The 128,825-nt window shown below is 42.5% G+C and overlaps 1 protein-coding gene, 1 long non-coding RNA gene and 1 pseudogene across 8 annotated transcripts; 1 reads left to right on the top strand and 2 right to left on the bottom strand.

Annotated features, from left to right (window-relative positions):
* Window positions 1-17,469: 17,469 nt before the first annotated feature.
* On the bottom strand, window positions 17,470-24,587 carry LOC125688226 (heat shock transcription factor, Y-linked-like; annotated as a pseudogene).
* A 5,401-nt stretch (window positions 24,588-29,988) lies between these two features.
* PRR5 (proline rich 5) lies at window positions 29,989-115,712 on the bottom strand. Of its 6 annotated transcripts, none has more exons than XM_048933966.1 (11): window positions 115,596-115,708; window positions 113,156-113,337; window positions 93,489-93,625; window positions 79,812-80,071; window positions 70,083-70,163; window positions 61,448-61,496; window positions 60,731-60,788; window positions 56,380-56,471; window positions 54,052-54,192; window positions 33,759-33,897; window positions 29,989-31,089 (listed from the first exon to the last, which is right to left on the bottom strand). In XM_048933966.1, exons 4-11 carry the CDS (start codon window positions 79,940-79,942, stop codon window positions 30,542-30,544), a joined length of 1,239 nt encoding a protein of 412 aa, XP_048789923.1. In that variant the 5' UTR covers window positions 79,943-80,071; window positions 93,489-93,625; window positions 113,156-113,337; window positions 115,596-115,708; the 3' UTR covers window positions 29,989-30,541. The 6 variants fall into 6 exon arrangements, with proteins under 6 accessions (XP_048789923.1, XP_048789921.1, XP_048789927.1 ...); XM_048933964.1 differs by lacking the exon at window positions 115,596-115,708 and adding an exon at window positions 115,232-115,427; XM_048933970.1 differs by lacking the exon at window positions 115,596-115,708 and adding an exon at window positions 115,232-115,424 and having other exon boundaries at window positions 79,812-79,925.
* On the top strand, window positions 80,532-101,838 carry LOC125688229 (uncharacterized). 2 transcript variants are annotated; one of them, XR_007374661.1, is made up of 6 exons: window positions 80,532-80,675; window positions 86,216-88,619; window positions 89,798-89,909; window positions 90,028-90,167; window positions 93,830-97,767; window positions 101,403-101,838. It is a non-coding gene; the product is annotated as an uncharacterized LOC125688229 (long non-coding RNA). The 2 variants fall into 2 exon arrangements; XR_007374660.1 differs by lacking the exon at window positions 101,403-101,838 and having other exon boundaries at window positions 93,830-99,379.
* Window positions 115,713-128,825: the final 13,113 nt, after the last annotated feature.

Raw genomic sequence — 128,825 nt, 5'->3', positions numbered from 1 at the left:
TCAGGAGTGGTCCAAAGTACCATTAGCATCCTAATAAAGATAAAATACTCCAAATTAGTGTTCTGTCCCAGTTTTGCCTGAACCGCTGTTTTCAAAGTGCTTCCTTGTACTCGTGATGAGAAGTGATCATTGCCAGGAAGAGGGTGGGTATTTGGGAAGTCAGCTGAGATAAATCAAAGGGAAAAAAAAAAAAAAAAAGACACAAAAAAGAGGCACCAAGACACCAATTCACTGAGTCACAAATTGCCGGATGCTTCCGTGATTGCAGGAAAATGCTGCCAGACTTCCCTTCCTTGCTGCCACTGGAGAGGAGAGGCTGGGTACAGCTAGAACAGCTGCCCCAACGGCTCCAGCTGCACTGTGTGTCCTTTATGCCACATTTCCAAACAAAAAGCAGCTCGCTGTGAACTCATATCTGCCTCTGAGTTTCTTTTCTCACTTCTGTCTGCCTGGAGAAGCTTCCTAATCACCCCACGTGATTAGAATTAATATGAACTATGTGCTAAATGCACAACTTTGTATTTCTGCCATTAAATTTCATGTCATTTCTTTCTGCTGTCCGCAGATTCCTAGAATTCTTTCCACAGGGTATTCCAGTCTTCTCTGTTGTAACAGCAGGTCTTGGCTTCATGTCATCAGCAAATTTCATTAGCTTTCATCGTTTGTTGTGCCAAGGTCACTAATAAAATTTTAACTAAGATTAGTTCTGAGATCAGCCCCTATGGAGCTGCATTAGTAACATCCTTCCATCTAGAGCTTCCTTTTCAGCTCACGCTATTGTCCTTACTTTTCATTTCTTACATTCATCCACATCTCTTCATCTTAATTAATATTTTCTCGCATGGCATCCTCTCAAATGTTTTATTGAAGTCCAGATAGATTTGATCTATGCTATTTTCATTGTTTGAAAAACTGATTTATCAGAGAAAGAGATGGGCTTAGTCTGGTATATTCTTTCCTTGGTGAAGTCCTGTTGCATTTTAACAAGTTTTGCATTTACCTCCACATCTTTAATTAGTTTTTCATTCAACATTTGTTCTAAAGCTTTGTGTACTAATAAGGTCAGATAAAAGAGCCTGTAGTTGCTTGGATCACTTTTCTTTTCTCATCAGATCCCCCAAAAAGTCTCCATACTTTTCCAAGTCTTTCCTGAGCTGTGGTGTCCTCTAGGTGTGACCTGAAAGTAAAGCACAACATGCTTGTGATTGATTTTGGACTTACTCCTCAGGCTGAAAATCCAAATGTTACATATATTTTTTTGCCTCAAAGACTGCTTCAGAGGTCTCTTTTGCAAAATCCTGCAATCAAACTGCAAGGTTCCCAGATTTATTTACCATCATGCCTTTGGGGCTTTATGCATGCAACCTGAATGCCATACGAGTGCTTTGTGTGTGTTTCAAATGCATTACTTTTTATTTGCATTTTTATTATTTTAATGTTTTGTCTGCAACCACAAAAGAGCACAAAACAGTGCTTCTAGTTTCTTCTTTATGAACACTTCCAATTAATAGATGTGGAATAAAACTTATTATTTTAAAGCCAATCATTTTGCTTGTGTCCAGTTGTAGCCAACTGGTGTCTCAAAATGAGGTGTGGAAGTGAAGTTCATGGGTAAGAGAATAGTAGGTTTGTCCTACAGAATCCAGAGTTATCTCTCTTGCATTACTTTGGTCTAAGAGATCTCCTTCCATGGATTTTGCCACGTCCTTAGTTACTTCCCAACTGACTCCAGGCTGCTTTCTTACAGATAGTAACAACCATGGTAAGGTCCTTGCTGAGAGTTTTAATTCCTCAGAGCTGTAGTGCAAACAGGATGGGAGGAAGGCAAATGCAGACATTCAGCTGGACTACCATACTTCCATATCCTTCCCTGAGCATGCAAGTTTCTCTGACTTTACCTTATCTCCTCTATGTCCTTGTGTGTTTGAGTAAATGGGATGTTGAGAGAACTTCAGATGGGCACCGACCCATGACTCTGAGCTCAGTTTGTAGAGAAAGATTATCTAGAAATTTTGAAGAGGGGAATGTCCAGTCCCTGAGATCTCCTGAGCAGCAGAGTTCAAGTCAGAGCAGTGATGGCTGCAAGGACTGTAGGATCATCACTGAAAGACTTTAGCTCAGTTGTTCATCATCTCCGTCTGGGTGAATGTCATCATAAGGTGTATATCACTTGTGTTGCTTTCACTGCACTGGTAGGTGATCAATATTCCGTATCCAGGATCTAAAGCAAAGTATAGAATTAGTTTCATCAGAGTAAGCAAGTTTGAGTGATGATGCATTGTAGTAATGTCAGACTATAGGATTTTACTTGGTAAAGGATATCCTCGGTTTTCTTTCAAAATCAACAGGTTTGCATTGTGGGTCTCTAAGATAAATCTCAGCCCTGAGGGCAACTGACTTTATGCAAACTGAAGGAAAGATCAACAAAGCCAGCAAAGTTATGTTTTTGAGTAATGCTCTGACATCTTGCCAGGCTAAGCTTACTAAGTCGTATAGTCTTTTTTCTCCAAAATAAGGGATCATGATATGGGTGAGTGTACCCAATCTGACTCTGAAATGTGTATATATACCCCAGCATGTTATTTCGTGTGAACAAGAACAAAATGTATGTTATTTGTCATCTGTAAATGTGTAATTTATATACAAGTTCACTTAAGGAATATAATTCACTACTGTTAAAATTTCCTTTAGAGAATGTTGCAAATGAGAGCCTTCCAGTAACAAAAAAAAAAAGAAAAGAAAAAGACTTAGTACAGGGCACAGCGTCCCTTATTGTTAGCTATTTGTGATGCGTATTGTATCAGTTACCACAATGAACATAACACGAACACACAAATCCAGTGTTCAGCAGGATTCTTTGTATTTATCTCCACTTTCTGCAATGTCAGTGCAGCGCTACTGTAAGAGTAATAAAGAAAAAAAATAATTTAAAAAGTGAGAAGAAATTCCTATTATATCACTTCCAGTAAAAATAATATATACATCATTTAAAAAAAATAATAATAATAATTGCTTTTTTTTCGGGTCTTGTTTCTTCAGTATTTCCCCCTTTCTGCAGCTTGTCAGAGCCTTTCATTGCTGCAGAACAGAACAGAACAGAATACAAAAAGAAAGCTGCGATTTGAAAGCAAGATTTAAGTGCTGTCTGAATTTTGGTTTTCCTCTCCGTTTGCTTTCACACATGTTTGTGAACTCACAGTTGGATTTCCTCTGACAGGAAATTCCACGATAATTAGCATTAGTGAGCTATGGTGATTGCAGTTCGGTAATTTCACAGGCTCTTTTCAGAATCATTCCCTTTTATAGGAGATGAATGCTAACATGGGCCAAATTCTCAGTTGCTGGGTTAGTGTTACTGAATTAAGCAGTAAAACTATTTATTCTGGCAAATCATGCATGGAATGTTGTGATGCATAGAGTAATTGCAAAAGTAGTACTAGATGACCCACAAATACTGCTGAACCACTGCTGTACAAATACATTTGTTGTTTTAGTAAATAATGTAAACAAAAGGTGAAGTGAGCAGGGCTGGAAATTCCTGGAGGGAAGAGATAAATAACAGTCGAAGGAGAAAGATTGCAGATATTGATTTTTATGAGAAATATGATCTGCAACCATAAAACTTCTGTAAGAAAAACAATGGTCCACCCAGCCAAGGCACTGACTGTCAGTGTAAACCTGATGCGTCAAAAAAGTTGGCTACTTTTTGGTGGGGAAATATGACAAAATCTATCTCCTGTGAAGATTTTAATGGAATCAATGAAAGAGCTGGTTTTCAACCAATGTGTGAGATTTAAATACCTTTCCAATTTTTTTTTTAATGGCTGATGAATAATCTTGAAGCCATCTTTGTTGTATCACTTGTCCAGAAACCTATTCATGAGTTTCTTCTACTTCATATTTAACACCTTTCTAAATGATACATAAGGTGATGACTTTACTTTCTGACATGCATTCATTAATCAGAATTTGTTCCCAAGTTATAAACCATGAAGAGCTGGATTTTTCAGGTCATTAACAACTCGGATCTGAATTTCTACCAACAGTTTTGGATCAGTTTGCATCAAGAGCTCTCTAACCGCAAATTAAAAGTGCAACTCTGAGCAGAGTCTCTTTTTAAAAGGACATTATTACCATCAGAACAGAACTGAGAATGGAGTTCTTCCCAAATCAGTTTCCAATGCAAATAAAACAGCAAACTGTAGCATCAGCACGTATGGTAGTAGAGTTTTATTAATTGGTTAACAATTCCAATAACATAGATGCCTACACATCAAAGTCATGTAAACAGAGCTCAATCACCATATGGAACTAGAACAAGATGATAATGGGCAACAAAGCAAGGCAATTCTATTCATGTTCCATATGGCTTCTGTTGACTTCCGTTTATTATGCTGCAACTTCTGTGCATGCTATTATGGAGTATCTTGTTTTGCTTTTTAGAATAGATGTATGGAATTAGGAATCCAAATACATTGTTAGTGGATCAAAAGTTCAGAACTAATATAAAAATAACTGAAATTGAAATTTACAAACATATATATGCATATCAATGTTTCGCTTGCTTGAACCCTAACTTTTCCTTTTTTGTTGTTTTTGTTTTGGGTTTTTTTGGCTGTTTATTGAAGATGATGAGTAAGCTAAATGTTACACCACAACCAGGACAAATCTGGGAAAGGGCCCTTTGATTAGTTAAACTAATGAAAGATGTCCTCGTATTATAGAATGACTATTACAATCCTTAGGAGAAAAACAAAGGCTACAGCAGCAAATACAAGCATAGATATCTGTTTACACCTTCCTTCATCTGCACCATTCCTAGTGCATACTACAATGTAAATTATTTTCCTCCCTAGCAAGACAAAAGAACATAGATTCTTATTCCCATCATCAGAGGGATAAACTCATTAAGGAATTCACTTGAGAGGAACAAATCACTGTTCTGCAAAGCCCAGTGTTTTTCCTGTTTTCAGCCTACATGTATACTGACATCATTTGGAGCTAATAACTAACATAATTGGATTTTTCACACAGATGTGCTAAGTACACCTTTTGAAAATCAGTTGGCCCTTGCAGAGTGACTTGTCAAAGCAACATAAGTGCTTTCCCAAGTGACATGGGTGTACAGTCAGAGCACAGTGGTTTTCAGGTCTGAGTCTCAGTGAGTAGAAGGAAGAGATGAGGAGAAAGCAGAAAGAAGAGCCTTCCATCTAGTGGAAGCTTTCTTGTTTACAGCTGACTCAGAACTGCAACCTTAACAGTGGATTTAATCTGATGACCAGCACTCACAGAGCCCTGTGGTACTTACTGTATATTGCAACATTTAACTTCAGATTTGGTGCTTCACTCAGACAGGGATCAGCCTCAAAGCATCTTCTGATCCTCAATGACATGCTCAAAACTTCTACTAAGCACTTAGCGTGCAAGATTAAGTTATTTCAGAAATGAGGCGTGGAGAGCATGGTGTTGCCTTTGTTTTTCTTCCTTTAATAGGAAGGTGACTTGAACAGCAATACTGGTTTGAATTTTGAGCTAACTGCCCTGCATGTAATTCCTTTTAACTTAGATCTGGAGCCTCTCCTTCTGTAAGGTCAAAAGAAAGTAGTAAAACATTTGCTTGGAAATCTTGTAAACCTGAAGCATGTACCTGCAAAGAATCAGCTCTACCTGGCTAGGTGTGAAGGAGAAAATTAGTCTACACCACAAAGCACATGTCACTTCTCTTTTTCCTGTCTCACATCCATGATAGTCTTCTGGAAAAAAGACAGCAAAGGACTTGAGTGCTTCATTTCCCTAAACAGATATATGTAACCACAGCAGCACACAAGCAGGTGCTGAGGTTTGAAGCCTCTCATTTGCCTTTTTCTTTTTTTTTTCCTTGAGCAAAGACAGCTGGTAAACTACAGGGAAATTGCAAACTTTTAAAGAAAAGGCTTAATCCACCATCTGAAATTCACAGAAGCATTAAGTCATTATTCAAATGAAAAGCTGCTTTTACCCATTAACATATTTTCGTCAACAACAAAAAGAGGAAGATGCTGATATGAGGGGAGATACGTGCATTCTTATTTATATGGTAATTGAATGGTCAGGGAGTTTGCCTGTTATTTTCCTAGGACATGGTATGCGTCAATTAAAACTGTGTTGCGCTGCTGTTATAATGGAACCTGGCACCATTAAGAAATCTTTTCTTCTTCATAAGATGTGATAGAGAGAGAGGCATTGAAAGTCAAGCAATTTATGCAACCTACTTTGTAACATGATTGCTGGCTTTTGCCTTTCTACAGACAATGCAAAATTAATAATTCTTCTCTGTAACAAGTGACAAGAGAATTATTTCTGTCTATCAAACCCATCCTAAATAGGAATAAGAATATTGCTTCCCGTCCCATAAATTTGCATATTCAGAGTGTTCTGAATAAAATTTGTTGCTTTACAATTCAATGGTTCATATACTTTGTCAATCAGGCTTCTTTCAAGAGTGAAAATATTTTTAAAAGCCAGTGTATAATTGCAATTCTCTTTCGTCCAAACAGCACATGCTGTAGATGATGGTGTAAAATACTTGGCCTTCATTTAGTAGGGCAGAGTTCCATTGAAACTTATGGGCCTGTGTTGACTGAAGAAGGTCCTAAACATCCACCAAGCTTCTGTGCAAATGCATCCCTCACAGCAATATCAGTCAAAGCTGAAGAGATACTCTGGGAGCACGCATCTTACTGTTCTATAGGGATCGTTTTAACACCCCAGGTTCATCACTCAGGCTGAGATTACTGCTTAGTGTTCAAGCCAGGGTATCCATTCATCACCATTTAGTGCCTACCTGTCTTCTATTCATGCAAATTCTTCAAGGCGTTACCAAAAATAATTCAAAAAGACAAATTGCTACCCAGTGGTGTCGGTAGCATTTTTTGCTGGACATGCTCATGCATACAGAACTAGCTTTTCTAACTACATAACCTCAACTTGAAAGGAAAGGAGTTGAGGTGCAGGATGAAAAAAAATTAGTCCTCTCATGAATTACAGAGGGCAGAAGCATCATATAGAGAGGGTTAGATGGGGGAGCTGTAGGACTTGTAGGGAAAATGTGAACCACTCCAGAAATATCTAGAAAGTTGAATTACCATACTCTCAAATTAGGGTGCTTAGACAGCAAACATCATATAAAAGGACTCTGAGACTCAGAAGTTGCCCAACACCCCACCTCTCTACTCCACTCCTCTTGAGTTTCCAGCATCCCATGAGGGAGGTACATCAGAGCACAAGCATCAAGTTTGAATCTCATCTGCAATGCCCTAAAGCATTTTGAATTTATTTATCCTTAGAAACAACAGGTTTCAGAAGACAAGAAGTATTCGTAGGCCATTGGGATACATATACTTACAGCTAAATATTGTAAGCTGGCCAAAGCAGTGACAGACAGCCTAATTATTTTGTAACTCTGGAACTGAGATAATGGGGAACTTGAGAGTGTGGCTGATAAGCAGTTATAGACAATAGCCTGTATAATATCTACAGTTCATCAGTACCAGAAATAAGGACCAAGGAAAAACCTTGATGGATACCATGGCTCTGTAGGAAGAGGAGGTGCAGAGGAGGAAGGTTTTGTTTGTGGATTGATTTAAAGTGCCCAGAGTGTCTGAAAAAGATAAATGCATGATGAATGGGGTTCATGCGGTACTTAACTTATGGATGGAGTAAGCAGGCAGTTAACAAGTGAATATAGAAGCTGCTACTGCTACTGCTACTGCTGTTATTTGGAGTAACAATGCAAAAGTATTACATATAAGTAACAGAATGTGCCCCAGCTAAATTCAGAGCTTTATGGTGTTTTACACTTTACGGACACCTAACTGGCTTAGATTAGATTCATGCACCATCCTTGCACATATCAAAGACCTACTTGCAGTTGCATGTACAAAAAGGAGAAAGTTCTGGTATATGTTAAATGACATAGTAAAAACAATAAGAAAGAAATGTACACATTTGCAGTGAGTGGAATTTCTCCAAAGACAGGATTGTAGAAGTTTATAACATTTAAATTTTAGAATTTAATCTATCGATGAGCAAACAAGTACTGTGCATTTTTCCTAGAAGCATCTATTTAAAGTTGCACAGTATTACAGAAACTATCCCACTTTCAGAAGCTATAGCCTTTAATTAATTAAAAAAAAAAAATCAACCAAGCAAAGAACAAAATGTGAAAGCACTTAATTTCATCCATTTAGTCATGGTCTGAAGATACTGGTCTTGGAGAAAAAGAACAAGGAGCCAAATGTAAGAAAAAAAATAGTAAAAAGGAGTGAAATATGAGTAATGGAGAGAAAAACAGTCATGAAAAACAGGAGATGGTATCTGAAGAAATGCAGTTTTACTTCCCCTTCAGTTGCTAAGGCAAATAGGCCTGTTACAGGCCCCTTCAGACAGGCAGAGGACCTGTGCAAGAAAAATGTTGGGGCTCAGAGCAGAGCTGGTGAACTGGAAAGATGCTGTGATGCCTTCAAGCGGGACAGTGGGGTTACAGGAACACTGTGGGCTCTGATGAAGCTTTCTATGGTTGAAAATAATTTTTTATAACCAAAGACCTCATAGGGAGAAATGGTCTTCTGGACCAGAACAATGACTGCAGCTACACAGCTTGTCAGAGAACTGTGGAGTGACACTTCATTCATAGAAAGTCTGGGGAGATGGAGAAGACAGAATAATGCTGTAAAAGAATTGAATGTTGGAAACCAAGACTTTAGAGGGTTGTTGGTTTGTTTGTTTCTTTGTTTGTTTTCCCATGGGCTTTTATATTTCTCATGCATATTTTCTCTTTAATCAGGCACCCCCAGAAATCTGTAAAGAAGGTAGAAAACAAAATCAACCCCATCTTCTCGGCTCATCCAAGTCTGAGAGAATGTTTTGTCTCTTCTACTGGTATCCCAGGCTTTCCTAGTGACTTATTTCTCTCATTCGTCACGCACACTGTTCTGCCTGATTCAAGTTGGCTTACATGTCTCGTTGCACTGCACACCTTCTTGGACACAGAGGCTGCCAAAGTGACGATGCGTATTTCAAAGGTGACAGAAGAAATCATTCACTCAAATAACACGCCAAACCTCGTACTGAATATTCCCAAACATGTCAGTACTTGGCAGATAATCATTCTCCTTGACAGTTTCTTGCTAAGGATGCACCGAGTGAAGCTTTTTCGGAATGCGTCTGTAAATGCAAACTGAGTTATGTTTGAGAACCAGCAAAGAAAAGGCAGCTTGATAACATATAGTTTGGAATTTCTATACTTCCATGGCCCCACGGATCAATTTTTGGAATCCCCAGCTCCATTATAAATTCAACAAACAATATTCTGCTCCTGGATGTTAACATGCTGAGTGAGGCAGGGAATCGGTTTACAGAAATCCCTGCAGAGAGAGCAATGATATTACAAGCATCTGTTGTATTTTCAAAAGTATTATGCTGTCTTGTCTCTTAGGGCTTATTACTATGAACAACTGCTGTATCTGAAAAAGGCAAAAGCCAATGGAAATAAAGCAGGAAAAACGAAAAAGAAGGTGTGTAGTCCTTAGAAATTCTCTGAAAGCTAGACAGAAACTTCTTTCTCAAATCTACAAGGGAAATTTGCATGCTCTGTAGATGCTTTTAATTGACCCTTGGGCTGCAGCATTTTTCTCCTTGATACACGTTGTAGGAATCCAAGCCTTGGGCTTCACTGTGCTAGAATTTTCACAAATGCAGAACAGAAGCAAACTGGGTACTCAGTATCTTAAAATCTGAGAAACCTATAAAAACCAGGCAGCAATGCAGGGGCAACAATGAGTTAGACGATCTTACTAGGAGGTCTTCCTGACAGCACAGGCTGAGTGCTATCTCCTGTCTCACTCTGCCAAAAATCCACAAACCAATACAACTGCAATCAAATAACTTGAGCATACCTTACTGCCCAAAGGAAGGCTCATCCATGTGTCATTTTAACATTCCTTATCCTATCTGTATGCCTGCATTTTGGTTCATGATAGCATTTTATTATTTGTTGAGTTTGATTACAGCAATAAAGACATCTGGAGTTTCCAGCAATATCAGATAACAACAAACAGCCTTCCAGGTATTTGAATAGAAGGTTTGATGAAGATCTTTGCACAGAAGAGAAAGGATTTTGCAAATCTGCTTATTGCAATTAATGGTGGCTTTAGAAGCCTCTGTACACTACCTTTGGAAGCTGTAAGCTAGATAAGTTCCTCAGTACTCAGGAAAAAAGGCTGAGATGGGAAGCACGGCTCCAAACCTGCACAAATAAATGTTTGGCTTTGCACTAAAATCTCCAGGCCTATACATACAATCAAACATTGCATGGTAAATTTCAATTAGATTTTCATTCGAGATTTGCCTAGTATGCTTTGATATTTGCGTTGTTTTACTTTATGTTTGATCAGTTCTTGCCAAAGAGGGAATTTTGGGCACAGTTTATAGTTAGTACACTTCTTTGTAAACCCATCAATCAGCATCTATTGTGTCTGCCGCCAATTGGGTATTACTGCTAAATAATACATGCACATAAAATTCTCTGCTCATGAAATTCATTACATCTGAGATGATCAAAACTCTTCAGAGCAGACCTGTAAGTTGTGCTGCAACATGAGTTGCATCAACAGAACGTAACTGATACGTTGGCTATCTTGCCATCTCATGCTGCCATAAAGCCAGCAGTATGTACTTTCATGCAGCTAGCTGGAGCCTTTTTAGAAGTTATTGGTAGCTTGCCAACTGAAAGCTAAGGTCAAAATCAATGGCACTGCCTGCTTTCTAGGAATTGCTGTTATCCATTGCTGTAAGTTGTAGTCGGTCACCTTGAGAAATGTGCTGAAACTTAAAGTACAGATCAAAAGCATTTTTAAGTCACTCATCATCAATTATATTTAGACAAAAAAAAAAAAGGAGCCCTGGATTTTGCCCATCATTCAAGTACTTCAGGTAATTATGAGCAGAAAGAGGTCTGTAATTAGGCACACTGAAGTGCATCCGTCCTTCATATGTTACACAAATTCTCATGAAATAACGATTTTGTCCCAATTATTTATGTTAAAGTTTTGTCACGTATGAATGCAGGACAAGAATGTCATCTTGTTGAATCTCCTTTTTCATGGTTATGAAGAAATGAGATTGGTTGAGGACACCATCACAAGGAAAGAGCACGCAGAAGTAGAAATGAGTATTTGGCAAGAGAAGAGAATGCTATCATTTCTGTGATATCATTTTTGTACTAGCATTTTCATTTTAGCTTTGCTATTTCTTGGCAAGACACAGGAATAGCTGAAACAAGTTGTTCCAGTACGTAAAACATTGATCTCTGTTCACAGATTGCTGTCCCAGAGATATTTGTTCCAGAAAGTGATCTTTAAAAATAGTACAGTGTGCATCATGAGTGGCAGCATTATTCTGAAACCTATTTGGGAAAAACAAATTTGTCTTCTGGAACTCGTACCATATTATTACTATGATCAAAAGTTAGGGGATACTTTTTGATGATGTTGAAAATGCATCTGGCAGGTGTGAGAGGCTAAGCAAAGTTGCACAATGTGCTGTTACACTCGAAGAGAGAGATTCTTCAGCATCGAAGGCTGATGAGTACCCTCATGTCAAGTGAAGCTGGCTGAGCTATACACCAATTAGAGCTAATAATAATATCCTCAGCTGGCACAAAGTTTTTAATGAACAGTGGGATTGCAGTGCATAACAAGCACTCAGGGACAGATCCTCGCCTTGCAAAGTGCTCTGTAGAGGTATCTATAGCCCAGTGGGTTGCACAGAGCCTACAGCTGGCATCAGTTGTATGATTGTTACCTTTTCCTCTCGTGGGTTTACTCTGGAGGTAAAGTGTTATGTGAAAATTAGAGCAAAGAAATAAAGTTTGTACTGGAGAGGTGAGTGTGCAGAGGAGGGGGCTGGGGTGAAGAGCGCACAGGAGCACCACATCATTCAGGCTGGCAGCATTCTGCTTCAGCACATAGCCCCAGCATTGCAACGCAGAAAACATTGCTTAAAATAAAAAAGCTTTCACTGGCAGCAAGAGGCTCAACACCACATTGCCATGAGCTTACTTTTGCTTTTTGCCAAAGCCAGATGGAAGAAGAGGGCAAGCAGATCTTGGTCCCCAGAGTAACCAAACAAAACAGACTACGTGCATTTTGTGCTGCAATTGCCAGCGAAAACAAAGAGGGCAGTCAGCTCATAGATAAGTGAGGAAGCAGTCTCCAGAACTGCACCATGGAACTGATGCATGAATTTCCAGGAATGAGAAAGAAAGAGTTTTACTAATTTAATGAACTTTGAGGTAGGCTCTGGAAAATCATTCACATCTCAACTTTTCTAACAACATTATGCATCCAACCACAGTGTTAATAATAGTGTGTTGTTTTTTTTTAAAGATGTAGTAACAATAATTCTATACATTACATCTCCAGATTGCCAAATCACTATCCAGAATTCTAAAATTTTAATAGGTTTTTATGCCTTTTATTTCATGCCATCACTGTTTCTATTTCAGAATCAAAACCGTTAGGCTAACTGAAGATTCCATCTGTCAATGCATGTGATGCAGTAAGAAGTATGTCTGGTCTGAGATTGTTTAAGTATAAAAAATAGTTGTTTAACATTTTGAGATGAGTTTTTACCTTCAGTAATTTTTCTTCTGGTTGTGTGAAGTCCACCATATGAATGTAGTTACTACTAATGAGGTGCCAGTCAAGAGCATGCTGAGAATGTCACTGTGGCTGCAAGTATTGCTCAAAGTCCACCAAAGAAATTCAAAAACACCACACATTGCTATCCATGTCAGATATCAAAGCAGCAGTCTGAGAATCCCAAGTCTGACACATATTAAGAGCCTTTACTCCTTGTGTGCATGAGCTGTAATCACAGCTATTTGCTTTGAGAAGAGCAAGAAATAATATGCTGCTCTCAGCACTGAAGCTCATTGAATTTCTTCGCACACACATGCATTCACATACCCACAACCTGACAAAGCAGAGTGACACTGTATATTTATTAAACAAAAAGATCAGGACAATCAAACTGATCACAGAGTTTAAATACGCCATAGCATTTCTATGTCTATAAAGCTTGTGAAAACAAAGCTGAAAAGATTTAATAGCCCTGAATGCAGCTATTTGCACTGATGCTAAAAAAGACTCAGCTGGTATTTCCTGAATGCAAGATCACAGGCACTGGGACTTCAGAGGAGGGAAGAGGCTTGCAGGAGAGGAAAGAAAGAACTGATGAGTTGCAAGACAGGAATATATAGAACATCAATCTGTGGTAGGAAAAAATTGTTTAGATTAAACTATCAATAGTTAGTTAGTTAGTAAACACGTAACCTGGATCTTTTCATTTTCATTTTCTTCCATTTTTACTGTTGCATTTTTAGCTTTTTTGTCTGAAATCTAGAACCCATCCTTGGCTCAGTCTTTGGGCTCCTAAGTGTCTCCCATAAGCAAGATCTGCTGAGATGGATTATTTTGAACATATTCAGTCAAGCCTGTGCAAAAGGCTGCCAAGGTGATCATTTTAGTTGAAATCAAGCTTATTTTGGTGCGGCTGATATCAGTTAGCAACAGTCTGACCTGGTCTGGTGTCAACTGAAATAATAAAATACAGCCAAATTCAGAAGTTTAAGATTTGGAGAAAAGAAGAGCAAACTTCAAAACCAGAAATTTTTATCCTAGTCTTCAAGATGTTGAAAGTGTTTAATTAACAGGTATTTGTAAAAGAACATTTGTATATTGTCGTTACATGTGTAACTAAGCCTTATATCGGGGTATAGGATAAACAACTGCAATAGCAAGATACCTTTGGAGGCTGGTGGGTAAGTAATCACAAACACAGACTCTTGAATGTAAAGAAATCCACATGAGTAACAAGAAGCTGTTCTCTTTTCTATCATTTTCACTGCTGCATACCCTTTAAGGTGCTTCAGTATTCATTACAGCTATTAGAAAAATTGTGCACTCTCTTCATTTACCACCAGAAAAGGGCTGTGAATTCATTTACGATCTTGATGAAAAGTTCATTCAGTCCAAAGAAATTGAACAGCCGTGTGTGAAAGAACAGCTTCAGAAATGAAATCTACAAAAACCCCTTTGGTATAACATAGAGGAGTCTAACAGTCCTCAGTACCATGAAGGCTTTCTGAAAGGAGACTTCAGAGACTCCTGCAATTTTCTGTAATCTCTTTCATACATGCTCCATCTATTTCTCTTGAGGGTAAAACAAAATGATCATCAAACTTGTTTGCACGATCTCTGCAACTTTCTTATTGTGAGAAATTACCTGCTTTTTGGTTTCCATCCTCTGTTCTGCAGGTGCTGCAGGGTGTGGGCCGATACTGTGGACTATATATTTGTCTTTGTGCTCTCCACGAGCTGAGCACAGCTATTGTATCATGGACATTTTGAAATTAGGGAATTTACCCATTTCCTTTCAGGAGGCAGGGGGATTACCAAGGACAAAGAATTTCCCAACAAAGTTCTGAACAACACTGTTACTAAAAGAGGACTTTTTTTGCTTTTATAAAGATGAAATGAGGGAAGTATAACTAAGGATGGAAGATTAAAGCATCTTTCCTGCTTTGGTGATGAAAGGCAAATGCAGCTTGAGAAGTTTTTTGGAGAGGAAGAAGCATATTAAAAGAGATAAATATTTCCTTACACATAACCCAAAATGTTGCCATGCTTCATTGTAGAAACCAAAATTAGTCCTTGTATAACCAAGATGTTATAATCACAATATAATTGTGTATAATCAATAGATATCAAAATGTTATAATCGCAATATAATCAAAAGAGTAAGGCAAAGCAAACAAGGATCACAAAAGAGAATAAGTGGAAGAGCTTACCCTTGGGTTGAGCTCACCAGAAGACACCAAGAGAGGTGATCTCCAGACGAGATCCTTCCCCTCTGGTAGCCAGCTCTTAAATAGGTCCAGGAGGGATGGAGCCTGGCTCCACCCCTTCCGGCAGCACAGGTGAATTGCCTTCACCTGTGCTCCTCTGGCTGACTCATGGCTCACCTCAGGTGATCAATCAGAGGTTCAGGCCGTGACTCAGCAGTTCCCATACAGTCCTCCATTTAGAACATAACATTTAGGAACAGGGCCAGGCAGGCAGGGAGCACTGCACCCTCATACGAGCACAGGTTGGGATTCTTGTGTTATTGCTGGCGTGTTGTTAGTGCCATTTAGATGGAATTGGGGACAAAATGGAGTAAAGGACAAAGTTTTCTAAATTTCATCCCCTTGCGCTTTTTGTTTGTTTCCTTACACAAACATGAAAGAATGTGATTTTTCTTCCTCTGCATGGTGGCTACTTGAATATTGCTGATTTCAAAAAAATCAACACAGGATTAAAAACTTTTTTTTTTTTTTGAAAGTTCTACCATTATATGTAAAATGTTGTTTTCCTTGTTAATACAGTGCTCATTTACAGTCAGGACAGGGGCTTAATTCAGTTGTTTTTAAAAATCTTTATGAGAATTCCTTCTATCTTAACATAGCAATTTACTTCTTCCTCTTAAGAGAGAAACATAGCCCAATGCTAACAAAAATTATTGTTTGAACCCTTTTCTCTTCATGGTAATGTTTTCCTACAGGCTAACCTTGGCCCAGGGGTGCCTTATTTTCTGTTTCTGATGCTTCAGCTCACTGTCTGGAGGAGCCTACGAAGCTCTTTATAGAAAGCTCTGCTGAATGGTAAATCAATCAGTTTCACAGAACCACAGAATCACAGAATCGTAGGTGTTAGAAGGGACCTCAAGAGATTGCACAGATGGGATGGGTCTTGAATGTCTCCAGAGAAGGAGACTCTGTAACCTCTCTGAGCAACCTGTTCCAGTGCTCCATCACCCTTACCTTACCGTAAAGAAATTCTTTTGGATCTCAGTATGGAACATCCTCTGTTCAAGTTTTAGACCATTACTCTTTGTCCTGTCACTACACACCACTTAGAAGAGCCTGGACTCATCCATTTGCCTCCCACCTCCCTTTAGATATTTCTCAATTCTCTTCTCAGTCTTCCCTAAGCTGAACAGACCCAGGTTACTCAGCCTTTACTCTTAAAGGAGATGCTTCCAGGCCCTTTATCATTGTTATAGCGCTTTGATAAAAAACAGTAGCAACAATCCCTTCTCCCACTTCTCCTCATCTCTTAGCAATAAAAAAAAACTGCTGAACATATTCTGCTGAAAGACGAGGGGATGAAAAAAGCACAGCACAGTTGAGCTGCAGTGCCTTTCAGCACCACTTACTTTGGCAGTGATGTAGCTTGGCACAGTAACCCGGGGACATTAAACACAGAGTTGCTGTTTCATCTGCAAAGGCATGCAAAATGCATCTGGAGACCTTTAGGTCTCCTGTTCCTTGAATACACAGGGCTGTGTTTGAATTACTGCATACAACTCATTTGCATCAGAAGGAACTAAATGCATCAGAACCAATCAGACAGCAAATCAGAAAATGATGCTGAGTTTGCCACTTTTCACAGAAAAGTATTTCGTTCGATTTTCTTCATCTCCCATGGACAACAGAAATGAGGTTGTGTAAAATTCTGACTTAAAAAAAAAAAAGAGAACAACAGACAGCCAACCCTATCTTCCTTCACATTATTTTTTTGGTTTCATTTTTTATGCCATGTAAGAAGTACTTAACGCATGGTTTCCAGTTAAGGGAGGATTAATTTTAGACAGAAGAATCAATGTCAAGCTAGAGTAATGCTAGTAGACTGACCAACTCATTTAAGGAGCAAGTGATCAGAGCACGTATTGAATCATGCCCATGTATCCTGCCTCCTCCCACAGACAGGGGGAAGGAGGCTGGAGAGAAGCCTCAGGAAATGGGCTGGGGTTCTGGTGACGGCAACTTCAGTTGGACTTGTCCAGCCTGGAGAAGAGAAGGTGATGGGGACACCTCATTGCAGCCATCCAGAGGGAGACTGAACTTCGGAGGGAAATGAACTTTTTACAACTGTGGGTAAGTGATAGGACAAGGGGGACTGGTTTGGAACGAAAGGAGAGGAGATCCAGATTAAATACCAAGGGGAAGTTTCTTATGGAGAGGGTGGTGATGTGCTGAAGCAGGATGGCCAAAGAGGTTGTGGATGACCTGTCCCTGGAGATTCTGAAAGCCATCTTGGATGGGGACCTGGGCAATCTGATTTAGTTCTGTGGCAGGGAGGTTGAACAATTGTGATCCTCAGGGTCCCTTCCAACCCAAGCCGTTCTATCGATCTGTGATTAGGAGCATGTCTCCCAGACTGGAAGATATGAAAATGTGACCCAGTCTCTTATTCTACAGCAAGGAATCTAGACCAAAATGCTAAGAGAAAAGGACTCCATTGTTGTTAGAAGCAGTGCTACCATTGCCTGTTGTGAGTCAAAATATAAATTCCATTTGAGAAGGGAATGACTTTAAAAAAGAACAAGGCAAATGAAAGGATTTAATATTCAAACCTTTTATTACCTTAAATATTTAATGAGTGAATAGATAAATACATAAACAAAGGGGCATGAAAACTGAGAAGGGTAATAACTGCAACATGCTATTTCCAAAACTACACATCTGTGAGCTACAAACTAGGAACAAATAAGTAGAGGCTGCTGCAGCACTGCATGCAAAGGGTCCTGCACTACAGGGTCATCCCATGGCCTGCATCTGCCTGGTGCGGGGCAGCCTGGTGCTGGCTGCAAGTGCACGTTGGGCAGTGCGGAGCTGCACAGGGCTGCCATTCTGGTGGCATCATCATGGCTGCTGCCCTCATGGCCATTGCAAAGCAGGAGCCAAGGAAAGTCAGGGCAGCCCAGGGAGTCTACAGCTGTGGTGTTTCTGGGAGCTGTGGGAGCTCCTGCTGAGGACGGCCAGGTGTGAAATTGGGAACCCCAAAGGGCAGAGTGCCCTGTGATGGAGGAGTGCAAGTGGCACCCAGTGTCTGGATGCTGCTCGGTGGCAGGATGGAGTGGAGCAGAACCTCACACCGTTCCGGTGTAGGGCAGGCTGCAGCAGAGCCCGGCAGGATGTGAGCAGCACCTCCTTGGGCTTGAAGGGTGTCATTTTTAGGGCGCTTTGCTGGCGGGGGCCCCATGGGTGCTGCTGCCTGTGTGCCTTGTGGTTCTGCTGCCTGCAGGCTCCTCTCTGGCCCAGCAGGCACTCCCTGTGTTGGCCAGGCATCTGGGCTGCTCCTCTGGGTGTTCTCATTCAGACCCTCCTGCAGGGCAGGGGCAGTCATAGCTCTTCTCTTGTAGCTGCTCTATACTTGTAGTGCTCCAGCAGCCATGGGTAATCTCTTCTGAAGAAGGGGCTGGAGTAGAGAAGTAACTGGAAAGATAAAGGAGAAGCGTTAGGTGCTGTCAGCGTGGGACTGAAGGACAGCAAGATACAGGAACTAGGGCTTCTCACAGCTCAGGACAGATGTGGCTAAGAACAAGGCTGATGGGTGTCTCAGTTTCAGCTGGGATAGAACTGTATTCTTCAGAGTGCTGGCATGATGCTATGGTTTGGTTCAGGGAGTAAAACAATGTTGACAGCACACTGATGTGTGTAGTTGCTGCTAAGCAGCATTGTACAGAGCCCAGGCGATTCTCAGCAGAGGGACCTAGGAGCTGGGAGGGATCAGAACTAGGACAGCTGACTTAAACCAGCCAAAGAGATATTCCGTGCCATATGACATCTAACAGAAGGAGTCTGGAAGGGGATGGGAGTTCATCTGGCTCTCTTACACTGCTCACAAGCTAGATGGTCTTGTGTCGAGGGATGGTGAGCAATCACTTGTGCATCACTCGTGATATACATTCATATATACATACACTGGCAAAAATATTGTCCTTTCTTAGTAAAAAAGTTTTGTCACAACCCAGGACTTTTCCTTTTTTCTCCGCTTCTCTCCCCCATCCCACTGGGAAGGGGCAACAAAGCAAATGAGTGTGTGGTGCTGAGTCACCTGCTGGGTTAAACCACACCAATCAGCCACTGTAATGCTACAGTTCCTTTGAGTGAAACGTGATGTTTTGTGAGTTTACTGTGAGAGCCTGTTCGTATGGGGACCAATTGATGTGCTTACCTTCCTATGGGCAGCAGTTGCTTCTTCCTCAGCCAGAAACTCAGGAAAGGACGGAGATCTTTCCAGGTCCTGTGGCACTTTGGTGAAGCCGTAGTGGTTGAGCTGGCGAACAAAGCTTTTCATGCTTGTGCAGCCAAATGCTCTCACAGGCGCTTCCTTGGCCAGGACTTCCACTGCAAACAGTTCTTCCTCGATTACGATGCAGTTTCCTCCATGGCCCCACCAAATGCTCTTCACTTGCTTACATTCGGCCAGTACCCAGAGTTTCTGTGGGAAGGTGAGTGGTGAGAAGACACTGGCTTGGCCAGTGTTTTCCTCAGAGGAACTCAGAGGTAAACCTTTGGGCTCCTCCTCATTGGGAAACATTTGTGAATCCTGTTGTTCCGCTACTGATGTCCCAGCAGCACGACCAGCTGGTGCTTGGTTCTGTGCTGCTGGGACAGTGGAAGAGGAGCCTGAGGTCTCGACCAGCTCCTCCAGATCAGTGGCAGAAGCTTCCATTTCAGTGTGTCCAGTCTCGCACTGATCAGTGGTTGCACGTGCAGCCATCTGTGCAGCGAGCCGGTGTGCGCCCTGCCTGCTGGCAAGGGAAATCCACCAGCACTGCCTGGGTGTTCCGGTGGGAGATGCTCAGATATCACTTTGGTGCCTTGTGTCATCTCAGTGACACCAGCGTGTGCTGCCCAAGGCTGGACTGGCTGGAACTGCCCAAGCTGATGTCACTGAGTAGCATTTGTTGCTGGTCCTGTCCTGAGCCATGGCTGTTTGAACTTAAATTGAGAGGCAAATAAAGCTGGGTTGGAATGAAACCAGCCCTCACCGAGGCTTTGCTTCCCCTTCCCCATGTACTCCCCTGAGTAGCTCCCTGCTGGATGTCCCCCTGCTCCTGCAAATAGGCTGGAAATCAGTTTCCTGAGCACTGGGACCTGAATAAAATAGCAATCTCTTCCCAGATTGTGTCCACTTCTTGCCAATGCTGTGTGATTTCCATAGCAGAACTTGCATAAGGGAGAATCTGTGTGCTTGGTGCTGGCTGCAGGTGCATGTTGGGCAGTGCGGGGCTGCACAGGGCTGCCAGTCTGGTGGCATCATCATGGCTGCTGCCCTCATGGCCATTGCAAAACAGGGGCCAAGGACACTCAGGGCGGTCCAGGGTGCCTGCAGCTGTGGTGTTTCTGGGGACTGCAGGAGCTCCAGCTGGGGACAACCAGGTGTGAAATTGGGGACCACAAAGGATGTCAGCAACCACAAGAAGTTTGCCAAAAACACGTGCTGAGTTTTGCTTGTAGGGGCGTCCCTGTCTGTATGCTCTGATGGACAGACAGGAGGCTGGAGAACATGCCCAGGAAAGAGATAGAGGTTCTGGTGATGACAGTGTGGATCAGACTTGTGCCCTGTTGTAAAACACAGGAGGGATGCAAAGATCTTGGAGAGAGTGCAGAGGAAGGTATCTATGATAACCCAAGGGCTGGGGGTCTACTTCTATGAAGATAGGTGGAAGGAACTGGTTTTGTTTCAGTCTGGAGAAAAGAAGGTTGTGGTGTTCCAGTATTGAACTGGAGATCATGAAGAGGAGGCATGCAAACTTTACACAACAGTTGATAGACACTATCAGGCAATGTCTGGATGCAGGGCTGGAGGTTAACGCAAACTTTGAGGACAACGCTAACCTGGAGGAGATATTGAGCCCCACTTTCAAAAAGACCATGAAGAGGTCTTTGATCAACTTTGTTTAGTGGGAGGTGTCCCAGCCTCCAGCAGGGGAGTCAGAGCTAGATGGTCTTATGGATGCCTTCCAACTCAAACCATTCCGTGATTATGTCACCTATGATTTAGTACTGGCCAGTGGAATGGCTGTGCAATCACCAACAATATGATGTTTTCCAAGTGCACGTGCTGAACTGTGTCTGTGGGGCAGCCCTGACTCCATGCACAGAACGGATACTGCACCACTGCCTGGTTTGGGCTCTTGTTCTTCTCTCTTGGTTTCATCTTGATATTGGATCAAAGAAGTTACAGACTGCAGAAAACACTGCTGCCTATTGTGCTCATCTGCTGTAGCAGGGGACCTACAGACAAACAGTCCAGGTGCAGAGAGGTCCATTTTAAGCAGCTGAGTTTCACCTATACCTGTCACTGAATGAGGCTTACACATACTGCAGCTCCCCTCTCAAAAAGAGTCACAAGAAGAAAGTTTCAGAAAGAAAACTAGATCAGCTTTGTAGAAAGTATAGAATTAATTTGACTATTGTAACTCTGCTCTAGGTTTCTGCCAGCAGCAATTTCTAGCATGGGACACCAAGGGCACAAAAGCCAGGATTTTACAGCAGTGTAAGACTAATGATTAAAGTGAGTGCTGGCAGTCACCGGAGCAGTACTGGAGGAGGAAGCATCCACCTTTCTCTTTGGCGTTATGACAGCCTGATATTAAAGACCCGCAAGTGTCAGAAGATGGAGAAAATCAGCTGGCCTCTCTGACAGATCTTACAGTGTAGTGTCTATGCTGTCAAGGCTGTGAATATGACAACCTTGAGAAATGACAGTGATAGGAATGTTTAGGAAAGGGAACAAGCCTAATAGAGATGCTGCTGTTGACAATAACATGCTTGTGTTAGAAGCAAATTCTTTGAGCTTTCATAGGCAGTGAAGAATTTATTGAGCCTGTTTTTCTATGCCTGGTTTTTCTTTTTGTTTTTGTACCCTTACTGTCTGTCTATTTTTACTACCAGGGTAAAGTGCTGCTCAGTTGCAATGTGGAAAAAAGAAGCTAGGTGCTCTATAATGCTCTGTTTCACTTGAATTACCACGGCAGCACAGACAGCATCTGAGGGCTCCACTGTACTAGATACTGAGCAAATACCAGGAAAGAGAGGATTAAAAATCACATTACTTTAATTTGGAAAAGCTTAGAAAGAGGTGAAAATAAACCAACTTATGAATTGGGAGAGATGAAGTTCAAGAGGCTTAAGGATGTGTTGAACCCACCTTTATGGTTAACTAAAAATGAATTAAGTTCAGTCTGGCCATCAGGGAAACCTCGGGCTAAGTGAGAGGCTTCTGGGGAGGAGAAGCACCTTCTTGGACAAAGTATCGTCCTCCAAGCTTGAAACAGTAGTGATAACAACGACTGAGCTTTTAGGATGAAATGGAAGTGTTTTCTGATCTTATTTGCTAGGAATGCCTGATGAGCTCTAGAAGCACTAGGAATCAGTTTCTGTCCCAACCCAGGCTTGTAGGAGCACCAAATTTCTGCTTAAGGAGCATGCTCAGACACCAAATATCTGTGTCCAGTTCTGGGCTTCCCAGTCCAAATCAGACAGGGATCTCCTAGAAGGTGTCCAGCGGAGGGCCACAAAGATGATAAAGGGCCTGGAACATCTCCTGTATGAGGAAAGGCTGAGTCACCCCAGTCTGCTCAGTCTGGGAAAAACAAAACTGAAAGGGGATCTGATACATGTTTACAAATATCTAAAGGCAGGTGGGAGGCAAACGGATGAGCCCAGGCTCTTCTCAGTGGTGCATAGTGATAGGACAAGGGGTAAAGGCCAAACATTTGAATGTAGGAGGTCCTATAAGAACTTGTGGAAAAACTTCTTTATGATAAGGGTGACAGAACACTGGAACAGGCTGCCCAGGGAGGTTGTGGTTTTCCTTCTCCAGAGATATTCAAGACCTGCCTGGATGCCTATCTGTGCAGCCTGCTGCAGGAGGCCTGCTTTGCAGAGGGGCTGGACTCAATGATCTCTTGAGGTCCCTTCCAACCCCTACAATTCTGTGATTCTGTGATTCTATGATCTCAACACAATTTTCTAGTGTTTGTATGTGTGCATTCATTAGAAAAGTTCAATAAGGATTTTAAGAACAAATTCAAGCAAAATGAGAGGAGTATTTGGGAAACAAGAAATGACCTTCACCTTGCAAAGGAGCTTATAATCATATACAGTTATTTTTGCTCACAAGGCATGTTGCCCCATGCCTCCCTAAGATTTTTGTAGTAGAAGAAATCCTGAGTGCAAGCTTCCTGAGCTTGTTCTGGAGGATTCCTTTTGTGCAACTAGTTGCAGTGTGCAGGGCTTGGGGCAAGACAGATAAAACCTAGCCTTGTTCTATGATCTTTGTCCTCTAAACATCTCAGTTCAATAACTGGATGCTTTTTTTCCAGTCTGAGACAAACAAGACACAAGAATTTGGTTCTCCAGAAGAAAAACAGAAATTCAAACACCATCTCTTTTATGACTGTAAGAAGTACACCAAAGTTATGTTTACCTTCTCAATGGAGATGGTAGAAAATCCAAGCCAAATGGACTGTCCTCCTCTTTGGCAGTCCTTCTCCCAGGGATGGCTTTCCACAAACTGAATGATATTCCCCTTCACACTCTATCAAATGTTGATTCAACGTCAACAATTTAATATAATTTAATTTAACTACAGTTTTGCTTTTCAAGATAGATGCAGGAAACAAAGCTGCTGTTATGCACATGTATTATCACACTAGTGGCATCTAATGAACAAAACCTGTTCTCTGATGCTCTAAGACATATATTAGTCATTAATGAAACAACTAATGCATAACTCTCATTGCATTATTGCCAGGAACTCCAGCATAGATGTTTTGTCAACAACAAACTCCTAAACTTTATTTCCAGAAAAACTGAAATAATGACCTGGAACCCACTGAACCATTCCAAACATCCCTGAGAACAGTCTGAACAGTTACATATATTGAGTAGTCTCAAAGAATCACAGCTATTTGGCAAGTTGTAAAGCTAAGTCATTTCCTATCTGTGTTGAGGATAGATTTTTAAGATGGAGATTCTTTTAAACACAGCACTTCTGAAGGGCATCTTAAGACTACAATTCAATGAGTGTAAAGTACAACTTCCGTGTTTGAAAAATATATCTGTTTTTCAGTAAAATAAATGCACATTCTACCCTTATTTCTGAAAATAACGGTGTTGGAGTTTGCCATCCAAGTAACAGTTCTTGGATTCTCAGAACATACAAACATCCCACTGACTTTCATTGTAGCGAGCTGTTTTTTAAGTTATTCAAAGTCTTGGGGCACAGTGGCAGAGAAATGAAGATGCCTTGCTAGGCACAAGTTAAACACTCTAGTTCAAACTCCTTTTGAAGTCCGCCTGGCCTTCAGATCAGCTATAAGCAAGGCAAACAGCAGTGATAATCACTCCCTTACTCGTGTGTTGTGGGAACAGATGTGGGAACAGGTGGCTGTGTTGGCCAATTGCACCATGTGCAGCAAAGCAATGCTCCACACCTCTTTCCACCTCTTCTCCAGCTCCCACAATCATACCGATTCTGTGCAAGCAATTTTAAGACCACCGCATCTCTAAGAAATGTCAGAGAGGTGGATCATCAACTATAAGGTTTTGATCATCTTTAAGGTTTTGATCAACGTGGCAGCCTGTGGTGGAGATTTAATTATCAAAATGGTTTACAGAGATGATATTATACATTTCAGACACGGACAGTTAACAGCTATAAGAGGAGCACTTCTACCAGAGGAAAAGAGCTAATATTCTGTACTGAGTCGTGAGATATGAGCAAGGCTTGAATGAGACACGAAGATACAAAAAGCCCAGCCTGGACAGCCAGAAGCAGAAGAGCATCGCTCTGGCACAGGCACGAAGGGAAGGAAAAAAAAGAAAGAAAAGAAAGGAAAGAGGATTGAGCTGAAGCACTCTGCCAGACAGAAAGCACACTAAGGATCACTGATCTCACATACACAAAACACACGTAACTGGCAGAGATGGAACTATGGGTTCTGGGTAAAGGTGTTGTGAAACAGAGAAGTCAGCCACTTTGTGCAGCTGAGATCCAAACCTATGTTTTCCCTCCATCATGAAAGCATGCCATTTATGCCCTTTGAAATCAGCAGACCAAGAAAAGCTGCCTCTCAGCGGCAAGGTACTTTTGCACCCTGACATCCACATGAACAAGAACTTGCTGGGGATATCAGCAAGAGCCCTCAGCTCTCGGCCCTGTGACAGCCATCTGTACGCTGCCAATGGCTCTGCTTGAGACCAGTGGAGTCTGCAGGGCTTTCCCATGACACCAGTGTTGTGTGCCAGAGAAAGCCTGCTGAAGGAGAGCTGTCAACATCGGGGACACCAGCATGACCTTATGTTCCCCTGAAGTGAAAGGTTCACTCAGCAGTGACCGTGGATGTGGGTAGCATAGAATCATAGAATCATTAAGGCTGGAAAAGACCTCTACAATCATCTCAACCAAGAGACACAGGGAAGTGTGACCTTTTATTGAATAAACCTTCTGGTTGTACATGCCTGGGGCTGCGTGCCATGGCCTGAGCAACCCCATGGGGCCTGTGGGAAGACACGTCCCAGGCACCAGTGGTTGGTGTGAAACACTGATGCCAAGCACATGAGATGTGGGGAGGAATGGAAGAAGCAGAGGTGCTGGGGAAAGGCCAGAAAAGCATGCTGGGATTGGAGTGCCACTGGCACACATGCAGCAGGTGAGGCGAGCTCACTGTGATGACCAAGCAACGGATGGTGACATCACTGCGGAACGGGTGGTGATGTCCGTGAGTGAAGGTGAGGCCACGGCCAAGCGATGGTTTGTGACATCTCTGTGCAATGTATTGTGGCAGCTCAGCCCACCCTGCTTTAAGGCGGGGGCGGCAGCCCAGCCCAGCAGTTCATGCCTGGCCTCCAACTGAGCGTGTGTGCGAGGACTGGAGTGTGGACAAGGCGAGCTTTGGAGCTGAAACGTGCTCCGGGTGCTGCTTGCACAGCTCTCAGGAGCCGTCTCAGAGCCACCTGTGCTTTACCCTGACCCTGCCGGGAGCAGGCAACTGGGACCTTGCAGAGAGATACGTGCAGCAGTGCAGGTAGGCAGCACGGCAATGCCTCGTGCCGGCAGCTGGGGGGATGCTTGTTGAGGGAGCCTCCCCAGGGGTTTCTCCAGCCCTGCCTGGCTCAGGCAGCTGGGGCTGCACATGGTGCGCTTGCAGCAGCAGAGGCAAGTGGTGCAGAACACGGCCCTGCGGCAGCTGGTGGGAAACAGAGAGCGGGAGGACTTCTTGCCGAGGGACTGGGGCATCACTGCTGCCTGCCTGCAGGGCAGCAGGTGACCGTGGCCTCTCTTTCTCTTTTGCAGTTTGTACCACCTTCTGCCTGCTGCAGCACCAGTGAGGGGAGCAGCTTCCCGACCTCAGCTCTCCCCAGCCCACCACAGAGCCCGGGGCCATGGACGGGCCGTCCAACTGGACCTGCCCCGTCTGCGGGCAAGGTCGGGAGGATGTCGCCTGTGTGACCCCCTGCCACCACCAGCTCTGCTACGGCTGTGCCAGCTGGTGGGCCAAGCAGAAGCCGAGCTGTGCCGTATGCGGGCACAAAATAGCCACCATCCGCTACTCGCTGAGGTCAGATGACGATTACCTGGAGCGCTCCATCCCGCAGCCCACGGGACACGCAGATGACGGCCTGCAGGATGAGCAGGGGCCTGCAGAGCCGGAGCTCATTCCACCTGAGCACCACTTCCCAGCCAAGGTCTGGGCTGCCTTCTTCCATCAACACCCGGAAGACCTCGCGCCCCTGCTACAGTGGCTGCAGGAGGAGATCCAGGAGGGGTCCAGCAGCATCTGGTGGCAAGTGCAATTGGGACAGTGGACCGCTGTGAACGTCCTTTGCGAGAACAGGCTGGACGAGGAGAGCTTGGTGCGGGAGCTGCGAATGCTCACCAACAGCGACATGGTGCCCTTTGTACGGCGCCTCATCAGCACTGCCGCAGCGCTGTACGGCCCCCACATCCACCGCCAGGCGGACCAGCGGGACGGCCGTGCTGCGGGAGGGCGGCCCTGCGGCCAGCCCCAGCACCAGAGCCTCCCATCGGGATCTTCCTTCCTCAGGCACCAAGGAGCTGCACGGCGGCTCGACTGGTGGACCCGGGCAGCCCGGCACCTCTGCTGCGGCCTCAGCACACGAGCCGCAGGAGGAGCTGGGGCAGGCGGCGGCAGCGGGCCCTTACAGCCGGGGCAGAGGCCGCTCGTGTGGGGGGCCCCGGCGCCCCCCGAAGAGGAAGACCCGCAGCAGCCCCGGGGATTCGCCCTTGCCCTGCAAGAGGCAGCCCCGGCAGCGGCGCTAGGCCATCATCCACTGCTATCAGAGCACGGCTCGGCTGGCCGGGAGGCCAACATCTGCCTCTCAGCCTGCTGTCTGCAGAGAAAATAAAAACTAGTTCAAACAAAGCAGAAAAGCTGTCTGTGTCATTGGCAAGGCCGTTGGTGTTGCTGTCCGTGCCCATGCTGCTGGGCCCCAGGAAGTAACTGCACGAGCTGATCTGGTCAGTGAGTGGGAAACGACAGACCAGAGTTTAAACTGAAACTTGCACAACTGAAAACGTTTTCCACCCTTGCCCCAAGAATTTCCTCTGGCACAAGCCTCCACACAAAATCCTGCACTCAGCACTGCCCAGCTTTCTTCTCCGAAACAAGATTTAACAATAAGGCAGTTACAAGGCTGTGAGCAGAGAGGTGGGGTGGGAGCTTCGCTTTTCATCTGAAGTCCCTTCAGCTTTCCACTCAGAGTTTCTGTAGCCTGTTCACTACCCAGATACCATTCTGCTTCCATTTTTGGGGTGCAGTGTTTCCACTTCTACACCTCGACCTTACCATGCAATGAGATTGCCAGGGAACATGCCAGGAGTGTGGACCAGCTGCAGTGTGTCACTCTTCCAGATGATGGCACATCCGTCACGTCTGTGGTGGAAGAGGCTGAGTACTTCACAGCAGATGGAGTCTTAGATGACAGTCAGCCGCTGTGCTGGGGAACACACGCACCTTACCTGTGCTTTGTCACACACCTGAGGTTAGGAGCCAAGCGCTTACACACGATCAAGCTTCGCTTCTGTACCTGGAAAAAGTCTGCTGGAGCAATCATAAAGAACATAGTATTGTGATCTCGATTTTCCACCAAACTACTGGAAGTGGGAAGACAAATTTTCCTCTTTGGAAATCAAGCCGAATGTCTTCCTTTACTTTATTGGCTGGAAGATACGGATGAAGCGTGAAGCAGCGATATTTGCTCCTGGGACTCACTGAGGACTCACATTCAGGACAGAATGGGGACCTAAACTACTTGGAAGAATGTACAAGAAGAAGCTTGATGTTGATAACAAAAGGGGAAATTGTATCCAAAGGGGAATACCCTTGTATCCAAAGGGGAAAAAAAGAAAAAGTGCTCAGAGCTCACAGTATGATAGGGGGAATGGCTTAAAAATGAAAAGGGCTGGGCTTGGGTTAGACGTTAGGAAGAAATGTTTTACTCGGGGGTGATGAGGCACTGGAACAAGCTGCCCATGCCTGGAGGCATTCAAGGCCAGGTTGGCTGGAGCCCTGGGCAGCCTGACCTAGTGGCTGGCAGCCCTGTGCATGTCAGGGGGATTGGAAGTAGATGATCTCTAACATCCCCTCCAACGTAAGCCATTCTATAATTCTCCTTTGTGCTATTACGTAGGTATTATTGCGTAAAGGAACAGAGCCAGTGCCATTGTAAGCTCGTCAGCGAGCACTGCTGTTGAGGAGGAAAGCCAAACAAAGCATTGAGATAGACAGAGGATCGATCATAAGTAAGAATTAATTAGCATGTATAGACCTAATTCAGAGGTGCGGATCCACTAAAAGGATATGATGGCAACAAATACAGAGAATGATGCAGAGTCTGTTTGCCTACAGAAGATCCTTCTGGTGCTGGAGCTTTGACCCTAAAAGGTCCACGTTAACTGTAAGAATCAGAAGTGTAAAAGTTCAGTTCAAACTGCAGTGTTACCGTGACAAAATACTCGCCAGTGCTGGGCACATGCACATGGGAGCTTGTAGCAATTCAGGAGGATTTCTGAAAGGAAAGGGAACATGAAACTAGATGATCATTGTGGTCCTTTTCAACACTGGCCATTCTATGATTCTATGAATCTATGAGACTATGATTCTATGAGTGGTCTGATGATCTGTGGCTTTCAGCTGTACATTCAGAGGCACTGGAGCTGCTCTTGCTGCAGGTATATTCTGCTGCAGCTATGGTTCTGCTAGTTGATTTTGGCAAGGTACGCCCACATGGACTCTGCTCCATGTAGGATGGACCCACAGGCAAAGCAGCATGCCTTGATCTTGGAAGTGTGCTCAGGTCTAAGTACGCCTGGAAGCTGGTGCCAAAACTCAAGTGACTCTGTGCTCTGGGCACTTACTCCGAGGAGTGGAGCCTCAGCCTGCTTGGATCTCAATTATCACATTCCCCACAAGGATTGCTCCTCAGCCATAAGATTTGAGACTACTGGGACATGGAAGAGATTGCTCATCTCTGCATCAAATAAGTATGATATCATTTAAGAGTCCTCGAGTTTCTGAACTAAGAACCAGGCTCTGTTTCATCACTCGCAGGCCCATCTCTGCTGGGCAGCTGTGGAGGTACCCACTACCTCCCAGCTCCAGAAGAGACACCTGCAATGGAGTGACCTGCAGTAGTGCAGCATTTACTGTGAAGCCGTCTGGTCAAGAATCTGTCAGGCACCAGGATTTCTTCTTCACGTTGGTATCACATGTACCAATCCACTGTAAAACTCCCTTACGACATACTTTACGTACTCAGATTTACAGCAGATGCATTATGGAATTACTTTAAGAGTATGAACAGATAATGGAGATGCCCATCGAGAGGCCTGTTTTTATTTACTTAGTAAGAACAATTAAGTTGAACCCTGCTGGAAACTCTCCCTGCAATGGATGCTCCAGGAGGCAGCAATGCGAATTTCTTCAAAGTGCCATGTCTTAACATGGTCTTAAGAGCCAGTTTCAAGACAACCCTCTCACAGACACAAAGCACCAGCCATGAAGCAGAATACAAGACATCAGGCATTGCATGACACCAGGTAGCACGTTTCCATTTATTTGCCTTTCTTCAAGAACCCTTAGCTCACCCTTGGGCAAAGGAGTGCATACAAGATGTACAAGAAAAGATTAAAAGAGACTTCCTTATCGTTGTGTTCTGTGGTATGAAGGACCACAGCCTCTGTTTTTCTCTGTAAAAGGATAATTTTCTGTGCTCCAGCTGACATGTCACCGTCCAGAGAACAACCTGCCCTTCTACAGGAGTCTCTTGAGTCATTTACCAGGCGGCATGACTGAATCGACACTGCCAGTTGGAACAAGTGCGTTTTACCAGATACCTGCTTGTTTGTGAATCCCTAAGTTCAGAAAGACAGAAATCAGAATGCAGAGGATGGGGACTGGGAGGCAACATCAGGGTTGCTCCCTCCAGGCAGCTGATTCCTGCCTGTTGTAAACTGTTGTGTTTTCATACCTCAACACAGCTGAGGTTGTGCCCTAGACACATGCCCATGGTCTGACTCAACACATTAGTAGCTTTCTTGTATAATATTAAAACCCAAGGCTCGGGTCCTGCTGTCCTTCACAAGACGCTCTGTCTGTTCACGTCCACATTGTACGCTGATGATTTGGAACAGCCTCGGCCAAAATCAATGAAAATGCCTTCAGAATCAGAGTCAATGGACTCTAAAATCTGGTCCACCATGTTCTCGGGGCTAGAAGAAGGAACAGGAATCAAGGAAGGGTCCCTGTCCAGCTCAAAAGACCTACGTGGGTCGTCCATTGAGTGGAAGTGTCCTTTCTGTTGCTCCATTGCGCTGAGCTTGCCAGAGCACTGCGCTGACCCAGCACTGGACCGCTCCTGGTCGGACAGCAAGTTCTTTGTGGCCGTCATGGAGCTCTTAGAACCGTTGTCCATGATGGTGGTGAGGTTGGAGTAGCCCTGGAGCTCCAGGCAGGAAGTCATTTCTGAAACAGAGTGTCTTCGGACGCTTGTCCCGTTGGCAGCCATACCCTCTGTTTCATACTCAGCTACTGGTGTCAGCAGCGGATTATTGTAGCTTTTCGATCGCACCACGGGGTTCTTGGCGAGGATGTCACCTGACTTGGAACGCCTGAAGAACCGCTTCTCTGTAAGTAAAGAAAGATCCACAATGACATCTGTGAAGTCTCCTGTTTCTGTGGTACTCTTAATTATGAGTGTTCAAAAGAAAAGTCAAGGCCCACATACTAAGAAGCTTTTCTGGTGTGATGGGAACTTCTTAACAATAATATATTTGGCTGGTTTTATAGCTCCATAGGATTCAGATTCCTAGCTTTCTTCATCATACCAAATGCCTCAAATCTAATTAAAAAATAGCTGAAATTCCCTTACGGTCATTCAATTTCAACTGCTAGAGTAAAACAGTACATATTGCAGAAGGCTTGATGTACACTTGCATATATTTTCTTCAAGCTGTGCCAGAAAGCCAAATTCTGTTCTTGTTCTGCCTATTAAGATCATCACTAATTTCAAGTCTTTGAAAGCTGACTTTGAAGATCGGTGGCACCGATTTCTATTTAACTTCACCTCCTTTTGCGCTTTCAGAACCTCATCTCTTCAATCCAAACCAAAAGGGCACTGCAGAGGCAGTGCAATCAACCCACATCAGAAAGCAGGGAACCAGACACCCACCCTGGGAAAAATCTCATCTCTTCATATTTGGAGTATAAAGGATGAAGATACACAGTTTCACTAAATTATTTTGGAAAAAACTTTGATTCAAGGCATTGTTTGGAGACCACACCACGAGAGAACACCAACAGCCTTTGCAAAAGGTCACTGGAGGGCAGTGCCCACAGCACCTTACTGGGAAACAGAGCTGCACTCAGCCCGGCACAAGTTTTCAGGACGCCACTGTTGACCCAGTGCGTGCTTTGCAAAGAATGAACGGCAGGTGGCAGCAAGTGAGCACGGAGATCCTCCACCGGTGCTTCAGGGCAGGAGTGATCTCTGCAGCTAGATGAAATCATCATCATGCAAATGTTTGGCCTATTTCATTGCTCTGCCTCACTTGTGCACAAAATAAAGATAAAAACGTGGTGTATCGATTGGGTCACACTTCTGAAGCTTTCTCCCTGCCACTCACACTTCCCATCCTCATGAAAAGGGCACGGCTGGAGGAGGGAATTGGGTTACAGTCTGGATGTCAACTACAGCCACTGAAAATAATAATAAAAAAAAGTGCTTGAAGTTAGGATGCTTAGAATATGCTCAGCTCCAAGCTTTGCAATTTCCATTAACAATGCCTTTCTCTTCGACAATTACACTGTTGTGCTTACCTGTATCCAAAAGCCAATCACACAAATTAAAGAAGTTTCTGTAATTAAGACCTCAATTTACAATATCACATATTTGTTTCTTCAGTGCATACTGCAGCACAAGCATTTTTCCACTCAGCTTCCAGAGGAAGATCAGCAACCAGACAAAATGGACTGTACAGAATCCACGCAATTTAACTTATTTACTCCTCGATTTTCTCTATTCAAGTAGGCCATCACAATACTTACATAAAAGTATTTGGGCTGTACCACACTTCCTCGATGCCTTACAATGTAAGTAACACTGTAACACCCCCTTTGCAATTTCAACAGATTACATCACTCAGAGGGATTTTCCAAAGACTTTCCTCTTGGCCTAATCTTGCCTTCACATAACAGCACACGGAACCCTAGACAGTAAGTTGGAAGGGACTCTGCCATCAGGCAGGACATTTTCAACCACCCTGGTTTTTATAGGTTCAATGCATAAATAGCACCTCTAGCAGTGAACATTCAACAGCCTACGCCAACAATTTACTCCAGCACATAACCAATGCAATGTTAGAGACCTTCCCTCCTGTGTAATCTGAGTTTCTCTTGGTATGTGTGCCAATCTTATCTTCCACTCCGCAGAAACCTTTTACATATTTGAAAGCTCATCATTTAGTCTTTTTTAAGACAAATTCTCACTTTTTCCTGCCTTAAATAACCTTGTAAAATCTTTGCACACTAGTGAACACACAATACTCAGCAATCTCAAAATTGCTTCTTACGTCTTCCTCTCTCTGTCCATAAGGCATCCTGTGTCAAAACTCATTCCCTCAGAGTGAATGGAAAAGCAGAACACATTCCAGATTCAAAGCACTAAAGCAGTGAGTGCTGGTTCCATCTTCTACCACTGCCAAATCATTGTGACTTTGCATTTTGCACAACCTCAGAAAAATAGCGTGGTCATACTGCTCAGTCTCATAGAACCATAGAATCGCCAAGGTTGGAAAAGACCTCCAAGATCATGCAGTCCCACTGTCCACCTACCACCAGCACTGCCCACTAAACTATGTTCCCTGGTACCACATCTATACTTTCTTGAACCTGCAGGGTCGGTGATTCATCCCTGGTCTGCCCACTCCAGCACCTGGCCACTCTTTTGGAGAAGCAGTATTTCCTGACGTCCAGCCTGAATCTCCCCTGGCGAACCTTGATGCCATTCCCTCAAATCCTATCGCTGTTACCTTGGAAAAGAAGCCAACCTACCCGTGCCACAACTTTCAGGTAGCTGTAGGGGGAAGAATGGTCCTCCCAAGACTCCTCTTCCCCATATGGAAAAATCCCAGCTCCCTCAGCCACTCCTCAAAAGACTTGCGCTTCACTTCCCTCACCAGCTTCATTGCCCTTCTCTGGACTCTGCCTCCTCATGTGCAGGCCAATAAGTCCTGTGTGGACTAAGCTTTTGGGGATGCCCTCTGAGCCATGCCAAATCAAGCTGCAGTGATACTCACCCAGGATACAGGAAGAGTGTGTGAAGGGTCCGTCACTGGAATACAGACCATAGGTGCCCAAATAAGGTGAAACCACTTTCTGGATCAGAGATTCCAGTTTCAAATAATCTTCAGTCACACCTTTTGACTCGTGAACCCCCTGAAAGAGAAACACCAACATGATGAGCGCCGTCTCCTCCAACCACAAACTTTCCTTGCTCACCACAGCAAGCACGTTCAGTAAATTACACAGCAAATGCAAACTGTAAGGTGATGCTATTCTTCTACTGCTGCTTCATCTGACTGTAAAGTCAAGAGACCATGTAGCACTGCACAGATGCTCAGAAGGAGGCAGCAGCTATTTTGAGGAGTTGACAATGCAGGCTTTTAGAAGCGGCCTGGGTGGTACGAGGGCACTCTGGGATGATGGAGGATGAGGTCTGTGAAGATCGGTTAGACCAGCCCCAGAGTTCCTGTCATTTGCAATCCTCTGCTGACTTCCTGAATGAAAGATGAGCACTAACTACCAAACACTACACCTGCAGCTGGTACCACACGGTGGCACTGCCATGTAAGTAATGCAACAGGGTCAAGGAAAAGATGAAACCGACTCTCAAAAGTATTTCTTCCACGGTATTGTAAAAAAAAAAAAAACAACAACAAAACCCACACCTATAGTGAAGGGGTTTATATCTCCTTCTTCCCTCCTTCCTTTTACTTGCCAGGGCAAGAGAGGCAAAAATCCATAAATCCAGGCAAAATTCACATTAAAAGTAGCAACTGCAACAATCCCCTAAAGACAAAACCCATTGCCCTTAGATCTTAACTCTGCAATTCCGCTCACAAACGGGCTCATAAGGCTGAGCTCTGTACATCTGCACTCTCGCTTCCACTTAGCGTGTCCGCTCCTGTGCAGAGCACAGCTCTATTTACTCAAGTGTAGGATGTCTCATCCTACCTAAAGTGTACTCACCTATGTTGTACACGTGACTAATTTTGTTCAGATCCTAAATGTCATACCCAACAGAAATCTTCTTGAATTTACTTGGATTCCAGAATATTATCAAATAAACAAGAAACAACACGCTGGGATAAAAGCCTCCTGAGAGCCAGATGCAGAACAAATGGGAAAAACTGCAACACCTCCTTCAGCACATGACAGGATCCTGATGTTCTGGATGTATTAGCTGCTCAGAATGACTCACCAAACAGTATCCACAAATGTGCATCAGCCTGCAATGTGTTTTTGAATGTTTGCTTCACCCTTTGGCTGCTGCACATCCTGAATGCCAGCTGGCACTCACTGACCAAAATTTATGAATGAAAAACAAATAAAATCCAGCAGAGGGTACATAGAATCTCCTTTCCAATTCACTGGGCTTTTGATAATGAGTAACAACCTTTGGTGATGTGCTATGTCCTGTAAACTTACAGAGATTCACAAATACAAATATGACTACAAGCACGTATGCTGTGAAACCGAAAGCTTGCAAACACCAAAAAAACCTGCAGAATAAACTCATAACTACCTAATCAATTAAAGCTAGACAAAAATAACACGGGAATAATTCAGAATGCTTAGTGAAGATGCATGTATTATTTCTAAGTCACTGAGGTCTGCACCACAGAAAAGGTTTCAAACAGGAGGAGGATGGCTACTTTTTTTGATCCTGAGATCTGTTCCATCTCCTGTCTTGGTGGGATTTACTCAAGATCTTTCCAGTCCTCATAAAGGTAACTGCCTTACACCTTAGTATTCATGACCCCATCTCATTCACAACCTGCTGACAAAGATCAAAACAGTAGGCCACTCACTTCAGGTACCTGCTTCAGTTACCTCAGGAACCAGTGTCCAAAATGTGAAACATAAAATTGGTAGCAAAGGCAAGTGTTATTTAACATTGTCCGTAGCCAGAATTTGAGGCCTTACACACTTTTCTGCCACTTAGGTATTTTTGGTGAAAGAGGCCAGCTGTGGAGAATGAAACCCAGTAATTTGCTAGTACCACGCTGCCCACAACACAACCCTGAACACTGGCAGAACTGATACACTGTGTGAGTGATAAAAGCAACCTTGCTCAGTGGCATCTTAATGCTGCCAGATTTCCTATCAGTTTCACACGCTTGAATTTTTGGTTTCCATGGTAGCTATTCATAGAATCATAGAATGGCCTGGGTTGAAAAGGACCACAATCATCATCCGGTTTCAACCCTCCTGCTATGTGCAGAGTCGCCAACCATCAGACCAGGACAGCCTTCCTGAAGGCAGCTCCCCCAAACCATAGTTCAGAAGCAGTCTGCAGCTTCAATGAGAAAACACACAGTGGAATTCACACCACAAACTGAGCATGTAAGGAACATTTTAAAATGATGTTTCTCTCATATTTCTTTCGCTATGTTACTGAGAGATAAACTTATTCCCCCAGACCTCCGTTTAACTTCTGGTAGAGGTTTTAGAATGGAGCAAAGTATGTTTATAAATGCTTCACATATCTACACATTAATATATCTATACAGATATCTATATATACATATATAAATACCTATACATCTATCTACATAGATATCTGCCTCTACAGGAAAATTTGTAAGTACCATTATAGGTTCTCTGCCAAATGTATAGGCATTTGTGCTGATAAGGACAAAATCAGCTTTAAATTAAAGCCAGCTTGTGACTGTGATCCATTTCACAATAGTTTCTAAGATGGCAGGACTTCCAAGTCACCAATAAGCATTTTCCTGTTATGCTGGAAACTCATGGTTCTTCTTATAGGTACTGCTTCATGTCTTAGTAGACTGACATGCCACTAAGCAGCAATAAAGCAGCAGTCAGATCTAGCAGGATGGCTGCTTAGCTTTCAGGAAACTGTATCATAATTTGGAGAAAAAAAATGAGAACTTGGAACATTATCAGTAAAACAGAGGCTCTAGCCTTATCTTCAAGGCAGTATTTGCTCTGCAGTCATGCAAAAACTTACTTTAGAAGATAACTCTGCCCTTTCATGAACTCAATTTCATTTTAGCAGTAGAGTTTCATGCTTCTCCGAAAGCACTAGATGTATCTATTACCTCATTACCTGTGGAAGGATTGCAGTGTACCATTTTGACAAGTCTGCCCTACTCCCAAGGCATGGATAATGAGGATTGGAGTCTTGAATGTGTGAAAACCATCACAAACAGTAAAGTTTGTGCTCAGCATCCAGGAGACATGTATTTCTGCATATAATACTGTATCCAAATCCCTGACTTCATGAACCTATAATTAAGACATCTAGAAACAGAGAATGGCATACAGCAGTTTGAAAGCATTAAAGGGACCTTATGCACTCCTATTTTTGATATATAAAAATATACCATAAGTACTCCCTGAAGGGCCATATTCACAGAAGACCACTGGTTACTGTTAGCTCTTTTAGGAAGTTCCTACTCTCTCTGCTGGAGCTTGCCCCATCCATGAGCCTGCAGTTACCAGCAGTGACTATGTCATCCCAGTGGGGATAGAGGCACTGAGCTACTCAGGTTTGCATTGCTGCCAGTGCAGCAAGCTCACCACAACTCCCACTGTCTTTTTAAAGGACACAAGGACTTCATATGAAAGCACAGGGGAACAAATAGGTGATAAACTTGCCTTGGCACTGCTAATAAATGATCGGAAGAATGATGTGGAGTTTAGTAAACTAATACAGTAAACTCAGCCTCCTTTTTAAGTACACAGGACTGCTTGAAGCATAAAAGAGATCCTAAAGTGGGCCCGAGTCCAGACATGCATTTAAGGGCTTGAAGAGCCTCTTCAAACTTGCCTATGGTTAGCGTTTATGGATTTGACCTTAAGCAAACTGTAAAACAAGGACAGATTGCTCTGGAGGTTTTTTAACAAACACACATACTAACACAAAATATTATTAATCCATTATAAATGTTTTACCTAAGTGTAGGTTATAAAACTTGCAAAGATGTCAGAAAAATATTCTCTGCTTGTCACAATTTTTCTGACAAAAAAGAACAAAATGAAAGAAAGACAGAAATCAAATGTCCCTCCTTTTTTTTTTTCTTTTTTTTTTTTTTAATTTCTGTCAATGAAATAACAACACAATTCTTTATTTCTATATCCTATGACACCCATTCTAACATCTTCCATTTTTCTTTGCAGGCAGCCAGCAGTGACAATGGCACAAGGCAGATCAACCCTCTGCTGAATTCTCTGAGAGGATGCGAGCGTGCCTGCAGCCTCTGCCCCTGTATCCTGGGTCAGCCCCCCTGATGCTCCTTCTCTTTCTTTTTGTTCGTCACAGCAACTCAGATCCTTTCATTTTTGGTAACAAATGACAACTAAAATACACCCTGATAGAACCAGCACTTCCAAATGAGCGCTGCTGATAGGTTGGTAGGTCTCATTAGAGAGCCTGGCTAAACAAGAGCACAGTTTTAGGCTTCCCATATTCCTGTAAGTAGATGCAGGACTTCTTATGGAAAAGACCTGGTTTGTGAAACCTGACATGCTTCAGAAAGGGAACTGCTTTTGTGTTTTTTGTTTCTCACTTCTCACCTCAACAACTGGATGCAAAGCTGCATGTCTCCTTTTCACGGATATTAAGGTTCAAAGTGATGCCAAAATCTGTACTGTTTATTGGCAGAAAGTAGTAACAAATCTCTACTGTTGATAAGAAGACTGATAACAACATACAGCCCCTTAGGACCAGACGCCACAGAACACACTGGGGAATTTCTGCACTGTTGCTCCATGAATTGTAGCCTGCTCACACATCCTTGCTAGCACAGGATCAAGCAGAACAAAGATGAAATTTTCCTCTCAAGCACTTCTACTGGGCAGAGCAACCACAAGAAAAAATATGATCTATTTATCACTTCATCCAACTTTCTTGAAATCTTAGGGGTTGGTGGGTTATGTTGGCTCAGAAATACTTATCCTAAAAATCCTGCAGTGCATCATCCTCTTGATGACAGGCGAGGTACCAGATCAGAGAACTGAACACATAAATTAAAATAATTGGAGACAAAAATGCTACAGCAAAAGCTGTCATGTCCTCTTGCTTATCTGGCACACCTGAAAAGAATGTCTCATGCATGCCAAGAGGGTAGGAACAAAGCTATCTGCTGGCTACTCTTTGCATCCAGATTCTCCTGGATGTTTTCTGTTGATGCTTGGCTCATGTCATTCTTCTTTGGTATCTTAGCTGGATTTCTACACAGCCATCACTCCCTCATACCCAGCTCCTCTCAATTCAACCCTTCATCCCATTGCCCCCACTCTCTCCTAATACCTCACATTCATCCTTAGCTCCTTTTTCAAACCCTGCATGAGCTCCCCACCATCTGCTGGGCTTCTCTGTAGAGCCCTCTGTACTCATCTTGACTGCAGGCTGCTTCAGTACTGGACTACAGCAACTTGGCCCATGTAACTCCTCACTCATCTGTGCCTGAAAATATGCACAAACAACCATTAACACCAAACCACTTCTAAGTAACCAACAGAAACTGAAGAGTTTTGCTCAGAACTTATGAAAGGCGACAGGTCCTTTACAGTTTCCAGTTCTGACTAACAATTTCCACCACTAGAAACACCTAGAAATGGAGGTCTCAGTCAGTTGCTTTTCATTTCTCTCTTTAGCACAGAGTATTATAGGTCCATTTACCTAATAAATTATACAAGAAAATATATCTACAGTGTCTAAGTGCACTCTAACAATTAGACATAATGCTGACCTAATGGGCTGACTACCTCAGCCCAGCATGCAAATGTAGATATGCTCAAGTGTACACTGGTCGTTGATTACATGATTATAGTACTCTGAAGTTCAGCTTTAATGTTTCAGCTGATCAGCATGTTTACGTGAATAAACAGTGGTGTGGGAGATTGCCTTGTAATTAAACTGCTGGGCAGCAGCACTACCACAGGGGACACCAAGCAGGAACAGCCACAAGCCAGATCCTAGTTTACTGACTTCTGGACTCGAGAAACAAAAAAGCAAAAACCAGACTTCTGGGTTAAGTAATCATAGCAATCATTATTCTTGGTGTTTTGATGTCCCACAGGAGTGAAGTCCCTGGGGCAGGAAGCTGTAGCAAGAGTTGTATGTGGCTCAGTTTATGGTTAGAAAACATTCCCTGAGAGTTAGGCTGCTGGGGCATCCCCAGCCTGGATCTGCTGGGGCATCCTTATCCACTAGTCCCTACTGACAAGAAACAATCCTGCCCTTGTCCTGCATGAAATGAAACAGGCAGCAGGAGGTGCTCACAGGGTCAGGCCCAAATACAAAATGAGGTCCTGGCCTCATAAACCGCCCTGTCTCAACCACACAGGAAAATGGCTAAGAAACATAGCTCTTTTCTGCTAAAGCCTAGCAGATTCTTTGAAGGAAAGAAAAATGCATTAAGAAATGCATTTCTCTCTTTCACTGGTGAAAGACCAGATCAGTATGACTGACACACATGCAAGGCAATAATCTGACAAACACTGGGTAGTAATAGTCGGCCAGATACTCCCAGGGAAAACTGCAATTAAAAGTCACAAGTCATACCACAAGACAGACACAGAACAATGTCTACAGTGAAAACATGCGTTACTCAGCCAGTCCTGCTTGTGGAGAAGTGAGTGAACAGACTACAGCATACACCCTGGTGACCACATGACAGCAAGATCTGCCTTTTATTTCAGTCAGTGAAGTAGCAGGAGCCTTGCTTCTAAGAGATGAGTGAAAAAGCACCCTCACAGGCCATAACTGCTTCTCACCATGCTTTCATGGAGCCATGGAGCCTTCTCAAATTTGAAGCAACACAGCAGCAACCTTGACTCAGGGCAGGCACGAAATCACTGCAAGTGGGGTGTGGGGACTGTGGGCCACTGGACTGTCCTAATGTGCACAGCTGCTCTTACTGCAAAGTGGAGCACCATGAGCCTCGCAGCTCCTCCATCAGCTAACTTGCACAACACTCTACTGAAAAACTCACTGACCTTGATCTTACAACTGCCTGGGGCTCCCATCAGAATCAGGATGCCTTAAGCTGTATACACTGTGACCTCGATTCCCACCTTGTGCCCAGAGAGTCACCCCCACAGAAAGGATTCCCTTGTACTACACAAATGGAATCGTATTCATGGAACAGCATATGCCTTCACTGACACATAGAATAAAGGCAAATTCGTGAGTAAACTCCTGCAATATCACATGTGATAACTGATTCTTCTCAGCTTTCCCCATCTTGACAATCGAGGGCAATGCAGTACATAGAATTCAATGCTCAGTGTCAGACCAAAAGTTCACTAACTTCAACGTTTTGTCACTAACAGTGACAGCGTGTGAAGTGCATGGAAGAACAAAAAAAGGAAATAGTGTGTACATGAAGGGCTTTCTTGTAGGAAATACTGATGCTTCTAGAAAGCAGTGATGTAAAAACCCAGCGTATGGCAATTTGCAGAAGACCATAAGAAAAAAGAATACGTGCTAGAAACTATTTAACCACTGAAATGGAGATGGTGAATAATTGATAAGACTAGTTTCTAAACATAAAGGAAAAAACAGATTAACTAGTGAATCCTCTGAACAGGGGTGAGAATGGCTTTCTTCAGCACTTTTGCAAAACGCTTTTCTTGCGTAGCTGCATCCTTCCTCTTGCATGAGTGCAATGCTGAACTCTTCTGCTGTCCTACAAAAGAAGATTGGGCTATTGGCAGCAATTATTCAGCCCAAATCTGAATATTAGTCACAGTTAGTGAAGGTATGCTGGGTGACATCAGCTGGTGGACTGACTAAACCACCAAGGGGTGCAAACTGACGACAGATATGAGATAGAAAGAGTGATAACTTTTCTATGTTGATTAAATCCTAACATTTTCCCATCAATACAGAGGCTCAGTATTTCTGGACGACTTTACACTTGAGAGCTCCCAGAAAGAACTGAATCAAACTCTGTGAGCTCACTTAGAGGGACTATGTGATCAGTACGTGCCCTTCCAAAAGTCTTCTAGATAAAAGGAACACCCTGAATCAAACTAACAAGGTGCAGAGACAGGTTGAGAACTGACAGTTTAAACAACCAGGTCCTGTCTCTAGCCCACTCATCTGCATTTTCCAGCCTGGACCAAAAATTCCAATTACTTCCTCCTGGGTTCCCCCAATGATTTATGCCACTTGCATGCCAAGCAGACAAATTAAACATTTTTAGCCCTTAGGAAACAGACTCAAAAAAGGATCAAAACTGCTTCAAGCAGAGACTACATTCTGCTTTGAATCTGTGTTGCCAATGCTGAACCTGATCCACCTGAATTATCCATGCCCCTTTCCAAGGGAGTTTCACTGCAGCAGCCCAAGCGCTGCTGTCCTGGGAAAAACAGACAGCCCATTTCTGCAGACAAGAACAAGTTTAAAAAAAACTGCTTCCCCTCTCTGATACAGCCCTCACCCCTGGGGAGGAGGCCAATAATTCATGTCTAATGCAGGATAATTTGTTTCCAGCAGTATGTTTTCACAACTAGGTATACCTGGTGCCTGGAGGGAATGTGAAAAATTGGTCTTGTTCATCAAACATTCAGAATCAGAACAGTCCCCAGTATGTTCATGGTTTCATACTGTTTTACAACTACTAAAGGCCAAGCTCTACGTATGACATGTCCATTTCTAAACAGCAGTAGATTTTTCACGTGTTGGAATGATGCAGCCACACAAGTGATGGTTGTATGCCTACGATCCCCTGGCAGTACCGCCTCAAGTCATTTCTTTCTCACGTTGCCCTAGCTTAAGTCACTACTACACTGGTAAATCCTCGAATATTTCAAGGGTTAAACACATCTGGTCTTATCTCTGCCTCTTGCTTTTCTCATAGCAACAGTGCTCGCAGAGGGAGAGGCAGAACAGCTTGCCAATGCGGCATTGACAGAAGTCAGCACTTCAGATCCCTCTGACTGCCTCAGAAATAAAGATCTTGTCATATTCACTTTAATCTCCAGCAAGTGCCAAGTTCTGTCACTGTCAGCGTGAGAAGCAGTGCTGTCTCTCTCTTCCTTTCAGTGGTGGCACTCAGACACAGACAAAAGATAAGGGAGACAAAACAGCAGACATGGTTTGTGTTAGGCAACTCAGAGTTTTTCCAATGGTTCATCTGTACAAAGACAGCAATGGCGTTTTTCTTTCCAGAAAGGATCAAACACTGAGAAGAGGCCAGTCTTCCTCTGACCCACAGAAATATAATATACTACTTTTCTTGAAAATGCTATATGAGATTGCAAAAAAAAAAAAACAACAAACAAAGCAGAAGATGAAGACTGAAGATAAGTAAGTGATACAAAATGATTAGAAGTAAGGAAGTTACTTAGAGGCTTTGGTTAGCATCCTGCAGAAGCTGAGCGGCCAGTCTGCTAAAAAAGATTCGGCAAAAATAATGCTATGCATTTCGACTTTCTTAGCTTTAGGGCCAGAGGTTGCCTGATTCCCAGCTAAGTGTCTCCTCTGGGCACTGATAAAAACTGCAATCATTCCAGTCAAATAAGCTAATTAATGTGACTTTGACAACACATCAAATGAATCTATGCATAAGTGAGTGTCTCTGAAGAGCTATTTATGGAATAAACTTGAGCTGGAGCTAGTTTGTCTGCATTTCCAGATGCTGTGGCACTGCCACATTAGACTCAGAGGCAAACACAGGCGTGCACAGAAGAGCAAGTGCAGCCCCACACAAAGATCACTCTGTGCGTCACCAAATAATGAGATGTGACATTTAATGGCCAAGGGAGTGAAACCTCTCATTTCTCTCAGGTTCCCTCCTGAAGTTCTCTCTGATCTGTACACATTAAGCTTATCTCACCTTGCTGGGAAATTGACAACTTTTAACTCTGAGCATTCAAGTCTTTTACAGAGTCTTGTCTCCAAGTTTCTTCTCACTAAATATTTATTATAAGAAAATCCATCATGCATTTATTTTCAGGTGGGGACTTGAACAGAAAAAAAAAAAGGATGGTAGAGCCCTCCCTCAGTGCATCCGGCCTCGTTTGAAAAGACATCGAAGAAATGCTTTTGAAGCTCTGCAAACACTAACTTGACTGCTGTTACCTACCTGTGAGGATTTCCGATGCTGTCTTTCACAGCCACTCTCCTCTCTTAAATCATTAATAAGTATTCATCCCTCAGCATCCTCCCTGCCACTTCAACCTCTGCAGGGGACTCAAGAAAGGAATTAATGGAAAACATGTCAGCTGTGCCTTCTGAAGGTTTTTTTTTCCATTTTTGCTATTTCTGATGGTGACAATTTCCATGCCCACCAACTCATCCCCATGAACCAGGAGGCAGCATCTTCCAGAAGCCCTATCCTGAGCAGTCAGGCAGGCTGCCCATCCTTCCTTCTTCCTAGCTACCTGTCACACTAACGACATCACACTGTGGCACATCAGTGACACAGCAGCTCTCGCAACAACTGCGATAGATTAACATGGAGGAAAAAAACGTGTGGTTGACGTCAATTGAACCTCTGATGTACCTCTTGAAGATACAACCCTGCTACTTAAACGAAAGCCATTTGTCTTCAAAGCAGTCTGATGCTGGAAGTTAATCTGCATAACAGCTCACAGCTGCCTGCTGGAACAATCCTTCAACTTGCTGCTGTTTTAAATGTTAGCAGTTCTGAAAAATACATAATCATATTATACAACTTTTCAGACCACACTGCTGCTCAGTTTCTTCTCTGGAAAACAGGGGCTTTAGTCAAGCTGCATTAGTTTCTTGCTGCCTAAATACCCAGCCTTGTGTGATTCAGACACTATGAGAAATAGTGGAAATACCCCTTCTTCAAAGCCTTTGTTCTTTGTAGCTGAACAGTGAAACCACAAGAAAGGCTCATGAGTGATACAGGAGGAATGAGAGATTTATCTTCATTCTTGGAACTCAAAAGGCGACCTACAGCCTACAGAGGACAAAGACCTCATTGCCCTCTCTAGAGGACATCTGGATCACTATGGACAACAAGAAATTATTTACCATAGATCAGTACTAGTAAGTTTGACTCCTTGTTTTGTTATTCTATCCATCTGCCCATCCATATATTTCCCTGTCTCCTATCAGGTTGCAAAATCTTTATTGCAGAGAGCATATTTCTATTGTGTTTACTCAGTGTCCTTCACAGGAAGGCTCCATCTATCCATATTGGCAAGAAGCTTGGAGATGCACCTTAGCAGAAGAAGCTGACAGCTCTTAGATTCACAAGAAACAGAAAGTAAACTGGTGTTATGTGAGAGCTACTCCAAGTGCAACAGCTGTGTTTTGCAGAATATCTTCTTGACAGACTTCAGCCAGGCTAAGCTATGACTCTTTTGCCAGTATCTTCTCAATTCCAGTGTACTTGCATTTTCCAAAATTGCACTTGGATTAGCAAACACTAAAAAGCAGCACTGCTGGAGGGAATGACAGGCAAGGCAGCCCCCCCCCCCTCACCCCCTCACGCCTCTTCTCACTGCAGTTCCCATTCTGTTTCCGACAAAAGGTCAAGTCTCAGCAAAACTGCACTGCAAAGGCCAGTCAGCTTACTCAGCCACAGCAAGGCTGCTAGGTATCAGGGCCACTCCACAGTGACCCACTGCCTGACCCCAGGCAGGACCATCCCACCCTGCACCCCTGGAAGATTTGCAGCAAGGAGTAGGCAGCTCACTGGCAACAACAGATGGCTGGCAACAGAGAGATTTCAATCAAAGAGCATAATCCAAAGCCTGCACAGGCACATGATTAACTGTTTGCCTTTTAATTGCTTGTAATTACTGGGTAGTGGCAAGTTAATGAATTTCACAGTACGCATATCACTGTGCCATGCAGTTGTTACTTCTGCAGCCACAACAGAGATCAGGGTAAGGCTGTGAAACTCCTGACGGAAGACATTTCACACTCTGCACTTGCCATGAGAGAGAGGATGACTCCAAGATACTCAGCCACTCCGCCACCTACTGTAGATTGAGATGGACAGCACTTTATTTTAGAATACACCACAAAGCAATTACTTCCTGTGCAAGCCTTCACACCACCAGCCTGCAACATACTCTCCCATGGACTTCTGGCTCTAGTTGCCACAGAAGGGGCAACAGTAGGCCCAGAGATAGGCTTGGGTAGCATTTCAGAGCAGAAGCTTCCATATCTTTCACAACTCTTTGCTTTTCCAAAGCATCTTCCAGGGAGATGTCAGAGGCGAGGAAAATCTGTGCAATTTGTTTTAAGCACCCTGACGGTTTAAATGGAAAATTATAGCTTCCCATAACAATAAAATCCTATAGCATAGTTGAAGAAACAGGCAAACAACAAAACCCCAGGAGAAATCATTCCTGAAGGAAAGCAAGCAGCTGTCAGAACTGCTTCCAAACAGTTCACACAGGAATTTATTTTTTTCACTCTTTAATTACATATGTGGGACTTCTCCACCACACTGCCATTTGCACTGGTGTAGGCAAACTGCTCCCACACTGCCACCGGGGAAAAGCCATCTCTCAAATTGGGAGTGCTGGCCATGCCGTCTGCCCCCAAACCACCTGGCTGCCCATTTCACTGTGCCTGAATTTCATAGAATCATGTGAATCATAGAATGGCCTGGGTTGAAAAGGACAACAGTGATCATCTAGCTTCAACCCTGCTGCTATGTGCAGGGTCGCCAACCCACCAGACTAGCTTGCACAGAGCCACATCCAGCCTGGCCTTGAATATCTCCAGGGATGGGGCATCCACAACTTTCTACTGCCTTCCTTTAACTTGCTGCTGCCTCTGGGAGGACAGCATTTTGGACATTATCAAGAGATGTTCATCGGTGACAACGACCTAATGTGCCTTGCTGTTGTGTCCTGGCACACAGCAACAGGCTGCTCCTGGGGCCTGGTCCAGTTTAACATCATGATTGAAGATGGGAGAGGAAAACTGAGGCCAGAGAAAAAGCTTCCTGCAAGGATGAGCTTCCAGCAGCCCTCTCTGTGAGCAGCGCCAGCTGAGTCAAAACAAGAAATGCTGCTCACAGATGCCTTGCCCAAAGCATCAATTGGCCTTGCGACCTCCCTGAAAACACCATGTGCATGGAGATTCCGCTGTCCTCCTTCCCCTAGCACTAAGTGTCACCACTGCTGGCAGGTGCCACGCAAGGTCTGGTGGCACTGGGCTCACAAGTCAATGCCTGTGAGGGCTGGGAAGTGACTGATGCTTCTGGGAACCAGCTGCTGTGATTCCCCGGTGGTTTGTCTACCTGGAGGCACTCAGGAAAATGAAGCAATATTCACTATGAACCTCTTAGATAAATTGTGCGCTGGCCTCTGAAGTAGAATTAAAGTGTCATTCATCTATCTTGCCACTCTTCCTAGTCCTTTAATTCTCAGAATTAGTATCCATACCGAGTTTTAATGAGGTTTAATTAATCTTATTTAAAAGGTAGCTAAACTTTCTTACATTCCCCCTGTAGACAAGCCGTGAATTACACTACTAAAGCACCCTGCCTCAAAGGATTCCTGCACCGTGGGAACACTCCCTACTCAGTTTTCAATGGTAAAAACTTCTATACTGCCTTTTATACTGGGTTTAGTCCAGTAGCCTGAGTAGGTCCACAAAAGGCATTTGTAAAAACTAATGTAATTAGGTAAAGCATTCCACCTCTCAATAAAATTACGGAGCCTGCAGGGATGTTCTAATTCAAGTTAAAAATGATTTTACCAATTTAACTGTTTTGTTTGTTTGTTTGTTTAACTCCGTTCAAGATTTGCTTACAAATGAACTGGTTTTAATAGGCCAGGCTCAATGGAGGCCAACTCCAGAGCACAAATGTATTTTAGTAAGGACTGCTAGGTGTAGCTCAGGTTAAACATGTATTGACCTGGCTTGAGCAGATGCAGCTCTTAGGGTAATGCCACAGTGCAAGATGACATTCAGGCAGTTCACTGCAGCTCTGGAGGGGTGGGAACAGCCTAGCTCAAAGAAGAGCTTCACAGCCATGCCTTCGGCATTCCTCACAGAAGTGACATTTTACATAAAGCAAGGTAATTTCAAAATGCACCATGAGCATACACCCAAAGGGAGTTTGCACAATGCAAATTGCCTCCCAACACAATTGTGTTTAATTGGTTCAAGCAAGGCTGTGGTCATGTTGCCTTGAACTGACTTACACTGCCTTTCTGTGAAGATGATGAACAAGATGCACATTTGAAGGATTATGCCATGGTATTAATGAGACAAGTTCATATACAGCAAAACAACAGAACAGTTTGTGTTGCTTTCCTTTTTTTCCCCACTGCTTACAGTTAGAAAAATGGCAACACATAGTGCTGTCAAATGTTGACAGCTAGTTTTAGTGAACACTCAGTTTCAAAATGCAATCTGTGCTTTTCATTTATGACCCTGGACTTTCACCGCCATGATAATAAGGAAGATCCACACGAGCACCCACCTTTCCAAGTCAACTAAGTGGAAGAAATGACTGAAATGCAATTGTGATTGTAGAAGCCCACAGTCAGACAAACTTATGGTGTGCTCAGCAGCATCCATCCCCACCTCCCTGCCTCTGCACCTAGAGAAGATGTGGCAAGCCTCAAACTAAGCACAAGGTGGAAACTGAGCTAGAAGCGTTAGAGGGGAACAATGCCTGTGATGTGGTTTCTCTCCTGAACTACAAATCTACAGCCAGAAAAAGGACAGCCCCCAGCTGTCCCTGGCTCATGGCCTTGTCACTTACATTGTTGTGTCAGCCTGTGGCAGGGGAATCACTTTTGACTGACATGCAAGAAAGTGAATGAAGGCGTATTTTGGCTAGGACACATGGCGTACTTGGAACTCCTGTCTTGGCACCATGGTGCCTACAGAAGTGTCAGCAGTACTGTAACACACATTTAGACCTTTCTGGTTCCTCTATGTCACACTGGGGCTGCTGCTGACATTTTTTTTAGAACATTCCCATCAATTTCCAACTCCCCATCCCAGCCACCTGCATAACACATCCAAACCTGCTTGACGTAATACTCCATGACACAGATGAAATAATGCAGCATTTTTACTGCTTCCATGCAGAAATATATTCCAGCATCTGCAAACTAACACAGTAATAAAAATCATATGAAGAAAAGCAAAATCAAACATGAAAAGTACTCCTCGCTAGTGAAAACACCAAGATTTGCTTTCAAAAGGATCTTTTTCCTACAAAAAAATGAATGGTATGCCTTGATAAAAATCATGGTCATACAAATTCATTCCAGCATAACAAACTTCTGACAATTTCATTGCTACAAACTGCACTTTCAGAAACAACAAATGCAACAGAATAAGACAGAGGACACTGCTTAGAAATTCTCAGTTTCCTTTATATCAATATAAAACAAAGGTGGGATCTTCTCTATTTGTCAAGAACTGTCCTGGCTGTAAGATTTCTGATCTGACCCCTTACATGTCTGTGAGGCTGATGCAAACAACACAGACAAAGCATTTTTTTCACTGGGAAGGAGGAAGACACATTCTTGCACTACCTAAGGGAAGCAAGGTTTTCTGTTTGTTGATTTATACTTCTACAGGGTCTGCAATATATTTATTTATAGGTTTCCTTTTATTTTACTTTTTTATTGTCTTATCAACCAGAAATTAAGAGGAAAGTAGAGAAGTGTTGTGGTTTAACCCAGCAGGTGGCTGAGCACCACACAGTCATTTGCTCATCCTCCTTCCCTTCTCAGTGAGGTGGGGAGACAGAATTGAAAAGAAAAAAAAAAAAGGCAAAGTAGAACTCGTGGGGTGAGATAGAACTACTTATTAAAAGAAAAGGATAATAGTCAAGACCGTGTGTGTGAGATATATATATATATATATATATGCACCTTATAGCACTCACTATTCACAGTGAAGGGTCCAAGGAGCTGGGAGGGAATAGTATTAGAACAGCTGACTATAACTGGCCAAAGGGATATTCCGTACTGTATGGCACCATGCAGATGGAGTTTTGATGGGAGTGAGAGTTCATCTCACTCTCTTCCACTGCTTAGGGGGTGAACTGGGCATCTTTGAGGGGACAGTGAGCAATTGCTTGTGTATCACTTGTTTTATACACTCATATATGACAATGTCATACAGTATGGAACATCCCTTTGGCCAGTTTAAGTCAGCTGCCCTAATACTATTCCCTCCCAGATCCTTGGACCCTTCAGCGTGAATGGCCTTGGCACTGTACAACACTGCCTAGCAGTAACTATAAACATTGGTGTGTTGTCAACATTGTCTTTGAGAATGAAAACAAAGCACCATGCCACACACTCTAAAGAAAACAATTCTGTCCCAGCTAAAACTAAGAAAAGAAAATAAAGGTATGGACAAACCTTACACCCACAGCACTTTGTTCAAGTTATGCTTCAGGTCCAAACGATTTAGTAGGAAAACCTCTCAAAAGCAATCACTGAATTAAAAATCCTATGGCCACAGTGACTTGACTCCCATTTACAGACATCACAGTCTTTTAGAAATTCTGTTTTTCCATAGACAGACCCCTGCAGTTTTCCGATAGAAAAGGGTATTTTGTTTCTAACCACTGTGCTGTCTTTGGTTTGCTGTGTGGTTGCTGAGATGGAAAAACAGCAGTCTTTGCATCTACTTTCAGGTCTTGCAATGCGCTCTTCCACATCTTTTTAAGTGTGAGGAGTTGCATGTTTGTTATCTCTAGAATGTCCTAAACATACAGGTCCCAGTGGGTGATTTTAAGTATTTATATTGTCTCCTTTTACAGAGAGAAAACGAACAAGGCATTTCAAGTGAAGCTCAGAGAAGCTGAAAAGGAAACCACAGTTTTATTTTTCTCTTTAGATCTTAAGTTCAGTGAAGCCTCGTCCCTCAGCACAAATGGCTGTGCTATGCTTTTCTATAGTTTTGAAATATCTCGGGTGACCTAGAGACATTCTTGAACTCAAATAATCCTGATGTTAACCAAAAGATGCAGATAAACACCCTTTAATTCTCCCACTTCTGACTTTCTCAGATGTCAAGAAAGATACCTGGAGACAAGATGTTCCAGTTTCAGTGGCAAAAACCTTAGGCAATATGGGTTTTGGAAAATAAGGTAGATTGTTTACCCTCTGGCAGTATTTTACTCTCTTTGATTCACACAATATATGGGAGAAAATTCTTTTGTGGTATCTTGTTCTGTTTACGCCTCTTTCTCCACCTTCCTAATTCCACCCAAAAAGAAAGGTCATTGAGGTGAGACTGATAACACAGTGTATTGATGTGGATGTGGCTCTGGGCAGCCTGGTCTAGTAGTTGGTGACCCTACAAATAGCAAGGGGGTTGAAACTAGATGATCAATGTAGTCCTTTTCAACCCAGATCATTCTATGATTCTACGATATGCACTCCAGTGCATATACCTGTGCTCAAAAGTTTTTAGCTCTTCTTTTACTTCCCTCAATCACAAATCTGTTCTTGAAGATTCTACCAGATAAACAGGAGCATCCTGCCTGGAGGCACTTTAACTTAAGTGGCCACAAAGGATTAACATTTCAGTTCATTCTCTGTAAGTGGGTCAGGCTGTACTGGCAGATGAGTATCAGTGGTACAAGGCACTTCTTCCATACTACAGTATTAAGTGCATAGCTGGTAGACACATTTCCAAGCAAATAGTTTACTCTGGACAGGAAGAAAGATTTGCTATAAAAAAGGCAAAACAATCACTCAAACAATGAAATAGGGGGATCAACTTCATCTCAGTACCATTTATCCAGGAGGTCTTTGTCAGAGGCTGCTTTAATCTCCTTGCTAGAGTGGTGCCAGCTGAGCAAGCAAAGAACATGTGAAACTTGCAATAGGTCAGTAACCACACAGAGGCCAACAAAGTTGCTCACGTGCTAAAGTCAGTGAAGCTAACCATGTTCAGGTAAAATACTTGCTTACTGAGCTTTGCTGGATCAGCAACCTGCCTCCTGAATAAAGTTCAAAGATTGCTGCTGCTTCTATTTCCTCTTTAAAAAGCTTCCTTTTCCCTCCATAAGGAAGGTGTCTTCTGCCAGACTGACAGAGCACTACCTTTACGCTATGACAAGATAGTACATGAGCAGTATCAGATGCACCCTGTACTAGTTACCAAACCTCTGCTTTTTTAATCGAGTCCAACAGGCCAGACCGGTACATGCAAGCATGTGCCTATGTCAAACTGTGACCTTCAGCTGACATTACAGATTCTGTCCTGAAGAGTATGACCTGCTCTGTAATTATATAATGTAACTGCAGAACACTTTCAAGGACAGAAATGGGGAAATTTCATGGCAAGTTCAACACTTTGTCCAGGGCCACTAGAATCATCTTCCAGCCATGGGAATTTGCTGCAGTGTCACTGAGCTTCTTAGGAAAGTGATATAGATAGCACACAGAATAGGGATTAAACAATGCCTACACCAAAGCATCTTCTCTCAGTCTGGGATATTTATAAACACAAGATCACTATGTACTTTTTGGGCAGCTGAACTGTTCTCTCGCTTTCAGCCTTATTCACATATTGAGCTAATCTATCTTGAGGAAATTCCATTATTATGTCATAAACATATAAAAATTGCTTTTGTGTAACGTGAAATTTGCATTTGGGAAAAAGTCTTTGCTCTGAAGTTCAATTATTGGCAACCACGGCTAGGCATGTAAATAGCTCTTTCCCAGATCCTCTTCTGTCCTTTTCCTGTAATTTCCATTAGATTTTAAACCACAGGTTTGGCAGAGCTACTGCCAATAAAGGACTTTCACCATCCCCACCACAAAACTGTAGGTAACATATGCAGAAATGAACACCCACGGGCAAATTCCCTCTCCTTCTTTTAATTGATTTCCACCGACATTTTTGCAATGGGAATGGATTAACTTGACAACTTGTTAACTCTTTTGGTTATTGAAGAAAGCAGATTTGTCAACAAACTGTTTCCTGTAGCACTGATCCTGGCAAAGGACTCCGCATGAACTTTCTGAATCAGGATGTTCATTTTCTAGCTCACCATGGAATTCATTTGAAGCAGGATCGTGCCCATAGCTAATGCAGATCCTTTAAAGAAGAAACCACAACAAAGCTAGCAGATGTCAGTAACAACACTTCTGAAGCTGGTTTCCGATAGGCAGTTTACCTTACGTCTAGAAGAGGAGGCTTGGTAGAAAACCTTCCTGTGATTAAGATTTTCATAATGGTATTCTCTCATGTGGAGTCTCTGGTGTCTATTAACACAGTCGGGTTCACAGTTCAATTATGTGAGTTCTTTGAAGTCTCATTATGCAGTTAAGCTCTTACTCCAATTTTTCCTTGAGGTTCCTCTCCTCTCTCCAGACAGTAATTTCCAAGGAACTCATAGGAATATTAATATCTCTGATATCAATGTCAATGTGTCACAATAAGCCTGCAGTTTCAATAAACATTTGGTGAGAGGGAGTCTAGGGAGAAAGGTAGTAAGCGGCAACCAGGCAGTCCTATCGTGTAAGGAACTTTTTTGAGAAAACTAAGTTAAACACACCATTACACACCTCAACAAATGCACTCTGTAATCCCCTGAATGAAACACTATTTCTTGACAAAGTGGAGGTCATCTTCTTGCTCCATTTTCATCATCAGCTTTTAGATTATCAAGCCCTTTAAAATCACTCCAGACACAGGACTAATTAAGTGTGAGAAACCATATCCTTTTGTTTGCTGTAAATCTATTTGTTTATTAAAAAAATAACCAACCAAGAAAATATCAACTTTTCCCACTCCATAGGAAATCCACTCCTGGGTCTCTCCCTCTCTCTGTCTCACCCTCCTTCTCAACACAAGGCCATGCCTTTCTTCAATTAAGAAAACATTTTATACACTTGCCTTTTGACCTGAATTCCTCCTCTTCATTACTAATACAACTTTTAACACAGAAGGCAAGTACCAGCGTTTGGTTTTAAGGTTACTGTGTTCACAGTTTTGACTGAATTTCTTTCTAGTGACCAAATATGACTGTAAATTGCAAATTTGTTTTGTTGCCTACTCCAGATGTGAATCTTCATATCCAGAACTGCTAGTGCAGTAACACAAAGCACTTCATGAAAGTCATGTTATTACCACATACACTGGTTGCTTGCAAAACTTCTTATTTTAAGCCTTATGGTTTCAAAACCACTCTGTATTCTTGGACCCCCTGAATCTTAAGCATGCAATCTGAGATCCTGCAGACCCAGATATTATCAAGATTAAATTTAATTACATAGAAGCTATAGAATTTTGGGTAAGAACTTTTCAGTGAAGGATTAAAATTAGAAGACACTAAAGAAGACTTGAGCAATACAGTAAGGAAAGACAGATAAAGAAAACAGTCAGAAAAAATATCAATGTACCTGGAGTATTAGCAGCATTTGAATAATAGAAGGTGGAACTCTTGCTCTGGAACGTGATAATGCATCTTCTAGTTTAATATTGAGGGTAATTATATTCCTAAAGTGCAGAAGAGCCAGCTGCCGAACTGAGGGTTCCTTTCCCTGGGAACAGAAACAAAGAAAAATGGGTTATGAATTTTGCAAAAACGAGTTTCCATATCCTCAGTCTTTTCTCCACTTCTGAAGGATTACAAGAACGATCAACCTGAGTGAAAAGCAGAGGGAATACAACAAAGGACACAGGGCGGCCCACAAATCTGCACAGTGGATTTGATTCCGAAGTTCTGAATACGCAGACAGTGAATGAGTACAGCTACATATGAAGATAATGAGAGATGGGGGAGGAGAGGTGAAAATCTTACCTGAGTGCAGGATATATATTGTACATATTGTACTTTAACATCAAGGAGACATATAGTGTGTTAAATAAAAGAAAGTAGGGATGAAAAAGCAGGGCTGGATCTCCAGTATTTCTCAAGATTTTGAGTAGTGGTTGGGTACTCTCTTCAATTTATGGTGTAATTCCTGACTCAGCCCACCTGTGGATCCCAATGCTCTCTTCAGCTTCAGGGTTTTCAGTGTAAGGCAAGAACTAAGCTGAAGTCTCATACTGCATTTTCCAAGGTATCTTTCTGCAGTACAAGAATCACACCTTGTTTAGAAAAATCTGATCTGAAAAATGTGATGCTAGCTTTGCCCACAAAGATTAACAGCACATCATTTATGCCTAATGAGAAGTTGTAAAACTGTTCCAGTTGCTGGGATTAGGGATTTTTCTTCAGACTTATGTATCTGTACATGCATATTCTTGCCTGCAGTTTTGAGTGCTGCCAGTCAAATATCAACACTTCTGAAAAATCTGGTTTTCAGCTAGCACTGATTAAGATTAGCTTAGAACAAAAGTTGACTCCTCCATACCATCATTCCTTTTCATTTTCTGTAATTATTTATACTAAAGTAAAGAAAGCCCCCAAATCTGCTTTAATTGCCAGTGAATAGAACTCCCAAGAATGCATGAACATCAGTTAGGTTTTCGGAAATAACCTTAGAACATCAGGGACCTAGATCTACTTGAAATTACCCAGAGCTTAGGGCTTTTATTCCCTTCAGGCTTCTTTGAAAATTAAAGCAATTATTTCCATTTGAAAAATGAAAAGATTTGCATTGATAGGTTATTTTCAAATGTTTCAAGAATACAATATTGAAAAGAGGTATTTGGTGCAATTTTCAAAAACATCTGAGTTCTAATTTAGTTAAGCACTTTTTAAAATCAGGTTGAGAACTTACCTATACTCCTAGGTTCCTAAACCCTTTGGATTTAGCTTATGTGCCACTATGAAAAAACATGATGTTCTAACAGATTTTAATATCAACTTCTCTCTACCATTTTAAACTTTCTACTGGGCAGACACAAGTCTGTGAGCTAGCAATATATATGACTGCAGAGTGCTCCTCTTTCAGAATCAAAATTTCTGTAAAGTTGCAACTTCTCCACTTAATTCATATTTCATGCCTTCAATTAACTCAGTTAATTGCAAAATGGTAATGCTGATGACCTCTGCACAATCACTTCAGGCATAAAGTCCATTTGGCAAAATTAAAGAAAGTTTCCAAAGCTTTCCCAAATATGATTAGGCAGTGAACTCCCCAAAAAAACCTATAGGTATCCAAGAATAACTCTAGAACACTTATAACTATCTGGGACAAATTCCCTTAGGACCTCAGTAAAAAACAACACTCTTTTGACCATCAGTAAGTTAGAAGTTTGAGCCTTCATTCAAATCAGACCAAGTACCTAATATGGATTTTAAATTACTGGAGTCAAACTCTGAGCTCAAGTTAACTTGTCTAACTTTACTGACTGTTGTTTTCCATTTGAAGTAGTATAGAATTTGACCTTCTTCTCAAAAGTAGGGTACTTCACAGGCATTCATATGGCAGAGGAGGAAATGTGTGCATTGAAGTCAACACAGCTCCACTTATTTCCCTGTGTGCACATTTTAGTTTATTGTTCAGGACCTTCATGGACTTCTAGTGTGAGCTGACATAAGGAGTCATCCTACCTGTACTCTATACCTATTTTCAAAGTTCCTCTTCATCTTTCTCACCCGAGCACTTCAAATCTGTTTGCATAAGTGACTTATTTGCATAACTTGTCTGTACAGAAGAGCTGTAATGGAAGGTTGGCCCGAGGAGAGAGAGTTTAGGATTGCATCAATCTGTTGATGAACCAGTAAGGTTGCTTTTTCCAGTTTTTCAAGATTCTATAGTAACAGTGTAATTTTTCACCTGCACAGGATAGAAAATAGCCTGGAGCATGGGCAGGACATCACTGAAGAAAAAATCCCAGGTTTCAGCTAAGGTATCCAGCAGCTTCTGCCCTGCAAAAACATAAAACAAATTAGTGAACTGTTTTGGTTTTAATCAGCCAACTGAAAACATGACTCTGCTAGCTCTATATAAAGATGAATCATTTACCACACACTTTCAGTAGCAAGGAATTTGTATTTCTTTCAGAACATCAAATAATTCAATATTTGTGTCTTTTCAGATGACAAAACTAATGCTCTTACTAAACTCAGTGACTTGAGATTCAAGATTATGCAGAAAAACCTTGTGAGGAATAGAGTCACGCCTCCTCCTCTTCCTGCAGTAATTCCAGCTGGACAGGACTGCAGGAAACAGCAGGAGGACACAGCAGATTAAATGTAGAAGCATTCCTGCAGGAAATTTCCCCCCACCATCTTTCTCTCTGCACTTCAAGCCACAGGGCAGCAGAGAAAGGCTCACTCCGTAGAGATGCTTCTACAAAGCAACCCCATACATCAACCTTTCGGCTTCCTTGCATCTACCCTTACACAGTTGATCTCAACCAAGGTCTATGGAAAGCAGAGAATGGTGCTGCAGGCGTTCCGCTTTCCTATAGCTTTCAAAGGATGCATCAAATCTGTGATGACATGACAGGAATTTCTTCAATTCCTTTCCAGTTGCAGCTACCTGGAAGCCTTCACAGGACACACTGGAGAAGCCCTGGATTATACAACCAAGCTGAACATCGCGTTCCTCACAGAACATCTTACATAAAACATAGAGGCAAAGGCAGGACCTGAGAGCTGCAGGACAGAAATTCTGGCTTGATAGCTGAATGCAGGCCCAAGAGGCCTATGTGAACAGAGGCAAGCTCTTCAGTAGCCTTCTGCCCCTCACCCATGAACTGGGGACAACTGCACACACACCAGCAAGTATTCTGGACATAAATACATGAATGACATGAGGCATTCAGATATGACAACATGACTTACCAGGATGCAAATTTAATGGCAATCTCAATACTGGTTTCAGAATCAAAAACTATTCATATTTGTACTACAGCATTATTTAAGGTTCAGCCAGGAGCATTTTGCCCAGAATTGTACACATATCACTAAGAAAATCTGCATGAAAGCACCTATACTCTGAGTTAGACAAGTACCAATCTTTATTATGGGATACTTCATCTTGCTGCATTTTAAATGCAAGACAAACAGCACCAGCTCTGGCCCAGCTGCAGCTCCTGGGTTGATGACATAGAGTGCTTTGAGTGACAAATCCAGATCCAGATCGCTATTCTGTACTGCAGCTGATGATCCATTCCAAGACCTCCATATCTGCAATATCAGGCAGGGGTTCTCTCTGTCCTTCACACTCCTGTACTAGACTGAAAAGGGTCTTCTCATTTTCAGTTTGTTTTTTTTTTTTTTAATTTGTCTTTTTCCTACCAGCTGTGGCAGTAGTAATTGTAATAAATACCACTGCATTATAAACTCCATAAGAAACTGTTTCAGCGACAAAAAACTTGATCATGATGGAGAATCCAAATAACACCAAGCCAGAAAGGCAGATTTTTAAAAACAGTTAAATAAATTAGCTGCCCATAAATTCAGGTTAAATGGAAAGGAAGCCTTTAAAAAATCTGGAACCAAAATGTGGGTGCTGAATATTTAGATTCAGTCCTTTTCAAATTTTGCTCCCAAATTGTACGAAATAGAAATACGTGGTTGTGATAAGCATGCCTTTAGTACAGCACATTCCTTCCATGTTGTGGGCAGCTTGTTTTGTAAAGGGGTGGATTTCTGTGCAGTAGCTCAGAAAAGCTGCAGAGATAATTTTCACCAGGCAGGCCTTTTATTGTGGGCTGAGGAGGAATTCCTGTAGTGTGGTGATGATTAGCATCTTTCACATCAAGGAATATGACTTCTTGGTCCTTTCAAGAATATGTTTTCTTTTACTGTCAGGCAAAGAGTCCTATGTTTACCTTAAGTATTTGCTTGATTCAAGAAATCTAGGTTACTTTAAATGTTCATTTAAGGGAAGGGTAATGTTGTCAGTTTTGTATGACTTGAAAATACACACTGTACATTTCTCAGCATTTCCTGAAGTTAACTGAAAATTCTGAAGGAAATAGAAGACTGAAATACCATTTTCTCAAAACAAAGGCTGAAATTTTCAGAACTTCCTGCAGAACAAAACCACTCCAATGTGTGCTCTGAAATGACCTGTTCTCTTCTGAAAACACCGAGTTGACAGGGATGCCCACACCATCAGATGCAGGACAACCTGAGATTTGAGGGAAGGACCACTACAGACCAAGGAGGGACCTTCCATTGGAGAGACCAAGGACCTGCTCAGAATCGGAGCTTCCACGACTTCTGGGCTCCCAACTTAGTGGCAGGTATTTTGAGAGAGAAATGGGATCAGCAACTATGGGATGAACTCTACAGTGTTGCACCTTTGCTGCTGTGAAAACCAGATTCCAGCCCTGGAAACTCACATCGACCAGCAACTCAAAAGGTAAGGTAATAGAAAAGTTTGTGCCAGGAAGATCTCTGCTTCTAAATTAGATTCCTGAACTGCAGCTGCCTTCCTATATCCTTCAGTGAGTTGACATTTCCATGTTTTTTTTTTCCAAGCATATGTTTGGTCAACTTAACAGTCACCAACAGTTCTGATCATATTTTAAAGAGAAAACATAAAATGATTCACCACATTAAAAAAACAAATAAATTCCCAGATTGCTGAAATTTTGGTATTTAATAAAAACACTCCTGTATTTGAAAGCCACTTACTGGTCTTACATTTCAATTTTTCTTTCTCAGCTTGGACATCAAACATCAATGGTAGTATTTTTCATTTTCAAGCTAGTAAAACCTTAAGAACAAGGGATTGAACTTTGGTAGTTCTCTGCATCTAATTTACCAATTTGATCCTTAAAAATGACTTTCTTTGTGATATACAAAGCAGCTACAAAGACCTCGAAAGCCTTACAGCTCTATCGTGCTCTCCAAGCTGTTATTTCATGTAACTGAGGAACTCAGTGTTTCGCTCAGAAGAGTTTGAGTACTGTAATGTGAAACTTGTTCTCCTTCTGTTGTGTTCTGGGCTATTGTCTTTTTATCAGAAAAGTTGGATCTTATAGCACCATCTTAATCCCATCAACTGTTCTGCCAGTAATGAAAGGTCACATTTAAGGTTCAGAGATAGCTGAAATGAATGGAAATGGTTGTTTCCAGGCTACTGCTAAAACAGTATATTTATACTAAGTGATATTATGACTGCAGCTCTGCTTGGGGAAAGCCACATTTCTTTAAAAAGACTCTTCAAAGATCTTCAGACCACTTACACATTCAATAATCTTTGGGAATATTCCAAAATCATGTCACTTTCTAATGCTGTATGCCTACATCTAAGACAAAAGAGCATAATGAATAACACATCTAAAAGCTGCAGAATAGCATAGGACATGAAATGAGGGTGGCCATCAATAGGAAGCATTGGTTGAAAGTTGACCAGGCGAAACACATCTGCCCCTGCTGCATTCTTCCCATGCACTGCCCCCGGCACACTGAGAAGATACCTTTCTGCATTCATGTAGATTATTCAAAAGCTACCCTGGCTCAAGTTGTTTTGTGGTGCTTACACTGACAGGGAAGAGAACGAGTGGACCGAGAAATGTAGATTGGGTAAATGACACCACTGTATCAGTGGGAACTAATTCTAATGGGCACATTTCTCCAGATTTGCACACACACAAATGAAAAAAAAAGAAGAAATTGCTTCGCACTCACAAATTCATCCCCTGTCTCTGTATTCATTTATTTTAAATTTGGACTGTTCCAAACATAAAAGAAACTACCTTGATGTTTACTTCCACAAGGTGACACCTCCAGAAGGTGCAGGCAGTTTAACGTTGCCTTGACAGTAAAAAAAGAGACAGCATCTGACCTCATTTATGTAAGCATGAATCCAAAACAACTCTTAAGACAACCCACAGCATTGCTCTGCATTTTGACAGGCGCTTCAACTAACTTGGATCTTAAAGTCATTCTGTTTTTCCTCTTTTCTTTAATATTGAGTAGACTAATTGGAGGAGAAGGAAGTGCCTACATCCGAGGTATTAATCCTTTACTCTCTAGCTTCTCTGGGCTGTCTGATGAAGGTCAATGGGAACATCATGGTATGCCAGAACAACATATTGGAGGAATAGACTGATACCTCTTAATCCACGGTACAGAAGAATTCACAAAAAGAACTGAGCTGCTTTCAGGATGCAATGCTAAAACTCCTCTGACATTATAGATAGCTATGCTAAAATCCAACTTACCTTCATAAAACCGGATCTTGTCTCTTAGGATCACCATGCCTTTTGTGAGCAGTTGATTCTGTAAATAAAATAAAGACTAACATTACTCAATTATATACTTCCCTATAGCCATCATATTTCACCTTTTGATCTTTCTTAACTTTTGACAGTAGACCAGGTTTCATTTTGATGATCCATTACAGAAGGACTTTTCCTGTGATGTCCAACTTGCTTGGGACACTTTTCAAATAATGCTGTAATCTCCTACTGCTTGCAGGACACAGCATCTACTCTGTGCAGTACAAAGTGCTCCTTGACTTCAAATGTCTGACTGTCACTGCAGGTATTCTGTCTCAGAAAAGAATACTGCTTCAATAGATGACAGGTACCCAGTACTAACTGTCTTTCCTAGGAACATACTTACAGTGAAATTAGTTGCTTTATTCAGGAATTTAAATTTGAAGTTACAAGTGAATGTCTGAAATCTACTGAAAGATGGTAGTGCCATACAAAAAACATCAACTGCACAAAGCTATTGCAGGCACTGGGGTTTCACTATCTGAATGTATGTATAAACCCCAGATCTCACTTACTCATAAATGACAACATAGAGAAGTCAATGGAAATCTCTAAATGGTTTCAAGTGACTCCGTATTGGCATTTAGAGCAGGGGAAGGGATTTTCCTCAGTAGCATGTAAAAAAATTTCTGATTTAAATGAAAGAAAACACATGCCTACCTGTAAATACTCGGTGAAGAAGGATCCCAGTTCTGTTTTCAATAACTGCCTGTATAAAAAGAATATGAAAAGGACCTCTGTAATCAACAAACTGTATTAGCTGCTCACTGTATGAGAAAGGGGAAGATGCTAATAACAAAATATTTTCACACGGCCTGCCAATAAAGGCTAACTAAAATTATAACAAACAGGGCCAACAATACTAAGACTATCAACCAGCATTTCTCTGCGGTGCAAAATACCTGCTGTTCTTTTAGATGGTTCATTGCACAAACACATATGAAAAGAAACTGAAAGAGGTTGTATTCCATCCTACATCTAACGCTTTTAAAAATGCCTGAGCTGTTCTTCTTCAGTGTCAGGGTTTGACTGGTGTCTGGCGTGGCAAATGTGGGAGAAATCTTGGCACTCTGTGTCTGTCAGTGCGACTGAGCCAACAAACGGGCATGTAACTTAGCTGAGGTGTTCTCACAGCCAGATAATTTGTTCTGTGTAACTCCCCAAAAGAGCCATGACAAAATGTTTAGAGGGAAACCTGAGACGATATTCCGCGGGTTTTGTTGCAGGTATGAAATGTAGTGAATTTTCTGAAAGGGGTCACGATCTTCCAAGTCAGGATCCGTGAAGCTGAAGTTTCATATAGTTTCAGTGAAAAAGCAGGTATAAACGTAACAGTTCAACCCTGTGTTTCATGACTCCTTTGCACTAAAACCTATAAACTCATCTCACAGAGCAAACCAAATTCACATCCCAAAAACCACAACAACCTACCATAAAGAACTTTCATGTCAAGAGCCAGCAATCCTCCAGACCCACAAGCCCAACAGTTCCATCCAGACAGAAGTCACCACAAAGCTGAAGAGCTGTATATTGTTTAAGTCTCACATATTGGATGCTAGATGTTTAGCACTTCTTTGTACTCACGTCACTGTTAAGATGCACAAGCAAGAGGTCAGACCATTTAAGAGTTTCAGTCCAACTGGACTTTCTGAGCTCTTGCCAGTCAGGCCTTGGCCTCTTATGGAAACCTGCCCATGCAGTACCAGGAAGAAATGAGGTAAAATTCAACTCAAAATCTAAAGACCTGCATCAGCTAGACAACTCAGTGCTCTGATCATTTGTGTAGTTATGTAAACTACACATTTGGTAGCAAATTATCATCTATCCCTTTAGGCTATATCTTTAATAAACAAACAAGTAATTAAATTATTACAACTAGTAACCAAATGCATGTCCAGTTTGAAAAGCCCAGCATAACACTATGCTCCCATAAAGAAGTCTGCAGAGTTGTTGTCTGATGCATGGGATTCAGCATAGCCTCCTGAGATCTTCTGAAAGTTCAGGGGAAGGAGGGTCAGGTCAATCTTCAGGAGGCCCAAATACAGTATCTTATTTATTTATTTATTTATGTGCATGTCCACACTGACCCCATAGCACACTGGGGAAACACTCCAGGCATGAAGGAAATGGAAAATAAACACAATGAAGAGTTTTTTTCAGAAGCTTCTAATCATTTAAATCCTCTTTGGTTACAAATCTGATCAACTCAGACAAACTATCTATAAACAAAAGTTATCTAAGCCAGTCCAGGCTTTAGCTGTATGTCTCTCATTGCCATGGATGACCACTGTACGGGTAGACCTCTCAGCATGCCTGCTGTTACAACATATGGGAGAGAACAATCCTTGCAGAGTCCTGAGACTCCATCCTTTCCCATATGCATTGACAATCCCATCGTAAAGGTTGAACACCTGCCCCCACAAAACTGTTAAAGCCTTAAAGCATTAGAAGTGTTCACCAGCCCTTACTTCAACAAGTAAAAGGATGCTATGCATGCCATGCATATTCAAAATGGTAATTTACTGTCCAAGTCGTTTTTCTTCTGGATCACAAGCAATGGAACTTAAGGTTTTTCTTACTTTGAATGTAGATAATTAAGCAATTTTATGTTAAAATAACAAGAAAGATGTGGTTTTGAATTCTACTATGCTTAAATTTCTACCCTTTCCTCAAGCTAGCAGCTCTTTGAAGTCTAGTCCTAGTTTCCTCGTAGTCTTTAACAGGTGATATGCAAATACTTTCTCTTTTTATTCTACTGATATCTACTGATAATTCTTGGCATTTAGAGAAAGAAATAAAAAATGATGTTCTACTTATCTGATAACTGGCCCTCTAATAAAACAAAATCCCAGCCCATTTCCACTTTTCAGCTGTGAATGAACTAAACAACAAGCTTGCAGTTAATTATGTCATAGAATCATGTTTAAAAGAGAACAAAAAACTTTTTCTACAAATATATTAACAGTAAGAGAAGGGCTAAAGAGAATCTCCCATCTTTTACTGGATGCAGCAGGGAACATGACCGCTGAGAATAAGGAAAAGGCTGAGGTTCTCAATGCCATCTTTACATCTGTCTTTAAAAGTCAGACCATTGTCCTTGGGGTACTCTACCCCCTGACCTGGAAGTCTGGAATGAGGAGCAGAGTAAACGCCCCATGATTCAGGTGGAAACAGTTAGAGACCTGCTACTCCACCTGGACTGCCACAAGTCCATGGGGCCAGATGGGATCCAGCCAGATAGGGTGCTGAGGGAGCTGGCAGAGGTGATTACCAAGCTGCTTTCCACCATGTAACAGCGTTCCTGGTTAGCTGGAGAGGTACCAGAGGATTGGAGACTTGTCAATCTGATTCCCATCTACAATAATAGTCATAAGGAAGATCTAGGGAACTACAGGCCTGTCAGCCTGATCTTGGCACCAGGTAAGTGGTTGTGGAGCAGACTGTCTTGAGGGAGAGCACATGGCATGTGTGGGACAGCTGGGGGCTTAGGCCTAGCCAGCACAGGTTCATGAAGGGCAGGTCCTGCTTGACCAACCTGATCTCCTTCTGTGATGCAGTGACCTGGCTGGTGGAGGAGCGAAAGCCTTTGACACTGTCTCTCACAGAGAAACTGTCAGGCTTGGATAGATGCACTCTGCTGGGTAAAGAACTGGCTGGAAAGCCAGGCCCAGAGAGTGGTGGTGAATGGAGTGAAATGCAGCTGGTGACCAGTACTGAGGGAACAGTCAGTGTTGAGTTCTGTCCTGTTCAATATCTTACCAACGACCTGGATGAGGGCATTGAGAGCACCCTCAGTAAGTCTGCAGATGACACCAAGTTGGCAGGAAGTGTCCATCTGCCTGAGGGTAGGAAGACCCTACACAGGGATCTGGACAGGCTGGATTTATGGGCTGAGGCCAACAGGATTGAGGTTCAAGAAAACCAAGTGCCAGGTTCTGCACTTTGGCCACAGCAACCCAGGCAACACTAGAGGTTTGGGGCAGAGTGGCTGGAAGACAGTGTAGGGGAAATGGACCTGGGAATATTGATCAACGCTTGGCTGAACATGAGCCAGCAGTGTGCCCAGGTGGCCAAGAAGGCCAAAAGGCATCCTGGCTTGTATCAGAAACAGTGTTACTAGCAGGAGCAGGGAGGTGATCATCCCTTTGTACTCAGCCTCAGTGAGGCCACACCTTGAGTACTGCGTTCAGTTTTGGGCCTCTCACTACAAAGAAGTGGTATCAAGTCCCTGGAGCATGTTCAGAAAAGGGCAACAAAGCTGGTGAGGGGAGCACAATCCTTATGAGGAGCGGCTGAGGGAACTGGAATTGTTCAGTCTGCAGAAGAGGAGGCTCAGGGGTAACCTGAGCTCTGTACAACTACCTGAAGGGAGGTTGTGGCAAGCTGGGGGTCAGCCTCTTCTCCCATGTAACTAGTGATAGGACTAGAGGGAATGGTTTCAAGTTGTTCCAGGGAAGATTCAGTTTGGACATTAGGAAATACTTCTTCACCGAGAGAATGGTAAGGAGCTGGGAATGGGCTGCCCAGGGAGGTGGTAGAGTCCCATTCCCTGGAGGTGTTCAAGGAATGTTTAGATACTGCACTCAGGGGACATGGTTTAGTGGGAAATATTGGTGATATGTGGAAGGTTGGACTGGATGACCTTGGAGGTCTTTTCCAATCTTGGTGATTTTATGATTCTATGACTGTACGCACTGGACTGCTTCACATTATGCAGCACAGCTACATTAACACCTCTGGTTCAAGGTAGAAAAAACTGACAGCACAATTAATGCATCTTGCTCTTTGAATCCCTAATAAAACAGACACTTCACACTGCTTAATTAATTTCTAGTGAAATAGTGAGGCCCTCAGGCCACAGCAGAGCACTGCTGTTTGAAGTTCTCAGCACCATATTCATTTCAGAGTTCCACAACGAAACTGGACAGAACACACTGCTTGCTCTTTATTCTTCAATCCTTATTTAAATTCCTTTAAAAAAAATCAATTAGGTTGTCATCTGTCAGAAGTTGGAAAATTCAGATTGCTGAGTAAATTTATCTAGATAAGTGGATGTTATGGTGGAATCTAGGTAAAAATCTGATTAAACCTGTAAGAGATCACTGATCAGATAGAAGACTCGTGCATCTGATTTTGCTGACAGTCATTATGCAGTTTTATGATGCTTGTATATCATTATTATCAGACTTTCATTGCCTGTTTAATGCCTTCATAAATTAATATGATAGTAAAAATGCACATAAAACACACTAAAATAGTTCCTGTCTTTTTTAATCTTCCTGCTGCTGCTTCCTTGGTTCATTTTGAGATTCTCTAGAAACATTACTCAGAATCACAGAATCACCAAGGTTGGAAGAGACTTACAAAATCTTCATCCAGTCCAACCAATTAGCAATAGTTCTCACTAAACCATGTCCCTCAGTGCAGTGTACAAACATTCCTTGAACACATCCAGGGTCGGTGACTCCCTGGGCAGCCCATTCCAGTGCCTGACGACTCTTTCAGAGAAGTAGTATTTCCTAATGTCCAGCCTGAATCTCGCCTGGCGCAGCTTGAAGCCATTCCCTCTAGTCGTATCTCTGCTTACAAGAGAGAAGGAACCAACCCCCAGCTCACTGCAACCTCCCTTCAGGAAGTGACAGAGTCCAATAAGGTCTCCTTATTGTATGTAACTGTACTGAATTTAAAGTCTAAGACAGTATTATACCTGATTTTATCTTTACTAGCAATTAGATTATATGAAGCAAATATAAGGATGTGATCTAACTGGGTTTGAACTTTTGCTACAAAAGAGGAAGCAACACTGAAATGTGTTGTGTTTGCATCAAAACATTATCTTGAAACTCAAAAAAAGGGAGCTATAATGTGTATTGATCTTAACACAGGATATTGGGCTTCCTCTGCATTACCCTTACCTTGTTTTTCTTCCTTGGTTTACAAGTGGTGTAAATAAACATTTTGAAATGACATATTGTGACATATGAAATGAAAATGGAAAATGTACCATCATTTCCACTCCACTGCACAAATAAACCAAGATAAATACTAAGTAGTAAGTATATGCATAGAGATTTTTGTTACTTAAACTTTTAATCAATCCCCTACTGAATTATCTAGTAAGAGCTCACCAGAAGTAATGTACAAGACATGCATTGATGAGACTCCTCTTACTGGAGTATCTTCTCTGGTACCTGCATTATGATGCATCTTCATTCAGGTGGTAGGGCAATTTGAAATGAACTGAAATCATACACTGTTTAGGTTTATTGTTTTGGTTGTTGTTCTTGTTTTGATGTAGGGCTCCTCAGTTCTATCCAACTTCTTACTTAAGGCCACCTTCTAATACCAGAGTAATTACATAAGAATGGTGTCAAAAGGCACCAGTATAAATGAGTGGCCAAACCCAGAGCAGTAAGTGATACTGTACTGATTTGTACTCACTGACACTTATTAAGCAACCAGTGCATAAATAATCAGAGTACAAATCCTCTACATGTGTATTCAGGCTAGGAAGCTGTATTTGCCCATGTGCGTGACATATGGTAATTGAACACTGTGACATTCCTAAATCAAAATGAAGGTGCACAAACATCACAGGAATAACGTGCTCAAATATTAACACTTGGTCTGTGGGTCAATTGGGTATTCAAGGTTTAACTATGAAAATACTCCAGAATCTGCTCCAATTAAAGTGTCAAAACAAAAACTTCCTTTACCATTCAGTAAATGCTGAAAAAGGTTATTGATACTAGGTTATTGATAACTCAAACACTTCCATACAAAAAATTCTGCTCCATGGAAGTAATGGTGATGTGTTTCATTTTATTTATGTACTTCTTGGGAAAATACATCTAGAACAATCTTAAGGCAAACAAGGACTTGTCCCACTTCTGAGGTCATATTTATAAACCAGATGTTTTTACACTGAATACTAATATTAGCCAAAATAAAATATTTTGAATTAAATACCAAGAGTGGTAACCCAGATTTTTTTGTATGTGTGAAGTTGGTCTCAACCAAAAGTTGGTTTGAGCTGAATTTAACTGAAGAGAAAGGTTTGAGTTGCAAGTAGTCAGGAGGTCCCACAAAGTTAATGACTATGATCAGCAGTAAAATGAAGAAACTAGCAGGAATGCAGATTCAAGAAAGAGGCCACATCTGGAGGTGTACACAAACAGGCTCAAAAAATATCACCACCATGCTTTCTTCTTTAGACAGAGCTTTCTGTACTTTTAGTCCATTTGCTGTTTTCTCATCTTAGAATTCTGTGTGAATGAACTGCATGCAGGACACACACTGAGAAGCTTCACCAAGAAGTCCAAGCAGTCAATAAGAGAAAGGGTGGAATTTGGCAATGAATTAGAAGGATGTTCAGGCCAAGTAGAAGGTGAGAGGGAACGACCTCTAGGCTGGGGCTCCTTTGAGTAACCTGCCCTTCCTTTCCAGGCTATAAGGGGAAAGTCATACATTTCCTGAACATGATTCTCATTAGGAGCTTGATTTGATTAGTGGGAATCAAATACCTGTAGCAGGGACACAACTATGTGAACCAGCCTCAAAAGCCATGCTGCAGCCCATCACACATTCACTCACATAACAAGTGATGCTGCTGATGTCTTGTTTATGACAGCGCCTTTCTAGATTGATCTAGATTTCATAATATTTGGTCCATCAGTTCAGGTGTGAGTCACCAGACATTATTCCTCCCAGAACAGAGCAAAACTGAATGATCAGCCATGATGACAATGCAGCAGCATTATTCTTACACTAACAAAGGAAACAGGCCTATCATGCAGCATCATAATCCATCACTAGATGGGAAAAAAAATCAGTCTGTAGTCAGTTTGCCTCTTCTGCTGCCTCAGATGTTGCAATTAAACACAGCTGTACTAGCAAGTATCATCGTTGTGCAGGGCTTACACCCAGGTGAATGAATGCAAAATCTGGGTGCTGTTTACCAGATAGCAGCAATTTTACTTCTGTTTATTGGTCCATACAAGATTATACTTGTATCCTCAGAGGATAATTTCCTTTTCCTCTTCTGTTCCTTACCAGCAGACAAGCATCCCAAGGCAAGTGCAATGGACCAGGAAATCTCAGCCCACAACAACCATTTTCTGTCATTCAGATGAAGCTGGAGAATCCTAGCTTCACTTACAGTAATGATCAACCATTACTCCAATAACCAACTCAAAATGATTGATGGATCATGCTAACTGACAGCCATCCTAGAAAATCTATTCTTTGTGTGTCATTTTCTCCCCAGAGAAATAAGAAATAACTGAAGAATAAGTTTATTTCCATTTTAAAAAGACAAAGAAAGAGGAAAAAAGAGAGAGCTCACTGGCCAAATGTAATCTGCCTGGACTTCTCTGAAGATATTCCCACAATTATCCTGACTGGACCAGCATTTTCTGGATATTCTATGGATGTTGTCACACTGTGGTGCCCAGACAGAGCAGGAATAATTATTAAGTGATAGGGAGTCGTTGAGGATTTATCTGAAGACAGAGAGGGAATACAATAAGCTGTCTGTCTTTTGTAAATGTGGCTTGTTTTTCCCTTGCTTATTCTTCAAAGCACTGGGACAAGCTTTGAAAAGGAAATGTGCTTCTTGCCCTTGTCAGTGAGACAGAGTTTAGTAAATAGTCACAGATGCTGTAAATCCATGTTGTCAGCTTATGCCTTGATAGATTTTTTTTGTAACAAAAACTTAAATGACTAAAATGATGAGATTTTCACCTTCACTTTTCTTCATGTAAAAAAAAAAACAAAACCAACCAAAAACAAAAACAGAACAAAAAAAAAAAACAAAAAACCCAACAATCTACAACATTATATGCCTCACTGGTCTATATTTAGTCTATTGAAACAGCATCAGCACAGCATGACGGAGAAACAGGAACCTTAAATTGTGTTACTAAGGTCACTCTGCTGACAAGACAGCTTTATAACATCTAGAGCACATTCAGTTCACACAGAAGGAGCAGCTAGATGGAAGGGACTCCCAGGCACAATGTCTTTCCTTGCTCTGTTGCACCTGAGCACTTGAAGGCTTTATATCGTCCATGCATGCAAAGGAAGCACTTCAGAGATAGGCTTAGCATCAGTGGAAAGGATGGCGTAATTGCAGTGGTATAGAGCTGCATTGCTATGTGTTCAGGATGGGATCCTGTTTTTCCTTCCTTATTTTCAAACCAACATATCAAGAAAGATGATACTCCAACTGCAAGTCCTAGCAAACCGTACTGCGCATGCCAGCTAATGACACCTTGAGTAGAGCTGAGTCACCTACCTGACTCCTTCATTGAGGTTGTAAAGTTCATGATCGGGGAGACCCTTACGCTGGAACACGGCTATTACTCCATTGTGGATACTGAAAGAGAACAGGAGGAGTCATTAGCACCAGATCACATTTTAGAAAGGTATCGCTTCCACAGTGCGGCAAATATCTCTTCCCAGACACCACAGTACCATTCTTAAAAGTAACAGATGACTGCTGGTTGTACCTCAGATCCCTTAAAATGAATTATACACTAGAAAACAAATGACATTTTTGAAAAGCATCTCTTTCTGATTTTTGCAATTTCACAATTTTCATAGTTACGCACCTGAAATCAGTAACCTCAGAAAATTTATCTTCATATACTCTAGGTACTTCTGTATAATTTTAAGCATATTTTTGCCTATATTTTATGGGGTCACTACAGAGATAATTTACAACTTTGCTATGACATCAGTTTGGTATTTCCAGCATTGTTGGCATCTCACTTCTGATTACTTGATTTCTTTACTAACAAACCAGTGTCTGTCAAGTCTGGATACTAGACCTGAAGCTCAATTCATAAATAAAGCATCAATTGATTAGAACAGGGTTATTGGAATCTCAAAAATAATTAGTTCTTTAAAAAGTATAAAAGGCAGAAACACTACACAATTATGAATTTTAAGGCAATTTCATCAATCTCTCATTCATTTTCAATAAAGGGGCAACACTTACAACACTTACAACAGTAGCGATTACAAAACACGGTTTTCTGTTTCTCAAAAATTTGTGCTCTTGCTCCATCTAAAGAAAAACCACGGCTGCATAAAAAGAACAACAGGTGGAAAGTTTCTGAGACAGACAACAAGGAACAAAACGACGTGCTAACCATCTGTCCTACAGCAATGCTTCCTTTTCATTTTCATTGATGTATGTAACTGTCCTGAAGCAGATGTTTCTTAGTGGTGATGATTTTCTTCTGCAATCAGCCACAAGTGAAGCTATGATTAAGAGCGACAGAATTCTCTAGCTCAACAGAAAGCCACTTTTCCAGCACAGTCTGTAAGTGGAGCACATGGCCACCATCCCCACAAATGCTAAAATGCTGAATGACAAACCCCTGAAAAGTGTTGTACATTCTACAGAGCAATCCACATGCTTGGCAGAGATGCTTACCAAACCCATGAATTTAACAAGACCACACCTCAAAAGGTTGCTAAAATGAGTTCAAGTGCTTCAGGATGAAGCCCTGAAATGCTCCTGAAACACACAGAATGCACTTAGGGTGATGACACATCAGTCTAAATCACTGAGCTGAGGTCTGAGGGCAAAGGTAAAGAAATGCTAGTGAAAGGTGAGACCAAACCTGTTCCAGTACTAGCAGAAGGAAGGTAGAAGTCTCCTTCCTTCCCCATCCCAATTCCATCTTTTACAGCTTCACAGCAGACTTCATCTTTGATTCCTAAAGAAAAGAAGACTGATACAATCTTCCTATCTGTTAGCTAATCCCTGCACTTGTAGATGCTTGGTGATTTTTGCCACATTTAAGCATGGAGCTGAAATCCTCAAAGTACTACAGGGCTTTTAGATTTCAGCTGGGAAGGAAGGACCACCTTCAAGAAACCCCATTAAGGTTGAGTACAGCGTTTACTTGACAGGCACACAGATTTGTCCAGCCAGGAGGTATGAGGATTTGGGACAGCCCTATCTAGTGACAAAGAGCTGAAATGAGTTCTGCTCATAAGGTCTCCACAGACAACCTGATTCCCGCTGGCAGAGGATCTCAGAAGGATTTCCAGGTGCATTCAACAACATCCTGCAAGGCCAAGGCATTACTGCAGTGTCACAGCAAAGCTTGGTATCTGCTGCTTAGAAGGAAATGCAGAGGGTGTGTGGGAATTGCAGGGACCCACATCAAACCACCTCAGGTCCACAGTAAAACAAAGCCCTTGTAATACTTGCTGGAAGCAGAGGAGTGAGCTGGCAGATAGAACTGCAGACCCAACAACATCAAACAGCAAAGAGAAGCTCAGTTGCATTCATCTGTGAGTAAAGGACATTAAAAGTGGCAGCTGAAGGATATGACACACTGGGAAGAAACACACAAGCAGGTCCAAATAGGAACTGCAATCATCTTCTCTCTCTTGGTGCTAAGCACTCCCACACACGCAGTGGTCACCCCTTCCCCCATGCATTTATGTGCACATAGACATACATGATAATCTAACCCAGTTTATTTTGGCTGGCTCAAGCAATCACATTCCATTTACGACTATTTGAAAATTGGCAGCTAAATGTCTACAGTATACAGCGAGGTGACTTGGGTATTTTAATATTATGAGTAATATGTGAAGTACGATGAATGTAGTGAATAAAACAAGCAGCCTTTACACGCTCTTCTGATTCGGAAATGAACTTTGCAGTGTTCCTGCCATCCTTCTGCAGGGAGGAATGACTAAACATCTCTCCTAGAAGCCAGTATGCTCTTGCTTTCTTTCTGGTGCTTTTCTAAATGAGGGGGAGGTTTTCTCTTTCCAGCCCAGCAGGTCCATCATAATCCCTCAAAGAAATAACACAGAACAAGGTTTTTTAATGAGAACTATGAGTTGCAAGCACCTATAAACATCCTAGTGATGACATTTCCACCTGCCTGGGATCCTTCTTGAAGTGAGGGATGGCTGTTTAACCCACAGGACAAGTCTTGGCCCTGCCTTCCCATCTCAGCCAGCAGTGCATTCATGCAGGATGCCGGGATGCAGTTACAGTCACACCACTATGGTCTGCCGCTCAATGTTTGCTCAGCAGAATGCAGAGGAGTCAGAAAAATAGGAATGCTACTGATGGCGTAAGTTGGTGTCAGAGTAATAAAAAGCTAGCATAAATCCTCTTAGTAAACATAAGCTAATGAAAAAAAAAACCCCAGCAAATCCAACTGTGCTTAAAGTAATGCTATGGTTTCCTTAATGAGTGATTGTTTAAAAGGGTTTAGTCAGATCAGTACAATCTTTTGGTGAAAAGAAAGCCTGAGCTGCTGCTTACACACAAGAGTTCTGCTAGATGCTTAAGGTGGGTGGATCACTTGTGCCTGCAACCAACCTCCACTGAGGTTTAAGTCATGATGTACATAATTAAACTTACATTTTAATGGTTACACTAAATTGGAAATGCTTTGTAAACTGCCTTCTTTAGCTCTTTTACATCATGAAAGTTAATAATGGGTGTACTCATGCACTGATATTACTGTGAACACCTTCCCTGGAGCTGGTGTGCCTGTAAATGTGTGCTCAAGGTAAAGAAGAAAGCAGAACAGAAGACAAAACAGAGCTGAAAAGAAACCAAAAATGGGTCTGTTCCCGAGGTACCCACACTTGGTAATAAGTAAGGCTGTAATCTCTAATCAAGACAAGACCCCATATGATTTTAAGCCCAGGGTTATGAATGTTTCTGCTTTGCTGTATTGACATGTTTTACATATAACTCCTCCTGGTCCTGCATTACTGTGCTTTCTCCTGTTTAAGGAAATGAGCAGTTTCTAGCAGAACCCCATCAGTATCTTCTGGTAGAGAAGGGGACTGGAAGGCTCTGTGCACCTGAGCAGTAAGCATCTGAAACATGCCTCCATATTGCAAAAGAACACAAATCTCGGGGTTATGGGATTATTGCACTTTTTGAGAGTAGAGTATTAATTTGCATGCCAGCTCCTCAACTAGCAGGACTTGGGGCAAACTGCTGTGGCTGTGTTATTTAACATGTGCTATTTAATACGGATTAGTGTCCATGCACTAAGACACATTTTGCAAACGCCTTTCCATACAAACACAAGCCATGGGCCATTCTTGGTGTGAAGATGATGGCTGGTATCCACAAGAAGAAATCATTTTGAGAAACCAGCAGTGGAGCAGGAGGAAGCCTGGGAGGAGGCATGAGCCAGTGGGTGGGCAGGGAAGAGGTGAGTACCCACAGTAGGCTCAGCCCAAGAGTGGAAATTTGGATGAGACAACTGTGGAGATCACTGCTGAGTAGAAAATGAAAGCCTACAAAAACTTTAGAGCGTTGCAGAGTTGTCAGTTTTATCCAGTATTTCAGTCTTGAAAAGAAGAAAGTAAGAACAACAAAAAATGTTTTGATAATGTTCTTTTTTTGCCTTTAGAATTAAGACAAAATGCTGGATCACTCCAGTAGTTGCCACAATTACAGCTGATTGCCAAAAGGTAACTACAGTTGAGAAGGCTCTCACAGCAGCAAAAATCAACCCAGAACACTAAGAAATTTCAGCTCCTTGGAGAGATCACTCATTACAGATTTGCCTGACCCTGCAGAGAAGGCAGCAGTGGCTACAGCTGCAGCACACAGCCCTGGCTTCACCACTGTTTACATTAGCATGGAGGGATATAGAAAATGTCAATCTCTTTGTGTAAAGCACGGAGTTTGACACTCGCTGTTGACACTCCCAACCACCCTAATAGTACAAGTGCCAAGGCAGGGAGGGTGGGGCTTATTTTTCTGACTTTTACCTGATAGAAAGCCTTTGCCAATGCAGCTCACTATCACCAACACACGCACTTCACTTGAGTCACTAGCTGAGCACCCAAACACCACTGCCTTCTGCCTCACTGCCCCATTACGCCAGCCCCAAAATACCCCTGACATTTTTAAGAATCCAACAAGGAAGAAGTGCAATGATCAAAACACTGTTTTCTGTCTCCCATAACAACCTCATAAGTAAACTTGAGAAGTGTGAGATAGATGAGTGGACAGTGAGGTGGACTGAGAACAAGCTAACATAGCTCAAAGGGTTAAAGTCAGTAGTGCAGTCTGTTTGGAGGCCTGTGGCAAGCAGTGGCAAGCAGGGGTAGGTACTGGGCCTGGTCTTCTTCAATGTCTTCATCAATAACCTGGATGAAGGGATAGAATGCACGCTCTGCAGGTTTGCTGATCATGAATCTGGAATGAGTGGCAGACACACCAGAAGGCTGTGCTGCCATTCACTGAGACCTGGACAGGCAGGAGAATTGGGTGCAGAGGAATTTGGTGAGGTTCAACAAGAGCTAATGTAGAGTCTAGACCTCAGGAGGAGTAACTGCATGCATCATAACTGGCTAGGAACAGACCTGCTGGAAAGAAGCTCTGCAGAGAAGGACCTGGGTGTGCTGGTGGATAACAGGTTGACCGTGAGCCAGCAGTGTGCCTTGTGGTTAAGAAGGCCAATGGTATCCTAATATGCATTAAAAAGAGTGTGACCAGCAGGTCAAGGGAGGTGATCTTTTCCTTCTACTCTGCCCTGATGAGGCTACGTCTGAAATGCTGTGTCCAGGTTTGGGCTCCCCAGTTCAACAAAGACAGGGAATTTTGAGAGAGACTCCCACGGAGGGTCACAAAGAACACTAGGAGTCTGGAGCATCTGCCTTATGAGGAAAGGCTGAGAGCCCTGGGACTGTTCAGTCTGGAGGAGACTGAGATCTTACCAATATTTACAAATATCTAAAGTGTGGGAGTCAAATGGATGGGCCAGGCTCTATTTAGCAATGCCCAGCAAAAGAATAAAGGGCAATGGACACAAACTGGACCACAGGAAGTTCCATCTGAACTTGAGGAAAAAATTCTTTACTTTGAGGGTGACAGAGCACACTTCTCAGAGAGGTCACAGTCTCCTTCTCTGGAAATATTCAAAACAGAGGGGATGGACTAAATGATCTCCAGCCCCTACAATTCTGTGATTCTTTGACTCTATCAGATCAGAAGCAGTTTGCCTGCAGAGCTGAGAAACAACTGCAAAATCTGACTGCCTGTTTGGTCCAACCAGATCACAGCCCCAGGTTGGGACCGCCTAGCAAAGCATGTGGTGTGGCCCAACGTTTTACTTGTGCAAAGCACGCAGGTGATTTTTGTTCTCTAAAGCATTCATTGCTGTCATATACAAGCAGTGTGTGTAAAAATATCACTGTATTTTTTACTCAGGGTCTGCAAATTTCTTTAAGTGAAATTGGTGAATGTAAACAACATCACATAAATAATCACTCTTTGCTAGCACCAAAGAGTTGAATGCAATGTTTTTGAAAGGGAATTAATGACTGAGGGCTCCTTTTCCTTTGGACAGTATTCCAAATAGCTAATTTGCAATGATGAACCTGATAAAATTCTTTGAGGACAACCCTGCTCCAGAAGAAGATAGACTCATTTTTCTGAATTAGCTTAATTCAACCTGGACAATCCCACTTTCAGAACAGCTTCAGTCCATCTGGAACTCCACAGGCTTTGTCCTTGTCAAAGTAACATTGCAGCTGCTAGTTCACTGATGTTTCTCAAATTTCTAGCCAAGGTAAAGCAATCTGCAAAGTGGGATAGGCTGTAATTCTGCACTGCATCACACAACTGAAAGTAAGCTGGTCTGCGAAACTGTCTTCAAAGAGTTTTGGAGACATTAGTTCCCCAACTTCACCAACTCTAAATACTACTTTGACTTATGAAGAAGTTGAGAAAGACAGGTGAAGCGACTTCCCTGAGGTGTACCAAGATTTCATATTTTATGGAGTGTATGATTATGGAAACTCTTCCGATCATACCTGCATTCAAACAAGTAGAGATGAGTTTGGAGGGCTCTGGGAAGCAGCTCCCACCACCTGTTCCTAGAGCTGCAGTCAAGGCTCGGCATGCTGCACTAGTGTGGTGGTGGTATGGCCAAGTGGGAAGTCTCCTGCCCCCTTCCCCACCCTGCAGCTTGCCTCTGGCTCTCACCCATGTAAGTAAGTGCTCTCCAGAGGACTCCCACTGAAGGGAGAGGAAAAAGAAGCCAGTCCTCCTCACACAGGTGTGAATACCTCACAATATTTCTAAATAAATACTAAATACTGGAAGAAGGAAGTTTTCCCAGTAGAAACAGTAGATATATATGAACGCATCTATTACCATACATACTGTATCTATTGAATATGGAATAGGTCTGGAATGTTTTCTCCACTAGAGAAGCCTCACTATGATCTGGAACAAAAAAACACTCATGTTTAAGTAGGAGATGAAATATGGTTCCTGTGACTGTAAAAATTACTTTACAAGAAGTTATTGCACGCATTACAACCCTATAAAAATTACCCCAAACCATAAAACTCTGATTCTGCATGTCTGCTTGGCTTTACTGCTGGCATCACTGCCATAACAAGCATCTCATATTTGTGCTCTTTGCCTTTCCATCACTACCTACTCCTTCACCTTATTCCCCTTAACTTCCCCATTTTCACACAGCAAGAGGACAGAAGCACCTTCCACTGGAGATTTATCCACAGCAGAACCTGGGCAGCATCAGCCTTATCTGGGCAGTCTGTGCTGGCTTGCTCAGAAAGAAAAACTCTGGATTTTGTTTGCCCCAGCAGCAAGCTCAGGATTACAAACTCTGGGTTTCTTGGTCCGATTGGTTTAGTCAGCACTCAGCTCTCAGTTTTTGCCTGAAGCAGAAGAGGGCGGGGAGTGGGGGAAGGAATTGAAGACAATTCTAGTGAAAAAATCTAAGCTATTTTAATCCAATGCAAATTCTGTGAGCTGTAATGAAACTGCATTGTTCCACTATGTTGCTGCGGGTTGCTAGTTAGCATGCGACCTGTGAGCTGATGCACTGATCTTCTGCGGTTCGTGGAAACGCAGGTTCAGAAGAAGCTGTGATATAAAGCCTGATTTGCAGCTCATCACCAATTTCTCTTGATCTAGCAATGCCAAGAATTTTTACAGCACTTCTGTTTGCAGGTGATGGAAAGGTATTACGGAGGAAGAAATTGTCCTTTCCCACAACAGGCACTGTGTTTCCCCTTGCAAGCCCTATCATTAGGCCTCAGAAGGCAGCAGTCTCTGCGCTGAGAGGCAGCAGGGGGGATGTCTCTGGGCAGCCATACTGCAGTGACACAAAGCCTGATGGCAGAAGAGGGGCTGCAGGTCGTTGGCAGAGATGGCCCACTGTGACTAAACCACAGTAGTCCACAGAAAGTCTCAGCACTGTGACTGCAGCTTGGACTTGCTCCACCTCAAAGCACAACACCACCAGCCCCATGCAGGGAAGGGCCTGCCGTGGGGCTGTGCTTTCCCTCTCCCTAAACCCATTTTGATGCACTGGGTACAACACCTCTCTCCAAAGCAGATACCTGCATGGCACGCCCAGACAAAGCTGCTGCCAAGAAACAAGAACCGACAATGCATTTAAATATAGCACAACCAGGACTGGCGAGAGGGGCAAACTCTTCTGGTGTGTCCTGACTTCCTTGATCAGCGAGATCTCACACTCAGTACTGCACAGAGCACAGCAGCACAGGCAATCTGTTCATGCTAGCTCTTTGTTGGGGTGTGCTATTGCATCAGAAATAAAGGCTCTCCCCTTCGTCCCTGCAGCACAACCTGCTCACCATCTGTATCTCGTCACAGCTCCAGGGAGCTGCTAGTGCACACATGGAGATGCCCACTTGGTTTGCAGGGCAGCACCAGGTGTCTCAAGTCTCACGTCACCAAACCGTGGGGACACATGGCACAGCCACCAGTGCATGGGGAAAGGCAGCCCCAGCAGAAAGCCAGCCTGGGCAGGGTTCACACACAGTAGTGGCACAGCTGCTCACAGACACCTCGCTCACACCAAGCAGCACCTCCCCTCCCTGCTGACTCCTCCCCGAGTACCACCACCATCAGGACACGGGAAGCATCTCTGACATTCAAACAGCACGTATTTCTGAGCAGGTACCCAGCCTCTTCTGTTATCATACAGTTTCAGCGCTCACTGTGCTGCTGACAGCAGACAGCCAATTCATAATCCGAGTACGAACACACAGCAATGGGTGAGAGGGATGAGAGATATTTTAAAATCTTATTATAATTGCTTAAAACTGAAATACCTTTAAAAATGTGTCTATAGTTCTCCACTATTTTTCTTTCCGTGACCTCCAGACAATTATAAAACATGAGTGAAACTTTCCATGCAGTGACACAGTCCTCAGGACTCAGAGGCTTAGACTCATCTTTCAGTGTCACTTCATTCTTTATTCATTGAATCTCTGCTCAGTGGCTCATTCAAGATCATATGTTTGAATGTTTGCGATTTTCTTTTTTACCAAACAGTAATAACATTCAAATGTATAAGAACACAACCAAGGACTGTTTTTCCTTGCCCAAAATGCACGTGCACAAACACATGCAAACAGAAACAAACACAAACAACTTTTTGCACTGAAGTGAATAAATTGAGTATTTCAGCAAATCTGCATCAACCATCAGCAGTACAGTCATGTGGATAAAAATAACATATATATGAATTTTAATAATTGTAAATATATTTTTGCATATAATATATATATACAATTGTTTATATATATATATGAATGTATATATATGAATTGTATTAATTGTGTGCATATATATATATAATATATATAAATATATATATATAAATTTTGAGTAAAATAAACCAAATCCACTTTGAATGAGAATATCCAGATGGACTCAAGGACCTACATGCAGCCAGATCTTTTGCAACGAGTCCTTGCCTGTCACAACAGTGGGGCTGAACCATCTGCAGGAAGCACTGCTTGCTATCAGCCTGCAAAGAAAGTCTAACAGCAAGGTGAATACAAGCTACTCTGACCTTTCGCTGAAGCACATATCCATGGAATGCACCAAGGCAGAGCCCAGCTAGCTCTCACCCATTCAGGATGTCAGCAAGCCAGGCTGCCTGTGCCTTCTTGGCAAGCACGGGGCAGCCCGGGGGTGGCAGGACATGGTGCAGGAGCTTACCTGTTCCAGGTAGCGTTGGAGCAGGCCCGTCGCTGCTGGGTCCCCCGCTCATCCAAGGCTGCCTGCTCTCTCTTGCCCAGATCACTGAGGCTGGGCGAACTCATGAACTTCAACCTGCGAAGAGTCCTCATGGTCAAATGTGTGTTTGCGCGTGGCAGCTACAGATACACCATCCTGTTTACACACACACACGCGCAGCTGGAGCAGCAGCAGCAGCAGCAATGCGAGCAGTTCCCTCCGTTTGCTGTTCAAAAAAGAAACTTAAAAAAAAAAGAAGAGAGAACCAGTCTCTACGGAGCACACCTCTGCCAGCAAGAAAACAAACCTTTAATCAGATCAACTCTGACGTCATGAATTGTGGTTAATAATTTCTCCAGTCCTTTTAAAAAACAAAAGCCGAGCTCCCGGCTGCGGCTCAGGCACTTTGAAGGGGCCCCTATAGCCCACAGCCCCCAGCACAGGGCTGCTCCCACCCCAGAGCCAGGGCCCAGAGCCCTGGGGCGCTCCACCTGCCCCGGGACCTGCGTTCCCCTGGGGCCCAGCCCTGCTAGCTCTGCTGAGCCCGCCTCTCTGAGATCGTGATGGAAATGAAACTGGAGGCAACAGACACACACACACACAAGAAAAAAAAAAAAGTAAAAAAAAAAAACAACACCCAAGCGACCAATACTGACGCGCAGAGAGTTTATTGGAAAGTTTCATAACTGCCTGTGCCCTGCCATGTTACAACACTGCACTCATGTGCTCTCGCTGCCTCACTCGTACAGACATACACACAGTATCGCGGCACCAAGAGCGCTCACACACAGAACAGCAGCAGGACGGAAACTGGAAGTGTGGTTGTGCCCTTTTGAGGAGTTTTTGGTGAGTCTGATGCCTGGTCTTTCTGTCTCTTTGTAGAATAATGTAGCAACTGCATGACTTGGGGCATAGCAAGCTCCTTTAGAAGCCCTAAGTGCCTTATGTTCAAAGGAGAAATCTCTCAGAGCACTGGGGCTGAGGCTATGCTGCTACAAGATCCCACCTCGCTTAGTTTGCTGCTGCTCACTCCAGGTTCTGCTCTGTGCCCAGGACAGCCTCACTCCCCAGTGGGGAAGGAGCTAACAGGACCGCGACAGCTCCCTCAGAAAGTATGCAGGCTGCAACAAGAGTGAGCTGCAGTGCAACGACCACTCCTGTCACTGCAAAGCATCTTGTGAGAGCTGTGAGGGCTCAGCCTGGCAGAGAAGAGGGCTGCAGTACAGAAGGACTTGTCTTCTCCTTTTCTGTTTTCATCTGTGATAACTTACTGTCTAGATCCAGGCTACAAGTAGATTTTTTTGTGCTCAAATAGTATCTCAAGGATGATATTACAGGAGAACTGATTTGTTTTTTCAACCATGAGATCTGCCCTCTCTGCATCAGTTATTGAAATATCTCAATAATAGCTAATTTCTTTTGCTACTCACCAAAACTCAGCCAAGCTTCTTGTGTATCAATATCTACTTCCCAAAATTATATTTGGTAGTACCTTTGTGGGAAGTAGTAGCTGAATTGCACAGGAAAAAAAATATATATATTTTTTACCCTGCACTAGTTTTAGTAGTGGTAATAGTATCCACTGTTTGGGTCAGTGCTAATACTCATTGCCCTCTCCAATCCAAAAATCTGAGTACACAAACAAGCACTGCAGCAGACAATATGTAACTTTGCATTTTGGAAGGGACCTACAGCTCCAAATCTGACTTATAGACAAAGGCACTGCTATTCCTGGTCTCTTCCAGATGTGTGAATCCCTCAGACAAACAACAATCTACTGTGTACACAGCCACTAAGGGAAACAAACACAACAATACACTGCTGTATTCTGAGGAATGAGACAAATCAGCCACCAAAAGTAGACACAGCAGAACAGTGCTTTGTTCACAGAGGATGAAGGGCATCCAATTTCTGTGGACAACATAGCCAGCGAGACCAGACTGGAGGTGAAGCTTCCGATAAAAGTGCACCTACCCCTTTAAGGGACACAAGTTAGATAAACCTCTGGCAATAGGATTCCATCTAATTTCATTTTCCACCTAGCTTGGTTGCTTTTGTGTTGCTCACGTGCTGTCAATTCGACAGGCCTTGCAAATGTTATTATCCTGAATTAAACCTCTGCATTTTTTTTAACTCTTTCTTTCCTTGGCAATACTGAAGATTTTGTGTACTGCACCCTAACGATGCCAGCACGCCAGCAGCTACATAATAATATTTCATCTGCCTTTTTTTCCTCTCGAAATCCTCCACTTCATAAATTGATCAAATCCAAAGAGCTGTTGTGCTGGATGCGCCAGCCAGCACTGCAAAGAGAATCATAGAATCATCATAAAATTATAGAATGGCCTGGGTTAAAAAGGACCTCAAAGACCACCTAGTTTCAACCCCCTGCTATGTGCAGGGTCACCATTCAATAGACGGGGCTGCCAGAGCCACATCCAGCCTTGAATGCCTCCAGCGATGGGGCATCCACAACCTCCTTGGGCAACCTGTTCCAGTGTGTCACCACCCTCTGTGTGAAAAACTTCCTTCTAATATCTAACCTAAACCTCCTTTGTCTTAGTTTAAAACCATTCCTCCTTGTCCTGTCAAAAAAAATCTTTTTTCCCTCTGTATGTTGAAACATACAAGGCAGTCAGACTGTTTTCATGCCACCCCATCCTTAGCCAGCACTGGACTCAGCATCTAGCAAGCACACAGCACAAGGGAAAAGCAGCATTCCAGTTTCCTGAAACATTTCTGACAAAGGTAGCAGAGGGCAGGCTTGGTCTATGCTTCCTGCTCCTTCCTATGACTCCACCTGATCAAATGTTGACTTATGATAAAACGAATCACTCTCAACAAGGGTTACCTCACCCGTAATTACAAAGCCCTACTTCACATTTACATTTTGCTGTACATCCTGGCACATCATGGACTTCATGGCATTCATTAATTCAGCCTGAAGAGCTCTGGGGTACTAAGGCAGAACACAGGGTCCGCACTTTGGTATTCCCAGTGAAGAGGAAAAAGGTGAGGTGCAAGGCTACCCAGAGAGCAGGCAGCAGAGATGCCAAGGGAGCCTGGTGTTTGAAGTGCTTGTTTCAGCATATTTCCCAGGGGATGCTGCAGGGCCAGGGTGGCCAGAGTGTGATGCAGTACTCTTCAATGGGGCCTGTAGGCAGCCGCTCCTCCGGAGTCACTGGTGAAGTAATCACAGCCCAGTGACTGAGGGGATGAATGGCAGAGAGCACTCACTATTGTTCCCCAAGAGGGCTGAGAGCCCTGACCAGGGTGGCTGGGAGGGGGAGGCTGGCAGGCAGAGGCCCTCCATGGGCTCTGTAACAAGCTTCTTAAACAGAACAACTTGGCTCAGCACACTTGTGGAGCAGAGGCTCTAAAGCACTATTCCATTAATTTGGTTAATCTCTGTACACGGTATCCTGTGCTAATGTCATTTTACTTGCAAGAAGCTTGCGGCACAAAGGTTACGTGATTTCAACAAAGTCCCACAGCTACCTCAGTGCAGCAGGAAGAACCAGCGCCAGCACCTGCTCCCACCCTCCCACCCTTCCAGCATCTCCCCATCAAACCAGGCCTGTCTCTACTCAGAACTGCTTTCTTTCATATGGGGTCCCACATCCCATGGGTGACTGGTACATCCCTCAGTTTCCACAGAGCCTGAGATGAAGTCAGGCATCCTGCAGGGCAACAACACTGCTTGCCTGGAACTGCCTGCAGGCCTCAAACAACACCAATATATATTGTGTACGTATAATGATCCTGCATAACTCTGCAGTTACTGCTGATGTGCCTGTAACGCCTGCACTAATCCTTTGGGAGCTGGGGCCTTGAAACTGCCAGCAAAATTCTAGGCAGACCTCCTCCAAACAGTTTCAAAAAATGAGATTTGCCTAAAAAAAAGAAAAAAAAAAAAACCTACATTGTATTTACTTAACATTATACCAGTTTCTACAATACAATCTTGCTGGCTTCTTACAAGTTTCCTATGGATTGCGATGAGATGGGAAAGAAAAACAAAAAATAATGTTCATGAGCAGGGACCCTAAGAAATTCACAATATATGAAATCCTTAATAAAGCTGCCAATGCTGTTACCACTGTGGGTCAGCTGTTCTGCTGACAGGTTAGCACTGCGGAAGGAATGGTGCAAGCATGGGGACATAATGAGGAAGAGAATCTGCCATGTCAGCTTTATTCAGCACAGCCTTGGCATGTAAAAAGCGACTGAATAAATACAAATTTTAACTGGAGAAAAAATATTTACATGTATTTATATGTATATGCATATATATCCCCTTCCCTTTTGGGGAAGAGAACAGAAATCGTTACAGAAACGCTGAACAGTGCATGCTCTGCAAGCAAAGAACAAAGAGGAAAAGCACACCTATGGCAGCAAGGAGTTAAAAAGCTCCCCACTGCAGTTTTTCATAAAGCACACCACAAAACTTGGGGCATGCCTAAGCACATGCCAAAGCTCAGGAATTAGTCTTTGGAAAAACCACTCTTCTTAAAGGCGCAGCATGGAAGGGCAGAGGGAGATGAGGCTGTCAGGAAAAGGATGAAGAGTGGAAGGGAAAACGAACCTTATGACTCATCAGTTCCTTTGCTACAATAGTCACATAAAGCTCCTCTATCGTCAGAAAACAAAGAATAAAGAGAATAAAGACAGTATAAAACTACATAGGGTCTATTTACACCCCACCCCCTCCATCCCACTCATTTTGCAGCCCCTGGAGATAAAGGAACTCTCAAGGGCAGTTTCTACCTGGCATTTTTGAGACTGGTCATAGGGCATCATCGGCTTTGCTGGCCGTTTCTTTTACCTCTGCCCTCGTCACAGCTGAGCACTGATTTATAGGGCACAACTGACTTTACTGGGCCCCCTAAGCCTCTGAAAGACTTCCTATGCCCTCCTGAACTGCTGCGACCACCAGTGCTGCCCATCAGAGAACGCTGGCGTTTCTGCTCTGTCAGCTGCACGTGGGGCATGCACACACAAGGTTTCTTTGTACTTTACACTGATAGAAAGAAGAAATGCTGGACCTCCTTCCTAAGCAAGCAGAAGAAGGTAGAACCTTTCTGGATTCTGCTAGAAAGAGGTGACCTGCCCCCCTTGCGACTTCTGCAGCAACACTTCCAAGCACAGTTCATCCTGCAGAACTTCAGACCCTACCCACAGGCACCGCCTGCCTTGGAGATACACCAACTTACTCCAGCTAAGGACAACCATAATCACTACAAACCACAGCAGATCAGGGCCAGCTTCCTAAGCATTCCCTTCACAGTTTGAGCAGCTAGAATGGTCTTAGGAGACTTTCTTAGCAGAAACAGAGACCTGCATTGTGAGCAAAGGACCACCTGAACTACAGCAAACATCCATGTCCTCCCACATCTACTGGACATTTCTTAACTTGCTCATTGACTGTGCCTACCTTTTTCCCTTCCTCTTTCTCCATCATCCTTTGTCACCACGGTCCCTGCTTTCTTGGTTAGCTAACTCTTCAGGAAAAGTTTTAATACAGACAGGGGGAAAAAAAGGGAGAGAATTTTTCAGTTTACTAAGCACAACAACATAATCAGTTCTTAAAATACAGAAGATAGCTACATCTTCTATCCTAGTCCTTCAGGAGATTGAAATTAGGAGACAATTGAAATAGGAATAGGCCCACTACATCCTCTTCTAAAATATGAAGCATCCCATAAGCAGGCAGTTCAGCTCATATTATTCCTCATTATCTCCATGTAGGTTTGGGGAACTAAAGGTAATGTTGCAATCCAAAAGAGCACAGTGGTCATATGCTCTTGGTTACAGGACCTGTGCCAGTATGGCATTCCATTCACATCCCCTCCAGGCATGTGGTGGGCTTCCAAAGAGCAGACGTGCCCATGCCAGGTTTCACTGTTGCCCACTCACCAAATTCACAGATCATTGCAAACAGCATACATCACACAATTGATATGAACTGCGAGGCAAACACACAGCTTCACTGTTAAATGCAGTCAGCCTTGTAGTTGTGATTTAGAACCTGAGGTCTTCAGAATCCTGATCAATGAGCAAATGAAGTGTTTAAAATACTTGGTGCTTTTATTACAAGATCATGAGATAGCAAAAACTTAATCTTACAAAGTAACTGAGCTCATAACGCACATGAATTTTTTTTCTTCCTAAACTCTATATGAATTCTTTCCTAAATTGCTTATCTTGCATAATTTTAATTGGATCCCAGAACACCATGACCTTGATCCAGCAGCTACAGTATCTCAGTGCTGTCATCTACAGTTATATATGGTACAGTACCTTCCAAATCTGTGAACCCTGGGAGATCGGAACTGTGTGCTGCGCGGGGCTATTTTTCTTATACCCAAATATTTTTTTTATTCAAGGTCTTCCAAGAGGGCTCTGATTGCTTTGGAAGGTCACCAACACAAAGAACCCACTCCGGTAACCTGCTGAGTTCCTAATAAACTGCACTGCTGGCCAGCAGTTAGTTACAAGTGATATCCTGGCTTCACAATTAGTGTATGAGAATGTAAGCATGGCTGGAAACAAGAAGCATGCCTTGAGATTACTGCCACCTCCTGTGCATAAGTCAGGAAGGTCGCTCCAGCACTGAGCAATGCAAGAGACAACTCTGCAAATTCAGAGGATCTCTGACTCCAGTGGTACTGTGTGACTGTTACTTTAATGGCACTATAGCTCTCTGGAACAAAACTCACAGCCCTGTAGAAGTCACAAAAGCCTAGTCTTCAGTACAAAGGATTCTTACAGAAAACTGATCTTTCTCCCTTGGGATCACAAGAATATATTTTTTAAAAGAAAATCTGCCAGTTTTTAGAGATAACAGAATGTAACATGTGGCTGTGTATTGGGCTCTGTACTGTTTAGTGTGGTAGAGCTTTCATGAGGAACTCAAAAATAGTGACCCTGTGCGTTCTTTTCATATACACACGCTGAAATGGTCCCTGCAGACTGAGATACTTGGCCATGGAAACAGCAAGGATACAAAAGGCCTTCATCACATAAATGCCTGAGCCATCAGGCTTGCTGCTATAGGGCCAGCAGCTTGGAAGCCCACACAGACTGAGCTCCCAACTCCTAAGCAGAAAGCTGGAAGTACTTATTTCAAGCACTGCTCACAGACACTTTGCCAGATAGCTGGGATCCCAGTTCTGAAAGGCCTGGGACGCACTCCTAGGATGCACGGCTCCTTCATGCAGAAAATCCTAGGCCAAGTGGTGCTGGGCTTGCAGCCAGCAGTTGCTTCAGTCTTTTCCTGTGAAAAATGCTTCATTTTGGGAACATCAATGGAAAGAAGGATAAATTGAAGACTTCTCATGAATGGAGTTGTGGTCAGCTCCACATTCAAACCTGCATCTCAGTTTCTTTTAAGATATTCTGGTCTTTGGAAATAGTCAGACACCAAATGCCACCAAGCCGACATTTTCAAGGCAAGAAACATCAATTGCAGAGGGGAAGCCTAGAGGAGGATGCACAGAGCTTTCCCTCACTGAGAAACTGCAGCCTCAGCCACCTTTTACTCCTACGAAATCACAAGCTCTCTTATGTTAGCCCAAGCCCACAAAGCTGCCTGCCATGCTTCAGCATGACAGTACCTGAAGACCCAAAGGCACAGTGCTGTCAGGCTGGGATATCTCCTCAGCAGTGCATCTCCAAGCGTCGCAATCCAGTGGGCCCAGATGCAGCTGCATAAAACTACAGTGCAGTGCACTTTGCCAGGCAGCAGAACGCTGCACAGGATAGGCAGTACTACAAAATGCCAGACAGGGCCCCAGCCCACCATGACCATCACAGCAAGGCTGGCTGTGCAGCCCACTGGGAAGCAGCATGTGGCCTCCTGACTGAAGGGGTGACTACCTCTTGATCACATTTACAGTTGATCAGAGGCAACTAATGCTTTGCTGGGCTCCTGGAAAGGGGTAGCAAAGGCAAAAGCAAAGCAGCTGGGATGGCAGCTGTGCTCACGGCTTCCATGTGTCACTCCATTTTTGGTGGGCACAGAAATTGCAGGCCCCTCTCCAGTGAACACCCCCTTCACTACATCTTGCTTTTGCTCTATTCCCCACATCTCAGCACTGAACTTGGAGGGCAGTATACTGTCATGCTTTCTTAAAAACTGCTTTTCTTGATCCAGCCCACTCACCATCAGGGCAACAGTCTTTGACCTGCTAGGAAGCCTCAGCAGTGGCCACACAGGTTCTTCAATCTTCTTTGTCAAATCATCCAGAGAAAGCCCTGGCAGCTCTGCCTGCACAAAGGCTGCAGGAGCAAGCTTGCTGTCAGTAAACCTTCAATTTTTGCTCTTCATCTGGTTTCTGCCACAACACACATCCATAAAGGTTTAGTCCCTGCTGTGGTATTTTTGTACTTGCAAACTGTAGGAAGATAACAGAAGATAAATGGAGGCAACCTTTCCCCTCCGCCTTTTCTTTTCATTCTGAATCTCAGAAAGGTCAGATCTGGATTTAAATTTTCCTGCGCAATGTTTTGGCTTGGTTTGTATTTATTCCAAGTGAATTCACCCATTTCTTCTGAGGAATAAAAGGTCATGAAACCACTGAGTTCTCTCCCTCCTAAAAAGGGTACTTTCTTCTAGGGAGTGAATTACCAATGAAACCAAGAAAAAAAAATTAAGCAAAAAATATATTTTGTTCCCACTGGGCAGGTGGAACTGTAATCACAGCTGAGTGTAATTAGAAAATCTGTAAGGATGCCACTACTTTGCATCAATTTTTAAGCAACCCGTTTAATTTGGTTGATGAACTCAAGGTAAGAAAATAAAACTTGTAATTTTTCCTGTTTGTTTATTTAAAAAAAAAAAGGTTGTGTTTCTTTCTGCAGTATTTATTTGTCTATGGAGCATTAGGAGCCAGCTAGTTTTGGAGACTGGAAGAACAGAGGACAGAGAAGGGAGGGTTGGATCACTTCATACACAAAATCAATCCATATTAGCCTTCAGCTATGGAGGAATGAGAGCATCCAGAATTGAACTTTTAGCTCTGACTGAAATGAATAGCTGTTCAAAGCCAGGTTTTTGGTTCATTTACTCCACTTGAATTTTCTTGCTTTGTTTAGTACAAGAATTTATCATGCCATTTGAAATGTAAACATATCTAAACTTATTCTGCCGGAGTAAAACAGAATTTCTTCTGTATTCATTTACTGTAATACGCTGCTTCCTACCCATGCTTTCAACAGAAAATCATCTTGGTTCAAATGTTTTAAAAGAATTTTTGAAAAGGCAAAATGCCTTCCAACACTACTTTAAGAACTCAGTAGCAATGAAAAAAAAAAGTACACGGTTCTAAATATCTTAAGGATGAATCCTTAATGCTGTGTACCTGTCTTTCTCTATGAGAGGACCTAAAATTTTGTTACCAGTTACTGTGTTAAATCCTAGTTAAGATGCTTGATGAAAACATGACAAGTAATCACTTGCATTTATCTACATATTTCTACTATTTTATTAAGAACTGCTATCTCGTCAAAGTCAAATGCTGAAATAGTTGAAGTCCCAACTCAACTCAGAAACAACAAAGTTCTAAAGAAATCAAATTAAAAAAATAATAATTTACAGGCTCAAATCATTTGACTGATTTTGACAATCCTCCTGATTTAGCTTTTGGAATATTATTCAAACCTCAGTGAGGTGATCTGCCCTCTACTGAAGTAGTCTGAGTTGCATTTGTGTGGATTTCAGGGAAAAAAGAGGAACAAAAGTTACTATTTTCTTCTCTCTTTACTTAAAGCAGAACTGAAGGTAATAAATGTAAGATTTCAGCTGCTACATAGGTGATGCTGTTATTTTAGATACAGTTAGATAGGTAAATCAATAGATTGAATATTTGTGCATTTATCTGCACTTTACTGCTATCTGTTTTTTACTGAGATGGTGAATAAAGAAAGAAAATCAAGAATAACATTTGAGATCATTTCTTCCTTGTAAGCTTTCCACAGGAGCTCTGGAAAAGAGATGGGACACTCATGGCTGCAGTGACAGCAGCATAGTAACCTGGAGGTCACAACTGCAAGGTGTGAATAAGAAGCTCTCCGATAAAGGTGAATTCCTGCAGCTTGGCCTTTGCAATTATTAAGCTCATTCAAAATAAGCTAGTAGTAAAAGAGGTAACATTGGTAACATTCACAGGAGAGAAATGCAGACTGCATTTTTTTACAGATGCTGGAGAAAACTGGACATATGTGTGCTGCATGTCAACACATTCTATGAAGCTGAATGAAACTACTGCGCTAGGACATGCTCTGGAAGTGCTTGTTCTCTCCACTGACTGCAAAGAGAATGTAACGTGAATCATTCAGGTACAGATATGGTATTCCAAGCTGTAAATATATCAAATTAGAGGAGGTGCATTTCACTCCCAGTCTCTTACTGCCTCATTGATTAGGAAACAAGTGTAAATAATTTGGCATCCGTTTAATGAATGCTTCACTTCCTTGAGTACATGCTCCAACCCTGGATGAAGAGACCTTAGGGAGCTATCTTTTGTTTACAGGCTCAGCTGGTGTTTCATAAAGGGAAATATTAAATTAGGTGTATTTCCAGGGGAGTCTGCTGTTGAGATTGATCAAAGGTATCACAAGGCACAGAGAAAAGGGTTAAGTACATAAGCCTTCATAGGACAGACTGAACAGAGAGGACAGCCAGCCAGTTGTGATTACTATTAAAGAGAATCTTCTGGAGAGGGAATCGGCTAAGATTTTTAGAGCAGATTTAAGCTGAGTGCAGCACCTGCTCAGAGGGCGGACAAGAATTAAATAATAAATGAAAATAATGCCAGGTCTCTTCTTTCTATTGAAAGAGGAGCGAAAATAAAGCGTGCAAACAAAGCTACAACTTTCCTAGGAACTTCTCGTTATACTAATTATGAAAGGACTGGTTTCTCTCTCCTTGTAAGCACATGATCTTCCTGTTTCTGATTGGGCCTTTCATGTCAAGACTTCTGCACATGATGAATTTGAAGCATGGGATACTTCCATTGGCTCCTATGGGACTGTACACATCCAGAAAGTTAAACGAATGCACAAACATTTACAATGGCCATGGCCTGCAGATGTAAACTGATGGGGTTCTGAAACGTTACGTATGTGCTTCCTATAGTCACTGAAAAAACATAACCAGAATCCTAAGACATTTAAATTATACCACAAGTAAGAGTAAATAGTAAATACAGCTGTGAAAATACGCATGCTGTTGAAATATCAAACTGGAATACAATGCTACACTTAAAGCCATATGCATCACTTAAAGTCTAGTACATTGCCAGCAAGTGAGAAGTTATGGCTTTTGCAGTGAAAAAAAGTAAGTGGTTATGAAACATTAGGTTTGCAGTAGACAGGCACTGTTTTTTCATGAAGCACTGGTACTTCAGTTAGCAAACATTCTCTCAGGGTGCTGGTGATTTGCTCGAGGCACTGTGTCTATATTGCCTTGCATGGCAGGAACTCCAATCAACCTGTCCATCACAGTAAGGTTACAGATTACACAGTGCTTTATAAACAGTTTACAGCAGAAAAAAAACTGCAAATGCTCTACTAGAAACAGGAGCCATGTGCATGTCCAATTGTTTGTTCTGAGATGCAGATGTTTACAATAGCAAGAAAAAGAAGTTTAGCAATGAACAAACCAAAGATGGAGTGTTTGCTGCAATTTTTTAAAAAAATATATCAATGAAGCATGAGGTCAGTGTTTAGTTCTGCTTGCAATGACTGAAACCTCCTAGGAGCAACGTTTGGAGATGCTTATGGGAAAACTTATGTTTAATAACAGATTAGTTGGTAGATTATTAGCTTAGTACACAGCAGATGTGGGTACTTGTTTTTGAGAAGGATGCAAAGTGCCAAAGCAGAGATTTCCTGAGCACATTTGAAATAACATGGGCATAGGTAATGACCAAGTGGTACCCTGATACTTCTCTTTTCCATAGAAATTCAGAGTAATACCCACACCCACACTTTTTGTGGCCTGGGATCTATCACAGCTGCCAGGTTGTCCTCTCTGCTATTTGTGCCCCTGATTTTCTTCTCTAGAAATAGGTAAAAACACCCTGGAAATCCTTGAAAAACAGGTGCAACATGAGGGAAAATGATTTATCTACCTTTTATCATAAAATGATAGAATGGCCTCGGTTGAAAAAGACCACAATGATCATCTAGTTTCAACCCCCCTGCTATGTGCAGGATTGCCAACAACTAGACCAGGCTGCCCAGAGCCACATCCAGCCTGGCTCTGAGTGTCCTACCATCTGTATCCAGTTTACAGATGAAGCTAAATTCTGCTGTGGGCTACAATGACTAGGGCACAAATTCCCAGCAGAGCTGCAGGAGGAATCATAACCATGTAACCCTGGTAGCCTAGAATAAGAAAAAGTAATCACTGTAGCAAAATCCAGCTACCACTGTAATGGAGCAGCACGGAGTAGGCATTCCCACCCCTTAGGGCTTGATATAAATTCAGAAGAAAGTATGCATTACTGCCCAATAAATCAGAATTGAAGTTTTAAAGAGCAAACCCTTTAGAAAAGACTTCTTTGCTTAAAAATCACAGAAAAGGGGGAAAAAACAAACAAACAAACAACAAAAACCTGAAGTAATGGCAGTTTAACTCCTGCAGCTCAGTGATAAACTAAATAATTATCTAAGAGGAAATGAGTCTCTAAATATATGATCAGAAAGAAAACTGGTGATTGCTTTCCAAGAAAATTTAAAAGCTGCTTTGAAAAAATAAAAGCTACCATATGTGATGATAGTATTAAAGAAAAACAGAACCTCAAGGACAGGTTAAGAACATTTACTTTCCTTTCACATAAACACACACACACACACACTCCCATATACGCTCTCCATTAATGACTGATGTTTACTGAAAGTCATTTCAATAAATCTGTCTCCCTTCCTATCTAAAAACTTTGATCCTCAAATGCAAACCCAATTCTAGCACTGATCATTAAGGAATCTGAGACGGCTGTGCCCAAGCACCTCTGCAGAAACAACTGCAGCTGTTTAAAGATACCACTACTACTCAGCTGTTTGGTGCTGCTTCTCACCCCACCCACACATACATATATATATATATATCAATCATATATAGGTCATTTGGGAATTCCTCATATGCTTCAGTGCACAGGCAGCTGGGGCGGTGTAATCTGCTTCTGCAACGCTTGTCTGACTGTGCTCTTGGTGAGCAGGATCTGACTTATTCAGCTCAAGGTTACCACAATGGGTAACACCAGATCTTTTGCACCACCCGTGCTGGCTCTCTACTTCAAGGCTTTTTTCCCAAGGAGTTGTTTAGAGGCTCCTCTCAGAGAGTAGAAATTCAAGCAATTTTCTATACTTCTTTCTCACAGCCCTTATTCAGCTGTAAGGAGATTCACCACAGAAAGTTCATGCAAACCAATTTTTAAGCTGCACTAAAGCTCGATGGGGAGACTGACACAAACTGATGTTAAAAATTACAGAGAATTGCGTTGTCATACAAACTGATCTGAGCAACAATGAAACACAGTAGGATCTGCATGACATATTGGAAGGGAGATGCTAACTCTACTCTGTCCAACAAAAGGTGCCCGAAACTGGAAACATTTTCCCACTGCAGATAGTGTTAGAGGAAATTTTGCTTACCTGCTGAAGGGAGAAGAAAACAGGACTGAATAACTGATAGTGAAGACTCTGTAGCAGGTATCCAAGAATCACATGAAAACTCTTGACAGGTGATACAATTTGGTTAAAAAATTCATCCCCTTGTAAAAAAGGCAGCTCTGCAATAAAGAGATGAACAAAAAGTAGCATTGCACATACTGTTATTCTAGGAATTGTTTCTCCATTGCGCACTAATAACCTCACACACATCACAAACAGAAGTGAAACAACTGCAATACTCAGTTCACATATCTCATATCACATATCACTGACATAAGTAAACATTTCTTTAATTTTCCCTTCCCTGCTTCGTTTTCCTTAAGAGGGAACCAACGCATTGACACCAGCTCTAGGTGCTGTGTTTATCACTGAAGTGGAGAAGCCACTTTCCATTAGCATACACACTGCAAGCAGTTCTGCGTCCAAGAACAAAAGAAAGGTTTGAAATAAGCTTCATAGTCTGCAATGATCACCACCTTTGGAGAGAAGCTGTCCTGTAAGACCTGGAAAAGTATTACATGCCTCAATTAAAAATAATGGAAATTCTTGCTTTAGGGCTTCAAATAAGGGTTGTAATGTCTGTCTGCCTGTCCACAGCTGGTCTTGAAGTGAGATGCTTACAAACACAATAAACAACCCTAGAGTGGATATCTTCCTGCAGCATAGAATTTATTCTTATGTGACTTCTATCCCAATATAATCACCTTCATAATTAAAAGACTATTTTTTTTTTAATCACTGGCCAATATATACCAAAAATACTAAATAATAATAATGATGATGATAAAAACAATTAGAGATCTACATATACACAGACTCAGCACACACATGCATACACATTCTGAGTTCAGTTTTTCAGCACATTGTACGTGGCATAGTCATTTGTACCAGCTCCACCACACTGCTAAATATAACTAGCAGCAATATACAGAGTTCATTCTCAACTCACTTAAACCTGGGTATAAAACAGTCCAGCTTTAGTTTCCTAGTATTGCATACACACTTTGTAAGTCACTTCTACGTTTTAAAAAGCTGTACTTCTTACTAACATTAATCTTCTGTGCCTTTGAGAGAACCAAATAATCACAGAATCATAGAATGGCCTGCGTTGCACACAACGATCATCTAGTTTCCACCCCCTGCTATGTGCAGGGTCACCATCCACCAGACCATGCTGCCCAGAGCCACATCCAGCCTGGCCTTGAATGCCTCCAGGGATGGGGCATCCACAGCCTCCTTGGGCAACCTGTTCACCAACCTCTGTGTGAAAAACTTCCTCCTACTATCCAACTTAAACCTCCCCTGTCTCAGTTTAAAACCATTCCCCCTTGCCCTATCACTATCCACCCATCCTCAATCCTTGATCATCCTATATTCTTGCCTTCTGTCTGTTCTAGGGTATGCTTCCACTTTCTCTTTTACCACTTGTTTTAGTCCAAGTCAGAGGTCTTAGTTTAAATAACTGTGTACAAAGCCAGGAGTTTTACACTGCAATGTGTTAAGGAATGCACACTCAAGCAGCTCAGCACTCAGTTTGCAGAATGGGAGAAATTATCTAAGCTTGAAAGCTTGTAAGGAAGTGGCATTCTGCATACATGGGGGGCAAGGTAGAGAAACTGGCCTTTTCAGCAACACCCATACATCTGAAAGATGACAAATGAACATATTTCATGTGAGATATTTCACATAAATGCTTAAAAAAGGTAAGAACACCATACACTGCTTATGAACATCCTACGCCAACAAAAACTGCAGACATAGACAGGAGTTGTCCAAATACATGAAAAATTTTGTTAAGCAAAGCAACCTGTATTAGGGCAGAATTTTCTTGGTTTGGCTGGCTTTGCAGTAGAAGCACCTGCCAAAACCACAGCGGTTAGGACACAGACGTCCTTCAAAGCCACAAACAGCTCAGCTCTGCTGAAAGTGGATATCATCACAACACCTCTCTAAAATAATAGGTGTTGCCATGAATTTCGGCTTTATTTCCACCCTGCTTAAAAGACAAATTGAAAAAAAAAAAGATTCTTTATCTCCTTTCTAATTTAAAGTATATGAGAATTCCCACTGAGATTGGACAGAAAGTGCAATAAGAGCTATTTGGTTCACAGATTAGATGCTTACAGGTATGAAAATATTGTTGTGCATGGAGATTCTGCTTTGACACTTCAGTGCCAGCAAATAAGAACATCTTCCACACTGCCTATAACCTGTGGTAATTTGATTAGCTGGAATAACAAACCAAAACCATACCACAATTTTTTAGGACTGGGGGGGAGAAAGTACTTCAGGGCAAAGATCCTCAGCCATTTTGATTGATGATCAAAGCTCAGCCATTCCTTAAATGTATGAAGCATCATTTCTTTTTAAACTTGTGAATTATATTTATTTTGCTCTCATCCAATATCCTGCACATTTCAACCTATTTATAGGCTCAGAGGAAATGGAAAATGAGAATGCATGAGGAAAGTAAATAAATAAATAGATAGATAGATCAGCCCACAGTGCTATAGTACGGAAGCTGTAGGACATTTTAACTAAGTATTAGTATTTGTTGCACCAGTGGAGCAATCAGTGTGTTATTTGGGTAGTAGAGCCGATCAGGAATTCATACAGCTTTTTATTAGCAAGCATTGATACCATGCCTTAAAGCAGGCACTTCCCAGAGGTGAGTTTTAGAATCAGTTTTGTTTTCTAAGGCACAGCATCACTTACAGACCCCCAGGCCTTGCTACAGGGAAAGCAGGAACAAAAATCCTTGAGGACAATCACCGCGGATGACCCTAAACACTTTTGCAGACACAGCCGTCACTTTGCTGCTTTAGGGCCTGAGATCTCCCAGCCAGCACGGAAGGAGACATGAGCCCAGAGGAGTGCAGATCCCAGAGCACACTCACAGATGCAGTACAAACATGGACTAATGTAGCTGCCCTCTTTATCTACATGACTAGCTTAGTCATGAATGTGAGTAAAACTAATTCTTTTCCAGCAACAGGAACTTGTTTGGCCAAGGGAATGCCGGCTCCTACTTAGGACTGACAGCAGGGGCTGCAGTAAATCCCTCTTTCAGTTGAGCTGACACAGTTGCCCAGTGATGCCTCTGCTTAGCCAGCTGCAGTCAGAGGAATCAGTCACGGACCAATTTGTGGTATTACTGTGCACGTCATTCAACTCAGCTATGAGTGACTGTCAAATAACTCCCAACATTTCAGTAACTGCAGTATGCAAGGTGCTAGCCAAGAACCAAAATGCTAGATGGAAACTGATTATAACTATAGCCAGCCTGGCATGATGGAGGTCTGCTGCCTGAAAACCCACAGCAGAGCATTACGGGCCTTCTCCTGTTCAAAGATGTTCTGACCACACTGACCAGGAGGAACATTGGTGGCTGGAAATGCAAAGGCTGGGTCACTGCTTCAGTTCTGTAAGCTCAGGTAAATCAAGCAGAAGTGTGGAAAGAAGTAAGAAGGCACCGATTTAAAAATACAGTTCATACTCTCCACTTTTTCTGTGTGGGGGTTCTTTTTGGTGGTGGATAAGTAGCATTTCAGTCTATGAAGCAACTGACATTTGTGCTCTCGATATTCCCCTCCCTGGCTATTTAATAAACCAGCATACATCTGGTCCCAAGCATCAAAACCACATGGTTCAACATATGCTATAGCTGCTACCCAGGCACCCTCATTTACTGTTTTTTTCAGACTAATGCGGGATTTGTAGGTAAAAAAAAATGATGCATGTATTTCTTTTTGCCAGAGATAAAAGATAACTGTACTTCCTCTGCACTTTATTTAAAGATTAATTTTCTGTAGGGAAAAAATGTCACTTTAATTAAGCTAGAATTCAAGCCATAAATTCAAATTATAACAGAAGGATGAATTCTGATGAATTCTGGCTACAGAAATCAACAGGAAAACCCTTGTTGACTTTCCCTGGGGCAACACTGTACCCCAGACAAATAATGATTGTTTTTAATACTGACTTCTTGTAGCTGAAATCTTTTTGCTGACCATCTGTTTCTGTTCCACGTATCTTTCTGAGTTTTCTGCTGCAGTAGTGACAATCTGCTTGTGCATCTCCGAGGACGTAAACTTAGGAAGACAAAAACCCAAAAGGAATATCTTCTCCTCAAAACCCTTGGTGTTACCCTTATAAGAAGTTGGAGGAAAACTCATAGAAAGCTCTGCACCACAATGGGTCAAATTTTATTCCGTGGAGACAAAGGAAAATCTAGAATGCGTACCAAGAACAAGAACAAAATGTAAGGGGCTATTAATAAAATTAACTTAGTCCAAAAATATCAAAAGATATCCTATCTTTCCTTAGATTGCAACCTTTTCCATCCTGAAAACTCCTGCTTAAAATCTCTTTCATTCTTTGTTTGCCATCCCTTAAATCTCAAGCACAAAGACTAGCTGACAGCACAGACCAAAGTGGTGCTTTCATGGGGTTCTGCCTGTTACATGTGGGACCAATTCCACCAGAAAAGAGCCAGACTGCTGAAATTGAGCTGTGCAGTAAATCCCCTGATTTGTTACCCAATAATGCAAATGTTTCATCAACATTACTTAAGCAAAAACATTTCATAAGCGAAGCTGCAAATGCAGCTGCACCACTGCCAGTGTTCTCATGGTGCCAGAAGGCTGTGAGTTGCATCACAGAGGTAAAACAGCATCACATTTGTGAAGGGGTGATTGCCACATGACAAAACAGTCCAAAAAAAAACAACCCAAAAGCTGTGCTCCTCCAGATCATAAATGTCATTGCAGACTGCCATTTCTAAACCCTTCTGTACTGTTCTGGTTTTGCTTTTAATGACCACAATAACAAAATGCTTAACGTCTGCAGAAAAAGACCGGAAAATCCTATTCATGTGAATCATTTCTATCTATGTTCACATTTGATGTATTACTGCTTAGGTTTTACCAGTTGTCCATTTATAGAACTCCCACCAGAAAATCTGTGTATTCTAATACAAAAAATAAGGTTCAAGTAGCTCAGGGTAGAGTTCTTCTGGGGAACACCACCATTTAACTAAACATTGTTAGCTCCCTTCAGCTTTCTCAGGTGAAATAGAAAGACCTTTCCCGTGCTTCCATTAAAGCACTCAAAGTTATGAATTTTTGACACAGCCTTTGAATGGTTTTACTAGGAAATGATGCAGTTGAGTATAAGCAAGAGAATATAATGAAGGATTTTAATGGAGCACCTGCTGGGTCTCCTTTGCTGGCTCAGTCACCTAGGGGAATCTTGTCGATAGGGACCATCACCTCATTTACCCCTTAATCTGAAAACTGAGCAAATTAAGGCAAGGTCCAACATTCCCCTCAAAGAAGAGAGGCACTTTGCTTCAGCTGCATCTTCTTTTCAGTAAAGCATCCATTTTTACCTCCATTCTCATTCCTAAACACTGCAGAGAGGTAGAAAAGCAAAAGAAAGACATTTTCATTTCCCTCAGCTATTCATAAGCCATTCTGCCCACAGCCCACCTTGCCCTGACACCCCTGCCAGCCCCATGCTCAGCCACCAGCTGTGGAGGTGCCAGAGCACATTTACAGCAGCTGCACCTAAAACATATGTGAAAAGCATTCACAGCAAAAAGCAGCTTCCTATGAGAACAACAGCAGGCCTCTACGGAGGGATTAAGAGACTGATGGATCCCAGACAACTGAGAGTCATGAGCAGCTAAGAGGAACAAATCATTGCCTTCTCATCCAACTCATGGCTTCTGGCAACGAGCAAGCTTTGGAAGAAGCAAAAGGAGAGGCAGAGAGAGGCATCTGACAGCAGAACTGAGCCAAAAGCCATTTTCAATACAGCAATAACATTGAATCCGCATGGAAAAAAGAAACGACAAGGTCATGACTCGTGATAGTCCTTGACAACTTAATTTCTCTCTTTTCACAAAGCTGTAGACTCTGCTGAGCATGCTCTAAGGCCCAGAGACATTAACATGAACTTCTCCAGTCATATCACTGGGATTCTGGCTCATAACTTTTCTGAACTGGGCAAAAAAACATGTGAAATCTCACAGTTCCTCATTTTCAGGATTACTGTGTTGGAAAAAGAGAGTCCTGTCTTTGCATGGATAGCACCCCATGGTCATGCGTACTCTCTCTATGTGCATTAGAAACATTTTCTTTCTGGAAAGAGAAGTTTAAGAAATTACAACACTGTTACCCCTTCCCTTCCTCTACCAAATCAGAGATTGCAGATGGGACATGTCACGTGGGTCTCTTTTGGTGCAAAGCCCTACGGTTGCAGGTTTGCTGCCAAGACAGGTGAGGCTCCGGTGAAGCTGCCAGGTGCAATAGGGAGATCCTTTCTACCAGCCTTGCTGATGTTGAAGAAGGGTAGCAAATAGATAAAGGCAGTGGTTTAAATTTCCTCTGATGTTTCTACTATATGATCAGTAGACTTCTACCAACGCACAACAAGCAGCTGCTTAGTCAAAAGCTTCTTGAGTAAAACCCATATAAGGAGAGCAGGGCTCTGCAGTTGCACCTACTGTTGCCCTCAGAGTGCACACCTGAGACCCCAAAAAGCCTTGGAGAATAGATGGAGAAAATGAAGTAAGTTCTTGATTAGTGAGGACAATATGCCTGGATAGCAGGGAGTAAAACAGCACCAGGAGGAAATAGACTGGATCTCAGATGGCTTTATCCTTCCTCCTGAAACTAGCCAGAGGCTGGATGTGCTGCAACTGGGTCAGGACAGGGTGCAGGATATAGGGAAGGACTTTATGGGAAATAAAAAGACATCAAAAAGAAAAGAGAAACAGAAGTACAATTACAGGACCATCATAAAATTCAGCTAGATTCAAAGCGGTCATAATTTTGTGCCATCAATAATTCAAAGCCCTACAATGCAAATATGAGGGAGCTGTAACGTTCCCCCAACATCACCCCTTCGGACAGTTAGGGAAGAGGCACACAGAGCCCCTAAAAAATGTAACATTTTCCAGTAATGATTACAGTGAGGAGATGTTAATCCCCAAAAGTATCAACTGCCTGAGAGGTGCTCAGGCTCTGGAAGGGACGCTTGTCAGTGACTGATCTGTGGAAAAGCTCTATGATCATTAGCAACACCATGTGAGGAAAAGCAGAAGTAGAGTTGTGCTGGATTTAAATTTTTCTGCACTGGGTACACAAGGCATTTTTTATTGCCACCAACAGAGACTGACTGGGTCAGGAGCCAGGTTTTTTTGATACCCCTCTGAAGAATGTGTGGCTCCGAGGAGAGGTGGACTCTTCTCTTCTGAGATGTCAAGGAAGGTACCCAAAGATTCTCAAAAGCACAAACACACCCTGAGTATTTTTGCTTAGTTCCTAGCATTCATCACCTTGAAGGCCACATGTGCCTGCTCTCAAGGTCTCCACAGCAGTTAATGCAAAATACAGCTTCACAAAGGAAAGGAGTGCTTCTTCCACATGCCCGGGACAGAAGTCATCTCACTACAGCTACAGCTGGCAGTTCCCCTGTACTTTTAGATAACCTCTTAATTTTCCAAAACTGATTATGATGTACTCAGAGGTACAGGATTTGATCCAGATGAAGCACTTGTACTGGAAGTACATTCGGCTCCCAAATTCTGGCCAAATTCTGGGGGCAGAGAAGAAAGAAATGAGGTGAAGAAGAGGATATTGAAGGATTCAGAGCAAATAGAAGCTGTGCCTTTGAGTTCAGTGCAATCTGAGCAGGTTATTTACCAACCTCAGTCTCCAGGGTCTGAGGCTCTCTGCACAGCTCCCATGGCCATCTCCACTGGGTGAGAAGAGTGCAGTCTGCCAGCAGCAGATCAGCTGAGCAGCTCAATGTGGGCGGATGGTGAAAACAGCAGTTTGTACCCTTCCTCTCCTGCATTTTGCTCCTCACATTTTATTCCCTTTCCTGCAGGCGGGGGAGGAGAGAGAGCTGCTTGGACCTCCACATGTTCAAAGAGCAAATGAGATTCGCTTTATAATTGCTTCCTGATTCTCTGCGTGAGCAATCTGTCCTCAACCAGACAGATGGCAACTGCTGCTGCACAGCTGCTCCAGCATGGGCAGGGCTGGCGGGTGAACAGCAGGCTGGTGGGATGCTCCTTTGGCTCAACAACCCCACAGAATCCAGGAAGAAAACCCCGACTGTCAGCCAAAGAGAGCACAGTCTGTAAGTCATTCCCACAGGATGGCTGGTGGTTCATCAGAGACTAATTTAAAGCATACTTGTTCATTAAGACATAGACCATACCAGCCAACAATGGGAACACATCAGACAGTCAAAGGAAGCTACAGATTCCCACCAGTGCTACTTGTGAACAATCTCCTCACCAGACCTCCTACTTTCTATTAACTGGGAATGCATATACATATACATGTGCATATATATATATATATATATATATATATATATATGTACTTTTTGAGTGTGTATTTTTGTGTACTTAAATAAAGACTAATACAGTGTAGTCCTGTTCATAAGTTGCGTAGGCACTATCACCACAAAGTAACTGAAGAGCAGCTGCAGCACTAAGTCTCTCTTCTGTCACTCCATATACAAGGTACAGCATCCCTTTGTCAGCCACCATAGCACTGCTTCGTCTCAGCCTGCCTCTGTTATGGGCATATGAGTGTAACAGCCTAAACAGTGCTAAACTGGTGTCAGCCAGACCCAAAAAAAAAAAAAAAAAAAAAACCCCACACCAAAACAAACGTATAGAAAAATACAAAAGAAAGAAAACACGGTCCTTGATTCGCCAATAAAAAAGAAAAAACAAAAAACAAAAGCCAAGAAGTTTTCCCCATTCTCCTCCATTCCATAAAAGCAATGAGTTGTCCCAGACAACCAGCTGGATCCTAACATAGCTAAAGTTTTATACAACTTCAAAAGAGAAAGATACCATCACCCAGAGAAACAAAAACAAAGAAAAAAAACTCTTTAATTTGCCATTATGTGTTCCTGAGAGATTTGACCCTTGATTGTAATGTCACATTCCTACCAAAATTTCCATGACAGTTAAGATTTTTACACATGAATGGATGGATGAATTTGTTTCCAGCAAAGGAAGTCATATCACCTACCTAGCTGCACAGAGCTCTGTGAACTTTTGGACTGTGTACCAAAATATGTGGTAAAAATCCATAACAAATGAAGCTCCCACACATTAGCTTCTCACCAAGCAGAGAGGAAAAGAGCTGCTAGAAACCCAACATTGAGCATTTAGAAAATGAACATTTTGCCAACGAATACATTCATCAGGCTCACAGCATCACTCCAGTTCTGCTCCAACACAATTGTTACGCTGGTGTGAAATGCATGTACTGAAATCTCTCCAAGCTCCTGCTCAGACACTATGATATGCTGCAAGCAGGTCCCCTGGCAGATGCAGGTGGCAGGTTTAAAGCAGGCACCAGCTGCAGCAATCCTGATGCCCAGGGCAGGAGAAGAGCACCATGGCAGTACCATCCTCTACAGCAAAGCAAGCATATGCGAGAACAACTCAAGGCAAAGGAACAGCAGCAACTGTGTGGGGAACAGAGGAGCTCTGTATTTAAACTGTCTATAGCAGGCTTGGACATGTATGATCACACAGTGTACCTCCTTTGAGTAATTCAGCAGAGGCTTTCTTGTACCACCCAAGAGTTGCAGCGAGAATGCAAAGCTACAAACCTTAATGTGCCACCGAGCACTTACAGCTTTCCACAACTCCTCTGTAACCAGGTAACAACCCTGTGTAAGCAGCAGGAGTCACATCCAGAACAAATACAAATGCTTCTTCATCAAAAGGTAGCCCCGTTGGGGATCCATGTTAGTTGGTTACTTTCATGCTCCCGTGAAAACAAGGGAAGCACTGGAGATCCAGTATCACAAGTCATCGAACAGCAACACAATTCAGATCTCAGATCCAACAGCACAGCTCAACCATAGATCGTTAAACCAAACTATGGGAAATCTTATGAAAACCCAGCATTACAATAGCAAAATTAGGTGATAAGCAAAGAGAAGGAAGAGTCTGGACATGAAGGCTCACTGTGAAGCTTGTCAAAACTCTGCTGGTGGACAATGTTGGCTGGCCAGTGCTTTAATGGTGAATTTACCTGGAGCCATCTGCATAGTGCTGATAACAGAGGGAATTTTTGCTAGGGTTTCAGCATTCACATTTGAGCATCAGTTGTATAACAAAGACAGAAAAGTGAATCAGAACGGAGATCCTGAACAGTGATGGCCAACACTGGCAGCAGTTATCTTCAGCGAGCAAGGAATACATATGTTAATGGAAAGGAACTGCAACCTGAAGCTGCTCCAGCTGCAGTCCCTAACCTCTACCAGTGCTATCACTTAATCTCTGCTGAATTAGCAGTGAAAGCACTGCTCTACCCTTTCAGAGAACAATGCTGGAAAGCTGCCAGAGGTTAACAGGCAAGGAAAGTGTCAGGGAAAACCCCCCAAAGAACACAAACCCCATACTTGAAAGCTATTCAGAAGACTGATGCAAGCTGAGGCATTGCCTCTCACACTTAGTTTAGGAAAATTTCTCACAGGCACTTGCACCTTAGTAAAAATTAACTACAAGTTGGACATTTTTTTCCTCCAAATTTTATCAAGCAGGCTCCCAAGCATTTACGAAACAGCAAAAAATAGTTGCATTAAAGCATTTTTAATTATTACTGTTTTGCATTAAACTGTGGGGGTCTCAGCCATAGACCAAAATCTCCCTGAGTTAGGTGACGTGGGAAGGCAGTACAAAAAGATTATTTTAGCAGAGGCAAAAACAGAAGCATATGTTCTCCCAGGATATGTTCTAGGCACAACCCTTCATGGGTAATTAGAGTAGCAGAAGAATTTCCACATAATCTCACAGCAGCAAGCTAGACAACATGGAATTAAAAAGAAAAAAAATCTTCCTTGTATCCCTTCGTTTTCAAACAAAAAGTGAGAAAAAAGGCTTTTGTCAGGCACCAGGAAAGACCAGCAGACCCCAGTTGTTTTGCACTGAGCCAGCGTTTGGCTCTGAAGACCTCACCAAGATAACAGCAGCACAGCTGCCCTGTGGCAGGACAGCACTGCCCCACTGCTCATGGGAAGCACATGTGGCACATTTGCCCCTGTTTAAAGGCAACTTCAAAATGAAAGGCAACTTAGAAATGACTGCCCTGACTCCAATTTAATTCTGATGGCTAGGAAGTTGAAAAGGTATTATTAATACTATATTGCAGCTATAAGTTCTGTTTTTTACTTCTGCATGTTTGCCACATAAATAAATATACACCAGAAATGTCTTTGTTTTGCTGGAATATGCTTGGGTGATGGTTGGCGGCTCTCATCTGTTAACTAAAGGGCAGGGGAAGAAACATACTCTCTCTAAAATATTATTTCTGTGGTTATAATGATGCTCAAAGAAGATATACACAAACAAAAATAGCCCTCAAAGGTGAAAAATAAAATAAATAGAAAGGAATGCTCCCTCCCCTACAGCTCCCCCAGATCCATTCTTTTCAGCAATCTGCAGGCAGAGCTTCAAGAGCTGGAAGAATCTGCTGCTTTCCCCAAGCAGTGAGACTGGGCCAGAAGTCTCCAGGTTTTGAAATTCAAAAGCCCCTCTCACCTTAACTGATTTACTGTGGTCATTGAACCCAAGCTTCTAGTTTTAAAAAAAATCAAGCATATAAAGAAGGGCACAACCCTCATGCGTATTAGTTCCTCATTTTTACTTCACTGCCTTGCTGGAGGGAGAGCTGGAAGGCAGTTTTCCATCTATGCCATCCTGGCACCACAGCCTTGCCGTGGTGTCAAACCTGCATCTCCCACTTGGGTGCCAGGGCTGCACAGCGTTTCAATGAGGTGTACCACGGTGCAGCAGGGCCCATATATCTGTGTCCTCCCTCAAGTTCCTTCATGCATAAAGGCTGCAGCAAATATTTCCCTCATGTATCCTCAAGCTTGCTATATGAGCTCTTCCACTCTGTAGAAAATAAAAGACCTCTAGAAAGCCCAGCATCCTTAATACAAATGGTCTCATCTTCTACACTGCTGCACATTTCCACTCAGTAACATCAGCCACAGACAGACACGTCCCCTGAGAGTCACAGGTTTACTGTAGTAATTTACAGCTTTTAAACAGATGAAACTGGAAAGTAATTGGAGAAGGTGGGGAAGAGGACAGGATAGGAATTAGGACAGCACAAGAGTTGACTGTCAGTGCTGCAGGCATTAGCTACAGCACGAGCAGTGTTTGCATACAAATGCCCCAAGAAAACGGTACACAGCACTGCCCGTGGAAACAATTTATACCGGGAAAGCAGTTCAAAAAAGAATCAATACTTTTAGCTACTCTAAAAGCATGGGTGTTACTCACCTTCCCAGCACTTGCTCTGACAAACTCTTTCTGAAGTGCTTCCCAGACTTCAGCCCAGCTGCTAGCACAACAGCATAAATAAGCGCTGGCTCATCGCATCCTGCTCAGTGCTACAGAGCAACCCACCAGCACCAACACACCTCTGCATCTGCCAGCCCCGGAGCACAACAAAACATTTGGGTTCCATTTCCGCAGCAAGAAGTTGTAAATTCACAACTAAACAGACTGCTGCCTGAAGAGGACCTGCATCAGGCCAAAGGTGTTTTGTTTTCCTTTCAACGTTAAGAAGATAGGGGTTTTGCTGCAGAATCAGCAAAAAAAAAGAAGAAAAAAAAAAAAAAAAAAGTTGTTTTTAAAATCTAAGCAAAGTGATTTTCTCTTAACTAACTTCAAATGTCCCCTATGACTCTGGCCACCCTGACCACTGGCACCATCCACGCTTTATTTGAGCCCAGTGCAGTATTCCTCAGAGGTCAAAACTGTCTTCAAACTCCACTAAATCCACTGTTATTTCCTGTTCTTTAATCTATCAGCTTAATAAATCTGCTCCATTATTGCCTCATTTGCAGAGGCAGGCAAGAGACTGCACAGCACAGCAGATGCAGAGAACTTTATTAAAAACAAAAGGACGAGGGAGGGAATCTAAGCAAATGCTTCAGTTTGTATCTAAGATCTTGAAACACATGCCCAGAGCTGCAGGAGCCAGCCAAAGTAGTGGCAAAAGTTTCTGAGGGCTTTAGGTCCCTCAAGAAGCTCTTTTCATCACTGTGGCCACCCTAAACCACAGCACACCACACCTCTAGCATTTATATGGGATAATACAGCAGAAGTGCTGGGTTGCACCCAAAGATCAAACCACAGGTAATCTAGCCCCGTGGTATGTAAATATAGCTCAATAGCAGACATGGATAAAAGCCACTCCGAGCTCTCCAGGGCTCTGCCAGATGTATCTAGCCAGTCTCTGGAAAGCTCAGATTGAATGACTACAAATCCCAGTAGATATATATATCATCTGTTTCATTGCCTGCATTTCCTGAAAGAGTACAAAGCAAAAAGCACTAAAGGGTACATCCCTTTACGTATGTCTAAGTCGTGTCCATCTTTCCTGGCTCCTGCTGGCAATGGGATTGAGAGGACAGAAGATGCTAGTCAGAGATGTCTGTCTGGACATGCTCCTCCACTGATAGGAAGAATGGCAAGCACCATACACTACTTTCACTAGTTGCACCAACACAGCGCAGGCAATCTCTAGATATCTGGCACATCTTTGTGGGATTTACATTCTGCATACATGACTACATAAGTGCACTGCAGAAAAAGTGCAGAGGGGTGGCCTGTTTTAAGAGCAGCATCAACATTCATGCTCAGTCTGTCACAGAGTGTGCATCCACGTGTGTCCCTCCGTGTGACTGTGCAGGTGAGGGCCCATATGGAAAATCAGAGGGAAAACAAAAAAATGCTTTGGGAAGAGCCTGGGTTCAGCTAACTGCCCTCTGACAACCCCACACTCTGCTTCAAACTCAAATGCCAAGAAAATCATGCTCCCAGCTCAAGTCTTCAGAGGGTACTAAGTATTATGCGTATAGCAGGTTGCATTCTACAGTGCCATCATCCTGATTTCAATAGGCTTTCATCGTTCTTCTTGCCATTACAGGAGTTAGGGACAGTAAAGAATCTCACAGTTTGACCATTTGTGCAGGAAACTGAATGTTCTTTTTCACAGGATTACGTGAAAACAGAGTATCTTTATTTTCAGCAGCAATTCTCTTCTCCTGTTGTCTAGTACTGAATAGAGAAGCTGTCAAAACCAGCAAACAAACAAGACAGACAATAGGAGGGGCAAACTCTCCCTAAAGCATTTGCTCTGCCTTACCATTTGTCAGCCCCTTTATGCGAATGAGAGGAAGTGCAAGGCAAAGAGAGAACGTGAGAAAAAGCATCATGTTTGTGCCTAAGCGCACAGAGGAAATGAAGGCTTTATAAAGCCTAACTCCTTGCAGCATTCAATATCCATAGGACACAAAGATTGTTTTTGCAACAGTGGTGGATATTTACTCTCTAGGATACCTAAATGCTGCTAAAGTGTCAGCTGAGAATTTGCCTCGTGTTTGTTTACTGCCTAACCACACGGGTGGTCCTAGCTCCCGAACCCAAGGGTTTAAAGACTCAATTAAAAAATGCCAATAAACAATAGATACAAAAGCAGATAAATGGGGTAGTGGAGCCATTTGTTAAATAAGCATGACTAAGACTTCCAGAATTAGTACGTACAGGACTCCTCATAAGCCAAAAAATAATTATGAGGGACAGGATTAAAACGTGAGCGATCAAAAAGCCTTCACAGGACTTCAGGGTGGACCCCAGTGCATTCAGGGGGAGAATAATAGCTCTGCAATTCATTTGCATCTCTCATTAAACACTGTTAAAAACTCTATGAAAAGAAAATGGAATTGAATTTAAATAAGCTAGTAGATATTCTTTTGGATAGCATTCTGCCAGCAAAAAGAATAAAAAGCAGCAGTGCCAGTAGTGTGTTACCAATGTTAAAAACTTGACCCCAAAAACATCAAAAGAAGGAATTTACTATGTATTATTATGTTAGTATAAACCTTCCATCTCTTTCCTTACTGGGACCATTCTTCACATGACATTTTCTGGAAAATGTTGAGAAACCCGTGATGACTGTAACAAAGTGTATACAGTGCTGTAGACAGGGAAAAAATATCTTACAGCCCTCTTTAATACTTTCTGTCCTTTCTGTATAACCGCAGACAATTCTGGTAGTCATGCAAACACACCCTTAAGCCTGAGTGGCCCCAGGAAATTGCTTAATAGTGATGAATGAACAAAAGCAATGCAGAACAAAATGAAAAAAAAAAAAACCAACCAACACAAAACCTGACTGATGCTGGAATTGCACATTACAGAATTAAATTTGAAGCATGCTGTAATGCCAAATTTGATCCACACAAGTAAATCTCACACACTTGAGCCAAGCCCTGGCTTCGTATTTGAACTTTCCAATTGTTTCACTTACACAAAACTGGCTTGGACGTTTTATGAAAACAGACTCACTTTCAGAAGTTCCAATACTTCCTATCTTCAAGGGTGCCAGAATTACCACAAGAATGTCTTTTTCCTGGCATTTTGAATAGGCCTCACTGATAGGACACACCAAAGGAAAACTTACACCAGGAATACTGCTTTATTTAGGATTAGAGTTTTTGTTACACCAAGCCAACCCAGACATCTCCTTAGTCTGATAACCCACTGCCAGTGGCTTTCGCTGAGTACTTCAGAGGTAACTTAAAAACCAAACCAAAAAGTCCTAATGGCCTTTGACAAACGTTCAATTCTGGTAACACCCCATTTCTGCACAAGCACAATCCCTTGCTGCCAACCAGTGGAGTAATCAAGAGCGAATCAAGGCTCTCTGTACATAATCAGCAATGCCCGTATTTTAATAGCAAATTAACACTATAAAGCCAGATCACATTATAAGTTAATGCAGACAATAATGCAGGCAGCACTGGATGTTTCTCTTAGAATTGCATGTGAAATGAATTTATTCACTGGAACCAACAAAAGTTGCCACATTCAACTAGTTTGATGGTGTTTTTTTTAAATCAAAGTATAAAGAGGTAATTAAAGGAAGAGAAGTCACCTTTTAATCTTTCTGGAGAGATCCCTGAAGGGATATTTTATGGCAAAAAAAAATTGAAACAGTAGTAAAAACAGCAGTACTGGCTTATAGAGGGGTTGGATAAGCACATCCAAGCTAGATTAATGCACTTTCTGGATGAATGTTCAATTTTTCTAAGCCTTCTGACTTCCTTTGAAACCAAAACAAAATATATATATATTTTTTTAAATCATACTTTTATTTCTTCTTTCCACTTCAAATGGGCAATGCAAGAAGCAGAGAACTGATTCCAAGTCATCCAATGAGCAAATTCAGGGACTCAAGTTACACTTAATTAAAGGAGGGTCATCTGTAAGCCAGTTTTGTAAATGCTTTTTTGGTTGTTGTTTTTTTTTGGCTTTTTTTCACCCTGCCTGCACTCCAATAAACCATTCATGCTGAAGACAGTCAAATGATCTCCAATTTTTAAAGCATCCACTATGAATTAGAATAGAAACATTCCTCCCTGTCTTGCAGCAACATACCATCTTGGAGCGTTTGTGACTCCACTTGTTCTTGCAGTAAGAGCATGTCTAATTCATACAAACCCTAGACTATTCCAAGATGGACAAGAAATGCAGTGGAGAAAAGACTACATGTTAAAGACACCGAACCACCTGAGCGAGGTATGTTATCATACTAGTTGGCCATTCAGTTGTCTCTGTTCATGAACACATCAACTGCGTATCTGAACAGAGGGACAGAATAACCACTTCTATACAGTAGTACCACAAAACTAATTAGGTTTATGTTCAAAATCATAATCCTTTCATATTCTTGGAATCATCTTCTAAATAATACCTTAAACCCAAATAAACTGATTAAATTCAAGCAAGCAAAAATAAGATCTTGGACTGAAAAATCCCAGGCACTCATCCAAAGCAGCCATCCCTCCCTCCCCTGACTGCAGTGTTTCGGATCACAGCCCTCAGCCCTTCTGATCTGTTTGTGTGTTGCCCAAGATTCTAGAATAGCCCCTTTGAAGTTGCTTTTCACACTTCAGCAAGCACACAATGTTGTGTCTATTACAGGACTCAGCAAAGAGGTAACTATATTCCAGTAATATCCTTTTTTAAAGCAAGAAAATGCCCCGAGTCTTTTCCTTTACAGATTTTCCTCAAGAAAATATAACACAGATCCAAGAACACAAAATAACAGAATCAATGTAAACAAAGCACTATTTCTAGCGTGACCTGCTGTGATCACCACCAGAAACTGTCCCCCATCTCTTTCCCCCTCCTATCTTTCCTTGTGGTGTGATCAGAAAGGCATATCATATGCTACAACATTTGTTTTACAGAGTAATGGCATGCATTTCAGCTGCCAGCAAGACACGCATTCCTATATTCCCTGAACTGCAGGCTCCTGTGAGCTAAAGATGGCACAGGATCTATCAGTACACCCAGCCCCCTTCTCTCCCCACAGCGCCTAGCCCAGGCTGGCAGGGCGGTCCGTTCCTCTCAGCAGGCTGCACGGGTGATCTAGGAGTGGGTTCTAAGCAGAACAGCAGGCCTGTTAACTGCACACTCATTTCTGACATCTCCATCTCAATCCCCAGGCAAGGCTCAGCCTGGGAGATCATACCACTGAGCTGTCAGCCCTGCAGAACATCTTCCTGGCCTCTCCACAAGCTCTAAAAATCCCCAAACCAACAGCGCTACCAGGATTTCTCATGGAAGACTATTTAGAATCATAGAATCACCAAGGTTGGAAAAGAACTCCAGGATCATCCAGTCCAACAGTCTACCTGCCACCCACGATTCCCCACTAAACCACGTTCCTTAGTACAAAATCTAACCGCTCCTTGAACACCTCCTGAAACAGTGACTCCACTATTTTGGAAAAGAATTTTTTCCTAACATCCAATCCAAATCTCCCATGACACAACTTGAGGCCATTCCCTCTAGTCCTATCACTAGTTACTCAGGAGAAGAGGCCGACCCCACCTCATCACATCCTCCTTTCAGGTAGTTATAGAGAGCAGTAAGGTCTCCCCTGAACCTCTTCTTCCCCAGACTGAACAACCCCAGTTCCCTTGGCTGCTCCTCCAGACCACCAGCTTTGTTGCCCTTCTCTGGACACACCCCAAGGCTTCAACATCTTTCTTGTAGTGAGGGGCTCAAAACTGACACAGTGGCTACACTAGTTCTGATACAAGCCAGGATGCCATTGGCCTTCTTGGCCACCTGGGAAACCTTGCAAAGGCTAAATGATGCTCTATGGGGTATCTGCACCTGAAATCAACACTAAGCACTTCCTCTTAATTCAGCCAACTCAGTTACTTGGGCAGTTTTTTCCCTTCCCTCCCAAGCTTTCAAAACGCAGGAGTCTTTCTGCTTAACCCAGGGAGCTCACTGCACCCAGAGCACCCACACTACTCTTTTATGCACAACCAGGATACCACAGACAAATGCACCACCTTACATTGCTGCTTTACTGCCACAGCCTTCCATCTGTTTTAACCCCGTGACTTTTGGTATGCCTTCACACACCCACTGCACACACTAGCATTGCTCATTTTATTGCCCTTTTCCACTCCTCAGACCGTTCCTTGCTGCTGGTCTGCCAAATGCTGAGGGAAGGTTCACTTCCAACAGCTGCAGGCACTGAAGTTTTACACATTTGCAGGTAAAATGCACCAAGCTCTTCTGATGCCTTTCATGTTCCATTCCTGATTGTCAACATACTGGCATTTACGTTACACTGGTAATGAGTGTAAATGCATTTTATTCTCATCCACACCAGGTTTCCAAGAAGAGCTGCAGCTTTGCCTGCTCGCTCAAGCACCATGAAGAGTATGTACATGATGATACACAATACCTTTCAGTCCAATGCTGAGCCCCAAACTGCTCTTAAGGCAGACAGAATTTCAGCCTAACCAACACAAAGGCATATACTGTGGCTAGCTGACAGGCAGGAAGGGGTTTGGGTTTTACAGTTCTTGCGAGCCTTCCAGCAGTCACAGGGTAATGCACAAAAAAAAAAAAAAAAAAAAAAAGTGACAGAATGTAAATATCTTTGAAATGAAAATAGTTTGGAATAAAATAGATGTTTCATTTTTTCCCCAAACATGTCTTTGTTTCAGATCAATAATCATTACGAGTAACAATCTGGAACTCAAATGTCTGAGCATGGGAATGCCCAGGATCCTTATGTAGCATCTGATTTAGCTGTCAGGTTTTGTTTAGCATTCTGCACCCGTCCTCCAGTTTAGCTTGCCTGAAAATTTTAAATGCAAATGTATTTGCAAGGTGGCATAAAAGAATATCAGAATTTTACCTTATACCACAGCTTCTAACTCAGCTCCCTCTTCCTCACTCCCATATATGCACATTTCACAGCCACTAAAATAAACATTTGAATAGAAAAATCCTTACCTATTGTATTTTTCCCTACTAAAAGACTTTCATTGGCCTTTCTGCTGAAACAGACCTAAATCACAGTTTAAGCAACACTTTACTATCACCAACAGCTTGAAACATACAATTGAAACATACAATTTTAGAACAGGCAACCGATGTCTCTAATAGTAATACTTAATTCAAATAATCCATAAGCCTCATAGTATTTTCCGTATGCGTGAGCCAATTAATCACTTTAATCACTATTTTCTCCACACCTCAAACTCACCATTCTTGTTCCAATAAACCATGAGGAAAGCAAATGGTACCAGGAGGACATACTTCTGGACAAGCATTGGTCATTTTCCTCTCTTCTTTTTGTTCAGTGTAAGAGAGTCCTGGACCACAGACGTAGGCAGCAAATTACCAGGTCTCATAATTCAACACTTCCTTCAGACACTGTGGTCATGGCTACAGGAAGAGCAAATTTTCCATTGACTTGACTATGAAGACATTTTTCTAGCAGTAATGATTAGATGTTCAGAAACAGATCTAACCATTCTCCTCTTGGTGCGCGGATGCTCCTTCCCATTTACAGGACCAATTTAGGCACAAGTTGAACACAGCTCAGCCATTCTACACTGAGTTGTACAAGATCAGAATATGCCTCAGAAATTATAATAACACTATTTACAGAAGGAAAAAAAAAAAAAAAAAAAGCTCTAATCTTCCCCTTGGAGAACAATTTTTGCTTTGCTTTTGTGGTTTATTATCAAACATACATGCAAGAATGATGCTTTAAAGGACGACAAAGAAGCAGGCCTGCATGTCAGCTGGCACAAATTATCAGAGCCTTCAGTGCTGAACCAATATACCTTCTTTCAGCTAATATCCACTACAATATTGAACTCTCCTGCTGGAAATGCTATTTTTAGCATTACCTATTGTTTTTCTTAAGAGATTAATTGCCACTTACAGTTCTCTTACAGATCTTGCATTTTATCATATGTGTTTATGGAGTTATTCATTAATCCTGGTGGTTTTTATATTATTAAAAAAAAAAAAAAAAAAGATAACTTTGCTGACTTTATTGTGACTACATCTAACAACTATAATTCTACCTGCCATAAAAATTGAAAGACACTGCTTCTATAATAGAACTCTGTGAAGAAGAGGGGTGACTGTAACTGAAGGATCAGATTTTTTTTTTAACTGCTCAGGGCTTGATTTTCTGAAGCGCTCAGAACTTGACCTGCACTACTGGTTGACACAAGTGCACTTCCATCAAGGTCTTCCGAAGAGCTCTAAATACAACAGTTTGAGAAATAAAGAGAAAGAATCAGGAATCTGGCAGTTTATTCTGGAGCATAGGAGTGCTAAAAATCCAGCTCCATCTTGGGCAATGAGTTCTTTTGGAAATTCCTCTTACACTGCTTTGCAGTGTCTGTTTACTGCACACTCTCTGGGAATATGTCTTAATTCCATATTCCTTCCACAGTCTTACCCTAGTCAGATTATTAATAAGAAAAATGAAGCATTAAGTCACCCCATCAATAGTGTGTGTTTCGAGTACAAAATCTCCGTCTATACGTGTATCTAGTAACACATTAACAGACTAACATGGAATAAAACAACTGGAGTTAAATTCACTTGACTCCTAGAACTAAGTTTTAAATGAGTTATTCTTTGGCTAAGGGAGAAGTTATGACCAATGGACAGTTTTGCAAGGCAGCACCACAGTCAGAAATCCACCTATGTCCTACATACCAAGACAACCTTCTTTCACAGCTGGCCTAAATGGTACTACTTCCATTATTCAAACTATAGGAAGGCTGCCTCATCATCACCTACTGTTCTTCTTTCTGTACAGCTAATAGGTGTGAGAGACAGTGAAACAGAAAAGAAAATCATTTACTTTAAATGAAGCGCTAACATTTTTGTTTTAAATGTATATTTTGATAATTAATCAATGCGCTGATAACTGCAAAAGCTGATTATTTCCTCCGATTTAAAATGAAATGCTCAAAAGCACACTGGTTGGGAATTAGAAGCAGTAGAATAGCTAAATCATCTCCTTGATCCTTTTCCTCAGGCTGCCTGCTCTTGTTGCCTCTCCAATATTAAATGCTAGATCGCATCCAACTTAATGTATTCTTGTAGAGAAAGGAGGCACCGGACCCTTATCAACCATCAGCAATAAACTGCCAAAATTATCAGCACCTGCACACGCGCACACACACACATACTGAAACTGAAACACACGAGCCCATCTTCTGCAGAAGCTATCAGAGATTATTACAAGCTTCAGGATGGAAACATGCAAAATCACTCTGTAAAAAATCTTACTCATGCATACAGATCGTACTTGCGTGAATAAGGCTCACAGCAGCCAGCCCACAGGAATCACATTTAGAGCCAGCTCGTTACCTGAGACAGCTATTTCAGACTGCAAGAGAAAGGAGATGAGCGTCTGCACAAACGCTAACCCAACAGCCCCGCGGCGTGCAAGAACTGCGAGCCCGAGGTCTGGAACTAACAGGAGCACCACGCTAGGGGGAAACGTGGCTCTGCTTCCAAAGGAACGAACAAAGCTCTGAGCTGACCCACCTCGCTGAGAGCCCCAACATCGAGGGGACACCGCGCTCCCCCCGCTAGGACCGGGGCCGTCGCCCGAGCAGGGACAGAAACAGGGACAGATCCAGACTCAGACCCGGACCCGCCGCGCTCACCGTGTTCCGCTGCGAGCAGTGGCCGCGCTCCCGTGGCCGCTCAGTGCGGGCCGGGCCGCACCGCGCCGCACAATGCGCGGCCGCGAGGGCGGAGCGGGGCGGGGAGAACCGCGGAGGCGAGGCGGCCTCCTCACCGCCGGGAGGGGGGATTAGAAAAAACCCTAAACCCCCTGCAACCCAAATCCGCCACGCCCCGGCCGCGGCCCCGCCCCGCCGTCCCCGATGCCGCAGCGCCCGCGGGGCCCTGCTGTCATTTTCGGCCGCCCCTTCCCTTCCCGCCTCGCCGCCCCGTCCGGTGCCGAGGATGCCCGGGTGCGATGCCCTGTGGAACCGAGGTACAGGCGGGGCTGAGCTCCTCCTCCAGCCTCCGAGCCGGACTGCGGGGCAGCTGCCGCCCTCGGGGGGAGACCCATTCTGCCCCAGGCAGCTGCGGGCAGGGCTGAAATGGCTAAAGGAGCGAACGCTGAACCCCTCCAGGGGAGGTGCGGGCTGAGCCGCGCCCCACAGACTCGCGTGTGAGGAAGCTTCGGGCGAGGCTGTGCGGGAGGATGCACCCGGCGCAGGGAGAGCAAAACGCTGCCCGGCTGGAGTTTGCCCTGCGGATCCGGGTCACAACTTGCGGTTTTGCTTGGTCTGCCGTTAGTAGTTTCGGTCTGAGTTAACGGGATTCGACGTACACTCTTGAGGGGGTTTAAACCAAAGCAGGTGTTACAGAAATCGATCCCAGCACTGATTTCAGCCGCATCAGATGCCAGCTCGCTTCGGGGAGCTGGTGGGAGCACTGCTCTGCTTCACACTGCCCGCGAGGAATGACTGTGCCATGCAACAGACCCAAAGGGTGGTCGGGTGGCTGTGCTTATAGCCCATGTCTCAGCCCCATCAGCTTCATCCTGCGTGCTCTTCCTCCTCTTGAGAGAGGCTGCTCACATGTTCTGCTGTCCAGTTTCTGGACGTCAGTGACTTGGTGTAGTGAACTGAATGGACAACTGAGGCCATAGCAAAGTTGTGCAAGAATCATGTAGCGTGCAGACTGTATTAATCCATGGAAGGAAGCCATGGTTTCTCATTAGCTTAACCAACCACAGAAATCTGGGTAACGCTGCCCTTCTGAACCTGGGGGAAGGAATGAAGGTTACAACATGTCCATGAGGATCATGAAGCAATTTTCTCCCCAGATCTGATGTTTTTTCTTCAATACCACAGATAGATAGATAGATAGATAGACAGATAGACAGACAGACAGATAGATAGATAGATAGATAGATTCATATAGAAGTCTGTAGGGCAAACTAAAAGCCTTGGAAAAGATGTTTGCATAAGTTTCAAAGTTGCTTCCATTTAGAAATATAAACCAAAAGGATTAATTAAAAAACAAACAAACAAGCAAACAAAACAAACAGATAATTGTAATGCAAAGGAGCCTGAACTGGGTGGTTGTTCCAGAAATGTTACAGAATTGTGAATAACCGATACCTCAGGGTTTTTTGTTTTTTGGGGTTTTTTGTTGTTGTTGTTGTTGTTTTGTTTTTCTGGTTTTTTTTGTTTTTTTTTTTGAGTGGGAACTTGTACCTGAATTTGTCATCAGAAGTCTCAAATACATTCACTTGTTTAAGACAGCAAATTGTACAAGCTGCATTCTCTCTGGAAGTTTTCTTAAAGCTTAGCTTAAAAACTGTACGCTCCCTATCAAGCTTAGAAGCTGCACTTACAGTTTGTTTTGAAGATGGCTAGGTATCAGGGTCATACCTGATGGTAATTCAAATTGGTGACCCCTCTGCACCTCCCTACAGCCTGGCTGAATCCCATCAAAACTAGCACGGGCACAAATGCCCTTAAGTAGGAATCTCTTGCAGGATTGGAGCAATTTGAGATTATCCTGCAAATACTCCTTGCTGGGTGGAATATCACCCACTCAAAATGACCAAAGCATGCACAGAAAAGCAGCAGAAGGTAAACCGGCAGACAGCTGAGCTGATTTCACTCCTTGTGTGTCAGGTCATCCATTGCAAGTGCCAGCCAGCCTCCCTCCTGAAAATGTGCCTCCAGTGATACTGGGGTCTGGAAGTCCTTCTGCCGCAGAGAGTTTGCCTGGCAAAGGATCTGCACAAAGCAGTGAGGCAAATAAATATTTCTCACAAGAGGTTTCAGGTCTTGGATCCATGCTAGGGAGCTGCGCAACATGAAATGCAGGCACCCATGTGCTTCCAGAGGCTGCTCACATGCACATCCTCAGGCTGCCAAAGAGTCTTGAGGTTGGTAAAGTTAATTTTAAGCCAGTGTTTCCTCATGCCTTGTGGGGCATTCTTTAAATGCTTCAGCTACGGAAGCAGAAAGAGTATGTAGGGCTCTTGGAAATGTAGGGTGTTAGTGGTTAGCACCTTTTTTCTGTCCTCGGCAGCTCACAATTATCAAAATGGGAACAAAATTGTTGCCTTATGAAGTAAAAACTGCGCAACAGAAGTTGGGGATGGAAAGAAATTTGCACTAGAACAAGCACAGGAAACCACAGAGCTGCAAAAAGGATGAGTTAATGGAAAAAGGTTGATGTCCTGATACTGGGTAAGTGCTGTGGAAAACTACCAGCTCAGACCATCAGAGTATCACTGCCACTATGTCCTCTGCTCAGCTAAGCGTGCCCCACCAGGCAGCTTCATACCACAGCAGATGTTTCCCTCTGTTGGCAAGAACAACACCTCTCCAGTCAGGCTTTTTTTTTTTTTCTTTTTTTTTCCCTAAATGATGAAGTGTGAGCAAACGCAAAAGCTCAGTTTTCATCAGCTGATTGAAATTAATACAAGCCTGGAATCACTTTATTGCCCAGAGTAACAGGTTTTTGTGCATACTCAGCTGAAGCAAAGATGAACCATCATCACAGTGCTTGAAATAGGGCTTGTAGCACAAAGGTACAGGACAGACAGCGGAAAAAGCAACTGAGGCTTGAGTTGATTATTAAATAGCTTCCTCAGCTACAGGACAGCTAGGATAAAGACCTTTCATTTCTAATTCTTAATTTAGACACAGGACTTTGGCTTTCTACTTTGCTTAAGCAGCTCAGAAATGGGATGCCTTCTTCTCATTCCCACTGTCTAGCCACAAAGTAATTACGCCCATATAACTTAGCATAAGAAGCCTTTTCTTTGTTTCTTGGCTAGTAGAATTGCTCATTGTAGATGTCTTTTTCACCTGAAAAGGAAAGATCTTCTGATTAAAATGCCCCCAGGCAATTGTATCTTACCTTGTGTGTTGGTTTTTTTTTTGTTGTTGTTGTTTTTTTGTTTGTTTGTTTTTATGAGCTTGTTAAGGTTTGCTATCAGCCCTAGATGAAAGGAGTATTTAGGAATGGAGTGCAATCTGATTTACAACATAAAGCATAGCAATTTATTTTTCTGTAGCTGTGTATCCAAGAACACCAAATGCTTTACTAACATTAGTTAATTAGCTCTCTGAAAGCATTCAGTTGAAACACTGATAGCTATTTTATAAAATGGAAGTTTAAGAGCATGTATGAGTTGCTGAAGGGCATGTAACAAATCTGCACTGTAATTCTGGCACAAATCCTGCATCCCAACTCCCATTGCTTTTTGGTGGTCAAGAATCTTACCAACCTTGAGTGTTGTACCAAGCAAGTATCTGTAAGTTAAATGTGAGTACTGCAGTAGTTCTTCACGTGAAGATGTCTGCCACCAAGCATTCACCATACAAAGATTTGAACACTAGAACCATTTTTTTACTTTGGAATTATTTGGGCCAACACTGGAGGATACATGAAATAAACCAGAGGCTTCAATTTGGTAGTCTGCAGGGAAGGAACATAAACTGCCGTTTAGCTGACATTGCAAAAACCAGCATGCTTGATGAGGCAATTCAGTGCAATGTAAGCTCTGAGCACAATTATTGCTAGCAGTCCTGCAGTGCTGCAGTGATGCCAGCTGGGATCACTGCTCTTTTCATGCTTAGCATTGTTCCAACACACAGGGGTGAAATTTAGCAGAAGCTTACAGTTCTAAGCCTACTATCCCACAGACTAGATGGCTACAAACTGCAGAGAGAGAGAGACTTCTGCCTATATTTAGCTCATCTGATAAACCAATCAGGATTTTGTACAGAAGGAATTTTCAAATTAAGCTTTGATTAGGAAAAGACTCTTGAATCCAGACTGCAACTTTTGATCCAAATCAGTGAGACTGCCCCGAGAACATGCAAGGCACCTGAGGACTGAGAAATGCTTATCCAGGATGCGTGAGACCCAAGCTCTTGCTTTGGTTCCAATGTTGAATTTGCATGCAGGTCTCCCACAGCTCCTGTAGAAGCAAACCTATGACCATGTTTTTGATTGTTCCAGGGCGCCAATGTTTCTTCCTCTCTCTCATCTTTGAACTGTTCAGGATGAAGTGGTCAAAGAAGCAGGCTCTTTCCTGTGGCTCCCGTTGGCCACCAGAGAACCTTACAGCAATGACTTCAACTACAGTAACACCTCAAACCTCAGCATCTGAAATTTGCTGGCAAAATGAATCTAGCAAAAAAAAAAAGCTATTGCTGCCCACTCACCCTGTTCCCACCTCTATTGACAAAGGCTGCTGAGCACTTCACTCTGCCTTCCCAGGTAATACAGCTGAGGACAGCACTACCCCCTCTGTCCCTCCATTTCTTAAACCCCCCTCACACTCCACATGGGCCTGAAGTGCTGCTGCTACTCACTGGCTGACATACCAGGACTTTCTCAGCCATGCTGAGTATCTGATGACTTCCTCAGAGCAGAACAGCTGTATCAGAAGAGACTAAGAAATATTTTGAATATTGAGAAACATCACAGGAAGTGAATGCTATTTCTGCACTGCTCTGCCATGGACACTGTGGGGACTGTTGCAGGTGTTTCCTTGATGTAATGCTCCTGCTTTTCTGAATAAGTAGATTTCTTTGGTCCAGGGAGCTGTGTTACACCACATCTCTGGACATCCTTTTTAAGACTTTTGCTTATTCAGACCACTATATTCAGACCACTGCTGATTTCACCACATGATCTACTTCAACTGATCCTTCCATTCCTCCCACAGCCGAGATACCATATAGCATGGCTGTCTCTCTACTAAGCACTTGCCACTCTCCATCTCAGCTCTGACTGCATTTCCCCCACTGCAAAAGTTATTCTCATATCTTATGAGGTCTAAAGTTGTTCAAGTGCTGAGAGTATTTTTCAAAGAAGAGGTAGAACAGAATTAAGATTAATTTCTTCGAAGTGAGATTCAGAAGTGTGTAATAACAGAGGCCTTTTAAGAAAAGATGTTTTGCTAAAAACCTATGTGTATCACATAGTGATAGGAAGCTCTTGTGGAAATATTTTCATCTCAATATTTCTCATTTTATGTTTTTCCAGTATGTGTTTTGAAAAAAAAATAATGCTACCATACTAAGGCTTTTCCTTAAGAGAATCTGTTCTCTTTTTGAAATATTATTTTTAATATTTCAAAGAAAAAGTAGTCCTACTACTTACAGTAGTCCTACTGTAAAGTCCTAATGTAAAAAAAAAAAAAATTAAATATTAATTATGGCATACCAGTAATGCTGTAGGGTCTTTAAAATTCATGTACCAAAATGAATTTAAGGAACATTACAAATATGATGCTGAACTAAATGTGGTAAATTATAATCCATACATTTCTTTTTCCCTTTTATCTACTGTTATAGCAACTATTATTTTTTTTTAAAGTTACTATTACCATGAAAAAATCTGAAATTTTTACCCTACTCATACAGTATAAAGACCTTTTGGTCTCTGTATAGCCACTGTTATTTCCAAATAATGTATCCTGACACTGCGTGCCTTACTTGGACAGTTTAGATCAGCTCAATTTCATTTATAATCTCACACTTGTTTGCAGAAGCATCTATAGCTGACATTTGTCTAGCAACAAATACAATTGAATTCAAATCTCATATATTTGTAAGTTAGGAATTTTTTGAGTTTAAACTTCCAGTCTTTACTGGCTACATGAGGAAGGGAGAAGTTAATACAAACATCTTCATACAGTTTGATTTGGGGAAGGGGACCAGTAGATGTAGATTAAGAAAGTTCTAGCTATTGATGAGTGTTATGTTCTTTGGGAATGGCTGAAGACTGTGGGAATTGTGTAAAAACCAAAATGACAGTGGTAGTTTGCTACTCAGCAAAGTCTAAAATCTCCAAATTCTGTATTTTCAAAGTATCAAATGGCGTATCTATGTACATGGGTGCATACTTAGATGTGTAGTAGATGTCCTGTGCAAGGACATCTTTTCTATCATCAACAATTCTGCTCCCTTTTCACAATGTGAGATTCTAACATTTCCAAAGAACAGCTCTGTAGAAAAGGATTTGATCTGGTTGGTTGGTTGGATGGTCGGTTGGTTTGTGTATTTGCGTGTCGTTTTTTGAAAAAGGGCCTACTAAGAAACATCCTTGATCAAGGAACAATGCACAGTTGTTTAGGAATTTCCTGTTCATACCTTGAAGTGGGACAATTCAAGGAAGCTTTAGAGAGAAAAAAAAACATCTATCGGTATGGAAAAATGAACAGCCTAAGCACATAACTGGAAGAAAGACTTGTGCATCACCAGAATGATAAACACTGCCTGTGTAATTCACTTCACTTGTGGAGAATATCTGCTCTGACAGGGTCATTACCAGGTGGCTAAACAGGCAAGTAGAAGTATAACAACACTTTCTGCTTTCATCTAATTTAGGGTTTTCAATCTTTCTTGCTGTTGAATTGTAAAGCCTTCCAAGAGAATCTATATGCCAAACATAAGCCCACTTATCAAAACAAGTGTTTTTGTTTGTTTGTTGCTTTCTTTCTTTGGGCATCTGAGTGGACCTGAAAAAGTTAGAGACACCTAGGAGTCCATGAATCAGTGTAGAAAACAGCCGATATGAAAGTTGATTTCAGTAGCAGCTGAAAGCCCATTGCATGGAATATAAAACTTTCAGCAGAAAAATAAGATAGAGGAGCATACTAGGAGCAAGTCATGTATGAGCAAGGGGTGTGAAAACAATAGTATTTGTTGGCTTTTAACTGTTCAGACAGTGGAAAATCTTTGTGCACTCCTAAGTAATACATCATTCCTACCACAGAAGGAGCAGAAAGTGCCATTCTCATAAAAGAAATATATTCCAAAGAACGGTTAGAGCTCTTTTCCCTGCCTTTTTTTCCTGCACTAGAGACATTGTCTATCCCAAGTAAATCCGTTTCTGCTCTAATAAATTCCTCTGTTTAATGAATAGTATGTAGGAGAAGATTCCATAATGCAAAAGACTGGTTAGACCAGATATAAAACTACCGAATAGTTTCAGAGTGGTGTTGTATAACATTTTTTTTAGTCCAACTGCTAACTGATGATTCTTTTTTCTATGTGGGAGGTACCTATTTTCCTTTTACTGCCCTTCTTTCTCACATGAACAGGGTGGACTTCATATATACCAGCATGCTTCTGAATACTGTACAGAAAAGAACTTCCTTGCTCTCTCAGAGAAATTTTTCTCTGCAAAAGCTTAGGGCTAGTATCTAAATCCAGAGAGAGGGATGAAGCACCAGTGTCTTAGGGAGTACCTTGGTAATGCTGAGCCAGATGTTTTGCAGAGGAAAATCTCATAGCTCTGCTGACATCTAAAGAAGCAGAGGAGCACATGCCTCTGCCTGGGCTCACGGCAGGTTCAGTCCTTACACAGCTGTGGAGAAGGGAAGTGAGAATGAAGCTACAGAACCAAGCAGTACAAAACTATTAGTGTCCAAAGGAAGGCTACAAAAGACTATGAAGCCTCTAGAGGGCAAGACATAGAAGAAGAGTCTGAAGTCCCTTGGTGCGTTGGGCCCAGAGCAGAGGAGCTGAGGGGAGGCCTGATGGCGGCTGCAGCTCCTCACAGGGAACGGAGGGGCAGCACTGAGCTGGGCTGTGTGACAGCGACAGGGCCCGAGGGAACGGCATGGAGCTGTCAGGGGAGGGCAGCTGGGGGTCAGGGACAGGGGCTGCAGCACAGGGTGGTGGACATGAAACTGGCTCCCCGGGGCAGTGGGCACAACCCCCAAGCAGCTGGTGTTCAAGGAGTGTTTGGACAACGCTCTCAGCCGCTTGGATTTTGAATGGTCCTATACGGAGCCAGCAGTTGAACTCAATGAGCCTTGTGAATCTCCTCCATGTGACTCTACCGTTAGCCCATGGAATATTTTGTTGTTCCAGGTTTGGTGAGTGCCTCTGCCTCACGGGGTTTAAATTTCCCAAGGAGCATCTGAGAGAATGTACATAGCAAACTAATATCTTTGCCTGGGGCAACCCAAAAACAGTGCATCTTATCTACCAAAGTCAGAGAAAGGAAATGCCCATCTCTCCTCTTCGGATCATCTTCCAGCAGCCTCAACCCAGAACAAGATCATCAGTGTACATTTTACAGTCACACAGTATAAGACAGTTCCTGCCCCAATTAGGCTGTCAGCTCTACAGGCAGAAAGAGCCACGCAAACAGGTGTTACTCTACCCATTCAGGCAAATGTCCGCTGCTACCCAGAGTGCAGTAATGCATGAAGTACCCTCAAACTGTTGGGAAACTTGGATATGCTTTTTTTAGGGGCACATTTTCAGTATTAAGAATGATCAGTGTTCTGGTTAACAAGAGAACTGAAGTGCCCACTACCCTTAAGAGTACATCATCTACCCAATCAGAGGCAATCCAAGTGCCTCTGTCCCACTATGCACCTCAGAAGATTTGCAAAGATCCATCACAGAGAATGGAAAAGCATTTCATGATGATCTGATGATTCATTCTCAGGATTTTCTGAGACGTCTAGTAACAGGAGAACAAAATGTCTTTTTTTCACTCTGATGATTCAGTTCAATCCAATCCAGGTAAGTCTGCTAATTCATTTTATGAAAGCCATCAGATTGTGTGATAGGATGCCAGGTTGGCTGAAGACTTCATATGAATCTGTCAAGACCTTTTCTTTCATAGGGAGCTCCTCAAAGGGGACCTAAGCATTCAGATTTGGAAAGAGTCAGTCTTTATTAGACCAAAAACTTGTCAACTCTTTCAGAAAATGTCAAATGACTAGCTAAGATAGGAGCAGTTAAAAGGGGTTATGAACAAATCTGCCCCTGCCCATTGCTTCCTAGAGAAAGATCAGCCATCACTCTCACTCTGTATTTTGGAATTTCTTTTGGAGTAGCAGCTATCTGAAGAGTCTCCTCAGCTCTCAAAGAAATTTGCTTTTATGTCAGCACAGGGGTCTGGACTGAGGCATTCTCACTGCTTCTCAGCAGTCTCTCAGATCAAGCTGTGCTGCAAATTACCGCCTTGCTAAGGGTTTGCTGCTGCTTCCTCTGATCCACATTGCAATATGGATGTCTCTCCCTTAGGCAGATGCAATTTCTTCCTAAAAGAAAGAGCATTACTTCTTCTAGATGCTCCTTCACTCAGCTTTCTTCTTACAGGAAGGTAAACTATGATGAGAGGGCAAACCAAATAGGCCCTGTCTGCCACCACTGCTTGCCAGCAGTTGACAATTAATACTTATTGTTCAGAGCTGTATTTGGTGATCCATTCCCTAGCCTTTGCTTCTTGTAGTGATGCAGGCACCCTTGCACAAGTTCCTGCTCACAGGACTGACACTATGGACTTGCTTCCCAGCTTCATTGCTAGGCAGAGGCTGGAGGTTGTGTGTGGTGAAGAATCAGGCCTCAAGTCTGCAGGGCAGGAACAGCTGATATGCTGGAGATTAAGATAAAGAGAGACGATGTCATTAGATCCTCCCACAAGCTAGACTTCAGTGAATATGAACAGGAAGTTTCAGCAAGCAAAATTTGGAAAGAGGACATTTCTAAAGAAAGCCACTTGCTCTGTCAGAATTTTGGGGGTGGTGGGTGTGATATTCATAGTGTTGAGACACTGAATTTGTAAAAAGTTTGAGAGGATGCTTTAGACAAGAAACTCCAACAAATATCTGTTGCAAGCAGACTCCTTGTCAGATCTGATTGAAGCTATCAAAGAAATCAACTTTAACACGTTAGTGAGTTTTCTGGGAGAGTGATGTAAAACCAAAGATGTGTTTAAAAGAAAAGGAACGCAGGACTTTGTCAAAATGAGTTTTTATATCATGTTGGGCATCAGAGAAGGCTGCAGAATCAAATAGCATCACAGTCCTCATCACCATATCTTCCCATCCTAGTTGTGTAAGTTCGTGGTCAGCGTGTGTTATGCTGCCAAAATAACTGCCAACAAAACTTGATGACAGAGATAAGAAGAGGCTCTTCCTTGTCCTGCCTATAGTTTGAGATTCTATTTCTTCCAAGTCCATTTTTTCCCAATGCTGTCTTTTTGTTTTTTACTTACTCTGTAGCTGGATACAAGGAAATTATTCACATCTAAAAGCCACATCTTCTCCAGGACTTGATTACAGTAAACAAAGTCAGCAAGGCCTGAAGAGCAAGACCCCTAGGGCACAGATTGGTGATAAATGACTGCTGCACAACAGAGACTGTGTTTCCTTGCTGGGAAGATTTTCTATACTGCAGCAGCACCTCCACATGGAGTCAGTTCTTAGAATTCTCCTGCTCTGGCATGTTATTAACACAGGCAACTAACTCCCAGTCCAGCCAAAGTTCTGGGACTCTCCTCCTCTTGCTTCTACTTATTCCTCTTTCATCCATTTTGTCTCCTATGGTTGTTCTGCTTTCCAACAGGACAGATTGTGATAAACTAAATGCAACTATCTGCAGGCCTGGAATGCAAAAACCTTACGACTAATCGAAAATAACCTATGCCAGGAACTGGGCACAACCAAGGCTCAGGGAGACAGTGGACTTTCCTAAATTCCACCCATTATGCTCTTCCAGCATTTCTGCCCAACAACACTAAATGAATTAAGAAAGCTTCAGAAAAAGAAAGAAAATCAGCAGGGCAAAACCAGCCACAGACAACTATTCCTTGCTCAGCAAAAAAAAAAAAAAAGAAAAGGAAAGTGAGTAAAACAATGTGAACGATTTATACCACTCCTCTTAAACAGCTTTTCAAAAGGCGGTGTGTGGGCACACCACAATTATTCATTTTTAAGCTGTATCTCACCACTGTTATGAAGTGGATTCTGCAAACTTGCTTTCTGAAGCACTATGGGACCAAACTGAGACAACCTCTCTAGCCCTGCATTTGGGAGAGGGAGGGAGTTTTCTCCAAAGAGCCTGTCTGAGAAGAAAGTCAGAACATCTCTTCATTATGCCATCACATTTACAGCAAAAATTGTTTCTACCCCATCTAGCTGAAACAACAAGCTGCAGGCACTGACTGCAAAAATGCCAGCCTCAGCTCTCTCCATCAAATTCAGCTGTATTTTTCAATATGAAAATACAAAAGGTGACTGTAAGATATAGGAATACAAGGTGAAGTTCATACTTTAAGAACTACCTTAAACTGCCATACACCTAAGAGTCATAGCACCATGAAATAATAAGAAAAACATGGCCTTGAATGGATATAATAAATTGCCATAGTTGATATAGTATCACAGAGGTACAATTAAATATGTGTGCAAGAGCCCGGAAAGTAGAGAGCTCAGTTCTCAGTAAAATACCCAGAAGAGAGTATATGCATCCTTTGGAGCCCCTCTCCAGTCTGCATCAGTGATTAGTAGTCCCAGTATAAATAAAACTGTTTTGTTTTTCCTTGAACTACATGGGCAGTAGGTCACAATATATGTTATGAGAAGGGTTCTGAATATTACCTTTTCCTAGGTAGTCTTGGATATCACACATGGGTCTCTGCTTCATAATCTGGACTTTTAGTAAGCACCCTCTAATGAGCTCCTCTGCTAACACAGTGCAGTTTTCAAGCTTACATGAAAGAACTGATCAGATTCTTACAGTTTTGCGCGAGCTTTAACTGATGTTTTGCTTAATTAGAGCATTCTTTCATTTTTGATTTTTTCTTTTCCAAATGTCAAAGCTGGTTGCTTCAAAGGATCATTTCAATCACCCCTGCAGGAAGAGAGAAAATTGCTTACAAAGATTAAAGGGTGCAAGAGAGGGAGGTGCAGACAGAGACAGAGTGCAGAACAGAATATCTATCGAAAGCCTGATCCTACTCCCACTACAGTGAATCTGCAGAGAAAGCAGAGAGATCAAATATAATTTTTGCATCTAAGACACATTCATGACAATGTACCAGAATAGTAAATGCAACTTTTGTGACATCTGTGAGAATCATTTTTGCTGAAGCTCACAAGAACAGCTCCAGAAAAGCTGTTGTTAATCCTGCATTCTTAGTTCCTTTCTCCTTCCACCCAGCAATTCAAATTAAGTGGGATAGGTCTTAAATCACAGTACCTTTTTTCCTCCCAAATACACACCACAAGAGTTAAGCCTTGGTGATGGAAACGTATTTGACATATTTCTGTAATATTTTCATTCTCTGAAATCACCTCAGTGTTTCTTCTGCAGATCATACCAACAAACAGAAATGTGTAGATGTAGAATTCAGAGGAGTGCAGTCTGGTTGCATTATGCATGTCTATATATCCATCTCATTTCATTCAAGGCCACAGTGATATGCCTATATATTTTAACAAGCAAAGCTGAGGAAATGATGCTTCAAAGGATCTGTAAATACAGAACCATTGACTTCAGTGCATAGAAATAGGAATATCTTTACATAGCATTGCAGCATGCCACATGGATGTATTCAGAGGGGAAAAAAACACACCACCTTCTTCAGGCATTCATCTTCACCATTGCTCAGAATATGACAGGAGCTTATACTGCCTATGTAGCCAATGAATAATGAAGGCTACTTTTCCTGGTGGGAGGGAGGCATGAACAAAATTGCTGAGATTTAATGCCAGAAGCATCTGACTTGATTTGGTTTTCCCATATGTATTCAGCTAAAGTTCTGTGAAGGACCAGGATCTTTTTAGGTACTAAACAGAGATAACAGACATCTCTCAGTTTTTGGAGGAAGAGCTTATCTCTTTTTAAAGATGTTCTTAGAATCTACACTGTATCAAAGACAAATAAATCCAAGAATAAATCTAGGATCTTTCTAGCCCAAGCCTGGCATTATCAAAATAGATGAAGAATCTCAAAATCATTTAGTGGGAAAAAATGAAAAAGTTCAAAGATCATTCTCTTCAATCTCCCTTTCCAAGATAGATTACCTGCTGGTATCTGTATTTTTCAAAAGCTGGAAAGGGCATAATGATGAAATGGATGACTTGGGAA

This window comes from Lagopus muta, chromosome 1 (genome assembly GCF_023343835.1).
Source record: "Lagopus muta isolate bLagMut1 chromosome 1, bLagMut1 primary, whole genome shotgun sequence".
NCBI lineage: Eukaryota > Metazoa > Chordata > Aves > Galliformes > Phasianidae > Lagopus > Lagopus muta.
Note: the sequence above shows the minus strand (reverse complement) of the source record. Positions and strands in the feature narration are given on the sequence as shown.

Coding starts and splice junctions, on each gene's coding strand:
- PRR5 (XM_048933965.1), bottom strand. CDS start 79,942: ATGAGGACTCTTCGCAGGTTGAAGTTCATGAGTTCGCCCAGCCTCAGT. Junction 70,164..79,811: donor TCCAACGCTACCTGGAACAG/GTAAGCTCCTGC, acceptor GTTCTCTTTCAG/TATCCACAATGGAGTAATAG. Junction 31,090..33,758: donor ACACTCTTCCTGTATCCTGG/GTGAGTATCACT, acceptor CTTTACTTACAG/AGAAGCGGTTCTTCAGGCGT.